At 31.8% G+C, this 144,179-nt stretch overlaps 8 protein-coding genes and 1 long non-coding RNA gene across 12 annotated transcripts in view; 4 read left to right on the plus strand and 5 right to left on the minus strand.

The window, feature by feature from the left end:
* Positions 1 to 2,012: 2,012 nt before the first annotated feature.
* Positions 2,013 to 17,508, plus strand: LOC134683048 (uncharacterized). The gene is made up of 7 exons (XM_063542087.1): positions 2,013 to 2,129; positions 2,712 to 3,293; positions 5,337 to 5,458; positions 10,978 to 12,237; positions 13,189 to 13,645; positions 14,548 to 14,865; positions 16,071 to 17,508. Exons 1-7 carry the CDS (start codon positions 2,075 to 2,077, stop codon positions 16,403 to 16,405), a joined length of 3,129 nt encoding a protein of 1,042 aa, XP_063398157.1. The 5' UTR covers positions 2,013 to 2,074; the 3' UTR covers positions 16,406 to 17,508.
* Positions 17,509 to 27,774: 10,266 nt separating this feature from the next.
* Positions 27,775 to 53,673, minus strand: LOC134683049 (transmembrane 7 superfamily member 3-like). Of its 2 annotated transcripts, none has more exons than XM_063542089.1 (10): positions 53,555 to 53,673; positions 49,687 to 49,977; positions 48,437 to 48,714; positions 47,605 to 47,782; positions 46,534 to 46,617; positions 35,775 to 35,855; positions 31,180 to 31,332; positions 29,981 to 30,078; positions 29,006 to 29,168; positions 27,775 to 28,159 (listed from the first exon to the last, which is right to left on the minus strand). In XM_063542089.1, exons 1-10 carry the CDS (start codon positions 53,562 to 53,564, stop codon positions 27,915 to 27,917), a joined length of 1,581 nt encoding a protein of 526 aa, XP_063398159.1. In that variant the 5' UTR covers positions 53,565 to 53,673; the 3' UTR covers positions 27,775 to 27,914. The 2 variants fall into 2 exon arrangements, with proteins under 2 accessions (XP_063398159.1, XP_063398158.1); XM_063542088.1 differs by lacking the exon at positions 53,555 to 53,673 and adding an exon at positions 53,047 to 53,220 and having other exon boundaries at positions 27,780 to 28,159.
* On the plus strand, positions 53,424 to 67,618 carry LOC134683050 (MYG1 exonuclease-like). Of its 2 annotated transcripts, none has more exons than XM_063542091.1 (8): positions 53,424 to 53,479; positions 54,080 to 54,262; positions 57,496 to 57,591; positions 57,959 to 58,189; positions 59,077 to 59,155; positions 60,738 to 60,860; positions 62,085 to 62,266; positions 66,760 to 67,618. In XM_063542091.1, the coding sequence occupies exons 1-8, from the start codon at positions 53,460 to 53,462 to the stop codon at positions 66,935 to 66,937; spliced, it is 1,092 nt and encodes a 363-aa protein (XP_063398161.1). In that variant the 5' UTR covers positions 53,424 to 53,459; the 3' UTR covers positions 66,938 to 67,618. The 2 variants fall into 2 exon arrangements, with proteins under 2 accessions (XP_063398161.1, XP_063398162.1); XM_063542092.1 differs by having other exon boundaries at positions 53,471 to 53,514.
* Positions 67,619 to 71,599: 3,981 nt separating this feature from the next.
* LOC134683962 (growth hormone secretagogue receptor type 1-like) lies at positions 71,600 to 73,686 on the minus strand. The gene has a single exon (XM_063543268.1). It carries the CDS (start codon positions 73,422 to 73,424, stop codon positions 72,123 to 72,125), a length of 1,302 nt encoding a protein of 433 aa, XP_063399338.1. The 5' UTR covers positions 73,425 to 73,686; the 3' UTR covers positions 71,600 to 72,122.
* A 4,910-nt stretch (positions 73,687 to 78,596) lies between these two features.
* Positions 78,597 to 83,212, minus strand: LOC134683963 (uncharacterized). Its single transcript, XR_010101127.1, has 5 exons — positions 83,179 to 83,212; positions 82,886 to 82,913; positions 81,116 to 81,160; positions 80,824 to 80,851; positions 78,597 to 78,672 (listed from the first exon to the last, which is right to left on the minus strand). It is a non-coding gene; the product is annotated as an uncharacterized LOC134683963 (long non-coding RNA).
* Positions 83,213 to 88,813: 5,601 nt separating this feature from the next.
* LOC134683051 (uncharacterized) lies at positions 88,814 to 110,247 on the plus strand. Of its 2 annotated transcripts, XM_063542093.1 has the most exons (5): positions 97,903 to 99,708; positions 102,171 to 102,228; positions 104,289 to 104,542; positions 105,283 to 105,478; positions 109,680 to 110,247. In XM_063542093.1, the coding sequence occupies exons 1-5, from the start codon at positions 99,694 to 99,696 to the stop codon at positions 110,012 to 110,014; spliced, it is 858 nt and encodes a 285-aa protein (XP_063398163.1). In that variant the 5' UTR covers positions 97,903 to 99,693; the 3' UTR covers positions 110,015 to 110,247. The 2 variants fall into 2 exon arrangements, 1 of the variants encoding a protein (XP_063398163.1); XR_010100944.1 differs by lacking the exons at positions 105,283 to 105,478; positions 109,680 to 110,247 and adding an exon at positions 88,814 to 88,904 and having other exon boundaries at positions 96,727 to 99,708.
* Positions 110,248 to 111,220: 973 nt separating this feature from the next.
* Positions 111,221 to 116,854, plus strand: LOC134683052 (uncharacterized). Its single transcript, XM_063542094.1, has 3 exons — positions 111,221 to 111,408; positions 113,111 to 113,338; positions 115,024 to 116,854. Exons 1-3 carry the CDS (start codon positions 111,318 to 111,320, stop codon positions 115,332 to 115,334), a joined length of 630 nt encoding a protein of 209 aa, XP_063398164.1. The 5' UTR covers positions 111,221 to 111,317; the 3' UTR covers positions 115,335 to 116,854.
* A 7,493-nt stretch (positions 116,855 to 124,347) lies between these two features.
* On the minus strand, positions 124,348 to 133,498 carry LOC134684706 (uncharacterized; the record flags this gene model as incomplete). Its single annotated transcript, XM_063544010.1, has 4 exons — positions 133,474 to 133,498; positions 129,454 to 129,596; positions 128,861 to 129,030; positions 124,348 to 124,429 (listed from the first exon to the last, which is right to left on the minus strand). Coding segments are annotated over exons 1-4 (420 nt in total), but the record flags the coding sequence as incomplete, so codon positions are not given.
* A 5,138-nt stretch (positions 133,499 to 138,636) lies between these two features.
* Positions 138,637 to 144,179, minus strand: part of LOC134683964 (sulfotransferase 1C4-like) — a 10,531-nt gene continuing 4,988 nt past the window's right edge. The window contains exons 4-6 of the mRNA XM_063543269.1: positions 141,787 to 141,887; positions 139,910 to 140,072; positions 138,637 to 138,873 (exon numbers count right to left, since the gene is read on the minus strand). Coding sequence (XP_063399339.1) covers positions 138,764 to 138,873; positions 139,910 to 140,072; positions 141,787 to 141,887 — 374 coding nt within the window. The 3' untranslated portion in view covers positions 138,637 to 138,763. The remainder of the gene's footprint in view (positions 138,874 to 139,909; positions 140,073 to 141,786; positions 141,888 to 144,179) is intronic.

The following is a 144,179-nucleotide window of genomic DNA, read 5'->3' on the forward strand; positions in this document are numbered from 1 at the left end:
CATAATTGTTTTAACAGCAGTTTTCAATAAAACAATATATAATGCATACATCTACATTATTTGAAATCAAACAACACCATCAACATGCATGCATAATATATGTGTCATTTTATTATTTATCTTTTTTTTTCTTTATCAAACACGTAATTCCATACAAGTTCAAATGTTCTTGCATTTAGATTGATGATACCCTTAAAAACTAACACTCTCCTAGCAGATGTATCGACACAGTGGTTAAGTTTTTAACTAGAGTACAGTTTCTGTCTTATTCTTTGAACGGCAAAGTGCGTCTCTTTTAATGTTTTTAGCTCGCGCCAGTCCCCTTCTTCAACCAGTGTTAGTTGTGTTTTAATAATTTAATCCTACTTTTTATTATCGGTTAATTACTGTTGAATTAATTAAGCTCATTATACTTATGGTTTTTGCTTATTGATGACCTGTAATTGTTTTCATATTTACTTAGTAGTCTTTCATGATTAGTGTCTTGAAAAGCATATGATGATATCTCATTGTTGTGTAACTGAATACAAAATGCTGATATTCTCTTTATTACTGTCATGGAATGCATCGTCTTACTATAGCTCTTTATTTGAAGATATTTTAAAAGACAATAATAAAAGAATTGTGAAATTACAAGTTCATGAAATTCTGGTCGTTAAAAATCGTCGATGCTTTTAATTCAATGTTTAGAAGATCAGTAATTTTGTTTTATCAACAAGGGTACTTATGCAAGTGATAATAATTCGATGCTTTTAATTCAATGTTTAGAGGTTCAGTAATTTTGTTTTATCAATAAGGGTACTGATGCTAGTGATAATAATCCGTTGCGTATGGAGCAATCTTACATGATCTTATATTGTAAAATAATGAAATTTTCTTAACGACGCTGTTGCTAAATATAAACATATTTTAAACTGCATGGACACAGGCAATATTTCTTCAATATTCATATCAGGTCAGCTGTTGCCATTTCTTCAGAATTATTAACAAAGTCCAAACATGGTTGGATGGATAAATAATTCACATTCGGTAAGGGTTGACAAACGATGTAGATCTGCGGATTAGTAGGGGTTGTCTCCTTGGATTTGATTTTGATTTTTGGTGTTTTAACGCCACTTTTAAGCATCGCATTTAGGCTTTTTGGTGGCGACCAGTTTTAATTGGTGGAGGAAGCCAGAGTTCCCGGAGAAAATCACCGACCTTCGATAGGAATTGTCTCCTTCGATATGTTTGTTCAAGTCACTATAATACGAAGGGGGAAGGCATGATAAGGCCCCTGAAATAAAAAAAAAAAAGGTGAATATCTTTAATCCATTTGGAATTAATGGAATATTATGCTACACAAAAAGCAGGATTAAGACCGTCAACTGGGTGAAAATGTTAGTATGATGTCGCAGTGATATCAAAATGATTTCGAAGTTTGTTTATTGTACCGGTAATGAATTTATAGAATTATTTATAAATTGTTTGCAGAGAGAGAGAGAGAGAGAAAATTGAGAGATAGAGATAGTTTACCAACGTTTAGTTGTTCACAGTAAACTTTCTATTTTTTTTTTAATAACTGTACATAAAAACACACAGTCTTGTAAGCTCGCTTTCAAGAAAAATTTAATTCAAATCAATTGTATAATATTTTGATGTCTATTCATCACTACGTAACAGCACGAACCGTTTACAGAATGACACTCCTAGTGAATTAAATACGTCAGTGTTTCTGAAATCAAATTAGCAGTGTTATTTGGCTGTACATGGTTATCTCGTTATTTCTTCATTGTATATTGCTTCTTTTTTCTCTACATGTACATGAACGAACAAGTTTTTTTATATAAACACATAACTATTTTGTAATGTATAATGTTATTAATTTACCACAGAACAAATACCATTAACCATCTGGAAAATGGGGGAAGAGGCCGAAGAACAGTACAGAGGCGTTTTACGAAGTGGTGTAGAAAAACGATATGTGATACGTTTACCGATTGTTGGGCCGTTTGGCGTAGGAAAAACTTGTCTCACCAAAAGGTTGTTAAGAAAGGAAATATCGGATGTGACAAGCACGAATGGTATAGAAATCATGACTCAAAAATGTAAAGTATGTTTAACAGATAATACTTGGATATTTTCAAACGGTAAGTCATGTGTCATAATTTAATTGCACAACGTTACACTTGATTGGTAGGGTTTTTGCTACATAATAATCAATAAACACCTCGATTGCGTTTATGTTTTTTGTCGTTATTTGTTATTTGTCACACACTATATATTCAGTTTGATTTATATAGATATCCTTTAAAAAAAATTAATTATTGCACACGATACACATCTTCTATATCAAACGTTTAGCATTGTATTTTATATGAGTTTTTATAACAACTAATGGTTCGGTGCTATTGCTGCAAACTGTATAGCCCCCGTTTGTACAATAACTCTTTTTTCTCAAGCAAAGAATAATTTCGGAACATTTGGTATCAATGCCCATCAATTATATAATTGATTCAGTGTTGCGACTGTTTTGATTCACGCGTCACTGATTACCCGTATGTAGAGTATTCGCACATATGACAGATAACTTTTCAACCATGGTATCTAAATGGGTTTTTTATATAGTTGATCAGAAAGTTACACTTTAATTAGTTGATTACACTACAACATCTTTCTTTTATATGCGTGAATTTTGTAATTAGTTATATGAGAACTACTATATTTAATAGATGTTCGCTTTGATGCAAATCAAGGAAGAAAATCGAGATTGATAAAGAACCTGTTGATCCCTCCTCGTAAAGAAAATACAAAATCAAATAAAATAACAGTGGTGACATATAAACCTGACAAGAATGTGTCAGAAAAACACGAAAAGGATGCCATCACCAATTCAAATGACAAAAGAGATAAAATTAACAATACACCTTCCGACTTAGATATAACTGAGGATGAAAAGAAAAAGATACCTGTTCCTACGAATGTTAACGAAAATCATGAACCGACAGAAAAAGGTATCTCTGAAGCACTAGATAATGTTCTTGCATCTGCTTGGGTAAGAACGTCTGATGTATTAGCTGATCTCAAAGGTTGGTCCGAATCTGAAGCGACATTTGATGACTTTGCTGAAGTGGCACTCTTAGATTTTGCTGGGCAATACGAATTCTATGCAACTCACCAAACCTTTTTAAATAAACATGCAGTTTATTTGTTAGTTCTAGATGTTAGTAAGAACATAAAAGGGTTGATGACATCTGAAGATGGAGATGAAAATTTCCTTGATATGTCCGAGATTCCCTTTGAAGACATTGGAGGTAAATGTTTCTTGATTTTTTGTAAAATCCAGTAAACCTATGATAACTAGTGTCTCTTTATTCCCGGCTTTATTATAGTAATAATGTATTGACTTTCTTTATATTAGCTCCGTAACATGCCCGAGGTATTAACAATGGCCAAGGGTGATTGAAATCCACCGAGACAGTTTCAAATTGTTTCAAAACACTGAACTTCATCTAAATTTTTTTAATGATATTAAGTTAAAACAAAAATGTAAAAGTATGTCAATATCTAAAGAAAGTGAATTCGTAATGCACGGATGTGATTTCGTAATGCATGGCTGAAGCAGTTTCTCCGTTCATAATGACCAGTTGTCGAATTATCCTTTTTTAAAGCATGGACATTTCTATAAATATTGTAGTAAGTTGATTAATAAATTAGGTTGATATTTTATCGTGCTTCTCATGGTAAACAAATAACGTGTCCATCTTTCTATAAAACATTACTGTAGCTTTATATTATCGTCTTTACAAGTCATATCATGTTGTTGTATGGCATAAATCTTCCATTTGTTATGCTAAAACTTATATATTTATCGTAAACAAATGGTGTTGTCGTCTAATTTTTCTTAGTCCTATATTTGATATATGTACGGGGTTAAGATTATTAAGCAATATCTTATTTAATAGTTCACATTTGAAACTGTTCTGTGGTTGTTTATTATTGTTGTCCTTAAACAGTGTTAGCTTTAATGTTAATGGAATGTTTTGGATACGGAGCTACAAAAATACAAAATTCAATATTGTCGCAATATGAAGGACGGCAGACATAAGTTCCTGTGATTCCAACAATTTATATTAGTTTAATTTACTTGGTGATATGCATCTACCAAGATGCAAGATTTCGGTTCGTAGTCATGTGTGATATCAAATGAAAAGCCAGTGATTTTGTTTTCTAGACACTATCAGATTTTCAGATTTATGAATCGCGATTCCTCTTGTAATTGAAATATATATATCCCTACACGATAAAAAATGACTAAAAGAAACATGTATTAAGTGTTGCAAAATACATCGAGTATAAACATTAGTTAAACATTTTATTTATTTTAAAAGTTAATGTTATTTAGTATATGTATGTATTTTGCGGTATTTAACCTGTTTGAATCAATCATGGTAGTCAGATTAATATTTTGCATCTTTTTACCCAACTATTATTCAACAACAAGGGTACAAATCTAGGACTGTTTAGAAAGCTAATACACTGGACTAAATACAATATAAGAATATGTACCGAACTCCTGCATATTGGAAGACTTATTCTTATTAGGTATATACGAATTCGCGGTACCTGTAAATGCGAAATCTTATTAATTTATTGTTAGTAAAATCGATCTACATAATGGTCTAAAGTGCGATTGATTTTTTTCCCTGACCAGTGCTTACTGATTAGTCAATATATTTCTTTGATAATTCCGCGGTCTACTTCATTTGCTTTCTATTATATACCGTATAGCGGGTTATTTTCGCGGGGTGCAAATTTTCGCTTATTTTCGCGGATAGAACAAAATCGCCAAAATAAATTCCGCCAAATTAAAGGTGTACTAACAAAGGCATGAATTAAAGTTTTCAATCCGCCAAAACAATAACCGCCAAAATATTTCGTATACCTTGTTCAATGAAAATCGCGAAATTTTACACCCGCGAAAATAACCCGCTATACGGTATGTTTAAATTTGCCAAAGCTACACTCTTATTATTTACTATATTATTGATTTCTTTTTGTTTCTGGTTTTTATTGGGGGTTGAACGTTATTACACAAAGCCATCTTTATTCTTTAGCCATGTGTTATCTTGCCATGCTAACAATTACGTCTTTGTGGATTATTTTCGTGCATGTAAGAGTGGTACTATGCTAAGGTTCTTCACAGCACCAAACAAAAAGTGTCAGTACTATTTTGTATATAAAATTAAGATATTTATGGAAATTCAAAAACTATTTGTTGGTAGTTAGGTCTTACATATTTGAATTTTAAGCCTGCTTTTATTAAATATAAATGAATTTCTATGACGTTTTCACAGAATACATAAACTTTTGGATGGATGCTATTCATTGCTATGGTGATGAAGAAGATGGAATCGGCGACACAAAAGAAGCGCTTCCCTCAATTATTGTCGTTGGCACATGTTGTGACAAGTTACAGGTATCTTCTAAACTTTTATTTATTATGTTGGTTGTGAAGGTGTAATACCGTTAGTCGTTGATAAATTTACATTTTCCCAAAAATGTGCAGAATTTATTTTCGTTTCAAATAAATAAATACTGGGCATGAGTAAAGTTTTATCCTATTTAGTACTATAGGAAAAATTTCAAATAACATTTTATGGCATATCAGAAAATAATCCTCATTGGATGTTATCCAATCAAATGTCTTCCCTTATTTTATCTCTGTTAAAGGTTTAGTCACCATGTAACCTGCAGATTACAAAATATTCTATAGAAATTCCAAATGAAAAAATAATGGTGTTTTGAAATACCCAAGTTATATGTTTATGACACAGACATACTTTTGGATACAACTGGATGTGACCTACCATGATTTGGTGGTATATAAACTCATCATAGATACCGGGACTAAATTTTGTATTTACGCAAGACGCGCGCATTGTCTACAAAAGACTCATCGGTGACGCTCGAATCTAAAAAAGGTAAAAAGGCTAAACAAAGTACGAAGTTGAAGAGCCAAAATTCCTGAAAATTTTTCCAAATACAGCTAAGTTAATCTATGTCTGAGGTAGAAAAGCCTTAGTATTTAAAAAAAAATCTAAATTTTGTTAACAGTTAATTTATAAATTTAACCATAATCAATGATAATTCATGTCAGCACAAACAGTTCTGACTACTGGGCTTGTGATACCCTCGGGGAAATAAATCTCCACGAGCAATGGCATCGACCCAGTGGTTGTAAATAAACTCATCATAGATACTAGGACTAAATTTTGTATATATGTAACACTCAGAAACGTGTCCTTCCCCCCAAACGTGTCCGATTCCCCCAAACATGTCTAGTTGAAAACTGCGCCAAAGCGTGTCATTTGTATAAACGCTCAAACGTGTCCATTTCTAAACTAACCCCCAAACGTGTCCAATTCCCAAAACGTGTCCATATCAAGCGTTATTTGGTTATTGCTATTTCATTAATGTATACTAATTTTACCATTTCATTAAAAATATACATAAGCACGTTAGTACTTTTTCAAAACGGAAGAATTAAATTGGGTTAAAGTGGGGGGCGTCATTTCGGCTATATCGTATGTAAATTGTAAGCAAACATGTTGAATTAAACTGTACAGTTAACGGGTCAAAGTGTCCCTTTCTCTGCGCGTTAAAACTTTGATATTCTCTCTAATTATGCATGAAATATTGACAACTGGACAATTCGCAACAGTCTAAAGTTATTTATTCAGTAGAACTGAAAAAACATTAAAACTTGCATGTTTTCTCTAATTTGCATGAAATACTTGCAACTGGACAATACGCAACCATCAGTACAAAGTTTATCTTAACAATAGAACATTAAAAACATTAAAACATGTATGTTCAAATGTAAAAAAATAAAAACAGGCAGCCTATGTTCTCTCTAAATAAAACTGCAAAAACATTAAAACTTGTATGTTCTCTCTAAATATGCATGACATACTTGCAACTGGACAACACGCGATCATCAGTTTAAAGTTCAGTTTAAAGTTAATTTGTACAGTACAACTGTAAAAACATTAAAACTTGCAAAACTATTGTGCGCTCTAAATATACATAAAGTACTTGCAACTGGACAATACGTAATCAACAGGCTTAAGTTTATTATACACTACAAAATAAAGTTGCAATTAAAACCGGCGTTGATCACATAACAGTCATATTCATAAAAAAAGAATCTATAAAATTTATGCATGAAATATTTGACAGTGGACGTTATGTTTCTTATCTGGTGTGTCTTTAGTGATGGTGGAAACCTAAAATTTATTAAATAACCGGATAACAAGTTTATAATTTGATGGGCTTTTGAAATACACAAAGACCATTGACAGAAGTGAGAGAAAAAATACTGTTAAAAGCCCGCCATACAATATTCGGATAAATATAAAAGGCATCATCGGAGTTCATGTAAGTACAAAATAATTAGCAAAGTTAACGATTAATTCAACTCCATGTGTATGTTCGCTCTAAATGAATATGAAATACTAGCAACTGGACAATAAGCACTTTTATTTAGTTTGTTAGTTAACCGCCCCGGTTTACACATCAATAACCTCTAGAAAAAATGTGTTTAATCCTCATAATTCTTCAGCCAAACATACGCGATTATTAATTTAAATTATTACTTTGATGGCTACTATATGTACCATCAGAAGCACAATGGCATGTCGTGACTAAGGAGTACGCCGCCATCTTGACTTTCTAAAAATTTAGTTTCGGAAACATGGTTTATCGAAGTGTAAACCAAGAGAAAAATTCTACTTGACCAATCCAATTCAAGTATTTATAGATATGCAAATGATATAAGAATTATTTAAAAATAACAGATTAATTTTGCAATTATTGTAATCAATAAAAACCTACATCGAACTAACTTAATCTGATAAATGACAACTTCATCACGTGTATCTCCCATCAAAGAATTACCGTTAACGTTATCAGCGATTTTTTAATTAGGAGATACATGTATTAGCGCTAAAAGACGTGTGACGTTTTGACGTTAAATATTGGACACGTTTAGGCGAATAACAATTATCGGACACGTTTGGGAGAATCGGACACGTTTGGGGGGAAGGACACGTTTGGGAGTGTTACATATACACCAGCCGCCCGTTTCGTCTACAAAAGACTCATCAGAGACGCTCAAATCTAAAAAAGTATAAAAGGCCAAACAAGGTAGGAAGTTGAAGAGCACTTAGGATCAAAATTCCTAACAGTTTTGCCTAATACAACAAAGGTTATCTATGCCAGAGGAAGAAAAGACTTAGTATTTAAAGAAAATCAAAATGTTGTTAACAGTAAATCTATCAATATACCCATATCAATGATAATTCATGTCAGCACAAAAAGTGGTGCTGACTACTGGGCTTGTGTTACCCTCGGGGAAATAAATCTCCACCAGCAGCGACATCGAGCCGGTGGTTGTAAATAAACTCATCATAGATACCGGGACTAAATTTTGTATATACGCCAGACGTGGGTTTCGTCTACAAAAGACTCATCAGTGAGGCTCGAGCTAAAAAAAGTTAAAAAGGCCAAACAAAGTACGAAGTTGAAGACGTTGAGTACCAAAATTCCTAAATGTTTTAACAAATACAGCCAAGGTAATCTATGCCTGAGGTAAAAAAGCCATAGTATTTCAAAAAAATCCAAATTTTGTTTACAGTTAATTTATAAATATAACCATATCAATGATAATTCATGTCAGCACATAAAGTGCTGACTACTGGGCTTGTTGTGATACCCTCGGGGAAATAAATCTCCACGAGCAGTGGCATCGACCCAGTGGTTGTAAATAAAATCATCATAGATACCAGGACTAAATTTTGAACCTAAACTACCGAAAACAAACATTATTGTTCAATAAAATAAAGAGACTTTTTTCCTTTGTAATACTGGTTATTTCAAGCCTTTCTGTCAAGTTTTGTCATAATCATTTCAATAGTTTGAGAAAAATCTAAAAAAATGAACGACGACATTTACAGCGATTCGAGCAAAAATTCTTCGACAAATCCAAACCAAGCTGCAACAAGATGGAATAGAGTGTGGACCAAAAAATGATCACATATCTATGATATCTGCCTACAAACAGTTGAATATGATACATAAGATAATTTTAGGAAGATATATACCACTAACGGACCTCTTTGTCTTCTTTGTATGTGTCTTTGTTCAATTTAGACCTTTTATTTCAACACAATTTCATCTTTTCAGGCCAATAAATAAAAATAATGGGGTTACTTTCAGTCCTTTATCAAGTTTATGGTTAAAAAGTTATAAGAAATGTATAATTAAAGCATTTTTGCAGAACGAACAATCTACATAAAAGTGTACTGTCTTTAATGAGGTTTCAATAAGTCCTTACGTAAAAATAAATTTACGCTGCGTTTCAGAGGGACATAAAAGGCTTCTTTTTTTGTGAATAATTTTTCGTTACAGCATTAAACATGATTTCAACTACTTATAACTATATATTTATTTAAGTATTTCTAATGAAAATGTTCTGTAATAGCAGAATATAAGAAATAAGTAGGAAAAGCCCCCTCCCCCCAAAAAAAAAAAAAAAAATAAAAAAAATACAACGAAACACTTATTATGGCTTGTTCTGTCAACTGAATATTCATGGTAGAGTCCTATTCTAAGACAATGTTCTCATTAAATGTGTGTTAGAGACTCAAGCATATCAGAATATTTTTTTTTATACTTCACTTAAAAAGCAAAACATTTTAACACATAAGATTACTCACAAGGTCAAAGGTGCATGTACGGCTTCCCATATTAATGTGTAATACCAACATTGATTTTCTCCTATTAGTCTTTGTTAAATTTGCACTTTTCCCAAAAATGTGCAGAATTATCTTTGTTTCAAATAAAGAATACTTGGCATTGGTCAAGTTTTATTTTGTTGATACTACACGAAAAAATGTCACATAACATGTCATTGCATATAAGAAAATATCCCTTATTGGATGTTAACCAATCAAATTTCTCCATTTATTTTATCTCTGTACAAGGTTTAGTCATCATGTAACCGGAAGATTACGAAATATTCTATAGAAATCCCCAACAAAAAATAATGGTGTTTTGAAACACCCAAGACATATGTTTATGATACAGAAATGTGTTACTGCAATAAAATGTAGGATAAATTACCTACAACTGTCAAATTCAAGGGAATATTTTTTTCTACATACTTTGGTATACAACCGGATGTGAAGTACCTTAATTTGGTGGTATTACACCTTTAACAATATTGACATGGAACGTGGCTATTCTATTTTCGATACCACGTTGTATATAAATACTTTGAAATCATAAATTGAGGTTAATGATTGAAGGTAGCCACTTATAATGAGTCAGTGATATACAATAAGAACATAATGCAGTTGTATATGTTTTATAAAAGGGGGTTTTAGGGTTATTGCATGAATATTGGGGAATATTGTCCCGAGTAGAATTTTATATTGCACGAGCTTGTGAGTGCAATATATGTTCTACGAGGGACAATATTCCCTAATATTCATGCAATAACCCTTTTATTGTATAGCAATATGATATTTGAAAGCAAAAATTGGTTTAAACTAAGATTTTAACGTTGATGACGTCATGAATTTTAAAGATTTATTGCACTAGTGCAATATTATAATTTATTGCATGCGAACTTTTGGTTACGTGATGTGGGAAATATTATATTGCTATACAATAATATGGGTTATTGCACTTTTCATTCAAAGTTCATTGAATAGTCGAAAAGGTAAAATCTCAGTTTTGACTTTGAATATCATCAAAATGTAAGTATATGAATATTCATGATCTGCATGACAAATATGCACACAAAATAGATCATCTGTCTTTTTTATTGTTAACATTTTTGTCTTTACTCAATTTGCATTCATGAATGTACAAAGCAATTATTGTGCCTGTTATTCTTCAAGTTTGTTATGTCTTGATCAATTATGTTTGTAGACTGATAAGGAAACAAGGAAATGGGAAATTCAGAAACAGTTCGATCAAATACTAGGGGATCATCCGAAACGAAAGCACATAAAAGATTTTATCATGCTTTCAAACACCACTTCCAGTGAATCCGATTTTGACGTGCTCCGACGCCGTATTGTACAGCTGGCTTCAAAAGTTGACACATGGGGACAACAACTTCCTACTCGTTGGATAAAGTATGAACAAGTTTTGGATCAACATCGAGAAAACCAAGATAGAGTCATGGCATATGAGGACATGAAAACATTAGGGAAATCAGTTGGACTTGAAATCAGAGACAGGAATGAAATGAATTTGTTTCTTAAATATCAACATGATATAGGAAATCTTATTTATTTTGAAGACATTCCGGATTTAGTGATCTTGCAACCACAGTGGTTAGTTGATGTGTTGAAATGTCTTGTGTCAGCGAGGAAATTCCAAATCCGAAGAAATATTGTTTACAACTCCGACTGGAAAGAGTTAGAAACAACAGGTAGACTGACAGAAGATTTGATCACACAGGCCTTTACCGGAGAGGGAGAGGGGACAGATTTTGTTAAATACCGACGTCACATTCTACAAATCATGGAAAAGTTTGATGTAATTGTCAAACCAGACATAGCTGAGGAAGAATCTGTATCATCACTAGACGAAAATGGCGAAATTGATAAATCAAAAATGCCAACTGTTCATTATTATGTGCCGTGTTTGATTAAATCAAAGGCCATTAGCAATATAGTCGACAGTTTCAAAGTAGATGGAAAGGATTTTAACAGGACGTCTTGGATGTGTATGAATTTCGATTTTCTTCCACCTGCTTTTTTTAACCATGTCCTTGTTAATTACATACGCCGTTATCAGATTAGTCGGGAACCATCAAAACGTGGATGCAAATTAGCCCTTTACCGCGGCATGGGAGTCTTCAATCTCGATTCATCGGGTCGAACAAAGCTGGCAGTTTGTGTTAGCAAACACGTGATCCTGTTTCAGATCTGGAAATGGGGGAAGCATTCCCAGGTGTCATTCAAAGACATCTGGAAACATGCAGAAGCCAGCATTACCGGAATAAAAGGGAGATACAAGATGAATGTATCGTACACAGTGAAAATGAAGTGCTGTAATGGAAGCTACGACAATCCAGATGGAATGGTAGAAATGACAAAGTTGGAGTCTGACGACGAATATTTTTGTGATGAGCACGCAGAACTACATAAATCAAAGGACCTGTTAAACTCCTGGTTTAAGGTATAAGTAATACATATTTACATATAAAACATAGTAACATTCATTGCATGTACAAATTTTGGTAGAATTTTTATGGTGTATTTAAAGGAACAACAATTTAAAAACATTTAGTTGTTCTATTAGTTATTTCAAATCTTTTATCCTTCCATAAAACTCGTTATACTGTATAATTGATGTATTTGTGTTTCATAAATACTAATTATGGATTAAACATCGAATGAAAAATTGAAAATATGTTGAAGGTATTAGATGTATTAATTCATGGCACAAATCCTGTATAAGCACTGTCTGTACTGGCACCAAAACCGAAAAAGTGATGTAGTATCATGTTCGTGAAAAAGTTTACGAATCACTTACAGAAATCCTTACAACTCTTAAATTTAAATAAGATCTTTAAAAATATGTGATATTCTTACTTTTCACAACTTAGTTGTCATGAGTATGGTATTCTCATTTTTGTGATATATCATATTCAAATGACACTACATTCGTGACCAGCTTATTAATCACTGTACTTACAGAAATCCTTACAACTCTAAAATTTAAATAAGATCTTCCAAAATATAGGATATTCTAATTTTCACAACTTCGTTGTCATGGATTATGGTATTGTCATTTTTGTGATATATCATATTTATATGACACTACAGTCGTTAAGAATAGTTTAAGTTACAGTCCGTCACAGTGAAGGTTAAACTTCTTAAGCAAGGTCCATGCTTCAAACGGTGAACCAATAATGACATAAACTAAACGCATTTTTTCATCGTGTAGGAATAAACTTATTTAATTTGTCGCTTCTCAATTATCAATATGCAATGTAAATGAGCTCAACTCGATGTCAAAAATCTATGTTTAGTTGAATTTAACGAGATTAGTTTAAAGGAGGAAGTCTTATTATTTTTATTTAAGTTAATGTATTGTGCTTTAATTTTCTTCTATTGTATTTTGTAGGAAGAATTGAATGCTGACATGTTGAATTATGTACGACTAGCTAAAACAGTTGCAGACTTAATGCCGGAAGTTATGGTAGAACAATTAAAATCTGATGGATCTGAACTCACAGGAAATACTAGCATGACATTCCGATCTCTGTTCACCTCTTTCCAACTACAAAACAAACATAAACCAACTACTGGGAAATGGGCAAGTCCAATGTGCCCGAATGAAGACACTGAAATAGCTGTAGGCGATGATGTTAAACGTTGGCGTTTTGTCCTCAATGAACTCAAGAATCATTCTAAAATAATCGACGAGTCATTCGTAGCTCTTGAAAAGGTTTTGACAAATGTGTTCATCCGATCTGAGAAACTTTTTAAAAGTTGCTCGTTTGTTAGCAAATATCAGAAGATAATGAATGACATGTTTGAGGCAAACGATTATGATTTCTATCTGCAGAAGGTAAAACATGGTAAGTATATATCAAACTATATCTAGAGATCAACTTCTAAAGTTTAGCGGTTAACTTTAGTTCTAACATGCTCTTTTACACTGATAATATATTTGTCTGAATACAAATAAGTTTTGAATCAAAAGCTGCTTTGAAATCGTTTCACTTTTGATAGAAAATATGAAAAAATAGAGAATTCAGGATTCTGAATATTACCTTTTTAATAAACCAAAAAACCCTATATTTTTTAACATAGATTAGATCATTACTGTTCGATACCTCTTGAATTCAACCCTGTTGACGCTTAAGATATGACAAAAGAAAAAAAAATTGGAACAGGAATTTCATACAATTTTTGCTCAACAGAGTTCACCCCTGACACTATTATTATGTGTTACTACTATTAATCTCAAGTTTTCTTAAAAATCTTTGAGTAATTTTTCCATTGTACTTTTGGAATACCTGCATTTAACTGTTTTTGATCCCTGGGGTTTTATTTTATTAGGAGAACACCATATCGATTTTTTGTTGTACAGTTCCGCTATTTTTATTTATTTTATATCTGAAATAAAATTACAAAAATGCATTTATAAGCAGTTAATGTGTTCCTGTCAGAGAGTAATGTTCAATCCAATGGGAGATTCACGCTCTATGCACGCTAAAAAAAATTGCAACCACTCTTTATGGGGTCCGCAGACGGCCTGGCCTGTTGGAAAGAAAAAATGTCTGTTCATACATAATTCATACTCATTTTCCAGTGGCAGGCTATATTTTTTCTACATTCATCTCGGACGGCCTCTATTACATGACCTTAATATTAAATTAATTGTTAATGTGTTCTCTTTTTGAACATGTATGGAATATTTGCCATTTAATCACTTAATTATCAAATTTTATAACATGTTTTATTTCTGTAATTACAGAAATTATTCCCGATACATTCGAAATCAACATCAGACGTCATTACCAGATGATTTTACAGGAAATATCTGTTAGCAAAATATTGGACCACATGATGACCCACTGTGTGTTAACCAGTGATGACAGACGCCATGTGGAACAACTTGTTAGACAGGCCGAACAAAATCAGGCGTTGCTAGATATAATCATTGATAGGAATCGTTCAACGTTTGATATATTTATTGATGCTTTGCGGGACAGCGGATATGATGGTATAGCCGAACTACTCAGATGCGATCTAGAAGATATCAAAGAAGATACAAGAACAGCACAAATGGAAGGTATATAAATTGTTTATGCTTTGTGTGGTTTCTGATTTAAAACTGTCCAAATAGGTACATTAATCTACAGTTCTTAATTTCCACTTTTATTCTTGTATTTTGTGTCTTTCTGATGAGTTAAGCCTTTTTCAACTGATTTTTATAGTTCGTTCTTATGTTGTATTGTTATATCATTGTCACAGGTTAGGGGGAGGGTTGAGATCCCGCTAACATGTTTAACCCCGCCACATTATTTATGTATGTGCCTGTCCCAAGTCAGGAGCCAGTAATTCAGTGGTTGTCGTTTGTTTATGTGTAACATATTTGTTTTTCGTTCATTTTTCTACATAAATAAGGCCGTTAGTTTTCTCGTTTGGATTGTTTTACATTGTTTTATCGGGGCCTTTTATAGCTGACTATGTGGTATGGGCTTTGCTCATTGTTGAAGGCCGTACTGTTACCTATAGTTGTTAATGTTTGTGTCATTTTGGTCGTTTGTGGATAGTTGTCTCTAGACCAAATTATAATCCTGGTACCTTTGATAACTATTGTCTCATTGGCAATCATACCACATCTTCTTTTTTATATTAGCATATTAAATGATAGGCAAGACAATGTTTGGGCTTGGGGTCATGCACGTAGTTAAACATTGTCTTTTATAAATTCGTCAAATTTAATGTATATTATTCGAAGTTGTTCGTTTTCAAATAACGAATAATGCTACAATGAATGAAGACGGTAATTTGCAATATATGAAGCGTTTTTGTCTAGCGGTTTGCGTGCCAATGAGACAACTCTCCATTCAAGTCACAGTTTGTAAAAAAAAACAATTATAGATCAAATACGGCCTTTAACACGGAGCCGTGGTGTACCCCGAGCAGCAAGCTATAAAGGGCCCCCATAATAACTATCATAAATGTAAAGCCATTCAACCAGACAAATCAACAGTCTTATCCATATTTAAAAAAAAACAGAACCGAGAACAAATTATTAACCACATCAATGAACGACAGGCCCCGAACAACAGGTTTCTGACGTAATGGCTACAAAAATACATGGTGCTTGAATTCAATCAAAGTTTAATTTAAGCATCAAAAATAATAAGTATAGGTTTATCATACCAACATGGAAAAACGGGGCCCTTGCTGCCATGTCAGTTTTCATGTTCACTTCTGTACAATTTCAAAATGTTAGGCTAAGAAAATATTTCTCTTGATCTTTTTCAGGATTGTCAGCATGGACTGTTCCATTACATAAGGTACGTCTTCAGAAGAATTACGTAGATATCATATCTAACATCAAACACGAGGCAATAGTAGACCACTTGATATCGTGTGAATTGCTAACAATAGACGATCAGCAAACTATAGAGGCTTGTCCAGCACAGACCGAAAAGAACAGGAAGTTGATGGACCGACTATTGCATTGTGGGGAGAAATGCTTTATGGAATTTCTAAATGCTTTACGTTCTGACGACATTTATGCAGATCTCGCAAATCAGATAGAACAAACAGGTGTCACCAGTATTGATATTGCTAATCTTCAAAGTTGTTATACATAAAATGTAGATAATCCATGAATTATGAACTTAGTTATACCCATTTAACAATGAAAAATATACTGATATATTAACATGTATTACGCTTCTAATGACCATTTGGATTTTTTTCTTCGTTTTATTTAAAACAAAAAAGGCGGCATGGTTACAATATAACTTGTATAAACATGCGAGATTTGTCTATTATCATCTTTTTTTAAGTTGTTGAATTATAACCTGATGACTATAATACTCATAAAAAAAACTTTACATGCAAAAAAAGATCAGCAAGACAAGATGTAGAAATAAGTCAAAAGTTATTTTAAAGTGTAGATAATCCATGAATTATGAACTAAGTTATACCCATTTAACAATGAAAAATATACTGATATATTAACATGTATTACGCTTCTAATGACCATTTGGATTTTTTTCTTCGTTTTATTTAAAACAAAAAAGGCGGCATGGTTACAATATAACTTAAATAAACATGCAAGATTTGTCTATTATCATCTTTTTTTAAATTGTTGAATTATAACCTGATGACTATAATACTCATAAAAAAAACTTTACATGCGAAAAAAGATCAGCAAGACAAGATGTAGAAATAAGTCAAACGTGACAACTCTTTTAATATTAGTCCGGAAAATGGAAGTTGTTATCTTATAATTCATCTGGGTTTTTTTCTTTCAATCGATAAATGGCTTTTGAAAGCGTAATACTACTGCTGCCTTTATTTAAATGTGTAATATAGAAATTGGTTATCCCCTAATAGTCACTTTTCAAAAAATTGTGATAAACATTTATATATCGTTTATATCAATATCAGCTATCAGTTATACCCAAACATATATTCTACTTTTTCGCTATTTTGTTTTAGCATTTATTTCATTTTTATGTACATGTAGATGGCATGATGTTGATGTTTCTTTCAATTGACATTTGCTATTGAAAAGTTAATGTGGTGTTATATCGATGTGTTCAATTGATAACTTGTTCCTTAATATGATACTGTGGCAATCAATTTTGTAGCAATCAATTCAAATATCTAGCTGTTCACATATATACGAAATGTCATGTAGTTATAATAAAAAAAAATGACAGAGCGTGTAAATATGCAAAAATAAATGTATTCTAAAATTAGTCTTGGTTTTCTTTTTTCAATACGTCCACTGGGAAATTATGTTTAGGCATTTTGATAGCAGTTCATTTACCATTTATTTAATCTAAACACACTGGATAAACCTCAAAGATCAAACGGTGACAAGGATCATAAAAGACCCAAGTAAAAGATATAAACTAGTACAAATCATTCTTAAAAGCAGGGAAGAAATTACCAAAATTAATTATATATCTGTACTTATAAAAGTAAAATCCCAAAACGACTATATTCCGAGGAAAAATCCCAAAGAAAAGTCCCTAATCAATTGGGAAAATCACATGATAAAACACATCAAACGAGTGGACAACATCTGTCATACTCCTGACTTATTACAGGCATTTTAAATGTAGTAAATGGTAGGTGAACCTGGTTTTATAGCGCTAAACCTCTTACTTGTATGATTGTCGCATCAAATTCCTTTATATTTACAACGACATGTTAACAAAACCGACATAATTGACAAAATAGGAGTACAGCAGTTATCACTGTGTCACAATCTCAATCACAAAAACAAACAAATATTTCACATATTAAACTTACTACTTCAACCAAGAGAAAGCCCAAACATGTGCTTGACTGTAAAAGGCCCTCAGAAAAAAAAAAAAAAAAAAAAGGTGAAACAATTCAAACGCGATAGCTAACGGCCTAGTTTATAAAAAAAAATATATACTGTTAATGTCTGTGTCAGTTTGGTCTCTTGTGGACAGTTGTCTCATTGGCAATCATACAACATCTTCCTTTTTATATGTACGAACAACTGATGTCACTGAACATTAATTGTATGTGGTTCAGGCATGGGACGATTTACATTGCAATGTAATGCATAACTTTACAATTACTTTGACAAAACCATGCATTATATCATAATTACAATTACATTAATGTATCAAAGTAATGCATTAAATTACAATTACTTTTGCAAATTAGTAATGCATTGAATTGCACATTGTATTTGTAAATTTATTATTGACATGATTAAGTTAATAGAAAAATCAAAAATTTTGAAAAACCACATAAAGTCACAAAAGATTCTTACATGTGCAGTAACTGTTCCTATTAATGAGTTTAAGTAAACATGTTAAGGGGGCTCGCAGGTCTAATTCAATTTTTAAAGGCAGTGCTTTAAGGCCTGACTTTTAAGTCATGATGTTCATCTTTTCATACGCAATCTATGCAGGGGGTCTTTTGGCCAGAAATAGATCCGGAAATCTTCGAATTTCTCCTCTTCTTTTTATGGTATAATATGGTTTTTGTTTCTTTCATTTACATTGGGGACTAAAGAAACGATCAGTGTGTATTGTTCGTTTTATAGAACTTGTTATTAGTGTGTATTTTGCATTATAAGCAGTCAACCTGACTACAAACTATCATTATGTGTATTCCGTGTGGAAAGAGGTCGGGTCAATTTCGAGTGTTATCTGACATCTAAATATTCTTTAATTAGTTCAGACGTTGATATAACAATGAAAAGTCGACTGAACATGATTAATATTGCATCTTCTATAATTCAAAGCGGAATTCGGTTTATATACGAGAAACCGTAAAGCGTTTTCAATTTCGGTTCTAGTTATGTATGTTGTCTACGTATTATCCTGGTTCCCGGTACTACGTTCCGTGTATTAGCTATTTGATATATGTGATGTGTAACATTACGGTCGGGTACCAGCCAATCTACGTGTGTATGTGTACATGATTTCCCGCCAAAATGACCGATTTACAGCTAAAAAAATAGTTCATAAACGTTCCGTATATTGATATGCAAATTCATAATAAATCGTAACTTTTTTTTATCTTTGTATAATAAATATAACAAAATGGATTCCACAAAATTGAAAATAGCATTATTTTACGAGGATTTCTCATATTTTTCTCACTTCCGGGCGCAGTAATACGTATGTTTTGAAGAAGCTCGAAGAATTTGACAAAGTGAATTGAGAAGGAAACGGATAGATATACGTCCTTGCTATCAGGTAAAACAATTTAAATGTACAGAACAAACACATTTACTTCACACAAATAGTACAGGCTTAAGCTTTTTATTGTCTTACACGACTGAAGTCAAGTGTTTAAACGACGGCGGTGAGCTACAAGGTACGGGTCATACTGGGTCAAGTCTAAATATGTAAACATATCCACGTGCTATTAGGTAGAAAGCATCGTAATGCAATATCTACAATTTTTCCTCCTTTATACATCGTTTAACCAGATATATTTCTCCTTTATACATCGTTTAACCAGATATATTTCTCTTTCAAATACACTTAAACACGGATTGTATGTACGTATCTTTTCTAGTGTTTTCTTGTCCTTATTAAAGTTCATTTGTTGATGTTTAAATATTTTTGAACGACTGAACACAGGAGTAAATGAATGCAACAATTATATATACTGAAGACTTGGGCTGTACAATGATAGTGTACGTATATCATACTGATTATTATTCTAGCAGTAATTATGTTAATTTAGGATGTAATGACAGGAATTCATGAGTTATGCCTCAGGCTTTCTGAAAAAATATCAATGACAATGTAAACAGGAACAAAACATTGACACGAATGATGCTCTCTTCCATGTTATAGTTATTTAGGTATGTGTGTTGCACAAGTTTAAAAAAAAAATAAGTTATAAAACTTTTTTTCAGGGCACAAACCCACTTTAAAGAGACTTGTCTACTGCCATACCCATCCTATTTTCATGCACCATTTGCAAGCAAGAGACTGAATGGTTTGCAAAACTAAAAATCAGGACGGTGTCCAATTAAAACAAAAGAACTAAACTGGATGAATATTGTAGGAGAAATCTAGAGGAAAGTTTTGATTTGTGAAATTGGTTTTCCTGAAAAGTTATTCATCCTAGCCTGCAGAAAGGAACTATAAGTTATAACTGTCCACCACCAACTGACGAGCTAATGTTGAGCTTCACATATGGAATTACTCAAATACCATCAATGTCTATGTTTTCAGCACAGATTTCACAAGTTATGACAAAGCTGTGCTTTTTTTATACCTGTTAAAGAGTTGTATACTAAATTTTATTTTTTTATCAATAAATATATATTGTGTCATTTAAGAACTTGTATTTTGCCAAAAGATGCATACTAGTGAATGAAAGTGGTGCAGTTCATTTTGCTTTGGTATATAGAATTGAATTACAATTGTTCATGTTATTGGAATGCTTATAAAAATAAGGAGATGTGGTACAATGTATATGATATTTAGTGAGTTTATCAAGCAAAAGTGAATAAGAAATAGGTATAAGCAGTTACAGGTACTACTGTACAATCTCAAACAATGAGAAAAACTCATACCGTAAAGAGAATTTCATATTTACAAGTAAGTTTTGTTTTTGCGTTGAATAATTTTCTTCTATTGTTTTAATTGCAAATATGGGAAGTGGTTAAAATGCTAATGAGACAACTGTTATGGCCACAGAGTCTTAATTGAAAACTTCTTTTTCATTCATACCGGTAGATTTTGCCTGGAGTTAGAAACATATCTGCCAACTTTTCAAAATGCACATGGGGGTTTTACGTGAAAGATGGTCCATATAGTCATACAAAACCTTCAAGGGGGCCTTCAAATGGAAGCAGGACAAGTTGCCCCACTGGCTAATCGCCCCACTTTTTAAAAAACCGCTGATTTATCAAATCGCCCCACATGTACATGTGAAATTGGTTAAATCATGTTTAATATTACTCCTGCCAACTCGCCCTACTTATAAAAAAACGGTAATATTTAGATTAATATATATACAATTATAAATAAAAACTCGCACCACTTTAATGATAACTAATCTTCACAGAATACAAACAAACCGAAAATTAATTTAATTACTATTATTGATATATACTGAAATTATAATATAAAAAAAAAACTGATTGTTGAAGAATAACTGTAAGTTTTGAACATTTGAAGCTTAGTTATTTGCATAACAATTGAAAAGAAACCAGTTAAATGTATCAAAATGCAATATAAGGAATTTAACTTATATTCAATGGAATAACATCTTTTTCCATAAGTGGGGCGAGTTGGCATTACTAAATTCATCCTGGTTAATAATATATTTATCTAGATATCACCCATTTCCATTAGGTGGGACCAGTTGGCAGGAGTAATATTAACGGGATTTAACACAGTTCACAAGTAATGCATAAAGTATTAGATAAATAGACCAAAACTAAAAAACTTAACTTTGACCACTAAACCATGAAAATGAGGTCAGGGTCAGATGACACCTGTCAGCTAGACATGTACACCTTACAATCATTCCATACACCAATTATAGTAGACCTATTGCATATAGTATAAGAAAAACAGACCAAAACACAAAAACTTAACTATAACCACTGAACCATGAAAATGAGGTCAAGGTCAGATGACACCTGCCAGTTGGACATGTACACCTAACAGTCCTTCCATACACTGAATATACTAGACCTATTGCTTATAGTATCTAAGATATGGACTTGACCACGAAAACTTAACCTTGTTCGCTGATCCATGAAATGAGGTCGAGGTCAAGTGAAAACTGTCTGACAGACATAGGGACCTTGCAAGGTACGCACATAACAAATATAGTTATCCAATTACTTATAATAAGAGAGAATTTAACATTACAAAAAATCTTAACTTTTTTTTCAAGTAGTCATTGAACCATGAAAATGAGATCAAGGACATTGGACATGTGACTGACGGAAAGTTCGTAACATGAGGCATCTATATACAAAGTATGAAGCATCCAGGTCTTCTATCTTCTAAAATATAAAGCTTTTAAGAAGTGAGCTAACACCGCCGCCGCCGCCGGATCACTATCCCTATGTCGAGCTTTCTGCAACAAAAGTTGCAGGCTCGACAAAAATGAAATAAAAACATGAGGTCACCGTTCATTTACGCTCACAATCTGCCTTTGGAAGAAGCATTACATTTTTGTCACTGTCCTTTTGTTTTCTGTTGAACTAATAGGAGAAATAGCGGTAATATCGAAATAAAAAAGAACTAAATTACAGAAATCGCTTATATTTTACAATTATTTATTTGATGTACAGCTTATTCGAAAACAACAATAACTAGAGGCTCTAAAGAGCCTGTGTCGCTCACCTTGGTGTATGTTAATATTAAACATTGGACACAGATGGATTTATGACAAAATTGTGTCTTGGTGATGGTGATGTGTTTGTAGATCTTACTTTACTTAACATTTTTGCTGCTTACAATTATCTCTATCTATAACAGTAATTTCTGTGGAAAATGTTAGTGAAAATCTACAAACTTTAGGAAAATTGTTAAAATTTACTATGAAGGGCAATAACTCCTTAGGGAGTCAATTGACTATTTTGTCATGTTGACTTATCTTAAGTTCTTACTTTGCTGTACATTATTGCTGTTTACAGTTTATCTCTATCTATAATAATATTCAAGATAATAACAAAAAAACAGCAAACTTTCCTCAAAATTACCAATTCAAAGGCAGCAACCTAACAACCGATGATCCAATTCATCTGAAAATTACAGGGCAGATAGATCTTGACCTGATAAACAATTTTACCCCCATGTCAGATTGCTCTAAATGCTTTGGTTTTGGTGTTATAAGCCAAAAACTGCATTTTACTCCCATGTTCTATTTTTTGCCAAGGCAGCCATCTTGGTTGGTTGGCCGGGTCACCAGACACAATTTTTTAACTAGATACCCCAATGATGATTGTGGCCAAGTTTCAATTAATTTGGCCCAGTAGTTTCAAAGGAGAAGATTTTTCTAAAAGATAACTAAGATTTACGAAAAATTGTTAAAAAATGACTATAAAGGGCAATTACTCCTAAAGTGGTCAACTAACCATTTTGGTCATGTTGACTTATTTGTAGATCTTACTTTGCTTAACATTATTGCTGTTTACAGTTTATCTCTATCTATAAGAATATTCAAGATAATAACCAAAAACAGTAAAATTTCCTTAAAATTACCAATTCAGGGGCAGCAACCTAACAACAGAATGTCAGATTCATCTGAAAATTTCAGGGCAGATAGATCTTAACCTGATAAACAATTTTATACCTTGTCAGATTTGCGTTAAATGCTTTGGTTTTTGAGTTATAAGCCAAAAACTGCATTTTACCCCTATGTTCTATTTTTAGCCAAGGCGGCCATCTTGGTTAGTTGGCCGGGTCACCGGACACAATTTTTAAACTAGATACCCCAATGATGATTGTGGCCAAGTTTGGTTAAATTTGGCCAAGCAGTTTTAGAGGAGAAGATTTTTGTAAAAGTTAACCCTGGACGCAGGACGACGACGGACGACGGACGCTGGACGCCAAGTGATGAGAAAAGCTCACTTGGCCCTTTGGGCCATGTGAGCTAAAAAATATAGGTCACCGATGAGTTTAAAAAGATATTTCAATTTTAATGCCAAAAATGGAATTTTTGCACCAAAGGCAAAGGGAGATAACTTTGAGCTTTTTCAATGATATATACATTTTAAAGGTCACCTGGGACCAACACAAATTTATTTTTTGGAATGATTTGTGTACCATATGATAAAGTAACAACTACTAAAGATAATAAATAGAATTTGTAATGAAAAATTAAAGTTTAATTTTTTTCTTAAAATCTTATACCCGCGAGCCTCCTTAAAATTCTATTCAATACGGCTATTACATTTTATTTATTATAACTTCAAGTTAACTTTACTTTTATAAAATACTTTTTGTGGGTATTTTTGAAATTTTAGTCAAAATATTTACTGAGAATTATTTTCTTTGAATATAACAAACAGAGGCTCAGCTTAGTTAATGACCAATTGTCAAAATGGTTCAACGATTGATTGAAAAGCAAACCAATAAGTGTTCTATAACAATGCTCATCTATCTTTTGCTTAAGGGGGGTCCCAGGACATCCTGATAATCTGTCAAGCAAAAGCAAAGTGAATAAGTAAATTCAAGATTTTAGTCAGTACAATTTTGTGGGAAAGTTAACCGTTTAAATGCTTTGTATACATGACGAAATCATCGGATATCAGTAAATTTCCCCCAAAATTACACCGATCATATTATTTTTATTTGACTGTACTTCTTGTAGCTGCTCGTGATTGACTGAATACCAGGATTTCAATATCACAGAGAAGGTAACCTGTTGAATAGTTGTAGCACCCCCGAGTCAAAAATCTGTAACATTCAATAGGTCCATTGGCATTACTCAAACAATCGGTACGAAACACAAAAAACAACTGACATTAAAATAACAGACCCAAAGTTCTAACATAAAGAGTACTTGCAGTTGCTGAAGGTAGTTTAAAGTTTTTTTACAATACATAAATATATCATGGTCTCCCATACTTAAACATTAGTTAGTACACATTCAATGAATTTAAAGAGAACATCGTCGGAGTGATTGTATATAGCTGAGTGAAACTGAAAAATAAAAATCTGAAAAGGATAAGTATTGCTGTGTGTATAAGATTTATTCAAAGTAAGGTCATGTTGGTAAGTTTCTGCAGTAAACATAATAAAATTGAGAATGGAAATGGGGAATGTGTCAAAGAGACAACAACCCGACCCAAAAACAACAGCAGAAGGTCACCAACAGGTCTTCAATGTAGCGAGAAATTCCCGCACCCGGAGGCGTCATTCAGCTGGCCCCTAAACAAATATATACTAGTTCAGTGATAATGAACGCCATACTAATTTCCAAATTGTACACAAGAAACTAAAAATTAAATAATACAAGACTAACAAAGGCCAGAGGCTCCTGACTTGGGACAGGCGCAAAAATGCGGCGGGGTTAAACATGTTTAAATTTGAAGCTATAATCATCTCATAACAGTTCTAATAAGTATATCTAGCACGTTTCCTTTTCATCACAGAAGTACTTTTACATAAGATTAAATGAAGTTTGAACAGGTATCTTTTGTAGTTTAGAAAGCTAATACATAGCAGGTACTTTAATATTTTCAGAAGAGCCCTTACGGTCAGCTTTGGTAGTGACATAATTATTCACTATTACACTCTCTGTGAAGTGTACTGTCATGAATGTAGATTAATGTATAACTTCATCCATGAGTGCAGAATAAATAATTACTTTTTTGTAATAAAATAGAATTGAAACACTTAGAACAGTAAAAGAAGACACAGATAATCACAACACAGAGTCCCCAAAGAGAATCAAAACATATTGAACTGTCACCAAAGACATATACAACATAAAAGTACAGTCAAAAGGAAAACTTGACCTACAATTGTTTAAGTTTTTAAACTTTGTGACATGGATGGAGAGTTGTCTCATTGGCACTCATACCACATCTTACTTATATTAAAGCAACATCTCTGCAAAACCATTTATTTTTATTTTAAAACATAATATTGTATATATACATATATCACTAATGAAATATAAACTGTGAATCAATATTTCTATGAAAAAAAGTTGTGTACGTTAAATGATTTTTATTAATTTTTGTTTCCATTTTTTAAGGGACAGACCCATTTCAAGCCAAATCAATCTTTAAGAAAATAATCAGTGTGTGACAAAACAGACATTCATGTGATAAAGATTTGAAATAAACTGTATTGTTTAGCAGATTGAGAATATTTTCATTGAAATGTTAAAATAAAACGTAGCAGTGATTTTACTTAGAGTAGGTATGTCCCTTTGTTTTAGATTATCGTCATAAAACAGTTATCAATTAAAGAACCTTTGTGAGCACGCTCACATACCCCACGTCTTCATATTGTCACTGGAGAAACAAAATCTCAACTAAATTTAGTATGTCCTTATTATCTGAAAAGGTTTCGTGAAATTCTGTTATGTGGTTTGAGAGGAGTTGTGATGACAAACTGTTGCAGTAGTACATTAAAGTAAATAAGTTCAAAGGGGCGTAACTCCTAGAAAAAAAATTGAATCGCAATTTCCCGTCGATATGCACAACTACATAGTATGTCCTTATTATCTGAAAAGGTTTCGTGAAATTCTGTTGTGTGGTTTGAGAGGAGTTGCGATGACAAACTGTTGCAGTAGTACATTAAAGTAAATAAGTTCAAAGGGGCGTAACTCCTAAAAAAAAAATTGAATCGCAATTTCCCGTCGATATGCACAACTACATAGTATGTCCTTATTATCTAAAAAGGTTTCGTGAAATTCTGTTGTGTGGTTTGAGAGGAGTTGTGTTGAAAAACTGTTGTAGTAGTACATTACAATAAATAAGTTCAAAGGGGCGTAACTCCTAGAAAAAAAATTGAATCGCAATTTCCGGTCGATATGCACAACCACATAGTATGTCCTTATTATCTGAAAAGGTTTCGTGAAATTCTGTTGAGTGTTTTGAGAGGAGTTGTGATGACAAGAAACACGGACTGACGGACGGACAGGTCAAAAACATTATACTCTCCACAACCTGTTGCGTGGGGTATAATAAATCATAAGTATTGACTAACGAATAGGGACAATTAGAATGCCTGAAACACGTACATTTATCCTATCTTTATTTAAAGACCCAAGATTTCAAAAGTTGCATTTTTGAAAAGTTATTATAAACCTTTTAAAAACACTTAACTTTTAACTACAATTAACAAAATACCGGAATTTATAAATAGTTTTCAATATTTTAACAGAATAAAGTTTAACTGTAAACAGTACATGTATATATATTATAAGCCAAATATCTTTAAGAACAATCTTTAAAAAATTCTTCCGCAGGATGTTTTTGACTTATGTTTTAGTGGAAGTTCCAAAGTTAATAAAATAATTACGGCCAAAAGATGAAAGAAATGACAGAAACTATCACTACTTGCAGATTCTGAAATGTTGAATCACACTCTGATTCCAAGCATGTTAACACAATAAGGCAAAACAACAAAAATCTGATTCCAGTTAAAATTTGAAATGTTATGTCACTTATAACCATATATAAGTCAAATAATAGATTATCTACATATAGAATAACAATATTGTACTTTATAAGCACCATTCCACAGACAATTTTCTTGACAATCATAACATAAACACTGTATATTAAATATACATGTGGTAAAGTACATTAGCTTAAGAAATGCATTTGTATCATTGAAAAGTTCTACTAAAGGTATTGAAGAGAAACAAAATAAAAAAAATAAACATGAAAACATGTGTACATAATATATATAAATACATAAATATAAGCATACGAATATATTCTACGAACATTGCACAATAATTCGTTATTACATTTGTATAATGAGATATATATTAAATATATTATCATTTTATAAATAAAGGAAGACATTCAACAGACATAGAAGAATTAAATAGTTTACAATAGTCTGTTTGTTATTCTCCAAAACCTTTGTTTTTCCATTGTTTTCCATAAGTACATGATCAATTCACACTTGGTAAAAATCAATATCAACTTCAGGTTGGTTCTGACTGATCTCTATCTCTGGTTGAATAATAAGGTTCAGCAACATTTCTCAATAAAGGTGAACGTTCATCTCTCTCTATGTGATCTTGATCCGAGGTATTTGGTGCATGTTGGCGATGTAATCTGCGTAACTTTCTAGGACAGGATGGGAACTCTGGTTTGCCCCGCTCTCTGTAAAATTGTAATCCTGATCCAGTCACAAACAGTACTGTCCACACACAAGAAAGGATAATATCTAAAGAATAAACGAAATTCTACACGAATATGTTTATTAATCATATCACACAAGAATAAATGGGGAATGTGTCTATGTAACATGGAAGATGCCACCACGTGCATATAACATGATAAAGGGACTTAACCCCTGAAAAGAGAAGCAATCCAAATTTGTACTTGATATGAGTTTTGTGTTAATAAGCATTGTGTATGAGTTTCATTACATTTGGTTGAGGCAAACTTGAATTAGAGAAAAAGTTTTTTGTTGGTTCATTACTACATTTTAGTGAGGATCTATTATCAGACTTATGGGTATGGCATGTTTCCTATGTTGACGCCTTAAACTTATATTAAATGCAGCATGATAAGCACTTTCCATACATATGGCATTATATCTAACATCCCCATTCTGACTTGGTGTGGTTGTGTATTTATATATTTTGCATTTTCATTGATGAAAACATAGATGGGTTACCTTTAAGACTGTTTTACCCTACCACACAATCACTATTTCAGGTGTTTGTTCACTAATGAAATTTTACCAAAATGTTAGTCAAAACATGATAAGTGGAAAGTTTTGGTCGAAATGGTACACTTCCTTGTTTTAGGGGTTTCGTGCCACTGAAACAGTAAAATGAACAAAATAAACTAATTATAGCCTCAAACCTTGCAGCTATCATGATGTATACTGTTAGTATTGTGATTTATCAACCAAGGTCCACCATCCTCCACCACCACCACCCCCGACTCTTTGTCTTTTTATAACAAACGAAGCATCACTTAGCTTGATCTCCTCCATGTCATTTTCTAATTATTAAAAGTCTAGACGATTGTAGTATTATGGACATAACATCAATATATTTACCTTTAATTTGAAAAGGCCCTGTAACTATGACATCCAAGTAACCATCTATGTAAGCATGTCTAAATGTGTTGACAATAATAAATTTCAGGCCAGCTTCTATCCACACATCTATTGTTAAAGTAATCAGAAAACTTCCAATGAAGGCACAGCACAAAATATTCAACTGAAAATTGAATACAAAATATGAACATGATTGAAACACCATAGCAACACTTCAACTGTGCTTTAAAGACGAGGAATTTAAAAAAAAAAGTGTGTCACAGTGTGTCATTGTGATACATGCAATATTCAAAATATGTTTTAAATCCCATAACTCTCATTAAATGGTCAAACCAAAGGATGCAGATGGTATAATTTCTGTTCAATAAAAGTGTAGGATAACAACAGTACAGTATAGGCGCTTTCTGTCAAATGGTCGAAAAGAAGTTGGACTAACAATAATGAACAAGGTGTTATTGTCACAATGAAAGTCTCAATACTCTGATAAGAATCTTCAGATCATCATTGAGGTATAATATGGTTGAACAACACCATTGTCACAAAAAGGTGAAAACCTGTATTTAATATTTTATTTGTATTGACAGTGATTGACATTTCTATCCTAAACATGCTAAACAGGGAATGAAAGAGTTCTTTACATTTTAAGAAACTTTGCTCCTGTCAGATTTCACATTTCTACACAGATTTTCAAGATATAAGTGACTTCTCAGAATAAACCTCTATTTTCTATTTGAATCATTGGTGGCCATTTTGGTTGGCAACTGAGTCATCAATAACATTATTAAACTAAATACCCTAAAGGATAATTGGTTACTTTTTATTGATCAACTATAGATTCAGAGAAGAAGATTGATGTTGGCACTAACCCTTCTTTGACAGATATTTGGAGAGGACGAAATCTACCATCTATTGCAATTAGACCTAAAAGCCATGAATTTTTTGTAAAATATTTTATCATCTTCTAGGATAACATACCACTCTGGTCCAATATAAAATCAGAACTGGTAATATCAGCACTCCAACTGTAAATGACATGCCATAATTATATCTTGTTGTCCAATACAGTAAGTTACCTAAAATAAAACAATATGGTAACATTTTATTTTTATTTCTTACATAATTTTTTGAAAGACATTTGTATTTCTTAAAAAACATGGTATTTGAAAGTGACTCAAAATACATATTATCATAAGGCACATTAAATGAGATTGTAGATGAGAAACAGTCTCTAATTTACAAACCATGTATTTACTGCAGGGTTTGCAACTTGTGCAGTGTGGATGCAGAAGAATGTCTCCTGCTTGTAGTGTTTGCCATTATTAGGGCTGTTTGCTTGTCAGGGAACTGTCTGCATCTGATCTTTAACTCTATACTTTAGCCTAACATGGATATATGGTGATTCCTCTTTGTGGAAGAAATTCATACCAACAAAAAAATGTCTGTTTTAAAATACTACGTACTGTTAGCTGATGCATATTTTTTTCTAGGAATTGTATTTATTCATAAAAATTATCCCTGAACCTTTTGCATCAAAAATACTATTGCAGGAAATGGTCATTCTGGAACATTTCAATTTGACAGCTTTTTTATCAGGCGTGTTAGGTCATTCAAACTGTTGTTTTTTAGGGTTCCTTTTTTTATTATTATTAAACAACATCATAAATTTGACTGTTTATAATTAATGGATGCAATATGATTGATACCATGGATACATTAACTTCTTCATAATATCTGCCAACTGACAAGATTTTGGCAAATCACACATTGGAATTTTCCAGCTTAAATTTTTTTTTTGATTTCAATCCAATAAATTTAAGTATTCTCATTTAAAAAAAAAAGTCCCTAGGAAATATTGCTGAGAATGATCTCGCTACATTGAAGATCTGTTGGTGACCTTCTGCTGTTGTTTTTTTATTTGGTCGGGTTGTTGTCTCCTTGACACACTCCCCATTTCCATTCTCAATTTTATATGATGATATCCACATGGAAATAATGTTTAATAATTTCCATCAAAACTCAATGGAAAAATTATCAGCAATGAGAGTGTTAATTGGGAACAGACCAATCAATACAGTTCATTTAAGCATGCTCCTGGAACTTGTTCAAGAATTTATGCAATCACTGAATACTTTTCCTGTTCAATCTTAAATAAATTTCCAATTTATTTTCTTTACCAAAATCAGTATAGAACAGTACACATGCAAACAGATAACCAGCTGTAAAACCAGGAACCAGAACAGACAGGACTGGTACTCCAATGCACCACCATAGCATTAACCACAGGACACCAGCTACAGTTGCCAATATACATGACAGAACAAATATAACTGAAAAGAATATAATGTATACATTGTATTATATAAATCTTTTATAATCAGATCATTTTATACCAAAAAAAAGTTGTCAATAGTTTGAAAATACATCTGAGCATTGTATTATTTCAACTGTGTTATCAAGCATCTTGAAAAATTTCAGAAAGTTTAAGGTATTCATTATTAGAGGTTTAATCTTACCTCTCACATTGCAAACATTCAATGGTAACACTTTGTTAATCCCTAATTCAGTAAATTATTGAAAAAAATATCAAAATGATACACTTTGTTAACTTTCACTGGGGTAAAGCTGATGACCGTAACTGCATTCACGGTCATCCCAAGATGTCGGACGAAAAATTAGGTCAGTATTTTTATCGCCTGTTAAGGTGTTTCTACATCATTTTCTTTACAAATCATAAACTGGTACGATGTAAATTTATAAAAGATTCACAAAGAAGTCCGAAATCTCTACCGAGGAACGTTAATAAAACGGGAAATTGGATTTGAAAAATTCGCTAAGATGACCGTAAATCATCTTTAAGATATTTTCAAGATGACCGTAACATATAATAAGGATGACCGTGATTGGTAAAATGATGACCGTAATTTCGAAAGGATGACCGTAATTTATCAAGGATGACCGTACCTTTCATAGTATAACCGTCATTTCTAAGAAATATCCGTATTTGTAATACCTTTGTTGTGTTGGTGTAAGACGTATTTATAAGACAACATTAGTTTAAACAATATGTATTCAGATCATTCATCATGATACGATATTATAACAAGGAAATAATATTCAGGATTCAGAAACAAGCAATTTGCTTTTACAAATCTGTCTCCTTTACAAAAATAATACACTTATTGAACAATACATAAATATAAATACTGGCATGCTCTGTAATAAATATATGAATATGAAAAAGGTGAAAGAAGGAAAAGAAAAAATGTAATGATAAAAAAATTAAAAAAAACAAACATGGATTGTTGTAATGAATACAGCGTGAAATGCTTTGGTTCCTACTGAGTGATGAAACATTAACATCAAGGGTTAAAACGTTTACTTTTAATAATATATTTCTGCACCAAACTAAATAAAAGACTATTTTGCTCATCTGAGAGTACCGTTGATCCAAAAAGCAAAGTTTTTGTGTTAACTTGGACAGGAAGAACTGAAACAGAATACAATAGTTCTTGTCTTAAATTAGTATATATAGGACAAGATAACAGGAAGTGAGAATTTGTTTCTACATCACCACAACGACAATTTGGAGAGTCTACTAAGTTACGAAGGAAAAGGTGATTTCCTATATAATAATACGCTGGGATCTTACTATTTTGGGTACTAATTTGTTTTTTGAATAATGATAAAGATTCACATTTTCTTATGTTTAAGTTAAGAGTGTTCCATAGTTTTGTTGTTGCAGGGATGAAATATTCAGAATATAAACGGGTCCGTGTGTTGACTTGTGAAATATTATTTCTCTGTCTTGTATTATGATCATGCCTACTGCCTACTGAATCAGGCAATAAGTCTTTTATTCTGTGATTGCGTCGTCTTTCAGATATTTTTTTCCCATCGAGTTTCAACATATAAATTGTTTATACTGGTAAGTTTAGTAACCCCCGTGACGATACACGCTGCGTCAAGCTGAATACTTTCAAGTTTAGCAATCCAATTCTGATTTTGAGAGTCCCAAACGATATCGGCATATTCAAGAATTGGGCAAACAAATGATATGTAAATTTTTTCATGTCAAAATCTATCAAGAACATTTTTCATTTTTCTCATTATATTTATTCTTTTATAAGATTTAGAAACTATATATTCAATATGGTCGTTCCAGGATCCGTTGTTAGAAAAAAAAAGACACCTAGTAGATGTTTGCGTTTACTTACTGTTTATAGCTCTTTGGTGTTCATTATTAATGGAGGATGAAAGGGTCTATTTATTTTTTTTGAAATTATCTTACTTTCAGTTTTCTGGGCATTAAAATTAACAAGCCATTTTTTTTTACCAATTATAAATCTTATCTAGATTGTCATTTACAATTTTAGCTGTTTCTATTGGATTGTCAATTCCATAATATATAATGAAGTGTCATCTGCGAATAGCTTAATTTGAACTTGAATGTCTTCTACAATATCGTGTATAAATACAATGTATCAAAAAAAGGAGAGGGCCTAGAGTAGACCCTTGTGGGACGCCTGCATTTACAGGTAACCATTCGGAACTTGAACCGTTAATAACCACCCGCTGGACTCAATTTGTAAGATAATTTTTAAACCATCTTAGTAAAAAACCCGGTATGCTCGCTTGTCGAAGTTTAAATAGCAGTCCCTTATGCCAGACTCGATCAAACGCTTTACTTATATCACAGAATACTACCCTGATTTCTTTACCGCTATCTAAAGCCTTTCCAAAATCATTCAAATGTTAATTAATTGATTAACTGCTGAATCCCCCCGTGTAAAGCCCGACTGATTTTTCGTTAAAATATTATTGCGCATAAAGTGATTGTAAACATGTTTATATACACATCGTTCCATACACATTGATATTACACTCAACAAGGAAATAGGTCTATAGTGTTTAACATCATTCGGTCTATTAAAAATTTACTGCATTTACAGGTAACCATTGGAAACTTGAACCGTTAATAACCACCCGCTGGACTCTATTTATAAGATAAATTTTTAAACCATCTTAGTAATCTTGTTGTTATAATCATCCTTCGATTTTCTTATTAAACTAGTAACTTCATTTCGTATTTTCTTAAATTTTGACCACTCTGATGGGTTATCATATTTTTTAGCCTTTCTGTGGATTCTTTTTTTTTTCCTTATCTTTTTTTTTTAACAACATTTGACTTGTTAGCCATGGAGGTTCATTTTTGCCAACAGTTATTATTTTATTTGGAATACATTTTTCAGCAGCTTCTATGATAGTTTTTGTTATTTCGGTTGTAAATTGTTCAACGTTATTTAAGTTAATTACGGAATCACAATTTCTTTCAGATAAAATGTTACTATATCTTTTATAGTCTCCTCGATCATATAGCCAAATTTTCCGCTTAAAAGTTTGTTGACGACATTTTGGAAAGTTCAAAAGACTAATTATAGGACAGTGAGAACGTATTTGGTCTAATAAAGGTGGCCCGACTCCACAGTAATTTATTATGTGAGCATCATTTGTTATAAAAAGGTCTAGAGTTGTCTCATTGGCACTCACACCACATCTTCCTATATCTACTAACAATGATGACGACCAGTCAGTAAAATGAGTAGGTTCATCTATCATTTGAGTAAGACTAAATTGGCTTAACAAAGGTGTAATTTTTGAAGACAACATTATCATGAAGGTTGACAAAAATAAGACGTGCTTCAAATACATGGTTCGTCATATGTAGCATCCAACTACAAGCCAAATAGTTAAAAAGAACTAACCGTTCCCCTATTGCGACAAACTCAACAAAAAACAGTGCATACAAATATGGATAGTTCTTTCAATTGACGGTCATCCTTTTAAATTTAGTCATTCTTTATAAATTACGGTCATCCTTAACAATTTACGGTCATCTTTTAACCAATTACGGTCAGCCTTGTTATAAATCGCTAATCCTGTTACGGTCATCTCGATTACGATTAACGGTCATCCTCGCGTATTTTTCAAATCCAAATTCCCGTTTTCTACACGTTCCTCGGTAGAGATTTGTGACTTCCGTGTGAAACTTTTATATATTTACATCGTATCAAAGTATGCTTTGTAAAGAAAATGATGTAGAAACACCTTAACAGACAATAAAAAAACTGACCTAATTTTTCATCCAACATCTTGGGATGACCGTGAATGCAGTTACGGTCATCAGCTTTACCCCAGTGACTTTAGTGCAGACATCTGATTTGTGATGTCAATTTGGCATATATATATGACAGTTAACAAATTTGAACAATAAACGATAATCCATTTACGGTATATAAATATAGGGATTTTTTTTTAATGTTTAGTAGATATATAATAAATATTGATAAACCTTATAAACCTTATCACTATTTAAAAAGGTGCAAGACTTTGCCCAAAAATCTCGACACTTATACTATTTATGTTATCTAATTAAAGAATCGCTTCATTTTTATGACCTCAGAAATTACCCTTGTGACGTAAAAATATTACGGGAAACATCTGTGATGTCAAGTAATGATGGGCAAATAAAAATAAGGTGAATGCATTCATACATATATATTTCTTAAGTACTCCATAAAAACATACATGGGAACTATGGAAGGCACTTTAAAATCTTTACTATGCCATGGGTGGCTGTCATTTATGTTGCATAGTTAAAATATAAGTGAAATTTTAATTTGCCTCTATTGGTGGTGGCTGCATCTTTAAATGCCTTCATTGGGTACCATGTATGATTTCAATGGAACAGCCGTTAGTTATAAAATTTTACCAGTTAATGACTGTAATGTGGAGATATTCAGCACTAAGTAGAAGATGACACAAAATCCACAGAAGGCCATTAGAAAATTTCCTAAAATAGAAAATAATGACTGATGACAAACATTCAAGATTATGGATTAGTAATATAAGATATCAGAGGGGTTTTAAAGGGGTAGCAAGGGGGCTAAGTTTTCCCTTATGGGACTTCATATATGATAATACTTTAACAAGAAAAAGTGAATTAATAAAAAAAAAATCATAAAATCTGATAAATTTGTCATTGCACGTTACCAATTGTTTTTAGTAAGTCATTGAAAAATATAATCAATCTCAGCAAAGGGGGCATAAACTAAAGATGCAACTTCAAACAGGATTCTGTCTATTCAATCTTTTAATACCCAAATTGTATGTTTTAACATTTCAATTCTAATGAAAATTAGATTAGATCATTGAAAGTCCAACTTCAGGTGATCATGATTAGCAATTCAATATGAAGTGACTATTGTATATCCTCATAATTATCATACAAACCAAAATAATTTCATTTAGGGCTAGCTATTTCATATTTCTTTATAACTGATTGTACATTTCTAAACTTGCACTTTAATTTTGTAGCTGTTTTTTATGTAACCTTTTTCTTTAAGCGACATGTTTATGGTCCAATTAACACCTTTGTGACCATTCAGCTGTTTAACACACAATCTCTGGTTAAAAAGGGTTATCACTTCTGATTACACATGTGCAACAATTAAAATGATTACTTCGCAATTTCCTTCAATCTAGAACTTTTTTTTCCAAATAATATTCATGAATTTTAATTATAGAAGAATTTCAATTTGAGGGTCAGAAAGTGGTTTAAATTTAGAGTCATGATTGAGTGTATCTAAAATTGGGTCATTTCAAAAAAATGAGGCTTTTTACTTATTGTGGTATATCTTTATATTAGTTAAGTTTATAATTATAACACAGGTGTTATAAAATGCAGGATAGTCAGGGATAGCTTGCTCCCAAGTTTCATGAAGATATCTCCAACCATATCAGAGAAATGTTAAAAAAACAGGCCATTTTTGTCAGGAGTGTGACGCTTTTAGCGTGACATTTAAAAAAAATAAAATTTTCAAAGTAGTATTGAAAAAAGTGGATTGTTTTGATGCAATACTGAAATATTTCTGGTAGTTGCTACATTATTAGTCTTAAATATTTTTGCAATTTTGTTCAATAAAATTGTAAAATAAGTAAACACTGACCTTTATTGTGAAGGTATGTACAGAAAAAAAATCTTCTAAAAAATGACACTTTTAAAATTAAAGCTTCCTTGTAACCAAGTTTTAAAGTCAAATAATGTCAGTATGTGAAATAAGTTTGTATTGGTATATTAGCATTATAAGTAAGGGTATGTTGGTGCTCTAAATTACATATTTTAATGTTTTAATGGACACCAAAGAGAGGTACCCAAAAATGTCAGGAGTGTGACAACTACCTTTAAACATCTACCAAAAAATACATAGGACTTAAATGTTTTTTTCTTCTTTATTTTTCAGATGTGGCTATTCCAAAGAGAAGAAAAAAAGTTATTACAACTGTGATATGTTTATATTATAGATGTGGGCGTGCATTATATATGTCAGGAGTGTGACGCTATTTTAAGGCATTTTCTATCAATTCATAATTTCACTAGGACAAGTTCCACAAGTTTCTTTATGTTAGAAATGTTAAAACCAAGTAATATTCATATCATTTACCTCTTAAATGTGTTATTTATCATGATTTTTTTTGGCACGATCAGTTTTAATCAGTCATTTTACTATTTTGTGTGCACAGTAATGCAAATTTATCAAAGGAAATAAGTGTGTACAACTATAATATCATATAGGAAAGTGAGGAAATGAATTTTGTACAAAATAGAACAATTATTTTGATTTAAAATGGTTTATTTAAAGATGTTTCAAGGATTAACCATTCAGATGTAATTTGTCACACTCCTGACATGAATTTAACAATTTAAGAAAAATATGAAAATAAGCTTTAGTTTTAGGACAGATAATTGAAAGACAGCTGGTAAATAGAAACAAATTTTGGTTAAACTTCCATTCCTCATAAACATCCACTAGATTTGCTGAAATAAGCAGGGCAAAATTCTCTAGAAGAAATAAATGAAAGAAGGAGACTTGGAAAGAGAGAACCCTCAAATACTGGCAGAATCTAAAATTGAAAAATGATCAGAGGAAGTTGACAATCTTAAACAAAAGAAAAAACTACAAAACCTAGCTAACAAATAAAAGCTTAAAGTAAGAAGAACTTTGAATTCCAAATTTGAAAAACAATATAAAGAAAAACAAAGGCAGTGGCAGAGAAACAGTAGAAAAAAGGAAGAAAAGATAAAAAAAAGAAGTTGGCTTGAATAAGGACTTAGAATCAAACAAAAACAGCTCAGATTCAAATGAGAACAGATCTGTGACTGTGTCAGATTCCAGATCTACAGTGAGAAAACCTGCATAACACACAAGAAATCAACTGCCACAAAACCCAAATGCTTGGACGAGTACTTTGAAACGCATCATAAAAAATGCTAGGAAAAAAGGGCCTTCTAGACGAGATCATTTATAAGCATTTGGGTTTTGTGGCAGTTGATTTCTTGTGTGTTATGCAGGTTTTCTCACTGTAGATCTGGAATCTGACACAGTCACAGATCTGTTCTCATTTGAATCTGAGGTGTTTTTGTTCGATTCTAAGTCCTTATTCAAGCCAACTTCTTTTTTGATCTTTTCTTCCTTTTTTCTACTGTTTCTCTGCCACTGCCTTTGTTTTTCTTTATGTTGTTTATCAAATTTAGAATTTAAAGTTCTTCTTACTTCAAGCCTTTTTTTGTTAGCTTCGTTTTATAGGTTTTTATTTTGTTTAAGATTGTCCAACTTCCTCTGATCATGTTTAAATTTCAGATTCAGCCAGTATTTACAGGTTCGCTCTTTCCAAGTCTCCTTCTTTCATTTATTTCTTCTAGAGAATTTTGCCCTGCTTATTTCAGCAAATCTAGTGGATGTTTATGAGGAATGGAAGTTTAACCAAAATTTGTTTCTATTTACTAGCTGTCTTTCAATTATCTGTCCTAAAACTAAAGCTAATTTTCATATTTTTCTTAAATTGTTAAATTCATGTCAGGAGTGTGACATATTACATCTGAATGGTTAATCCTTGAAACATCTTTAAATATACCAATTTTAATCAAAATAATTGTTCTATTTTGTACAAAATTCATTTCCTCACTTTCCTATATAAATTATAGTTGTAAACACTTATTTCCTTTGATAAATTTGCATTACTGTGCACAAAAAATAGTAAAATGACTGATTAAAACTGATAGTGCCAAAAAAAATCATGATAAATAACACATTTAAGAGGTAAATGATATGAATATTACTTGGTTTTAACATTTCTAACACAAAGAAACTTGTGGAACTTAATCTTGTGAAATTATGAATTGACAGAAAATTCCTTAAAAAAGCGTCACACTCCTGACATATATAATGCACTCCCACATCTATGATATAAACATATCACAGTGGTAATAATTTTTTTTCTTCTCTTTGGAATAGCCACTTCTCAAAAATAAAAAAAAATAAAACATTTAAGTCCTTTGTGTTCTTTGGTAGATGTTTAAAGACAGTTGTCACACTCCTGATATTTTGGGGGGCCTCTCTTCGTTTTTTTATAAATGGTCCTAAAAAGGGTGTCTTCCCGATTGTCCCAGGTACAATTGAAGTATCATATACTATAATATGAAGTCTATTCAAAAATTAAAAAAAATTAGTCTAAGATGCATATTTTTTTTAAATTATTTTTTATTGACTTTGAACGAGTGGTCAGTACTGCGAGTACTCTCAGATCTGTAATTAGTGTCTTTGTTGTGGTGATATTCCAAGCCAGGAGCCTGTAAGTCAGTGGTTGTCGTTTTTTTGCCGTGTAACATATTTGTTTTTTATTCATTATTTGGTACATAAATTTTGCCATAAGTTTTTTCGTTTGAATTGTTTTACATAAATTTTGGGGCCTTTTGTAGCTATGTGGTATGGGATTTGCTCATTGTTGAAGGCCGTATGGTGACCTATAGTTGTTAATTTCTGTGTCATTTGGTCTCTTTGGGAGAGCTGTCTCATTGGCAATCATACCACATCTTTTTTATTTCTTATGGAAGTCTGGCTCTTCTTTATTATTGGTGAAGAGTCCTGTTGAGTGCAAAACAATGGGAAAATTGGAAAAACAACCTTTAAGGAGGCTCGAGGGTATAAAAATTTCAGGAAAAAATTAAACATTGGGTTTTCATTACAAATTTTATGTGTTACCTTTTGTAGTTGTTACTTTATCACATGGTACAAAAATCATTCAAAACAATTAATTCGTGTGGGCCCCAAATGAGTTTTAAAATGTATACATCATTGAAAAAGTTCCAAATTATCTCCCTTTGGTGGAAAAATGCCATATTTTGGCTTTAAAATTGAAATATCTTTTTCAACTCATCGGTGACCTATATTTTTTAATATAATTTCCATATAAGCTGTACTTAAACTAAATTATTGTAAAATTTGAGCGATTTCTGTAATAATTTTCTTTTTTTATTTCGATATTAACTTTATTTCTACTATTACTTCAACAGAAAAAAACCACTTTTACACAAATGTATGCTTCTTTCGTAGGCAGATTGTGAGCGCAAATGAACGGTGACCCCACTTTTTTATTTTATTTTTCTATTGACTTTAAGATAAAGTTCATTTATAGAAAAATGTAGAGAAATCCTATATAAATGATTTAGACCCGCGAACCCCCTTAATAGTGTTTCTTGGAAAGGCTGTTCTGGAAAAATTCTAGACAGCAGCAAATTTAGAGAAAATAGTAGGGAGTAGAAGACATGATTTTGCCAGAAGCATGTGCGTCCCATATACATTTTTTTCTTTCAAATTTCTCAAATATGTATTTTTTCAATCATTTATAACAAAGAAGTTGAAATAATAAGATTTGTGTTTTAAAAAAAGAGAAAATTTCAAAATTGACACAATGGTCAATTTGACACAAAAAAGTAATAAAATTTTATAAAACTTTCTTATATTAACACCTACTTCTATTTTTTTTTAGTTACTAGGTCTATTCAGATTGGTCCACTCTATCCTTATTGAAAGTATGGAAAAAAAAGTTGTGAAACTGTGATTTTTTTTCATGATAATAGCCAAAAAAATTGATAAAAGATGAACTTAACTGGGAAAATCATCAGAATTGGGTACATTCAAATGGCCGTAGCAAAAATAAGTGCACACCATAAGATTTTTTCATCACCAATTATTTTCTACAGTCATATATAAACACAAAAATCAGGTTAAGAAAAAATGTTAATTCAAGACCTTAAAAGATGTATTTCATAAATCAGAAATTATTTTTTTAATCAAAAGTGTATCAATCAAATGTTTAAAAACATTTTTTTTTTATACTTTTATAAGATTAATATTAAATGTGCAATAATTAATTCTTGTTTATTTAGCAAAACAAACAACAGTTGCCTTGTTTATCTAAGAACATTTTACTACATAAAATAATGTGGGACAATCAGAACTTTTCATGTGGGACAATCAGAACTTTTCATGTGGGACAATCAGAACTCTAAAATTTTAAAAAGTGGGACAATCGGGAATAAACCGAGTGTCTTCCCGATTGTCCCACTTTTTGAAATTACAGGTAAAAAGGTAATGAAATTTTGTGGGACAATCGGGAATATGTTTGTGGGACAATTGGGAAGTTTAAATGTGGGACAATTGGGAACTGTTTTTTTAGTGATCAATTTGTTTTTACAGCATGTTGCAGTTAATCCACATGATCAAAGGTTACTAATCAATGTAACTTATTAAAATAGGAACAAAATAGGAACAAATAATAATATTTACATATCTTATTTTGCTCATAGAAGGTACAATTGAAGTATCATATACTATAATATGAAGTCTATTCAAAAATTAAAAAAAATTAGTCTAAGATGCATATTTTTTTTAAATTATTTTTTATTGACTTTGAACGAGTGGTCAGTACTGCGAGTACTCTCAGATCTGTAATTAGTGTCTTTGTTGTGGTGATATTCCAAGCCAGGAGCCTGTAAGTCAGTGGTTGTCGTTTTTTTGCCGTGTAACATATTTGTTTTTTATTCATTATTTGGTACATAAATTTTGCCATAAGTTTTTTCGTTTGAATTGTTTTACATAAATTTTGGGGCCTTTTGTAGCTATGTGGTATGGGATTTGCTCATTGTTGAAGGCCGTATGGTGACCTATAGTTGTTAATTTCTGTGTCATTTGGTCTCTTTGGGAGAGCTGTCTCATTGGCAATCATACCACATCTTTTTTATTTCTTATGGAAGTCTGGCTCTTCTTTATTATTGGTGAAGAGTCCTGTTGAGTGCAAAACAATGGGAAAATTGGAAAAACAACCTTTAAGGAGGCTCGAGGGTATAAAAATTTCAGGAAAAAATTAAACATTGGGTTTTCATTACAAATTTTATGTGTTACCTTTTGTAGTTGTTACTTTATCACATGGTACAAAAATCATTCAAAACAATTAATTCGTGTGGGCCCCAAATGAGTTTTAAAATGTATACATCATTGAAAAAGTTCCAAATTATCTCCCTTTGGTGGAAAAATGCCATATTTTGGCTTTAAAATTGAAATATCTTTTTCAACTCATCGGTGACCTATATTTTTTAATATAATTTCCATATAAGCTGTACTTAAACTAAATTATTGTAAAATTTGAGCGATTTCTGTAATAATTTTCTTTTTTTATTTCGATATTAACTTTATTTCTACTATTACTTCAACAGAAAAAAACCACTTTTACACAAATGTATGCTTCTTTCGTAGGCAGATTGTGAGCGCAAATGAACGGTGACCCCACTTTTTTATTTTATTTTTCTATTGACTTTAAGATAAAGTTCATTTATAGAAAAATGTAGAGAAATCCTATATAAATGATTTAGACCCGCGAACCCCCTTAATAGTGTTTCTTGGAAAGGCTGTTCTGGAAAAATTCTAGACAGCAGCAAATTTAGAGAAAATAGTAGGGAGTAGAAGACATGATTTTGCCAGAAGCATGTGCGTCCCATATACATTTTTTTCTTTCAAATTTCTCAAATATGTATTTTTTCAATCATTTATAACAAAGAAGTTGAAATAATAAGATTTGTGTTTTAAAAAAAGAGAAAATTTCAAAATTGACACAATGGTCAATTTGACACAAAAAAGTAATAAAATTTTATAAAACTTTCTTATATTAACACCTACTTCTATTTTTTTTTAGTTACTAGGTCTATTCAGATTGGTCCACTCTATCCTTATTGAAAGTATGGAAAAAAAAGTTGTGAAACTGTGATTTTTTTTCATGATAATAGCCAAAAAAATTGATAAAAGATGAACTTAACTGGGAAAATCATCAGAATTGGGTACATTCAAATGGCCGTAGCAAAAATAAGTGCACACCATAAGATTTTTTCATCACCAATTATTTTCTACAGTCATATATAAACACAAAAATCAGGTTAAGAAAAAATGTTAATTCAAGACCTTAAAAGATGTATTTCATAAATCAGAAATTATTTTTTTAATCAAAAGTGTATCAATCAAATGTTTAAAAACATTTTTTTTTTATACTTTTATAAGATTAATATTAAATGTGCAATAATTAATTCTTGTTTATTTAGCAAAACAAACAACAGTTGCCTTGTTTATCTAAGAACATTTTACTACATAAAATAATGTGGGACAATCAGAACTTTTCATGTGGGACAATCAGAACTTTTCATGTGGGACAATCAGAACTCTAAAATTTTAAAAAGTGGGACAATCGGGAATAAACCGAGTGTCTTCCCGATTGTCCCACTTTTTGAAATTACAGGTAAAAAGGTAATGAAATTTTGTGGGACAATCGGGAATATGTTTGTGGGACAATTGGGAAGTTTAAATGTGGGACAATTGGGAACTGTTTTTTTAGTGATCAATTTGTTTTTACAGCATGTTGCAGTTAATCCACATGATCAAAGGTTACTAATCAATGTAACTTATTAAAATAGGAACAAAATAGGAACAAATAATAATATTTACATATCTTATTTTGCTCATAGAAGGTACAATTGAAGTATCATATACTATAATATGAAGTCTATTCAAAAATTAAAAAAAATTAGTCTAAGATGCATATTTTTTTTAAATTATTTTTTATTGACTTTGAACGAGTGGTCAGTACTGCGAGTACTCTCAGATCTGTAATTAGTGTCTTTGTTGTGGTGATATTCCAAGCCAGGAGCCTGTAAGTCAGTGGTTGTCGTTTTTTTGCCGTGTAACATATTTGTTTTTTATTCATTATTTGGTACATAAATTTTGCCATAAGTTTTTTCGTTTGAATTGTTTTACATAAATTTTGGGGCCTTTTGTAGCTATGTGGTATGGGATTTGCTCATTGTTGAAGGCCGTATGGTGACCTATAGTTGTTAATTTCTGTGTCATTTGGTCTCTTTGGGAGAGCTGTCTCATTGGCAATCATACCACATCTTTTTTATTTCTTATGGAAGTCTGGCTCTTCTTTATTATTGGTGAAGAGTCCTGTTGAGTGCAAAACAATGGGAAAATTGGAAAAACAACCTTTAAGGAGGCTCGAGGGTATAAAAATTTCAGGAAAAAATTAAACATTGGGTTTTCATTACAAATTTTATGTGTTACCTTTTGTAGTTGTTACTTTATCACATGGTACAAAAATCATTCAAAACAATTAATTCGTGTGGGCCCCAAATGAGTTTTAAAATGTATACATCATTGAAAAAGTTCCAAATTATCTCCCTTTGGTGGAAAAATGCCATATTTTGGCTTTAAAATTGAAATATCTTTTTCAACTCATCGGTGACCTATATTTTTTAATATAATTTCCATATAAGCTGTACTTAAACTAAATTATTGTAAAATTTGAGCGATTTCTGTAATAATTTTCTTTTTTTATTTCGATATTAACTTTATTTCTACTATTACTTCAACAGAAAAAAACCACTTTCACACAAATGTATGCTTCTTTCGTAGGCAGATTGTGAGCGCAAATGAACGGTGACCCCACTTTTTTATTTTATTTTTCTATTGACTTTAAGATAAAGTTCATTTATAGAAAAATGTAGAGAAATCCTATATAAATGATTTAGACCCGCGAACCCCCTTAATAGTGTTTCTTGGAAAGGCTGTTCTGGAAAAATTCTAGACAGCAGCAAATTTAGAGAAAATAGTAGGGAGTAGAAGACATGATTTTGCCAGAAGCATGTGCGTCCCATATACATTTTTTTCTTTCAAATTTCTCAAATATGTATTTTTTCAATCATTTATAACAAAGAAGTTGAAATAATAAGATTTGTGTTTTAAAAAAAGAGAAAATTTCAAAATTGACACAATGGTCAATTTGACACAAAAAAGTAATAAAATTTTATAAAACTTTCTTATATTAACACCTACTTCTATTTTTTTTTAGTTACTAGGTCTATTCAGATTGGTCCACTCTATCTTTATTGAAAGTATGGAAAAAAAAGTTGTGAAACTGTGATTTTTTTTCATGATAATAGCCAAAAAAATTGATAAAAGATGAACTTAACTGGGAAAATCATCAGAATTTGGTACATTCAAATGGCCGTAGCAAAAATAAGTGCACACCATAAGATTTTTTCATCACCAATTATTTTCTACAGTCATATATAAACACAAAAATCAGGTTAAGAAAAAATGTTAATTCAAGACCTTAAAAGATGTATTTCATAAATCAGAAATTATTTTTTTAATCAAAAGTGTATCAATCAAATGTTTAAAAACATTTTTTTTTTATACTTTTATAAGATTAATATTAAATGTGCAATAATTAATTCTTGTTTATTTAGCAAAACAAACAACAGTTGCCTTGTTTATCTAAGAACATTTTACTACATAAAATAATGTGGGACAATCAGAACTTTTCATGTGGGACAATCAGAACTTTTCATGTGGGACAATCAGAACTCTAAAATTTTAAAAAGTGGGACAATCGGGAATAAACCCTAAAAAGAAAGTCCTGTTCTATGGGAAAAGATACCAGAAATTGAAATCAATGATATAGCAATGTGTTTAGTGATTTTTTGTGAAAGTTTAAAGCATTTTTCAATCTTTATAAAATATGTCAGGAGTGTGACAAAATACTGAAAATAGAAGGCTTTTTCTACATACAATTACATTAAAACGGTACAATGAAATGACATTTTGTTTTTTGCAAATGATCACAAAAACTCAGGGCGTACAAAGTTTACTATTGTAACTGAAATATATTAAGATTCTTTTTATTGGCAAAAACTTCAATCACTAGTTACTATTATTTTTTTCAAATTAAACTATTCAATTTGAATGTTATTATATGATTTAGCAGAAAAGATGGAAATTTTAGTTTCAAAATTTTCCTTTTTATATTGACTTTCATTTGGAAAAGGTCTGAGCAATGTTTTCTTGACTGTTTTATTACCAAACTTGTTTTTAAGTAGTATGGTTTCTGTTAAAAAAATTGAGATGTATGTTATTAAAATTTAAGATTATTCAATGTATCTGTTTCGGTCTGCCTGAAACTTTGGAATTATAAAATTTAAAGTATTGGTAATAGGGCAATACAAAAAGAAATACAAAATATTAAGTTTGAAGTTGGACCCCCCATGTCACACTTTTGCTTAATTTTTTTTTAAATGGCCCAATTACCTGTTTGGAAATATTTGTGTCCCAAAACACATAGAAACAACCCAAGTACCCCAGCTACACTAATCAATACTTTACTGGTTGTGGCTGAAAAAGAAAAAAATCTTAATAAAAATAAATGTGGATTGTATTCATAGCCTATAAGCTGTCTTTATGTAATAATATTAAGTATTTGATTTTTTTCAGTGAGAACGCGCTAAAGTGGCCTTTTTTAAAAACACGCGCCTCTATTTTCAAATCCTAGCTGGAACACTGATAGGGACACAGTACAGATGATGTCCTAGCTAACATATAAAGTTATTAAGGGACATAACTCAACAATTGTAAAAGTAACACTACAAAATTTGAACTTAAGAGTTTTGTGGTAATAAGCATTATATATACATTTCATAATATTCAAATTATTTTTATTTATAAGAAGTAAAATAAAATATACTTATACAAGTGAATTATAATGTTTAAATAATCTTCCTTTAATTTTCTCAAAAATGTACTTGTATAAGTAAATCAATATTACAACCCCACAAAAATTCTCAAGTTTTGAGATGTAAAATCATGCCTTAAATGATTTTTCCCAGATTTTATAGCTCATTTTTTTTTTATAGTTTTCAATGTTTCATCTCATTAATTCAACATGTTCAATGTCTAAAGGACATTTAAGAAAGCCATAGTTTTGTTTACAGATACAAGTAAATAAAATTCACTTGTATTATAACATGTGTAAGTATCCTACAAATTTACTTTATATTTAAGTATATTAATATTACTTCTTATGCTGTCTTATTGAAACCTTTCATCCTTGTTTATTTCCTAATGTGACAGGAATGAGATAGAAATCATACATGGCCCTAGTCAGGAGCCTGTTGTTTATTTAGTGGTTGTCATTTCTTGATGTGCATGATGTGGATCATAATTGTGTCTTGTTTCTCGTTTTTTATATAGATAATACTATTGGTTTTCCTGTTTGAAATTACACATTGTGACATGGATGGAGAGTTGTCTCATTAGCATGTGTACTGGTACCACATTTTCTTATTTATTTTTTCTGTTATTCAAGAATTTGACATTACTTACTTGCATAGTGACACTGTTCATCTTGTTTATTAAGATCACATGAATATGTTGTCATGGGAACATAAGAAGCTATCTGGTTTCCATGTGTTACAATTACATTGTAAATGGTTCCCTGACCTTGGTAAGATGGCAATTTAAAGAGCGGCTTTTTGGATGATGAATATTTTATTTCTTTCAGCTGTAAACAAAAAATGAAATAAGTCTGTTAATTTATATGAAGAAGACAATTTATAAATTAAAAGTAAAAATAAAAATAACTACCATTTGACTTTTACGAGGGGCTTAAGCATTGTGATGAATAAAAAGACAGGACAGACATGACAGAGATTAAAATAAAATAAAAATGCAGGACACAATTTTTCAAATTTCAATATCCAAGTTTAAATTATTGCGATTTATAGAACCCTCTCACAATTTTCACAATATTAAAAGCATTGTACTAATTTTCTCAAATTAATGCCCCAAAAAAGGGAGATAACTCACTTAAAACTGTATTCTTATGTTTGATTTCTTTGCCAGATTTATTTTGATTGATATTAAACTTTTTTCTTCAATTCACAGTGGTGGTGCAGGGGCGGATCCAGCCATTTAAAAAAGGGGTGTTCCTAACCCAGGACAAAGGGGGTTCCAATTACATGTCCCCATTCAAATGCATTGATCGTCCAAAAAAAGGGGAGGTTCCAACCCCGGAACCTCCCCTCTGGATCCGTGCCTGGTGGTGGAGTGATTTTAGGTTAAACTTTGCAAATAATTCCTGTCAAACCCATGCCAGGGGACTTCTAAAACTTGCAGTGAGATGAGAGTTGAGTGCTATCAGCTGTCTAAAACAAACCTTTGTTCCATGTTTCATAACATAGTTATGAGTTAACATCTTTTTCATGCCATTAAAAAAAGCTTCTTCTGTCCAATCACTGTCACCAATGTAATAAACGTACAGCTGATAAGACAACTGTTTTAAAGCTGGTGATTGTTCACAACTTGAATCTTTCGTTGAATTTTTAGCCCATTGAAACATGACATTACTTATTTCATTTCTAAAAGCAATGTGAATGTTTGGGTCATTTTGCATGTTGAACTCTAAATTACACCCTCCTGGCACAGGAGTTGAAGCTAAAAATAGAAAAAATTGAAAACACACTATTAATGAACTATACAAATTTGATGTAAAATTTTCATACTTTATATACAAGGTCAACTTTTAACCATCGTGAGTGTTCAGAAATGTTTATTATGAATGGAAGGAGAATAATAATAGCGATAATATAAGTTAAAGATGATATTGGATAAAACCATCAATGAGGCAGCAACAAATGCAAAAACAGCACTACAAATTACACACTCAGCATGCTCAGGAAAAGTTAACATTTAATAGAATAGTTAGGCTAAGCTTTTTTAGTTGTTTGTAGTCATATTTCTAAATTAAATTTATTCATCTCTGCCTTTCTAACATTTAAGTATAAGCATACCTGACATGCCTGATGAGGTTTTATGCAGAGTAGATCAGAGTAGTGCTTCAGACACATACAATTAACAGTGAAATTTCAATTTAGCATTTGTTTATAATACAGCTCTAATAACAAGCTGGCTAACATGTATAGTCATGCTGTAAATCCTAAATATAGATTTTTTTGGAAATGGTCATAATGAACATGATGAACATGATGAAAAAAAAGCTCTCCTTAAAAAACATGGCAACATTTTTTTTTCAAAAACACTTCAATAAATCATCATGATCTGACATTGCCATGATTGCTTATCATAAAATTGAGAATTGAAATGGGGAATGTGTCAAAGAGACAACAATTATCATGCATGCTTATGCTTGAAAGACTTTTTTTATGGAATCTACAACAAAATTTACTTGATTTTTATCCCATCGATTAATATACATGTAATTGTGATCTTAAGCATGTTAAGGGTAGGTTGTATAAAAGATGTTCAAGTGCATGTTCAACTATGTTCAATAGAAAATTTGAACTTGATTTCAATTTTTGGAATAAGAATGTGAAATAATGGTGGTGATGATATATTCCTTTGCTTAAAATGTATGTATAATTACATGTATATAAGAAAAATACTTGCCATCAGCTGCAATACTGATAAAAACCAGGACATTTACTGTAATATTTAGGTGTGATGTCAAATAAACATTTAGAGATGTTTGTCCGTTTATAACCACCAATATTCCAATACTACTTCCTATCTCTGAGGTTTCCATGGTGAAATTTGGATGTAATGATAGAGTGACATCTTTATACTGAGTGTGAGCCTGGATAACAGCATAATGAGCATTTTTACTAACTTGTGACACTGATAAAACTGTCTGATTATTAGGTTCCAAGGTAACAATCTCTGGCACCCATGGTTGCAGAGCTGAAAAAAATAAATATGTTATTTAAGAAATAATTCATGGGGGCTTGAATATATCGTGATTTTACCAAGGGTTGGTCCTTTATGACAAATATTTTACCCTGAGCAATAGCAAGGGGTAAAATATCAGCATAAAGGGACAACCCTTGGTAAAATCTAGATATATTCAAGCCCCCATGAATTATTTCGATTCTATTAAGACAAATGCGGCAATTATTGCATGTATTGTGGATCGAAGCGCTCTAGGAAGAGGCAAATATTTGCCGTCCCCATAAATTAACGCACTTTTAGATTGGCGGTAAAGAATGGAGCAAACAGAATTAGTGACATGCTCAAACTATTTACAATAACATATTTAGAAAGATTTTGATGAATTTTAATGAATTTTTTTTTAAATATCTTCTATGTATATAAAAAGGGCTTATACCACATTTTACCATTGTTTGTTTATGTTTCCTTGTTGTGATGATTTTTGATATCAGAAGCGTGTATTTTCCCTTAAAATGCTTCAATTATTACGTCATCATTCTATGACGTTGTGTACTTTATTCATAAACAATCATATGACGTGGGAGTACAATCTGAACAGCACAACTAATATATTCATATTTTACCACGGGTGTGTACTCAAAGCGTGTGAAGGACGTAATGTTACAATGATATATATATGTACACAACAGATGGTTCTATAAAAAAAATCACCATAATCATGATCATGATGAAAATGATTATTGTTGATTTTTTACACGATCTGATTTTTATACAGATTTTGTATCCAAACTATGCCAAAAAATATCTGAGAAAGATCTATAGCCACTCCTTCTTCCATTTTCTTTTAGAGGAGACCCCAAAAATCACTTACTGTCCAGGAGGATTTTGAAAATAAATAACTCAGCCTTGATAATCACAAAAAAAATTGGTTTGTTCTGTGGTAGTTTGAAAATAGATAACCTGACTTACAATGTACTGAAAATAAATAACTTGGCAGCTCTATTTGAAAGCATGACAATTAATGCATGAGATGGCACCAAATTCTTCATAAAATTCAACTTTAAAAAAAAATAATCGGGAAACACTTAATTAAATAAACATGATAAATGTATAAATATTATTTAAAATACTTGAAATGTCTGAAAACGAGTTTCATTAAACTTTAGGTATATGGTCTCAGGAACACTTACCTCACATTTATCACAGGGCAGTAACACTAACTACATTTATTTGTCTTTTGTTCATTGATTGTCCTTCTGTATTCTATTAGTGTTGCATTCCTTATGTAATTTAGTAATTGTGTTATTAACTTGATTATGAGTTTAAAAATAAACAGGCTAGCCTCATCATGCTCATGCTTAACCATGTTTAATAACTATGTGAATTAAATGTTTGCTTTACATGATTTATCCTACATCATGTACATATATTTGGCTTTTGATGTTTTCATATAAATATATATAGTTGTGAAAATAAATATTCAGTCAGCCAGGGGTACTTATATACTTGTACAAGTTATTTTTATTTATAAGAAGAAGTAATAAAAAATAAAATATACTTATACAAGTGAATTATAATGTTTAAATAATCTCCCTTTAATTTTCTGAAAAATGTACCTTGTATGAGTAAATTCTTATTACAATCCCACAAAAGTTCTAAAGTTTTGGGTCACACTTCTTAAACAAATTTTGGTTTGCCCAAATCCTACCCAAAGGTTGAGATACATGTAGTGTGTAGGTAGGTATGCATTTTATTGTTATTTAAAAAAAAAAAAAATTGAAGTATCAGATGTTTATTAGTCTTCATGCCTATTTGATTAAAAAAAAACTTCTTCAAATCAGGACAATAAAAGAATTTGAGTAGGCAGCTTTTTTCTGGGTAGGTAGCGTTTGGGCAAACAAACCTATTATTTATTATGGCCTTGAGATGTAAAAACATGCCTATAATGATTTTTCCCAGCTCACATGGCTTAGCTCAATTTTTATTTTATAGTGTTCCATGTTTCATCTCATTAATTCAACATGTTCAATGTCTTGTAATGGTGGTTGGTTTTACCTTATAAATTATTCATATTAATAACCACTTTGTAAAAGTATAATAGCTTCTAAACTGCCGTACTGGCCGTAGCTAGTTATGAGGTTACCGGGCCTACCGGTCTTCTTCCGGTAGGACCGGCCCGTGCCGGTCTGATGTCTCATGACGTCAGACTATAGTTTTTGCGTTCTGTACTTACGAACTGACTGAGAAAGAAAACACTGAACATCACCTTCTTCAGGTTGATATTTTTATTAAGACTACGTTTGTAACCACCATTATGTCTCATTTCGCCATTCTAAACATTTAAAGTATTATTATTCATTGTAAACTGTACTTAAATTATTTGGCTGATATTACATGTATTAAATCTATATTATTATTAACGACGTATTCTGTTTTCTAATATTCCGTGAACTCGGGAAAACTCATTCCCGTTACAGTCTAAAGGACATAAGAAAGCAATTATTAAAAGTAAACACATAACAATAAAATTAACGGTACCAATTTAATATGCACATTAAAATTCAGTTCAAGAGAAGTCCAAGTCTGATGTCAAAAGATGTAACAAAAGAAATAAACAAATGACAACAAACATAAGAATACACTTGCCTAAACTTGATTACAAAGCTATAGTTTTTACACACAAAACCAATTAAAATTGGGTGTGAACATGTACATGATGTAGGGTCTAACAGATTTTGGGTGCGAAAGTGAAAGGGGGCAAACATGAGTGGGCGCAAATGTGAATGGGTGCCAACTGACCCAGATTCTGCCACCCTTAGGTCCTTATGATTATTTAGTGATAGTCAATTGTATCCTCATCCTGAACATGCATGAAACATTTGCCACTGGACGTTAAGCAACTAACAATTAATCAATCAATCAAATGTATCCTCTGCAAGTGTAAGAGCCGCTCTTACACTTGCAGAGGATACATTTGATTGATTGATTAATTGTTAGTTGCTTAACGTCCAGTGGCAAATATTTCATGCATGTTCAGGACGAGGATACAATTGACTCTGAGCCTTCTATAGTTTCACTTACCTTTTCCGAAAGACGTGATAATAACTGTCAGAAATATAAGGACCATAAGAAAGGATGAATATTTTAGCATCGTAATCAAGTGTCACATCCTAAAATATTAAATTTACTTGGAACAAGAGAAGTTGGTTTACAAATAAGGGAGGTAACTATAACACTAAATCTAAACAACTGCCTAAACCATGAATTCAGTAGCCCGTACATTTTATTTTTGAAAAAAATCACAAACACTTTTCATATTTCGTTTACATGATCAAAATTATGATGAAAAGGGAAAAAAATAACCAAAGCGTTAAACATAATCAAAATTAAGAGATATCTTTGTTGTGAGTCTGAATTAGGTAGATTGTATTTAGCACATCCATTATTTTTCGGATCTACTCCATTCGATATTTATCTGGGATTTACTTTACTCCATGCACAGTTGCAAGAAAGCGTGGGTCTTTTGTTTTTTATGTGTACATTTTATAGGTGTTAGTTAATTCAACGAATAAGCACATCAATTAGTTACCTTCAGACATAACGCTTTACAGTTCTTTATGTTTCGTTTGTGCGAAAATTTTTAAACCACTCAATTTTCATGTGCAGACTTCGGTTTTAAACAAGACATTTCGGCACCCAGACAAATCGGCACCAAAGTCCGAAGACATTTCGGCATCATTTTTGGACAGTGGTATAACAGCACCATACAAGAATCCAAACAAACAATAAAAAAAAACGAATAGGGGAATAACTGGATTCATCATCCCATCTTCTAAACATGCTAAAATATCAACCAGTACACATAACATTGAATGGATTTGGGTACAAACAATATAGACTGACAAAAGCAGTGTCTTGTGCAATGTCAGAATAAAAGCATCAACAACATATGGGATCAAAAGTGCTCATAATTTGATAGTCATAGTAATTATGCACATTGTACAATTGTACATTTTGTTAGAAGTGGTGAAAGTAACATAACCATTTATCATATTTAATTTGCACACAGCATTGACAGCACAATCATGACAAATTTTTTTTCTTTCTTTTTTAGGATTCTACTTTTTACAAGTACCTGGCTACCAGTATCAAAACATATGACTTCCAGTCCTCCAGCTAAAAAAGCTTGTATAGAAATGAAGATTGGTACTCACAATGGCTCATTCCATTGTGATGAAGTTTTAGCTTGTTTCTTACTGAAACAATTGCCAACTTATAAAGATGCTGAAATAATCAGGTATTGTAAATGCTACATCAACATTAATTATGTACATCATGTTCATCAACATTAAGTATGTACATCATGTACATGATGTTTAATTGTTGACTAAGACAGCACCTCTCATAATTAAAGTTAGACAAATATTGGATAAGTAAGCTTTCTCTTGTCAATGAATTTCTCTTGCTGACACTGCTGTAACTGGGTCAATATGCACAATTTATTTTAGGTAGGTGTGTTTACGTAGTAAAGGTAGCATTTTCCTTCATTCCACTTCCCACATTGTTAATATGGATATGTTTTTATGATAGCTGGTTTTTGGAAGCTAATACATTTTTACAAAATGTGATTGAATTTTTGGGATGCAAAGTGAAATTAATGTTTCCATAATTAACTATACCTGAAGAACCCTTTGTGGTGATGCAACCTCTTGAGGTCAAAATCTCTTATCTCACAATGTCTCAATTTAAAAGTTCTTTAAAATTTAGTTTTTTGCATACATTTAATAACTATATATACTTTTTACACCTTTATTCTATAGTCCTTTGTCCATGTTTTTTCAAACAGCATGAATGGTTAAGCTGTTTCACTTTTTAAAAATTGAAACATGTGCAATCTCTCTGCACAGAGACTTTTAACATAAATACATATTTGAGGTCTGTGTTATCATGATTATTGCCTTTACTCATTGTTACTAGACATGCTAGAGATACATGTACAAATGTACAGTCAGGGGACTTACTTTAATGAGTGATTTTCAAAAATCACTGATTCAACTCATTCAAGTAACATTATGTGCACAAAGGTTGGAAAATCGGAGTTGTCTTTCATTAAAAATGACCTATTTGAATAGTACAAATTGATCACTAGAACAAGTTATTAGATTTTATTGTAGCTAAGCTTTATATGGACCATAATTTGGTATTCGGCCTCGGTTTCTTTTTGTATCCTTTTTTATAAGTTCTAAAATTTTAACTTTTATTTTGTGGGTTGTGTTGGTGTTAGAATAGTATGAATGGAACAATTGAGTTTTTCCAGAAAAAATTAAAACATTTTGATTCACCGTTTACGTGACAGGAAACCAAACAGGAAACCAATCTTTATTTTCTTTATTTTGCACAATATAATTCAAAAGGCATAAATAAACACCATTACTAGTGTTTCTTGCTTCATGTTAATATTTAAAATCTATTTTCAATATTATATTAAAGATTTTTTTAAACGTGACAGGAAACCATAAGAAACCGAAAGCATTTTTTTAGTTTTATTTTATTGCAAAATCTGCTTAAAATAATCTGAACAGTATACTTTTTCTTAAAATCCATCTTAAATGTAACAGTATTATAAAACTCCTAAATATGTGCTTGTTTTGAAAAAAATTAGTACAATTTATTCAGAATTTTCCATATTTTCTTCATTGATACAGGATACCATAATCGTTGTATCTTGATGTTTTGGCCAAAAAAATATATTTATATTTGGTTTTGAAATTCCAGTCATATAAAATTTATTCCAAATCATTGGCAATGTAAAATTCTTTAAATCCAGTAAAGAATATTTTTTTAACTTGGAATTAAAATCTTTAAAATAGGCACCATGTGATATTTGTGACCTGTACACCATCTACATGGTTTCCACATTTTAACCTACTTTAGTGGGCTAAAATCAATAAAGTACTTCCTTTCAAGTCATGCCTGGTAAAAGTTTACTTTTCCTTTGACAAGTTTATTGCGTTTCTGAAAAGTGTTTGCAGAACATGAATAAAAAAAAATAATTAAAAATTGTGACAAAGTTACCAACTTTGTTCATTCCAAGTGTAACGGTATGTTAACATGCATTTTTCATTTAATTATCTTTATTCACCTAAAATATCCAGTAATATTTACTGCTGAAGCAAAATCAATCCAACGAACATTGGCACCATGATAAGAGATGTAATTTCGATTGAATTTTCCAAGGACCCTTTTACATCGTTATTGGGAAACGTAATGTGTTTAAACGTCGGTCAAATCTGAAATCAATTTTGTCAAGTCATTGGGCATTTATTTTCAACCAAGATCGTATGTAACATTATGCACATAGGAAAAATAATAGACCCCCGGCGCAATCTCTTTGAAAATTGTATTTTCCTTTTTTAAACAAGTCGAAACAAGTCTACAGATTATGTTTGCTAACATCCCGTTGGAAACAAAAAGAATGTTTAGAACTAGAATATCGTATGTCTGGCTGTAAGGACGTGATCACATGTTAGTCACATGTTTCACGTATGACCGGAAATGATTAGAACTTAAGGACAAAAACAATTTTAATAGATAACTGGACTTCTGTTTCGTGTGAAATGTAACGCATAACAACAACGTCATTTTCTTACTTAATTATTACAAAGATCAAAACAAGAATGTAAATCATCTCTGATTTACCTGTTTGAACATCTCGCGAGAGTTCATATTTGCATATTGTTTTTAAGAATTCTATAACAACAAAGCAGATTACATCATCTCAAATTTGCGTTATGAAATCGGACACAAAAGTCACGCCACTGTTCTTACATCTGCTACATAAATACTTATAGTTCTCTGCATTTTCTTCTCACTATTCTTATTGGTCGATGTTCTTTGTTACAAAACAATGTATTTGAAAGCAAAAGTTACGAATTTGCCGGTGACAATTATCTATAAATCAGTCAGCGTTATGCTCTTCGGAAGCAAAAAGTAACGCGAGAAACGACACAAAAATACGGTTGTAGAAACTTTTCTTACAGTTATTCACATTTTATCACTTTTCTATAGTTATAGGAAACGCAGCCCAATAGCAAATTATGGTCCATATATAGAAAACTAACAATTCAGGGACTATTATGTTGCTAAAATTATCATAACCAACATCTGTGTTGATAGGATAACCTGGTCAGGTCAGGTGATGACCTTAATTGTACTGAATCTAGGATAATTACATAAAAATCACTTGTTTAAGTATCATAAATTAATTTCTTTCCCAAAAAAATCACTTCTTTAAGTATCATTAATTTAATAACCCCCACTTATTTCAACACCCCTGAACACATTCCCCATTTCCTTTCTCAATTTTATTCTGATATCAAATCAATTTTCAAATACAAGACAAATGCATAGTTTTTTCCAACACAAAATACATGTATGTTAACCATGATAACAGATGTACTGGTATTTGTTTGCATGAGGTTGATATCTATCAGACAAGGTTCATATTTTGACATTTAATCTGTATTTCAGGACAAGGGACCAGAAGGTACTGGATACCTGTGATATAGTCGTAGATGTGGGTGGCATATTCGATCCAAGTAAAAACAGATATGATCATCACCAGAAGTAAGCTACTGTCTGTACATCAAGTTGTTAATTTCTTTGCCTGTTTGATATAGAACTGCAGGCTATTATTTCAACTTGGAATTATTTTAATTATGGAATTTGCATTATTTCTTGTGCTTGAAATTTTTATTAAATTCCATGTTTATTCCATATTTTGATGTTATGTGCGGTGCACAACACTTTCTATTACAAAGAAGAATGCACATATCAATAGAATGTAGCAATGCGTACAACACTATCTATACAAAATACATTGTATGGGAAGTGTTATGCAATGCTAAAAAACATTATAATGCCATTGACCCTGAATTTCAACTTTGAAGTGTTTGCTTCCATTCAAAATTAAACTTTCCTATCTTTTTTACAGGACTTTCACAGAAACTATGAAATCATTACTACCAACAAAGAAATGGACAACTAAGTTAAGCAGTGCTGGACTTGTGTATTGTCACTTTGGGAAAGACATTGTAGCCAGTATCTTAGACAAGGGACTAACTGATCAAATAACAGAGACCATCTTTGACAAAGTTTATGAACATTTTGTTGAAGAGATTGATGCTATTGACAATGGAGTAAATCAGTTTGATGGTGAACCTAGGTAAGGAGGAATAAAGACTATTTCATTCTCTTCCTGATCACCTGATTTCAATCAGGAGCTGTGAGGTGTTTTGGATTGCAAGCATGTTTTAGAACATATCTGCCATCCCACCAGTCTAGAAGGTAGATGTCATCTGTTTCCTTAATCAATGCACAACCTCTCACATCCTTTTAACATAAGATCTGGAATAGACATCAGATATTTCTCTTGCATAAGTCAAAAAAAAAAAATATGCCTGTTTAAGTTTACATGCTTTAAAAAGTAGGGTATGAAGTTTGGTATTTCCTTTTTATTTTATTTTTTCATTTTATTTTTTGTGACATGATTTTGAGTTTGTGGTTATGTCTTTTTTATGGGCCGAGTTTACGCATAATTTTAATGTTATTTCCCTTTGTTATTGGTAGAAAAAAATGGTGGCTAAAAGTTTATTTTATCACATGAGTTGTGAATTTCCTTAAAACAGCTATCATATTCACGATTATGAACATTGGGATGTATCAGTCACTTTTTGACACAGGTTCAATTTATTTTTCACTTTACAACAGAAATAAAATGGCTTAGGGTCGGCGCTAAAAATAGGGTCTGTCAGGTAACTGTAAACAGACATATATTTTTTTTAAACTGTATATCTTGTAAATTAGAAAATCGCAAAATCAAATAGTAGTGGACTAGAAAGGGTAAATCGCGGAAATAAGTATCTGCAAAAATAAATTGGTTGACAGTTAATCTTTCTGTATTGAATTGATTGAATACTTTGTATCTAAATACAAGATTTGTTATTCAAAACAATCAGAACATTTCGTCCCCCTTTATTGGAGCTGGAAAAGGGGAGAAGTTCTTTATTTTAACATTAACATGTTGACTTGTATTTCTTGTTATACTTTTAGATATCAGATCACAACGACACTCAGCAACAGAGTAAGGAATTGCAATCCTAATTGGAATGAAGAGAATGCAGATGAAATGGTAAACATAACAATAAATGCATTAGTTTAAACATATTTATTTATAGTGGATTGGGAAACAAGTTTTGCAACTTATATTAATCCCTTTCCACTTTGCGGGTGCGAGTGCTGCCTTGTAGGGGCATTAGCCTACTCTTTTTCGAAATCTACAAGGGTGTCTTTAACGTGCAAGAGATATGGCCCTCTCTTTACACGGGTCAGCCATATATCGTCCCCTTCCGACGGACTATCATCGTTTCCTTAAGACCATACTTGCAAATGGTGTCAAGGGAGAGCCGAAAATTGAGTTCCTGAAATTTTCATCCCGAACGGGAATAGAACCAGGAACCTTTGTGTTAGTAGTCCGATGCACATTATGAATAAATGCATTATATAGTTGTGTAGTTTGAAAAGTCTAAGATTTAACATGAAAAGTTTTTTTTCCAGAGTTTCAATATCATCATGCAATTTTTAGTAACAGAATATTTTGGATTTTAGGTTGTGTTTAAGGGTTTCCCCAAGTTTTTAGGTTTTCAAAAAGGCACAAAATCATTATATTTTTACAAGATATTTAAATGTGCTGATTTTGAAGTGAAAAATGTACTCGTATGAACAGATTCATCTTAACAAAGAAGTAAGGCTTTTGTAATTGATCCATTCTTGAACCCAATTATCATGATTATGGCCATTTTGAAATTTTATATACAGAATAAGGTGTGGTTTAACATTTTGTTAGGTGTCAACCCTCCTGTTATCTGCTAATCCTCCCCGTACCCATGTTACCAGACCGTAGTGTAATAACACAACCACAATACAAATTCAATAACATTAAACAAATATGATTAAAACAGTAATCATGGTATTAAATGTCAACTGCTTAATAACAGGCTTGTTATCATGACCTGGACATGCGCACATAGAGTGTGGTTTGGTTAATAGATATAGGAAGATGTGGTGTGAGTGCCAATGAGACAACTCTCCATCCAAATAACAATTTAAAAATTTGGTTAAACATGTTTGGAGGTGCCAACCCAAACTGTAACTGATTACCATTATCATGATTATGTTCAATACTGATTTATATATTGATATAAGGAGATATGATATGAGTGCCAATGAGACAAGTCTCCATCCATGTCACAATTTGTTAAAGTAAACCATTATAGGTCAAAGTACTGTCTTCAACACAGCATTTTGGCTCACACCAAATAGAAAGCTATAAATGGTCCCATAAATTACTAATGTTAGACCATTCGAACAGGAAAAACAACCATCTAATCTATATGCATGGTTCAAATATTATCTATGGGATAAGTCTCTATGCTAATTAGGACGGTTTCCAAATGTGATGAAATAAAAAATAATCTGAATATTTTATTTCTTGAAAAATGCATTCCTCAAATAAAACTATTAAGATATACATGAGATGCCTAAAAAATACTAAATCTAGTACTGGTTTATAAAATATAATATATGAAATAATGTAAATTTGACTCCCAAACTGCACGATCCAAAGTTTCTATTAATCTTCATAACTCCAAAGACTCAAATACACTGTGATTAAATATAATATGTTTTAATGTTTATACAATTCCTTTCTTAAGGTGTGTTTTCTGAAGGCAATGAGAGTGGTAGGAGATGAATTCATGGACAGAGTTTTGTACTACAAGAAGGCCTGGTTACCAGCTAGACAGTTGGTTGTTGATGCTATAGAGAAAAGAAAAGAGGTACTTGTTTTTTTTTCAGAGGCTAGGTCACTGAACAAAGATAATTGATGGTTTTATTTTGAGTACTTATAAACATGTCCCTCTAGGGCATATTTCAATCAACTTGAAACTTAGTACATATGTTCCCTATGATATGATCTTTCTAATTTTAATGCCAAATTAGAGTTTTATACAATTTCATGTTTCACTGCCACTGAACATGAATTATGGACACATTCTTGTTACATGTGTATTTGAATGTTTTCATGAAGTAATAAAGAACTATGTGACATGTGCAATATCACCCTCCCCCTCCCCCTGTCTGCTAATGTTTTACAATGGGAACATAATTTCTAGTCCCAATTCCATTTTGATTAAACTACGTACAAATTCTGTGTTTAAGCTTTGCTAACAAGGATCTGACAACACTCAGGTTTGCTTTATTTCTGGTAATTATTACATTGATTAGGGTATAACATTTCAGACTTCATATAATTAAATGTTTGTATTCAGAAAAACCAGAAAAAAAGCCTCTTCATGGTTAGTTGGCTGTTTTAAATAGGGTAGATTTTCATGATTGAGGTGTGAATTGTCTTGAAAAATACGTAAAAACATCATTGAAACAGAGCAGTTGTTTTGAAACATGCATAGGTTTTCTCGTACTATTATACTATTTCTATCTCTTTGTAATTTGATCAGATTGTTTGTAGGCAGAACTATTTTCAATGTAGTTAAAATTTTTGGTCATCATGACCTTTTTTAAATGACTTAAATAACTTCAGATAACCGACTTTCTACTGTTTTTATGCTCCATCTACGATATTTCGTCTGTCTTTTCGTTCGTTGGTCCGTCTGTCCCACTTCAGGTCAAAGTTTTTGGTCAAGATAGTTTTTGATAAAGCTGAAGTCCAATCAACTTTAAACTTAGTACAGATGTTACTTATTATATGATCTTTCTAATTTTAAAGCCAAATTAGACTTTTGTCCCCAATTTCACGGTCCACTGAACATAGAAAATGAAAGTGTTTAAAGTTTTTGGTCAAGGTAGGTTTTGATGAAATTGAAGTCCAATCGACTTTAAACTTAGTACACATGTTCCCTATGGTATGATCTTTCTAATATTTCATGCCAAATTAGATATTTTACCCAATTTCAGGGTCTATTGAACATGGAAAATGATAGTGTGAGTGGGGCATCCAAGTACTTTGGACACATTCTTGTTGATAATGTTTTTATGCTTTTCAGACAGATCCCAGTGGTGAGATCATGGTGTTGTCATCTGGCGGCTGTCCTTGGAGAGATCACTTATTTGATATTGAACAAGAACAAAATATATCACCGTCAATCAAATATGTAATTTACTCAGATAATAATGGAAATTGGAGAGTTCAATGTGTTCCTGTTAGGATTGGCTCATTTGAAAATAGGTTTGTAAAACAATTTTCTCCGCACCAAACATTTTTCTTCAGTCACTTTAATAAAGGATGTTTTGTGCTATGGTTTTCGTCGAGCCTGCAACTTTTGTTTCAGAAAGCTCAACATAGGGATACTGATCTGGCGGCTACGCGGCGGCGGTGGTGTTAGCTCACTTCTTAAAAGCTTTATATTTTAGAAGGTAGAAGACCTTAATGCTTCATACTTTGTATATAGATGCCTCATGTTACGAACTTTCCGTCAGTCACATGTCCAATGTCCTTGACCTCATTTTCATGGTTCAGTGACTACTTGAAAAAAAAGTTAAGATTTTTTGTAATGTTAAATTCTTTCTTATTATACATGTTATAAGTAAATGGATAACTATATGTGGTGTGTGCGTACCTTGCAAGGTCCTCATGCCTGTCAGACAGTTTTCACTTGACCTCGACCTCATTTCATGGATCAGTGAACAAGGTTAAGTTTTCGTGAACAAGTCCATATCTCAGATACTATAAGCAATAGGTCTACTATAATTGGTGATGGAATGATTGTAAGATGTACATGTCTGGCTGACAGGTGTCATCTGACCTTGACGTCATTTTCATGGTTCAGTGGTCAAAGTTAAGTTTTTTAGTTTTGGTCCATTTTTCTAATACTTTATGCATTAGGTCAACTATATTTGGTGTATGGAAATATTTTATGATCTATATGTCGGTTACCCAGGTTTTATTTGACCTTTGCCTCATTTTCACGGTCCATTGCTAATTTTTAAGTGTTTGTGTTTTGGTCTGTTTTTCTTTATTTATAAGCAATAAGTCAACTATATTTGTTGTATTGAAGAATTGTTAGCTGTACTGTCTGTTTGGCATGGTTCATCTGACCTTGACCTCATTTTCATGGTTCATTGATCAATTTTTCATTTTCTTGGTTAATGTTGAGTTTATGTGACAGTTGTAATAAAGCTTTATATTTAGGTCTATCAAGATAGTATCAAGGATTAGTAAAGAAGGCGAGACATTTCAGTGTGTGCACTCTTGTTAGCTGTACTGTCTGCCTGGCATGGTTCATCTGACCTTGACCTCATTTTCATGGTTCATTGATCAATTTTTCATTTTCTTGGTTAATGTTGAGTTTATGTGACAGTTGTAATAAAGCTTTATATTTAGGTCTATCAAGATAGTATCAAGGATTAGTAAAGAAGGCGAGACATTACAGCGTGTGCACTCTTGTTGACTTTTTGTCAGATATTCCGATTCCTATAGTTTTATCCATGTTTATAACTTGGATTTTTGCCCACTTACCCATACTTTTCTTTTCATAATTTTATTTTAACTTGTTTAGAAAGCCTTTTTTTTTAATCTGATATAATCATGATAATCCTTCTTATCTTTTCATAGTTTTTATAAGACTATAAAAAAATTTGGTCGTATATTGGTATCACGTTGGCGTCACCGTCGTCGTCTGAATACTTTTAGTTTTTGCACTCTAACTTTAGTAAAAGTGAATAGAAATCTATGAAATTTTAACACAAGGTTTATGATCACAAAAGGAAGGTTGGGATTGATTTTGGGAGTTTTGGTCCCAACATTTTAGGAATTAGGTGCCAAAAAGGGCCCAAATAAGCATTTTCTTGGTTTTCGCACTATAACTTTAGTTTAAGTAAATAGAAATCTATGAAATTTTGACACAAGGTTTATGACCACAAAAGGAAGGTTGGGATTGATTTTGGAAGTTTTGGTTCTAACAGTTTAGGAATAAGGGGCCAAAAAAAAGGGCCCAAATAAGCATTATTCTTGGTTTCGCACAATGACTTAAGTTTAAGAAAATAGAAATCAATGAAATTAAAACACAAGGTTCAAGACCACAATTAGTTCGTAGTGCATTTCTTTAAGAACATAAATGAAAATTAAAAAAATCCCACCTGCGCTTTCTCAATGAAATCTTTACAGTGTGTTGTACTACTTTTGGGACAAATTATATCAAAATTATAGAAAACTTCATCGGCTCTAACTCAAAATATGGACAATTTTGTGTTTAGGGTGTCTTGAAATCTTTTGACAGCTTCTGAAGTGCTAATTTTAAACCTTTTTCAGCTGGACTAAATCACTACTTTCCTGTAAAATTCTGGACCCAAATTTTTTTACAGTGTAATTTCACCCCCTACTTACAATTTGAGGCATTAAACATGGAGAAATAAATTTGGAAGGGGTATAAAAATAAATGGCAAGTAACCCACTGTTAACACTAGGGACTATATTCATGAAAAACAAAAATCAAGGAACGACAATTGTGGTCTCGGACCACAAGGTTTATCACCACAAAAGGAAGATTAGGATTGATTTTGGGTGTTGAGGTCCTAACAGTTTAGGAATTAGGGGCCAAAAAGGGGCCCAAATAAGCATTTTTCTTGGTTTCGCACCATAACTTTAGTATAAGTAAATAGAAATCTATGAAATTTTAACACAAGGTTTATGTCCATAAAAGGAAGGTTATGATCGATTTTGGGAGTTTGGTCCCAACAGTTTAGGAATAAGAGGCCCAAAGGGTCCAAAATTAAACTTTGTTTGATTTCATCAAAAATTGAATAATTGGGGTTCTTTGATATGCCAAATCTTACTGTGTATTTAGATTCTTAATTTTTGGTCCTGTTTTCAAATTGGTCTACATTAAAGTCCAAAGGGTCCAAAATTAAATTAAGTTTGATTTTAACAAAAATTGAATTCTTGGGCTTCTTTGATATGCTGAATCTGAACATGTACTTAGATTTTTGATTATGGGCCCAGTTTTCAAGTTGGTCCAAATCAGGATCCAAAATTATTATACTAAGTATTGTGCAATAGCAAAAAGTTTTCAATAGCACAGTATTCAGCAATTGCAAGAAATCTTCAATTGCACACTATTGGGCAATAGCAAGAAATCTTCAATTGCACAGTATTGTGCAATAGCAAAAATTTTCAATTGCACAGTATTGCGCAATAGCAAGAAATATCTAATTGCAATAAATTTTCAATGGGAGTTATCTTTCTTTGTCCAGAATAGTAGTTGAATCAACTTAAATCATTGTTTTATACAATATACAATGTATATTCACTTTTACTACCAACTGATAAATGAAAACAATCTTTACCATTCAGTGATAACAAGCACTTTATTTTACATTTTAATATTTTATGATGTACTTAAATGAGCAGTTTTTGTTGCAAGCTCTATTAGAAATTTGAATTGAGATCAGTTTTGGAAAAAGGGATGGGGGGGGGGGTCAATTTTTCTCATTTCAGATTTCATAAATAAAAAGAAGATTAAACATTTTTTTTAGATGATTAATATTCAACAGCATAGTGAATTGCTCAAAGGCAAAACAAAAATTTGAAGTTCATTACACCACATTCATTTTGTGTCCGAAACCTATGCTGTGTCAACTATTTAATTACAATCCAAATTTAGAGCTGAATCCAGCTTGAATGTTGTGTCCGTACTTGCCCCAACGGTTCAGGGTTCAACCTCTGCGGTCCTATAAAGGAGCGCCCTGCCGAGCATCTGGTTGATCATGGTGAAAGAAAAAAAGGTGCTAATGTTATGTTTTCTGCTGTTTTAGCTCCTTTATTTATATACAAATGAACTATGAATTTGTAACAACTTAATAAAAAGCTTGTTATTTTGAAACAGAGTAGCAAACATCTTTAAAGCTAAATAAGATCAGATTATTTAATGAGAGAAATGTAATGTAATGTTCAGTAACTACAAGTAATGCTTGTGTTATTTGGTAGTTCTTGTTTGTAGCTGTCTGCGTTATATTATTATAATTTTGTTTTTTCGTCTATTGTTTTGAATAACAATGACTCTTGTATTAACAAGTTTGAGGTTGCCTTTTTTATAAGTATATAGAAGATTGTTATATCAATATGGTTTGTTAACACCCACTAAATCCGTGAATAGAAGTACTACACCAATAAACTTGACTCGGAGAATTTGAATATGGACAAATGATGGATAAGGCATAAAAAAAATCATGTCTGTTTATAGTAAACCAACAGATGCTTATTTGAGAGTCTAGCCTAAGCCATTGACCTTCTGCTGTAAAAATGTGAAAAATTCAGTGAGCTGGTATCAAAAGTGAAGATTGAGTTCCCATAAGATTAAATCAATTGTATGATACATCTCAATGTTCACAATCATGAATATGACAGCTGTTTTAAGGAGAACCTCAACACATGAAATGAAATAAAGAAAAATGCCGCCATTTTCCAACCAATAACCAAGGGAAATAATAAAATCATTAAAAAAAGGGGTGAACTTGGCACAGGGACAAGACAACAAAAAATCATGTTGCAAAAAAATAAAATAGGAGAAAAAAATGAAACACTAATCTACCATATTGTGTTTTTTTTAAGTACCATTAATAACACATGTATATATATATTTTTGGCCTATTGAAGGTTGTTACAATAAGAATTGAATTATTTAATTTGAATATCTTGTATTAATGTTTTGTTATGTATTTCAGGTTATCACTCTTATCAGAATGGCAAGGTGTACGAGATGACGCCTTGTCAAAACTGAGTGGAATTCCAGGATGTATATTTGTTCATGCTTCAGGATTCATCGGAGGGAACAAAACTTACGAAGGTGCAATGGAAATGGCAAGGAAAACAATGAAAGATAGAGACTCAAAAGCAAGCTGATGGAGTTGATTGTCTAATCTGAGTTAAGAAGTATTGGATTTAATGGCAGCATAATGTATCGTTTAGATTATTGGAGAAATTTTGAATGTCAGTAAACGACTTTATATGGGACCTGCAGTCTTATTTCCAGTTTTGTAAACAAATGATACATTATGATTGAAAAGTCAGAAAGAGGCTAACAAAGTATATACAGTTTAAATGTTTTTCATTATTGTTTGTGCTGTAATTGATCTAAAAGTTTTTTGATAAATAAGTGCTTTTGAGGTGAACTCGTGATGATCAGAATTGTGAATAAAACAGTTTATGGTAATTTTTATAAAAATATGAAAGTTCCATATTCCCTCTAGAGTCAAGTGAAGAATCGCTTAAGATTCTATTTTTACAAAAATAATAGTTATTCACAGTACTTGAGGAATATGAATTTATATAGTACACATGTTTAATTTGTATCAATTTATTTCTATTCAATCTATCATCTATGATGAAATCATTTTTATATAAGATCATTTGATAAATTTTCATAGTTTGTGTTGATATTAAGAAATCTGAAATGGAGTTCCAACCTGATCTGATATAAAAGTCAAAATGTTAAGTTTGTATGCTAAACAATATTTTCCTTTGAATATCTGTTGTATGAACATGATGAATATTATGTATAAAAAATATATGTAATAAGACCTTTACTTGATTTATTATTTCTGTACATATCATGCCTGTTGTCCAAAGTAGTTACGATTTGAAAATTCCTTTGGAAACAGCAGTTCCAGGATACAGTAGTTAGTTGAATCTGTCATGTGACTTCAATCACCATGTGACCAAAATGTAGGCATCATCATTTCCAACACATGTTGAGCAAACAGGTGAAAAAGTTTAAACTTATACTGCACACAATATTTGGGGTATTAAAATCTAATAAGATGATCACTCTTTCTCAGTCATTCAGGAATCAAGATTATTTACCTACGGAACATAAATTATTTCTATTCTTGCCTACAGAATGATGACTCTGAAACTGCTGGAAACTTTAAATAAAAAAAAGGATATAGACCCACCACCTTTTATCTGGTAAATGACTCCATAAAGGGGAGTGAAATTGACTATCTTTTCTGGTGAAAGACATTTTTACAGAAATGTTTCAAGCACTTATGTTTGCAAAAATATGAAAAACTGTCATTTAGGCTGAACTCTTTTGTTAATTTTCCCCATCATAGTTTCAATTTTCCAACATTATGCTTTACGCACCAGTTACAACTCTTTATAGTTGAACTCAATAATTTGAAGTACTGATACTAAAAATATAGGTGTATTTGATGACTAGTTCAAATATTTGTAGTTTTTCACTTGCTTTCCATCACAATATGAATAAAGAGAAGTTTTTTAAAACACAACCAAATCACCCACCATGACAGCATTTGGTCCAATCACAAGGGATTTTCGAGCATGCATATTCTGTTGCCATAGTTTTAAAGCGTCCTTAAGTTCAAAGGGCACAAACAGAAACTATACAGACTACGTCTGAAAAACACATGGATGCCTATTAAAAAACAGTAAGTCTTACAGAAATAGGAGAACAATCCTATGACATCACCATGGATGAATATGACAACTTAAAACATTTAACAATTATTAGCTCACTTGGCCAAAACATTTTCGCTAGCCAAGGGTTTCGATCCACTCCAGCTCTCTCCACCCTTGGCGGATTAAGCCAACATCCGTAATTACAATGTTGCGCCATCTATCAGAAGATTAAAGTCAAGCTCATTCCTAATACATTATTCTTGTAAAATGGTAGCAATAAAACTCTTCAATTTGAAGGTAAAAACACGGATGGGTCTAGATTCTACACACTTGGGTGGGACTTGTTTCTAGCAAACGGCTTACGCCGTTAGCCGTCGGCAAACCGGCATGACACTTGTTTGTAAAAATATTTTGCACTGCGCATGCCCGGCTTACGCCGCTACAGCCGGTTTGATTTGACCGGCTAAGCGGCGAAAAACATGGCCGACTGTTGTTAGAACCGAATTTGTGCATTTAAAACTATTATAAATCATCGCCAAATGCGGTAAAACGGCATAAAACCTAACTAAACAAACTAACATGTGTATTTTTATACTGTACTAGAATTGCCGAGGTTTCAGGGAAGATAAGTATTTGTTCATAATTGAGCTTACTTTAATAAAATATTTCGTTTTTCGTAACTCATTGTAGTCACCCTTTATAAATAAATTATTTATTGTTATTATTATTATCATATTTATCCTGTTGTTAATTGTTAATAAGTTATCAACGTATATCAATGCTTTCTCGCTCTTGAGAACGTTTTTGTTAAAAGCAGGACGAAAGATACCAAAGGGACAGTCAAACTCATAAATCTAAAACAAACTGACAACGCCATGGTTAAAATGAAACAGACAAACAGAAAAATAATAGTACACATGACACAACATAGAAAACTAAAGAAAAAACAACACGAACCCCACCAAAAACTAGGGTTAAGTTGCGAACGTTTAATAAAAATATCACAATTCAGTCTGTGAAAGATATAGTTGCAATTTTCCTTCTTCATCGTCCTCAAACAGCTGGAATAGGCCATTACCTATTATAGCTGGTAGTAATGGTCCTTGAGCAGCCATGTTAGATTTGCCGGTATTTAAGCCGTTCCACTTGTTTCTCGCACAAATAGGCGTACGCCATTCACATGACCGGCGCATGACCGGCTTACTAGAAACAAGTGCACCCTTGGTTAAGCCAATCATTATTAGGATATATATATGTATTAGATATGAACTTGCGAACCAGCATGGTCAACATGGCTAAAATTATATACTTTGACCTATAAAATTGTAAACTTTTTATACAATGTGACTGGGATGGAGAGTTGTCTCATTGGAACTCATGGCAGATTTTCTCATTTTTATATAGGCACTGGCTACTGTTACATAGAAATGTTACAATGATAAAATAATTATTGTTACTTTGGAGACTAATTACGGGAATGCGGGGTTGGGTAAGGAACTGATTAATTACGAATGTAACAATAATATTTGTGTCTACGGTTACATTGTGATATTGTAACATTAATGCACCACAATATATGATGGGACTAGTAGTATGTACTAAAATAAAACTTGAAAACTTTTAACATAAGTTGATTTTTATAATATTGCATGCATACATTTTTTTAAATATTTATTTGCAATGACAGCACTTTAATTTTTTGTCTGACGCATTTTTGGTGAAACCACACACCAGTCATGCGGCAATTTGCAAATACAATTCCATTCTGCAATATCCCTTTTAATACGACAGCCAAAAAAATTTTGTATCGTATAATGGTATCATGTCGTTGTCTGCGTTGTCGTCCTCCAAAAACACATTGAGTTTCCGGACAATAACTTTTGTTTTAGTGAATGGAACTCTGAATTTTTACCAGAAGGTTCAATACACTAAAGGAAGCTTTGGATTGATTAATTGGGTTATGGTCCAAATAGTTTAGGAATTAGGGGCCCAAAATAAGCATGTATGAATCTATAGAATTATACAAGTTTCCATACCATGAAGGAATGGCTAGTAATGAATTTGGGGGGTTATTGCTCAAAATGTTTTGAAACTAGGGGCAAAGTGGACAATTAAGATAATTTAAAAGCAGTGTAAGGGAGGTAAAGCAAAAACATTTAACATACAATGTTGGGTATGTTCAGATTTACCTCCCTTACAATACTTGAAAATCGTGCATAAAGAAGTGCAGGTTTTGGACTTGTTGCAACAAAGGAAGGGGGGGGGGTGGGGGGTAGAAGTTGTCAATTTTATTTCCAAATATCAAATTTTTGAATAGGTTTGTTTCAAGAAATCTTTAATTGCATAATATTGCACAGTAGATTTGTAAGATCTTAACGTTTGTTTTGTGTCAGAAACTCATATTATGTCTAAAATTCGATTACAACCCAAATTCAGAGCTGTATCAAGCTTGAAAGTTGTGTTCTATACTTGCCCCAATTGTTCAGGGTTCGACCTCTGCGGACCTATGGAGCACCTGGTTGAAGTTTTGATGTCTACCATGTTTTTTGTACTCTTGCAATGTTTATATTTTCGTCCAATATTTTTGTTGGAAGCTTGTTAGGTTGTTTCACGTTGTCTTTCAATATGATTTCATTACTCGATTCAGTACTGACTTTATGTTCACCTCCGATTAAGGATATGTGTGCAGGTTAATACATGACAAGTGAACGCTAAAATTCTCAGCCCATGTTCTTAACGTACCATTGCACTATATTATTCGCCTTTTGCACTACTAAACTGTAGTTGTATCTTTAAAAACATTAAAACTCATACTTTAAATTTTTTAAACACCATTTAGTGAATATATCAATATCATAAATATTATTATTGTATAACAGCTGTTATTATTATCTAGTGTATAGCGAAGAACAAATTAACAAAACTGTTATCGTATTACCGTGTCTAAACCTGAAAATACCAAAAACTTTACGACAATTTGCTAAAAGTACTCATATGAAAACTAAAACTTGAATTAAATACAGTGTGCAATAATTTTCTCCGATGATAAAATAAATATTTTAAGTATACCAAACAGAGTCTGGAATAAAACCTCGAAAAAACCCCAATAAAAATGTCAGTCCTTTGTTGGTATTTGTACCAGAATCATTTAGGAAAACATTGATAAAGTTTCACCATCAGTCAGAATTATAAGATCAAGAATAATTTCGTAAAAGAGCGCTAATTGAATTTATATCATAATGGTATTGAAAACATAATTAAATACATTTCTAAAAACTATAATATCATTTCTGTTTTCACTAGTGCGTGTTCAATGTTACTGGATCATCGATCTCGCTTTTCTGTTTTACATGTCGCCACTGCGTATCCTTTACATCGATCTGGCTTTTCTGTTTCACATTTCGCCACTCTGTACCATTTACATCGATCTGGCTTTCATGTTCACATTTCGCCACTCTATCCTTTACATCAATCTCGCTTTTCTGTTTCACATTTCGCCACTGTATCCTTTTCATCGATCTCGCTTTTCTGTTTCACATTTCGCCACTCCGTATCATTTCCATCGATCTCGCTTTTCTGTTTCACATTTCGCCACTCCGTATTCTTTACATCGATCTTGCTTTTCTGTTTCACATTTCGCCACTCTGTATCCCTTACATCGAATTATTCATACATTCTGTTCTACTTTTGGTTGGGACATTTCGTCAATCATCTGTATTCGTTGTTGTCGAACTATCTCGCCAATCTGTATTAAATTTCTCAAATTTCGTATTTTAATATCACTCATCCGTGTGACACTTTGTAGAGCCATATTATTAGTCAGTATCCTGTTATGCCGCACTCTCTGTATACCATTTGCTTCTGGTTGCCGATTCGCGGCGAGTTCTGTATCTGCGTTAATATTTGTCTTAGAACAACACAATAGTTTTAATGCTTCTTTTCTGATAAGTTTCCCGCTAAGAATATACAGAGCGAAATTAAAGGTATTATTTGAATACATGAGAATATTTGTGATAGGCCACATCAAACCAAGTACAGCAAGGTCATGTGTATCTCCTTCCTCGTACCATTGTTTATACCCGATTACATACACACTGATAGGTATTGATGACACTAGGAATACAGTGTTAAGCCCTACCAGCATTGTTGTCATGGACGATATTTTGGACTTTTGTCCTTGGTTTCGTTGTCGATAGTCGTTTGTCGGTTGTTGTGCTGCTCCAACCCTTTGCCTTGACTTGATGACTTTATATATGATAATTGTATTGCCAACAATGAGTAAAACAGAAGGTATGACGCAAAATGAGACCAAATCCAACCAAGATCCAATAGTGTTGAAAAATAATTTATATTTCTTTGTCAAATACACACAATGCTGAATTGTCATTGTGCCATTGTGGTATTCAAGTATATCACCTACACCGAATAATATGGGAAGTTTTGAACAAGACAACACGACTGCTATGATAACAATAGACACTAGTGCTTTTTGTTTGGTGCATAAAAACTTCATTTTGTTAGGAAAACAAACCAATCCAGCACGTACTATAGTAACCGCTACTAACATCCAAGCAGAAAAGGAGAGAGCAAAATATAATAGCCACGTATGGAAACGGCAAAGTATATCTGATGATAACCGTATATCTTTATCAAATGTATATAATATCCAGTTTCTGAGAAGACCAGTGTTCAGTGCCACGGTGTCTGAAATAGCCATCGACGTTAGAAATACCGAAATAGTATACTGTCGAATAGATTTTCTATTTAAAACAATTACACACAAGATACTTCCAAAGTTTCCGAAAATTATCATGATCGGTGCTACGATTTGCCACAAATAAATTCCAGCAATATGTTCATCGTAAGATGTGTAGTCTTCATACAACGAATCACTGTTACAGCCAACAGATCCATTCGCCTCGTTTTCATTTTCAGAGCATGTTGTATTTACCATAGATATAATATCCATCTATCCTACAGCCTGTGTCAATTTGCCTTTTGTTCTTTTTTGTAGATATAACTTGACATTCGTCTAAATAGGAGTAAACATGTTCCATCCAATATCCACAGAGACGAAATTTCCAACTGGAAAGCCGCCGTCTATTTAAAATGCACAAACAAATAGATAAACGATTTAGTTGTCAAATCATATTTATGTATCTTTTGGTTATTTTTTTCCACTATACCGACAACTTTAATTAACACTTTTAATGATTGATTCTTTTATTATTTACCACTGCTTATAACAGCTTTGTGAAACTGGCAAACAATAAGCTGTGGTAATTAACTATATAATACATGGTTTTCGTCTGTTCAATTGTTTACAATTTAGAAATGACAATGTGTATACATACGTATATATATACCGGTCTCTATGGTATCATGCCTTAGTATACAATTTACAAGTTGATAACAAGGCAGACAGATTGATAAGTCAGTGGTGTCAGATATATCCGTCACACGGTTAACAGTTTGTCAGGTTCTGAATACATATACTAATATTTGAATATGTAAGAATATTTGTAAAAGGTCACATTGAACTGACATGTGATAATATGTTTTGTGTTTAATAACCGGATAAAGCCAGCCTCCTGACGTGGACTTTTATTGTTTTGTTGAAGACCCATTCGACGACTTAGGTGTTTCAGCTTTTTGGTTGGTTGTTATTTCTTTGACACATTCTCCTTTTCCATTCTCAATTTTATTATAAAATTAATGTTTCTTAAATATTGTTTCTTACTACACTAAATAAAAACGCAGAAAACGAGTGCTTTCCAAAATTACAAAGTACTTTCGTGTTTTCAAAAGAAAGTAATTCAGTACTAACTAACGTGTTGAAGCTTTAATGTGTATATATCTTTATTTACCAAAGTCATAACAACTATAGGCATACAACATATAAAGTACACAAGTATACATAGATAGCAGAAGGTAATGTGTTAAACATATTACATCATGTTAGATCTTAATTTTTGTGCACGAAATATAAATGTACCCAAATTACATAATTCTTTAAGATTATTAGAACTCATTAATTGTATATATTTATACATAGAAGGTTTTCTCCAATAATATGGTTTTATAAAATAAGATCTAAGACCTTGATAAGTAGGTCATTTTAAAATAAAATGCATCTCATCTTCAATGTCGTTTTTACAAAAACTACATATTCTATTACTTCTTGGAATTGCAGAATAGCGACCACATTCTATAGCTAAATCATGACTACTAAGTCTTATTTTGGTAATACATGTACATGTCTTATAAATAACTGGTATTGGTTTACATAAATAATTTTGTAAACACAAATTTTGAACCATATATCTATAACTTGTACATTTAACTAAATTATTCATTTGGCTGTCAAAATCTTGCTTCAAACAATCAAACAGTCGTTGTTTAATTATCAAGTAAAAACTACTGGAGAGCTTACTATCTAAGCATAAACCTTGATTATACCAAATATCACCTAAACCTATGCTGAGCAACTCATTTTTAATAAAAAACAACCAATTTGTCTTATTATTTGGACATTTTTGTAAATCGTCATATAAAAAAAAGTAACAGTTTTTCAAAATACAGTTTGTAGTACATAACAGCTTAAACCAGTATTTAAACATTCGACATTTTCTGGTGTGCAATAATGGTAATCTACCTACCTCATAGTACACCATGACATTACTAGTAGAGCTTTTTACTTTCATAATATTTTTACAATAGCCCAGATGTATCCTTTCTATAGCAGGTGCCTTGTGAGCACCCCAAATTTCACAACCATAACAAAGTACACTGTTTATATAGGTATCAAAAAGTGAAAGTAAAGTTACAAAATTCAAATATATATCTTTTACATTTCTCCTTAAGGCAAACACAGCTTTTCTACCCTGTTCTGAGAGTTTCTGCTGTAACACATTATATTTACCATTAAAATTTAACAAAATACCAAGATAACTAAACTTATCTACAAGCTTAGAACCAATTATATTTGTTGATAAAGTTATCAGTATATTTTTGACGTTGTAAAATAAAATGAAATACATCCTCTACTTCATTTAGATCACTCATAATACGCATTCTACTTTTTGTACTAATTCCATATAAAGAAACCAACCTGTTTAAATACAGAGACGTTTGAGGACTGGCCTTAGCTAGGTACCAATGTACGAGAAAGTAAAGAAATTCATTTTCGTGAAAACAATTAGGATTCTAAATTTGACATAACTTGATAGATTCTAAACTTTTGGTGATTCTTCATGCGTAAAATGTAACCCTGACTTGCGTGGCTTAGTCATTTATAGCAACCGTTGTTTGGATAATTGTAAAAATGAATAACTAATTAATGTATACTTTCGAAGTAAAATAAACGAAAGCAAACACACAATTCCATCGAAAGAGAATGACACTACTATCGAAAGAAAATATGCAATACTATTGAAGGAAGGATCATAAACAATACATGTAATAGAAGTGGGAGAAATGCTGTAGAAGGAAAATCAACAATACAAGTGGAGCAGGATTTGCTTACATTCCGTAAAACATGGGAACTCCCAAGTTTTTGGTGGGGTTCGTATTGCTCAGTCTTTGGTTTTCTCAAACTCCGGACAGTGATCGTTTCCGTTCAATCGTAACTACTCGGCCATTCTCGCTACGCAGTACAATTCTTCGTGCAACCAGAAAGGCCGAGTTGTTCCGATTGCGTTTCCGTTCCGGAACTTTTTTCCCTTACTCCATCAGCACAAGGATAATAGTTACGCTGAACGGTGCCCACTGGTCACCTGAACAGAAACGGTTAAAATTGAGTCTATACGCGACAAAAAATAGTACATGATTTCCGGTTTAAAGTGAAAGTACGTTACTAAGGGGATACAAAGTTTATAATTGCTGCTATGTAATACGGATATTAGCTTAATGCAAAGTTACGGAATTACCATATTTCAAAGGATTCTGTTGAGAGACATACATAAAGTAAAGAAAATACACAAATAATCAATTATCATAATGATTCACTCAAACAAAACAATTGAAAATGAATAGAAGAGTCACCCTTTACTCTATTAATATCTTAAAGCGAGTGACATGGCTTATTTTTTAGAAAAAAAATAACCTAATGGCCTATATTGCACTCTCATGACATATAACTAAAAAGATGGTATGCCTCGCACTCAGGCTACTTTATACTGCCATTGGTTACCTCTGGTATCCCTACACAGAAACTAATTGTGCTTACAGTTACACTGGTCATTTGATACAAATACATAGTTACTTTATTAACCTTACTCCCTTTGCAGATAAATTTATAGTGGTTCTTCCAATTACCTGACACAAATATAGATATTGAATGCCCCCCCCCCCCCCCCCCCCTACACAGATATTGAATTTCGTTACATCTTGTCACCTTTTACATAATTAATTGTGGTGACCTCTGGTCACCCTACACATATATTGAATTTGGTAACCTCTGGTCACCCTTCACTTATATTGAATTTACCTACAAATTATAAAATACTGAATTTGGTAACCATTGGTCAACCTCGACACCCTAAACATATATTGAAATTTGTTACATCCTGTCACGTTTTAGATAATTATATGTGGTGACTTCTGGTCACCCTACCCATATATTGAATTTGGTTAACTGTGGTCACCCAACACATGTATTGAATTCGCTTAAAAATTATAAGATATTGAATTTGGTTACCTCTGGTCACCCCGGCAACCTTTCACAGATATTGAATTTCGTTACATCTTGTCACCTTTTTTATTATTAATTGTGATGACCTCTGGTCAACCCACACATATATTGAATTTGGTAACCTCTGATCATCCTTTACATATATTGAATTTACCTACAAATAATAAGATACTGAATTGATAACCTCTGGTCACCCTTCACATATATTGAATTTATCGACAAATTATAAGATAAAATTTAGATGGGAAATGGGGAATGTGTCAAAGAGACAACAACCCGACCACATAAAAAAACAAAAGGAGAAGGTCACCAACAGGTCTTCAATGTAGCGAGAAATTCCCGCACCCGGAGGCGTCCTTCAGCTGGCCCCTAAACAAATATATACTAGTTCAGTGGCTTTTACTACCGTGTGTCACCCTAAATAGGTCTTGATTTTGGTAATCTCTGGTCCCCCTACTAAGACAAAAACAATAAAAACCGAGGAGTAATCAGATATACCAGAAGACATTTACAACATTAAAAAAGTAAGGAACAGCAGGAATCGTCTTAATCATGTGAATGATGTTAGATGCCTTGAACGCTCCTATCTTGTGAGTTCTTTCGTAAGTCCCGTAATAACGAAAGTGTACTGATGACTGTGGAGTTTTTATATAATTAATTATACATGTTTTACTAAAATATTGAATTTGGTGACCTTTGGTCACCTTATACATATATGAATTTTAAATACCTCAAGTGACCATACACATATATTGAATGGGGTAACAGTACCTCTGGTCACCCTTCACATATTTTGAATGTGATAACCTCTTTTCGTACACAAATATAAAATTTGGTTACCTCTAGTCACCGTGCATCAATATTGAATATGGTTACGTATATTTAGCCTACTTATATTTAATTTTGTAAACTTCGGTCACCCAACTCATATATTGAACGTTGTAACCTCTGATCAACCTTCACACACATTGGAAAAGGTAACCTCTGGTAAACCATTACAGATATCGAATGTGATTACCTCTGGTCATCCTTTACATATATTGACTATGGTCACCCTTCAAAGATATTGAATATGGTGACCTCTGGTCACCCAACCAACATTTTGAATATGGTTACCCCTGGTCACCCTACACAGATATTGCATATGTTTATCTTTGGTCTCCTAAAAAGATAAATTGGCTTATGTTACCCTTGATTACAATTTACAAAAATTGAATTTGTTTAGCATCGGTTATCTCGATTCACACTTTTTGCGCTACTTTTATAATAAATATATTTATCTAGTAACTTCTGGTCGCTGTACACATATATTTAATTATGTTGCCGTTGTCAACAAATATATATAGCAATTGGCTTTTTTGGAATGTGGTTACCTTGGATCACCATACACAGATAAAAAATAATTGCTTTAGACACCATGCATAAATATTGAATTTAGGTACCTTTATATACCCTACTTAGATGTTTAATTTGGTAATCTCTGGTCCCACTACCAAGATGTTGAATGTGGTTAGCTCTTGTCACCCTACAAATATATTGAATATTGTTACCTCTGGTCACCCTACACATATATTGACTATGATGTCCTCTGGCCACCCTACCAAAATTGTGAATATGGTTACCTCTGGTCCCCCTACACAGATATTGAATAAGGTTATCTATGGTCACCTTACACAGATATTGAATAAGGCTACCTCTGGTCACCTTACAAAGATATTGGATATGATTACCTCTGGTCACCCTAAACAGATATTGACTATGGTTACCTCTGGTCGCCCTACATATATTTTAAACATGGTAACCTCTGGTCACCCACACATAAATTGGCTTTGGTTACCTCTGGTCATCCTACACATATATTGAAAATGGTTACTTTTGTTCACCCTACAATAAATTGGCTTATGTTACTTATGGTTACAATTCATAAATAATGAATATCTTTGGTCAACTTAAAAGATATTGAATGTGGTTACCTCTGGTCACCCTACACAGATATTAGCTATGTTTGTATGTTTCCCTCCGGTCCCCTTACACAGATTTCGAATTTGGTAACCCTTTCATATTATTGAATGAGATTACCTCCGGGCATCGTATACATATATTAATTTAAGTTACCTCTGGTCACCCTTTACAGATTTGGAATGGGGTTACCTTTGGTCAACATACACAGATATTAATTTTAGTAACCTCCGGTCACCGTTTAAAAATATTTGCTTTGGTAACCTCTGGTCACAATGCATGATTAATCAACCTTTATTGGAATATAATGATCATGGTATTTGGAAAATGTATGTTTTATATATTTCATGTTAATCTAGTTGTTTGCATTTTCTATTGTGTATTTTATTCTAAACTCTTAGTATGTAATAAAGATGCCAAGAAGACGATTGCCTTTGTAGCCATTATAGATCCAATGTTCGTAAAATCTGAACAATTGAATTCCCCTCAAACACTTACTTAGTTTTTTCAATGCCACCCTTTTTTGGGGCAGATATCACTTTCATTTTTCGGCATACAGCCTTTTTGGTTGATTCTTTATCGACAAGAGTCTCGGTTAAAGTATTTAACATGTTTAACTTGATAGTCAACCTCACCTGAAAATGAAGTGAAATACAGTTGTGATCTTTTCTTGCAGTCAAGCTAAAACAATACATGTAATAAGACATATTAAGCATCGTTATGAAAATTCTTACAACTTAAAAAAATGTTTTACAGATTGGCAAAGCGACATGTATATGATTCACAGTAGACATATGATTTCTAATGATACAGTAATATACCAAGGGATCCTAAAATCTAGCATGAAAAATATTATGGGCACCGCATAATGAGCTGTATTTGCTAACCATTCTAGGTAACATGAGACCACCCTGGTTTTTGGTGGGGTTTATGTTCATCAGTTTAATTTTTCTATTTTGAATTATAATGATTGCAATTTGAATTTAATTTTTTTTTTTTTTTTTGCCCAGCTTTGTCAGTTTGTTGTCCAAATTTCAGTTTGATCGTTCCTTTCGACCCATTCACCATTCCTTACCTACTACTCTATAAATGATTTAAAAAAAAAAACACGAGATCACCAATTTATGTATTTTAAACAACTTACACTGTTTTCTTTGAGAATCAAGTGTATTCACTAATATACAATAAAGTTTAGTCTTGCTGAACCAGTAATGTATATCAAACCTGTTCTTGTTCTTTTTTCCTGCTCTTCGATTGTCTTACATTTCCAACAAATGATAAAAAAAACATTACCTGACTTATGTTTTTATGACCAGAGGTAACCAAATCTTAAATCAGCATAACGTGACCAGAGGTAACCAAATCCAATATGAACATAATGTGGTCAGAGGTCACCAAATCTATTAACATAAGGTAACCAGATGTCACCAAATCCAATATATGAATTTGGTGACCAGAAGTTACCCCATTCTGGCATGTTAAGGCCACCACAGGTTAACAAATCCCATTTCTGATTTAGATGTAATCAAATTAAATATGTATGTAAGGTAATCAAGAAACAAACAATGATTTGTTATATCAAGCCTAAGTGGCCATTTTACCAGAAACGATTGCAAGATTTAAGTTCAAAAAGAATTATATTTGCAGCATTATATAAGCATAGTGCATTTTTTCATCATATTAAAGGTTTGTCACCATAAATTAAATGCATGCATACCGCTCTCATCTACATTTTCTGAGGACTTCTGAAAAATGAAGATAAATATATGATAAATGTATTAGTAAATTCAATTTTATTTATCCGGAAGTATCTTATGAGGATCAGTATTATTTTACTTAATTATCACCTGTCAATGATCTTGACAATGTTTGCAAGGTCAAGGATTTTCCTAAGATTTGTTTGAAGATGATCATGAAAGATAATGTTCATTGTGAAAAGTTTTTTAGGCATATCAAACTTAATGTAATAATATTATATATTCTTGTTGAACCCAAAATGTATATTAGACCTGTTCTTCTTCTTTTTTTCTCTTTCTTTGATTGTCTCAAACTTTCTACAAATGATATAAAAAAACATCAACTAGTTGTATGTAAATGTTAATTACCAGAGATAACCAACTCTGAAATCTGCATAAGGTGACCAGAGGTAACCTTAATCCAATATTAACATAAGGTGACCAGAGGTAACCTTCATCCAATATTAACATAAGGTGACCAGAGGTTACCTAATCCAATATTAACATAAGGTGACCAGAGGTTAACAAATCTAACATTAACATAAGGTGACCAGACGTAACCAAATCCAATAATAACATTAGGTGACCAGAGGTAAACAAATCTAATATAAGCATAAGGTAACCAGAGGTAACCAAATCCAATATAAACATAAGGTGACAAGAAGTAACCAAATTCAATATTAACATAAGGTGACAAGAGATAACCAAATCAAATATAAACATAAGGTGACCAGAAATAACCAAATTTAATATAAACATAAGATGGCCAGAGGTAACCAATCCAATATAAATATTAGGTGACCAGAAATAACCAAATCTAATATAAAGATAAGTTAACCTGAGGTAACCAATTCAATATAAACATAAGGTGAATAGAGATAACAAATTCCTATATAAACATAAGGTGACCAGAGATAACCAAATCCAATGTAAACATAAGGAGACCAGAGATAACCAAATCCAATATTAACATAAGGTGACCATAAGTCGTCACCAAATCTAATATTAACCTAAGGTGACCAGAGGTAACCAAATCTAATATTAACAAAAGGTGACCAGAGGTAACCAAATCCAATATAAACATAAGTTGATCAGAGGTAACCAAATCCAATAGTAACATAAGGTGACCAGAGATAAGCAAATCCAATATTAACATAAGTTGACCAAAGATTACCAAATCTAATATTAACATAAGGTGCCCAGAGGTAACCAAATCTAATATAGACATAAGGTGACCAGAGGTAACCAAATCCAATATAAACAAGTAGGTGCCCAGAGGTAACCACATCTAATATAGAAATAAGGTGACCAGAGGTAACCAAATCCAATATCAACATAAGGTGACAAAAGATAACAAAATCCAAAATAAACATAAGGTGACCAGAAATAACTAAATCTAATATAAACATAAGGAGAACAGAGGTAACCAATCCAATATAAACATAAGGTGACCAGATGTAACCAAATCTAATATTAACATAAGGTGACCATAGGTCACCAAATCTAATATTTACATAAGGTGACCAGAGGTAACCAAATCTAATATTACCATAAGGTGACCAGAGGTAACAAAATCCAATATAAACAAGTAGGTGACCACAGATAACCAAATCTAACATATGAATAAGGTGACCAGAGATAACCAAATCAAAAATAAACATAAGGTGACCAGAGGTCATCAAATCTTATATTTGAATAAGGTGACCAGAGGTAACCAAATCCAATATTGACATAAGGTAACCAGAGGTCACAAAAAATCCAATATATGATTAGGGTGACCAGAAGTTACTAGCATGCTAAGGCCACTAGAGGTTATCAATTTCCATTTCTGGTTAAGATGACCACATGTAATTGAATTAAATATTTTTGTAAGGTAAGCAATAAACAAAAAATTAATTGTTCAATCAAGCCTAAGTTGCCATTTTACCAGAAGTAATTGCAATTATTAAGTTCAAAAAGAATAATAGTTGCAGTATTATATAAACATTGTGTATGTTTCCATCATATTAAAGGTTTAATACAACAAAGTAAATGCATACATACCTCTCTTATCTACACTTTCTGACGACTTCTGAAAAAAGAAGATAAACATATAATAACTGTATTAGTAAGTTCAATTTTATTTATCCAAACGTATCTGATGAGTATAAGTAGAAATTGACTAAATTATCAACTGTCCATGCTCTTGGCAATATTTGAAAGATCAAGGATTTTTCTTAGATTTGCTTGTAGATGATCGGGAAAGATAAATGTTCATTGTGTAAAGTTTTATCGATATATCAAACTTTATGTAATAATTTTCTATATTCTTGTTGAACCCATAATGTATATTAAACCTGTTCTTCTTTTTTTCTCCCTTTCTTTGATTGTCTCAAACGTTCTACAAATGATATGAAAAACATCAACTAGTTGTATGTAAATGTTAATTACCAGACATAACCAAATCTGAATTCTGCATAAGGTGACCAGAGGTAACCAAATCTAATATTAACATAAGGTGACCAGAGGTAACCAAACCCAATATTAACATAAAGTGACCTGAGGTCACATAATCTAATAGTAACATAATGTGACCAGAGATAATCAAATCCAATATTAACATAAGGTGACCAGAGGTAACCAAATCTAATATTAACATAAGGTGACCAGAGGTAACCAAATCCAATATTAACATAAAGTGACCAGAGGTAACCAAACCAATATAAACGTAAGGCGACCAGAGATAATCAAATCCAATATTAACATGAGGTGACCAGAGGTCACCAAATCTAATATTTACATAAAGTGACCAGAGGTAACCAAATCTAATATTACCATAAGGTGACCAGAGGTAACCAAATCCAATATAAGCATAAGGTGACCAGAGATAACCAAATCAAAAATATAAACAGAAGGTGACCAGAGATAAACAAATCTAATATATGAATAAGGTGACCAGAGGTAACCAAATCCAATATTAACATAAGGTGACAAGAGATAACATAATCCAATATAAACATGAGTGACCAGAGATAACCAAATTCAATATTAACATAAGGTGACCAGAGGTCATCAAATCTTATATTTGAATAAGGTGACCAGAGGTAACCAAATCCAATATTGACATAAGGTAACCAGAGGTCACAAAAAATCCAATATATGATTAGGGTGACCAGAAGTTACTAGCATGCTAAGGCCACTAGAGGTTATCAATTTCCATTTCTGGTTAAGATGACCACATGTAATTGAATTAAATATTTTTGTAAGGTAAGCAATAAACAAAAAATGAATTGTTCAATCAAGCCTAAGTTGCCATTTTACCAGAAGTAATTGCAATTATTAAGTTCAAAAAGAATAATAGTTGCAGTATTATATAAACATTGTGTATGTTTCCATCATATTAAAGGTTTAATACAACAAAGTAAATGCATACATACCTCTCTTATCTACACTTTCTGACGACTTCTGAAAAAAGAAGATAAACATATAATAACTGTATTAGTAAGTTCAATTTTATTTATCCAAACGTATCTGATGAGTATAAGTAGAAATTGACTAAATTATCAACTGTCCATGCTCTTGGCAATATTTGAAAGATCAAGGATTTTTCTTAGATTTGCTTGTAGATGATCGGGAAAGATAAATGTTCATTGTGTAAAGTTTTATCGATATATCAAACTTTATGTAATAATTTTCTATATTCTTGTTGAACCCATAATGTATATTAAACCTGTTCTTCTTTTTTTCTCCCTTTCTTTGATTGTCTCAAACGTTCTACAAATGATATGAAAAACATCAACTAGTTGTATGTAAATGTTAATTACCAGACATAACCAAATCTGAATTCTGCATAAGGTGACCAGAGGTAACCAAATCTAATATTAACATAAGGTGACCAGAGGTAACCAAACCCAATATTAACATAAAGTGACCAGAGGTCACATAATCTAATAGTAACATAATGTGACCAGAGATAATCAAATCCAATATTAACATAAGGTGACCAGAGGTAACCAAATCTAATATTAACATAAGGTGACCAGAGGTAACCAAATCCAATATTAACATAAAGTGACCAGAGGTAACCAAACCAATATAAACGTAAGGCGACCAGAGATAATCAAATCCAATATTAACATGAGGTGACCAGAGGTCACCAAATCTAATATTTACATAAAGTGACCAGAGGTAACCAAATCTAATATTACCATAAGGTGACCAGAGGTAACCAAATCCAATATAAGCATAAGGTGACCAGAGATAACCAAATCAAAAATATAAACAGAAGGTGACCAGAGATAAACAAATCTAATATATGAATAAGGTGACCAGAGGTAACCAAATCCAATATTAACATAAGGTGACAAGAGATAACATAATCCAATATAAACATGAGTGACCAGAGATAACCAAATTCAATATTAACATAAGGTGACCAGAGGTCATCAAATCTTATATTTGAATAAGGTGACCAGAGGTAACCAAATCCAATATTGACATAAGGTAACCAGAGGTAACCAAATTCAATATTATCAAAAGGTGACCAGAGGTAACCAAATCCAATATATGATTAGGGTGACCAGAAGTTACTAGCATGCTAAGGCCACTAGAGGTTATCAATTTCCATTTCTGGTTAAGATGACCACATGTAATTGAATTAAATATTTGTGTAAGGTAAGCAATAAACAAAAAATGAATTGTTCAATCAAGCCTAAGTTGCCATTTTACCAGAAGTAATTGCAATTATTAAGTTCAAAAAGAATAATAGTTGCAGCATTATATAAACATTGTGTATGTTTCCATCATATTAAAAGTTTAATACAATAAATTAAATGCATACATACCACTCTTATCTACATTTTCAATCTGATGAGGATTGTAATATATAGATATAGATATATCAAACTTAATGTAATAATATTCTATATTTGTTGAACCCATACTGTATATCAAACCTGTTCTTCTTCTTTTCTCTCTTTCTTTGATTGTCTCAAACTTTCTTCAAATGAGATGAAAAACATCAACTAGTTGTATGTAAATGTTAATTACCAGAGATAACCAAATCTGAAATCTGCATAAGGTGACCATAGGTAAAAAAATCCAATATTAACATATGGTGACCAGAGTTCACCAAATCCAATATTTACATAAGGTGACCAGAGGTCACCTAATCCAATATGAATAAGGTGACCAGAAGTTATCCCATTCTAGCATATTGAGGCCAACAGAGGTTATCAAATCCCATTTCTGGTTAAGATTACCACAATTAAATGTGTGTGTAAGGTAATCATGAAAAAAAAATGATTTGTTCAATCAAGCCTAAGTAGCCATTTAACCAGAAACAATTGCAAATTTTCAGTTTAAAAAGATTAATAGTTGCAGCTGTATATAAACATAGTGTATGTTGCCATCATATTAAATGTTTGATACAATAAATTAAATGCATACATACCACTCTTATCTATATTTTCCGGTCTACGGTATCTTGCTAAATGGAAAGAAGAATTGTCTATTTTTAGTTTTCTATTTTTAGAACTACAATATCACTACATAGAAGAGTACTATTTATAGGTTGACCAGTGGGCACCGTTCAGCGTATCTATTATCCTTGTGCACTCCATCAAGTAGTATTCGGGCCCGTATGCGGATCGGAACTGGAACTGCCGGGGAGTTTGTGGTTTTCTATGTAGTGTTTTGTATTCTGTGTTTTGTCTGTTTGTCTCATTGTTGTTTCAGCTGTTGTCGGTTTATTTTCGACGTATGAATTTGAATGTCCCTTTGGAATTTTTCTTATGCTGCGACAGAGAATAACTAATAAATCGACCATTTTTTAAAACAGTTGATTTATCAATATTACCATATTACCATATCAATGCTTATAAATGTCAACACAGAAGTTTTGAACACTAGGCTAGTTATAACATAAGGAAGGAAACCTCCATCGTGACTTTCAGAAGTTCAACGGACACTATTTTGTATTGAGATCAAATCAATCAATTGGTGTGGTGGTACTACGTGAATGAGACAGTACCCCAAACCCCGTACTATATAATACACATACACACATCAGAAGAAGAGTAAATACAATTCATTTGGCATTTAATGAAATTGAAAGTTTAAAAAAATCATTTTGTCAGTGTAATAATTCTAACTGACATCTGGCATTTTGAAGTATAGGTCTAACTCTGCACCACAGCCTTCCGTTTTAACATTCCAGTTCTAAATATCTGGCCTCGTTTGCAAATACATACATGTAACTGCTGTTTTTGATAAGAATGATCACCAGTTTGTATATTATATACCAGAACTTATCAACAATAAATAAAATATAGGTAGGTATGTGTCGAAGGCACTCTACCTACACCACGTTTCGGATTTGACATTCGCATTTAGGTTAAACGAGGCTGTGCACTTTTATATCCCGCACAGCCAAACGGATGCCCAACCTTAGCAAATCTTTCACTGCCAGTCGGCGGAAGACCAAAGTGACCTTTTTTTATTGTGTACTCCCATATGGGGATAGGACAATCGTCGGAGGACATTTGAGTGCATTGATAGAACATTTGAGCGAGAGAGAAAAAATCAGACGTTTTAGCGCCAAAGAAGAACATATTCTAACGTCTGATATGTTTAACCCATTATAATATATGATAATGATAAATAAAAAAAACTTAAATAGACTCAAAACAGCACAATATAAAACATATGATGTCCATCAAAATACAGCACTAAATGTCTAAAAGATTTACAGCTAATTTCCTAAAGCATGTAGAGTAAGACTTAAGTTAGTTTGCTTGCTTTGTTTTTATATTGTACAATCATTAGGATAACACCCAATTAAATTCAAATATTATATATACAGGTTAAACTTTGCCAATATATATTGTTTAAAAATGTCAATCTTATTTACAAAGCTTGTATAAACAATTATACAAACAAAGCAAGCAAGCCAACCAGAGTTTTGCTTTACATGCATTAGGAAATTAGCTGTAATCAAATGATAAAAGTTCGTTTTAGCCTGGAATTTAAATCCCAGACAACGTACGTACAATGGGCTCAGGATATATACCCTATGTGCAATTTGATAATAGTATATAACAAATGGAACGAATCTGGACCATGATTTGATCGCTTTGAATTACACTGAACTTCTGCCCAAGTCTTCGCTAAAATGGGCTTTCGTAAATACAAAAATATACAGGTGATCGGATTACTCCGTCGCTTAAATGGACTCCATTAAACTTTAAAGGGGGGAATGGGTATTTTTTTTTGTCCGAGTTAGAATTTTTATTTCAACGCTACCAACCAAATTATTTTTCAAAAAATTAATACTATAACGTATGGGGAAAATCTGGATCCAGAATAAAAAAAAATTGTCAAATACTTGACCAAAATATATTTTTAAGAATCAAATTTGGGATCAGAATATATTTTTGGTAAAATATATACCCTTACCCCTGTGAAGTTAAATAAATGGTCGTTCCCTAAAGCAATAATGTGGAGATTAAGTAAGTAACGATGATTTATTCTCCGATGTCACCGACACAGAAAACGAAACTTAGAAATACATTAGAATATTTGACATATTTTCTAAATGCCTACTATCTACTTGTTTATCGTAGGAATGGTGAATTACAACACAACATATTTTAGAAACTAAGAACTTTATAAAACAAACTCAGACGCAGTAACTGCGCTACAGAAGCACTATTTATACATAATATATCGTAATCACAGATCAAAGTCCCTTGTCTCATTGTAGCTTAATTTTTTTGTGCGAGAAGTAAAGTGCCTGTGTTAAAAATGACAAAATGCGTAAAAATTATCTCACAAATATAAAACTATAAAAATTTCAAGTTTTTGAAAGTTTAAACATATATGATAGATATAAATTATCTGTAAATAATGGTAAAACTGTGAATTACGATGTATGTTTTCAAATTAAAGGTAATACAAAAGTTCATACTAAGTCTTTAACTATTTATGTTTTGGGTGCACTCGATTCGGTTCTTGTACGTCACCACCACGTGTTATTAATAGAGTGTTATGCTATAGCTTTTCAAGCCTGTTGGAGAAATCATGGGTAAGTAACACTTTAGTCCTACATGTATAACATATGACTCCGCATTCTTATTAAATGTTTAACGTTTTTATACTGATATTTTCATTTTTTATTTTTTTTTAATGCGGGTGGCACATTGATAGTAAAACTTATGTATTATCTATATTCAACAATTTATTAATTTTAAACTCGCTAACCTAAAAGAACATAATTCACAAAGAAACCCTCCTTTTATTCAGTTCGAATTTCTTTCAATACATCACAGCAGAAAATATATTATTTCAGTCCCGACTATTTGTCAGGGGCGGATCCAGCCATTTTAAAAAAGGGGGGTACCACAACCACATGTCCCCTATTAAAATGCATCGATCGTCCAAAAAAGGGGGGCCCAACCCGCGGACCCCCCTTGGATCCGCCAATGTTTGTATACGAATGCCTTCATCCCTTTAAGTTATTATATCAGCCCAATATCCCGTTTGATCCATAAGGCTTCATCCCTTAGTATATCAGCCTAACATCCCGTCTGATCCCTTCATCCCTTAGTATATCAGCCCAACATCCCATCTCATCCCCTCGACCCTCAGTATATCAGTCCAAATCCCGTCTGATCCCTTCGTCCCTTAGTATTTCAGCCCAATATCCCGTCTGATCCCTTCGTCCCTTAGTATATCAGCCCAACATCCGTCTCTATTGGAAAATAAAAATTTAATGTAAGATTGCTTTTTCTCAATTTTGCAGACACATGTATAGCTTATACTTACCTTATATAAAAGTGAACTCTTCCAGTATGTTGTCTTGAATTTGTATCATTTGTATCATTTGATTGTGCAACCTCTTGTCTTAGGGAGCTACCATTTATTATTTTATTCTTTTGGAAGGGGGGGGGGGTAAGTTTGAAATTTGTTAAAACGAATACAGGTCCGGAGATTTGAGTGTAATAAAGGCTGGATGAGACACTAAATTAAGGGCTGTTTAGTAGATTTGATATAAAAAAAAAAAAGGCAGAATGACACTTTCCCCCCTAAAATAAGGACATGATGACAATTTATATTAAAAAAGAAATAAGGATTAAATTTTAAAAAAGGCAGGTCAGAATAATGAAAAGACAGGACAGAGTTTACAACTTAAATCAAACTGCAAGACATATATATGGATTTGATATATTTTAACAAAAGCATGTTTCTAATTGCCATTTTCACATTATTTGAATAGTAAATTGTACATTTTACAAGACAACATCTCTGCATTTCCGAGTAGGTTTTTATCTCTCTCACGAAACACAGTATTCTAAGATTTTATATGTATTTCTAAAGAGTATCACCTAAGTTCGCCATATGCATACACCATAAAAGTATATGCGTCCTGTTCTAATTACTGAAATTTTATTTCAAAACTACATGTTTTTTCTCCTATGATTATGTTTTTATTTTCAAAATTTCAGAAAAATATGTCAATATAGGAGGCACTTATACCATAACAAGTTTTAGTTGCAAATCTATAATAGATATACTAATACATTGCGAATTTCAGTATACAACGAATATATAGATTTCGCCACTGCATCAAGTTTAAAATGATATTTAAAATTTAGGTGTTGAGGGACTGATTACGTATCTTCATTCTAATGGAAAAGTATTGACCTGTTCACCTCAGGACTATTTGTCGTTTTTTTTCTGAGGAAAAAGTAACTGTATTTCCCTTCATAAATAAGGGAATGAGTATTTCACTCTTTATTCTCGGGAGAAAACATGTTCTTGTAAATCCTTCGGAATTTGTCATAACCGCAAAACTAAGTGACATATTATACTTACCTCTATTTTATCAGTGAAACGGACTGATTATTACAGGTAACTTCTATATTCTATGGTGGAAATTTTTACCTGCATCTGGGGAAAATATGTTCCTACTTATCTTAGAGACTTATTTTTTCCCTCTAAATTCGCCGGGCAAGGCAAGTATAGTTGTATGGCGTATCTTAGGGACTGAATATTTGCTTTTAATTCGCTGGGGCAATTAAAGTTGTATGGCATATCTTAGGGACTGATTATTTGCTTTTTATTCGCTGGGGAAGTATTATTGTAATGCATATATAAGTACTGATTATTTGCCTTTTATTCGCTGGGAAAAGTATAATTGTACGGCATATCTCAATCTAATTAGAATTAAATCTCTCACTCGCTCATTTTTAATGCTTGGTCGCTGCGTGCGTTATTAGATTGGCCATATCTTAGGGATTGGTTATTTGCCTTTTATTTCCTGGGAAAAGTATAATTGTATGGCATATCTTAGGGACTGATTATTTGCCTTTTATATTCGCTGGGAAACGTATAATTGTACGGCATGTCGTGAAGACTGATTATTTGCATTTTATTCGCTGGGAAAGGCATAATTATATGGCACATCTTAGGGATTTATTATTTGCCTTTTATTCGCTGGGAAAAGTGTAAGTGTACGGCATATTTTAGGGACTGATTATTTGCCTTTTATTCGCTGGGAATAGTATATTTGTATGGCATATCTTAGGGATTTATTATTTGCCTTTTCTTCGCTGGAAAAATTATAATAGCAAGGCATATTTTAGAACGCATTATTATCTCTAAATGCGCTGGAAAATATATTTACCTTAATATATCATGACCTAAATATTTCCCTCTTTCGTCATCTTAGAGTGTAAAAAACAGAGAACCTCTAAGATCCTGATGTTTAATCAAATTAGCGAAATCTGTTACAATAATGCAGAAAACTAATATAAATGTTCATTTAAGATAACAAAGTTATAAAATTATAACTTTAAAATATTAATATTTTTACAAGTGTAGATTATTTTTGCTTGAATTTTAATGTTTTGAAATAGGCATTTTCAGGGGAGGTAATTCTGAAATAGTACATTTTTCGAAGGAACGTTTACTACATTGAATTTTGCTCTTTTGTATTTTAGCCGAAAAAAACGTACTGTGACTAAATCTTTTAAATTCTAATTCGTAAACTCAAACGAATATAAAATATTTATCAAATAACCACAAACTCTTACATGGGAGACGTCACTCGCAGAGACAAGTGCACATTTTATTATTCGTATATGTATTATGAAAATCAATGTTTTTGTGTAAATACACCGAACATTCTCAGCTGGTACTGGTTACCGCATACTACATTGTACTAAAGGTGAACAAATCTGAAAATAAATGATATAAAATTATTATATTATTTATTTGGGAAAGTGCTACTGGTCACTTTAACTGCAATGGCTCGAATGACTTTAAACTACCTGAATTCACTTTAAACCCCATTCAAACCGACCTTACTATAAATCTCTATGAAGAAATAACATAAAAAATTTGGTGCACACTGAATAACGCGCGTAGCGGGTTATTTAACAGTGTGCATCACTTTTTTTTTAATGTTATTTTGAATAGACAGAAAAAATATTACACTGATTTCTTATAATCTAATTATAAATTCCATGTTGAACCGTTGAAAACCATGAAAAAACTTTGATGACGTCACGGTCACATAACGTCAGCCAATCAGAAGACGTCACGCGTTAAATCCAAAATTAAATGATTGCGAATTAAGTAAATTAAAGTTTATATTTTCACCAGATTTTTCTCAACCAGTAGCCCATTTTCATATTACCGACTTTTGATTCTGGTATTTATATTTTTTCTATACGTTACTTTCTCTGTGTTAGCACATCCTAGTACTCGGCCAAGCAAGAAAATTTTTTTAAGATGTTTTATATAATTTATATTATATCTTATTCAGTTTATGAAATACCTCATATAAATTTATAAGATATCTATAATAATATAGTTTGAGATATCTTATATTTTAAACTGTATGAAATCATCAGAATTTCATAAACTATGTGAGGTATCTAATAAAAGTATATATGACTAGAACACACTCGTGATATCGCGGGTCCGTGACTGAATTAAAGTATATAACTATCTGCAAGCCTTATTTTAGTATTAGTTTTGACACCTGATAAAGTCATGCCGATAATAAGATACACAGTTTTCTCTGCTTTCAAATGTGTCTGTTTGAACCCGTCGAACTGGAACTTATCAATTATTGGTAATATTAATTATTTGAAAAACAAAAGGTCCTGGAATGGAGTATTTTTTAATCAACAGCATTGTCCTATATTAGTTATAAATAAAGTTAAATTCTTTAATTAGCTGTTTTACGTCATGCCCGCTAACAAATTGAAAACTGTACCTATACGCGCCTTATGTTTAGTCCAGATTTTTAGTATTCGTATTCTTATCTTAGAAAGTCTTACTGATTAAAATACTACAATGGGTAACAATTTGACAATTAGGTAGTGTGAACCCTGTGATTATGACCCGTGTATATAGCATATTAATCATGAATACACCGTTTGGTGGTGTGCCTGTCAGATGCAGAACATACAGATAAGGTAATAAGTAAAATTGAGAATGGAAATGGGGAATGTGTCAAAGAGACAACAACCCGACCAAAATAAAAAAACACAACAGCAGAAGGTCACCAACAGGTCTTCAATGTAGCGAGAAATTCCCGCACCCGGAGGCGTCCTTCAGCTGGCCCCTAAACAAATATATACTAGTTCAGTGATAATGAACGCCATACTAATTTCCAAATTGTACACAAGAAACTAAAATTTAATAAATACAAGACTAACAAAGGCCAGAGGCTCCTGACTTGGGACAGGCGCAAAAATGCGGCGGGGTTAAACATGTTTGTGAGATCTCAACCCTCCCCCTATACCTCTAACCAGTGTAGAAAAGTAAAAGCATAACAATACGCACATTAAAATTCAGTTCAAGAGAAGTCCGAGTCTGATGTCAGCAGATGTAACCAAAGAAAATAAACAAAATGACAATAATACATAAATAACAACAGACTACTAGCAGTTAACTGACATGCCAGCTCCAGACTTCAATTAAACTGACTGAAAGATTATGATTTCATCATATGAACATCAGGCACAATCCTTCCCGTAAGGGGTTTAGTATCATACCATCATAACATATATGAGAAGAACATAACCCGTGTCATGCCAACAACTGTTTTTAGAATAAATGTGTTTAGTTCCGACGCAAAGACCTTATCAGTGACTCAATATTAACGCCAAAATATGCAATCTTTAATGACTTGACAACAGTATCGTAATTATATCCCTTCTTAATAAGTCTATTCAAAGGTTTTGTAAGTTTATCAGGTGAATACTGACACCTTTGTGCTTTATAAAGAATATTTCCATAAAAAATTGGATGTGAAATACCTGAACGTATAAAAAGTCTGCATGTTGAGCTATATTTACGAATGATGTCTTCATACCGATGATAAAATTTAGTAAATGTTTTGACTAGTTTGTGATATCGAAAACCCTGGTGTAATAATTTTTCAGTAATACATAAATTTCTCTCGTTAAAATCTAAAACATTGTTACATACACGAGCGAATCGTACAAGTTGAGATATATAAACCCCGTAAGATGGTGACAAGGGAACGTCACCATCTAAAAAACGGATAATTAACGATAGGAAATGAAAAATCATCCCTTTTATCATAAATTTTAGTATTCAGCTTTCCGTTAGTGATATAGATATCAAGATCGAGGAAAGGGCAGTGGTCATTGTTAGTATTAGCTTTATTTAAAGTAAGTTCACCAGGATAAATTTCATTAATATACATACTGAAGTCGTCATTATTTAGAGCCAAAATATCATCCAAATATCTAAAAGTATTATTAAATTTGTTTATCAGATGTTGTTTTGATGGGTCTTTGCTTATTTTTGTCATAAATTGTAACTCGTAACAATACAAAAAGAGGTCCGCAATAAGTGGTGCACAGTTAGTCCCCATTGGGATTCCGATAATCTGACGATATACGGAATCCCCAAAGCGAACAAAAATGTTATCTAGTAAAAATTCAAGGGCATATATAGTATCAAAGCATATCCAATTAACATAGGTTTTTTTTGTTTATTGCTACTAAAAAATGACCTAAAAGAGTTTGAACATATATATTCACATTCTGATTTTTTGAATGCCCATTTAATTAGGTGTGTGAATTTTTTCTTAATGAGAATGTGAGGCAATGTGGTATACAGGGTAGAAAATCAAAACTTTGAACAGATTCAAAATCACCAATATAAGCATGCAATTTATCAAGTACTTCCAACGAGTTCTTGACACTCCAAAAGTAATTTATTCCACTATTTTCGAAGGCCTTATTTGAACAATTTATTATAAGGTTTTTAATCGTACCAAGTGTGCTGGTAAGAATAATAGACAATTTAGTAGTTGAACAATGGCTTGAAGACGAAATAAATCTATATTTGTAAGGGGTTTTGTGTAGCTTCGGAAGCCAATACATAGTTGGGACTTTCATTGTATTTGGCTCTGCTTGTAAAGCGGTGGCTAAAAGTTTATGTTTGTTACAGATTTCGTTTTCTGAAAATGGAGTCAGTTGGAATGTTGGTGAATTGCTGATTTCTTTTTTCAGAACCTCAATGTAAAATTTACGTCAAACAATAATAATATTATTAGCAGCTTTATCGGCCGGGACAAAAACAAATTCCTTGACTAGTTCTTTTAGTTTATGTTTGATACGAGAAATAGGTTTATTGTGGTTATTGTTAATAGTAAAATGTTCGTTAAAATGTTGAATACGTATATCAACTATCTTCATTACTGAATTAAAAAAAGAGTCCAAAGATTTTTTGTCAGCTTTTTCCCGTTTTATCCATTTCATACAGTAAGTATGGAGTGAGTCTTGGATGATATTACGACACTCATTCCAATTAATAATTGACGGGGGACGATATTTAGGTCCTTTACTGAGAAATGATTTTAACTCTCGGTCTTGAACGATGTTAAGATCTCCTGTTATAACATGGGAAATGGGTCCATAAATATATTCGGAATTACTGCAATTACATGAAGTAGGTGTAACTGGTGAATATACTATTGGTATCGGTATTGGACTCAACCGGAACTTCCTAATTATTCGCAATATTAATTACGTGGAAAACAAAAGAGCCTGGAGTGGTGTAATTTTTAATCAACACCTTTGTACTATATTAGTTATAAAATAATGTTGAATTCTTTGATTCGTCGTTTTTACGTGATGACGGCTGACAAATTGGACCTCGTAATTTTAGTATTATAGATATCTTGTAAAGTATATAAGACATTTAATAATGTATATGTTATATCTTATAAACTAATTAAGATATCTTATAAATTATATGAGATATCTTGAAGTTTGAATAAATATTACAAAATATTACAACGACTGGCCATAATCATGCATCAGAAAAGATAAATATTTTGTTGATTAAGAGTTGAACGGAATAGTCTCGATTGTACATGGAATCATGGATCGAATATCATTTATTTATAATATTTACATATGCACTTCAGAGGCGGATTTAGGGGGGAGGGGCAGGGGCCCTATTGAGGATTTTTTTGTTGTTGATTATATAGGGAATCAATGAAGCGTGACGGTAGCGAGGCCCCCTTCTGAGGCAGCCAGTGGGCCCCACTTATGAAAATTTCTAGATCCGCCACTGCACTCGTCTCAGAATTGCAGAATTGTTTATCTTATATACCATATTATTAAGGAATTTAAGGGGGGAATCTAATACAAGTGCCTGTGCGCATATAGTTCAACATTTTCGTTTCACATGAAAATGCAGCATGCATTTAATAACATGTATATTCAGACTGAAAATAATTATTATTTTGAATAATTTATTTTGAATAATTTATTTTGAATAATTTATTTTGAATAATTATTTTGCTTAACTTGATTGTGCTGTTTCTGATTACATTATATATTTTCTTTCAGATTGCAATTGTGCAAGTCTTTTTAAAAAAAGACATATTTTCTGTATCTTTGCAACATTTTGGATTTTACGTGCCGTAGTAGACGATGCCATTCTAGTAGTACTTAAGACACCAATATTTCAACAAGTGATACCAAGGAGTGAAAATAAAAGCAATTATTTATTACTGTGGTATGCACCACCATTTTGGGCTCGAAACGATATGATTAAACCTCAGAAAGGATTGAAAAATTGTGTATTCAAAAATTGTGAAATATCATTTGACAAGAGTTTGATAAATAAAAGCGATGTTTTGTTATTTCATCAGGCTGATCTGAAAACATATCCGCCAATTAGAACTGACAATCAAATATGGATATACATGACGTTAGAGTCTCCAGTACACATGCGCAAGATTAATAGAAACCAAAAGTGGAATAATGCATTCAACTGGACAATGAGCTATCGACGAGATTCGGACATATTTACACCCTATGCAAAATTGTCTAAAAGATTTACGCTTCTAAAAAAAAATTACACCGATATATTTAAAAAGAAATCAAAGGATGTGGCTTGGATTGTTAGTAATTGTCTTGCACATTCAAAAAGGATGAGGTACGTGCGAATGATGAAGAAATATATCAATGTAGACATATTTGGAAACTGTGGAAACTCGTGTTCCAGAACGGGTGATAACTGTATGAAAGAATTAAGTAGACACTATAAATTCTATCTTTCATTCGAAAATTCTTTGTGTGAAGATTATGTAACAGAAAAGGCATTCAAATTGTACAAGAACGATTTCAATATAGTTCCTGTAATCAGGGGAGCTCCTAATATTAAGGATATTTTACCATATGATACCTATATTTCTACCTCGGATTTCAATTCTACAAAATTATTAGCTCTTTATCTCAGGGATGTAGCACTGAATAAAACCAAGTATTTATCATATCTTCAAGCTAAAGACAGGTATACGACGATCCTCGGCTCGGATATAATAAAAGATGGAGCATGCGCATTGTGTAAAGTATTGAACAGTGATAAAAAAAGAAAAGGTACTGTAGATGTAACCCAATGGGCGTTGAAGAAAAAATGCGCCAGTCCTGTTGATATAAATTAATGATAATACACGCTATCGGAAATAAATATTTATAAACAAAATATGATTGAAGAATTTAAGATATAAAAAATAGTTTCTGATTCATATTGTAGTAGACACAGGTCGTCAACGGTAGTAAAAACAATATTTGAAGTCGGCCTTTTATTCAAACTAATATGGTACGATTGGTCGGATTATAAGGTTTTGCCTCTTTTCTGTGAAAGGGCCTATTGAATTTGTTCTGATTATGTGTTTTTGTCTTCCTCCGCCACATTTATTTCAGTCTTGTGTGTACTTTTTCGAGATCATAGAACAAGAAGAAGTCAAAATTTTAAATATGACTTTGACCTTTGACCTCAATTTCATTTTAGTGAACACATGATTTCAAATCAATATTGTACCTTAGATCTCTATCACTTACCATTCATGCTATACATTAATCTATCACTTTATACACGAGCATCACTGCAGAGACAGATATTCTCAAAATGCGCATCTGGTGCAAGAAAATTGGTACAGTTAATTTTATTATACATTAATCTATCACTTTAATATGTCAAATACAGGAGGGGAAATAACTCTCATACACAGTCTTTGTACCGCTGATCATAAGTGGACACAATATCCTGAAGATATATCGAGCAAATAGGTTAAATACATTTATCGCTTTCTTCAGTGATCGGATAGATAACTACTATAAATGCCAACAATTTTTTGGTTAAGCACTGTGATTTTGAAAGGCACTCATACACTGTGCGATAGCATATACCAAATCTATTATTACTCCAACTTGGTACATGAGATGGCCATATGGTTTTTTGCAAAATACTTATCTTGAACGTCATAAAAATTATTATCACGAATTAATACGCTGGTTATTTTGCGGGTGAACCCCCTGAGATTTTCACGCTTATATTTATAGTACGATTGGTTTGTGCAATTTGCATTAGACATACGGTTTGTAGAAACTGGGATTTGCAAGTTAGGAAATAATGAGGAACACTCCGAAGTTGTAAATAAAACAGGCGAGCTTTAACATGTATATTCAAATAGTAGCTGTATATTATACATTTTTCTTTTGAAACTATCCAACACTACTTTCAACTGACTTGTGCTAGAATTTACTTACTTTAAAGAAAGGTGTTTTAACATCACCATTATTCTATTCAGTCAATTATTTTAATTAAGAAAGAAACAAACAAAAAATTGGAAGGTCGACCAGCCAGAAATTTGGGGTTCACGTATTGCTTTTCTTTAAAAAAAAAAATAAGACTTGTGTTGATGTTTGGGAGGAATAAATTCCTAAAAACTGTAACATTGAGTCTTGTGTACTAAAGCCTTCGTCATAGGAAAAAAGTGGTTGACGGAACTCATTTTATGTTTTTAAAAACACAAAAAAAACCAGTTCGACTAGTATTATAGGATCATATAGTCTTTACACGTCAAGAGAAAAATTATTTGACATCTAACTAAATGAGTATAATTATAAGTTATCTGAAATAATTAGTATCTATTCATGATTTCACTGTTTTGTTTTGTGTTGTTGTACTCTTTTAGCCGTACTTATTATATATATACCTTAATAAACTTTTGGTTGACCTCTTCCACACTCCACAAGAGCAATTTCTCATCTTTATCGTTTTCTATGTATGACCTGCACATATATATGCATAAAAATACACATCATGAGGTTCTAAAAATTGTTTTCCATTTTTTTCTATAAATTATATCAGTCCTTGAATTTGATTCATCCAGATCAAACAAGCCTTTTTAAAAGCTACTACTTGTATAAACATTTATTTTTAGATTGACAAATATTTGTTGTATATTTCGTAAATAGGTCAGTATTGCTACACACGATTTTCTAGCAGCAGTGTGTTAACAATACATGGATAGTTTATTCGTAAGTATATAATATATCTAAAATAACATTTTTTTTGTAGCTGAAAATTATATGATGTGTATTAATTATGTATTATTGATTGATTGATTTTACGGTCGTGTTCACGTACGGTACAACACGAAAATAGAATAATAATTAGTATAGTAATATGTAATGTTTTACTCCGATTAGTCATTGCACCCATCCAGTACTGATAGGTTATTAACATTTTCACGCTGCTATAGCTTGTTTTCAAACCAGAGATTTCGTTTGTTTGTATGTGTCGTTGTTCATGCTTACATTTTTTATTGTTTGAGTGTTGTCTTGGGCAAATTTTTATAAGTGGGGGCCCACTGACCGCCTAAAAGGGTGCTAGTCCAAATAATTTTGACGTATTGAAAGGCTACTATAATATTTTTCTTTGACGTCTTACATGATGGTATAGTTTTTAAAGCAATTGCTTTCATGCCGTCGCGTATGGCCATCTTTGTGACCCAGATCAGAGACTCCGCCCAGATCAAGCCATAGTATTTTGTTAAACAGGCTCCTGGTCTGTCATTCTTAAACACCAATGTATGTTTTCTAATGCAATACATAGCTTGAAACTTTTGAAAAACGTTAGTGGATTTAAGAAGTATCAGCATACGTTCTTGTAGATGTATTAATTTTTGTATTTAGGGGGACAACCGTTTGACTATCAAAAAACATAGACGTCCGAGTGAAAAAAATGCATTTTTATACCTGCGATTCCGTTTTCCGTTCGTACGATGTTTCAACAAAATATGGAATCATTTCAGTTGTTGATTTAGTATTGAAAATTTGACTGAATTATCTTTTATAATATACGGTTTTATATGTTTAATTGGTGTTTTTTTTAAGAAAGAGGTCAGGTGCTCTTGTTCATTCATAAAATTGTCGTTCATTCATAAATTTATCGTAAAATCAAAATCACTACACAGGTTATCAGGTTATACGTAGTGTCAAATGATTACCTGTAATCTAAAAATAGACAATTAAATTAAAAACACATAACAATAAGTTTGTTTTCCTTTTTTGTCATAACTCCGTAAGATTTATCGATCACCTTACTAATGAAATGGACCCGTCCAAACGTGATAGATGCCAATTAAGTCCAGATGAAGAGATATTTACAATTTGGAATTTTCTAGTTTCATAGATAAAAAAAAGTACATCCTTTTTGGATATCATATTCAAAACTGGGTATGCATGACAAATGATAAAACCATTATCCTCGTCTTTCCAATGGACGAGTCTACTACGTTTGTTGATCCTCGACGGTCCACCGTGTTTGCAATTTTATTTCACATGTTTTCGAAATATTGAAGATCATTTTCACAATGTTTCCTGAAAATTGGATAAATATCAAAGCAACTTAGAGCTGTTTGTTCTTGTTCGTTTAATGACGATTTAATGTCATGTTTGTCTGTGATGGCCCCTCTTTTCGGGATTGCACGAGAATTATAGTTATCTCGTACCGCATGAGGATGACACATATCAACTGAGCAATAATGTTTGGGACTTAGTTTTTAAGAAATGATGACAAAGTAACATCTTGAAAATATTTTTAGTCAGCTGAAATATATATTTATTTTTTACATGTTTATGTCTTGTAAAATATTTTGTTTCTTTCCCGTTTTTCAACATTTGCGTATGGAAAGTTGAAGAAATGTTTTTACTGAAGTGTTAAATTTAAATTAATTATGAAAATTAAATCAATAAAGGAAATTATTGCACAGTTACAAACACTACTAGGGGATAATCCATTATAATTTCTCTTGGAGTTATATGTTTCAGCACATGTATATTTGACCCCAACTTTAGCCTGGTAAACGTGTTGTCTCCTTGTGAAATATAAAACATATTAAAAATGACTTTCTGCTAAAGTCTTTAATTGATATAAAGTTAAAACCTTCTTAATTCTCACTAGACAACACTCCTGTCATGTTTAATTCTTAAATATATGTGGATGAAAAAAAAAGTCCCCAAAACATAAACATGGCAGCAATTGCTTTTACAGCCTTTCAGGCTTTGATTAATTCTAAAAACGCATAATTATATGCGAAGTTCGTTTTCTTCGACATTTCGTAATTCTCTACTATCTATAGTATATGTTCAGTGAGTACTTCTTAGTAACTTTGTAATCATTATTCGATATATTTTCGATTAGTTACCCTCCCACCCATCCCTAATGTTTAATTATTGTACTTGTGAGTTAAATATTGACAGATTTAATTTGTGCGGTTTATTTTTGTAGGGCCCGCAATTGTGTATACTCTATGTCATGTATGTGTATAAATTATTTGTTAAATGAACTTGTACAATAATTTTCGGCCACGTTTTAAATACACCGAACTTGTAAATTGCTCATTGTTGAAAAAAACGTTTGTTCTTTTCTATGTAATGTATGTTCATGAATACTATATGTTTTATAATAAAAAAAAAATTTTGAATTCTGCTTTCAGATGTATTTGCTCTTGATGTTTTTCTTAATACAAGAGTACACCACAATCAAACTAAAAGGTAAACCTATGTATAATTATAGATATGTCTTAATATATCCGTATAACGCAATGCAATCGGTTAAATAGCAAAATAATCTGTAAGACAAGAATACATGAAATTCAAAGTCTGTTTACTATTTAATATTTTGTTCCACACTTAGAGGCATTATGTTTTTCGGTCTGTCTGACCCTCTTTAGGTTCAAGTTTTAGGTTAAGGTTGTTTTTGATGAAGCTGAAGTTCATTCAACTTAAAACTTATTTTGTTTAGTACACATGCTCCATAAAATATGATCTTTCTAATGTTATTGCCATATTAGGATTTAGGTACCATGCAATTTCACAATCCACGGAACATAGAAAATGGTACTGCCCCCCTTCAGGTTAACATTTTTGGTCGCTTTTGAGTTCTGGTTAAAGGTTTTTGGTTGCTTCGGATTAAAGATTTGATTTATGAATTTGAAGTCTAATCAACTTGAAAACTTAACACACATGTTCCCTATGATATAGTCTTTCTAATTCTAATTCCAAATTGGAGCTTTGATCCCCCATTTTCACGGTTTACTGAACAAAGTAAATAAAAATACAAGTGAGCCATTCGTGTTCTATGGACACATTTGTGCAGCCTTTATTTTAGATACTGTGGTAATGGTAAATTGAAGATGAAACACTTCCTGTGTAAGCCTTTTTGACCGTTTTCACTAAGGGTAGATCATAGGTACATATAAATTTCTTAACATAGAATTTTCTAATCTTTTGCCAAAACGAAGATTTTCTATATACTTTTTGAAAAAAATATAATAAAAATGTTGGCCACCTTAATATTTTCCAAGCCAGCTATAAGTCGTTGAAAATTGCCTTCATTTGGTTAGATTGTTCATGAAAAAAATCTATTTGTGTGCATAAATAGAAATCTATGAGATAGAATTTTGGAGAAGATTGAGTTTATATTAAGTTTTAAGAAAAGAAAGAAAAAATAGTGTCACCGAACTTGTTTTCATGCTAAAAGTAAAAATTAATGTTTTTCCTATCAGTCCAGTATTATTTCCTTCTAAAAAGAGTTATCTTACCTTAAATGGCGTAGTTGGAAAATGAAAATTCTTAAGTCTCAAATTATGATCATATTTGTTTAAATATTTTGGATAATACAATAAACCACCAAGTTTTTATCATACTAATAAACAGTCTAACCAAAAAATTGCAAATCTGTCTCCATATTTACAGGTATGGGCAAATAACTAGACCGATTGTGTACTGCGATTGTCGAAATCATCTCGTCTTCAATTTAATCTATTTACTTCAAATTTCAAGAAAATAAAGTTTGCATACACATTGAATTTGTGTACCCCTACAATGTATACTGCTTTTCTGTATAGCACTGGTTTCACCACACTTTTATATTTGAATAAAGACGGGCACACCTTTTTCTTGTCCACCCTCTCCCAATACACAACGATTGAAAACACGTAAGTTTAAAAAAAAATTACTATACTTTGTTATATTGTTCGAACCTCGACGTGCACACCTAAATTTGAGATTTTAATTGCTTCATAGTTTGACAAGAACAGACATGTATTCCAATAACGACAGTTTTCCTTTATAACGGGATTTCAACCTCTCACCGAACTATGGGTAACACGAGCAGACAAAAGTTATATAGTCGCAAGTCGCATCTTCATTTTAGGTAACTTCATTTGTGGTATAATCGCCAATGAGACAACTCTCCACCAGAAAACGAACGAGAAGAAGTTGTCAACATATATTTAAAAAAAGGAGAGAGAAACAAATGCATATGTATAGCCCCTTCTCCGGAAATCAAAATTCACATAGTCACGGCTAGTTATTACATATAAGTAGGCATGAAAAATCATTAACGTCATTTCCCTTTTCAAGTGTTAACAGTGGTTTTGATGTTTGAACATGAGGAAAAGGCAGGGTAGATCAATTTAACCGCATGTTTACTATGTTTACGAGATTAAAATACTTTTCGCTTATAAAAGGGGTGATCGTGTGCTCTTATCATCAAAACTTCATATAGCTACACTGCTGAACCTAAAAAATATTGTACTGTTATCTTGTAGAAACTCATTTAAGTACTGTTAATTGCAACACACAAGTCTTGTCAACCAATGAAGAAGAAACCGTGCAACTCGTTCTGAAGAGAAATGGAAGCCGACATTTCCCCGATATAAATGGTTGCTATTATGCAATTCAACTAAACAGTTGGGTTCGATATGATAAGCTGGTAGTTACCGTTTCCGTGGATATTCCAAAAGACTGCCCATATGCTATAGAAATATACCCAGGGGATCCAACCATCAATAGACGTATAAAGGTATTTTATAGTCCATACATTCTTTGTTTAAGGAGGTAGACCTACGTTAAGGGAAATAACTCTTAAAATCATCAGTACGTTTGTCTCAACCATTTTCCTAGATATATTCTAAGCTTCTAGGTTACATAGATTTTTTCCAATCAGTTTCAGGTAAATGTTTAAGATACTTTGATAAAACTTGACTCTTACAAACGCATTACTGATGTAAAGAGTTATCTCCCTGAACCAAGGTCTACCACCTGAAGTCATCTTTTTTTAAACAATTTTTCTCGCGATTTTAATATTTTAGAATAATTTAAAACATACTTTTATATATAATATAGGGTACAGTTTTTTTTAACATAAATTTATTTGCATCATACAGCAGTCTAGTAGTTTTTATAATTCGCTATTAATTGATGTGTAAACTATTCTAAGCTCGTTTAAACCAGTGTGAAAAAAGACTGTTTTGAAATTACCAGGAATACCTTGAACAAACCTGTACGAATATTTTGATGAAAAATATATAGTCAATACATATACCTGAAAGAATATTTCCGACTGGTTACCTTTTACACTGTTTATGATTATTCATAATTGTCCCTATCTTTGATTTCATTATGATCAACACGCACTCGGATTGCAATAAATCTGATTTTTTATTCAAATTTTAATTATCTCTACTTTGTAGAAGTTCATTTCATATGAAATCATGATATTTTCGGATTTTATTTCTAATGTGCATGTGTTTGTTTTTACAGAAAATAAAATGTGATAGTGATCGAAATTGGATAGGCCCTTTCCCAACTAAGGATATTTTCTTGCGCTATGTTTATTCTAAGAGAGAAGAGGTGAATGTCACTGAAGACATGGGTGACATTCTATTGACCAACGTCAGCTTTAAACATTGTAAAGATTGTTTTCAAACACCAAAGATGTCTTCAATAAGAAACTCAAGCAAGTATTCCTATGTTATACATGTATACTGAGGCAATAAAGTTTAGCAACATTTTTTTTCAAATTTTTTGTTGTTGTTTCTGGATTTTTTTTTATTAAACATCATTGATATAATCCTTCGTTTTACCTGTAATTTTAAACAGTCGTTCTTTTTTCAGGGTGATTGATTTCGCACGATTTCAGCTTTGCACATGTAATTGATGTTTTACCTTCTGAACCTGTACTTTTAAAACGATTTTATTTGCACTCACGTTCAGAAATTGGTAAAAAAAAAACACCCAAAAAAAAATGAGAAAATTGCATGGGGTGTAAACCAAGCCTCTATGAAAATGACCGTCAGATGGCTCTTGGTTTGGTTGATGCCAGCATGAGTGTTACTGACGTCGTGGATCGATTTAATGTGCATAAGTCAACAGTTTAGAGACTAACAAACAGATATCAACAAATTGCAACAGCACAGGATAGGTCGATATGTCGTAGACCAAAATCAACCATCATCTAATAAGGAGTGCTACCTTCGCTTTACGTCAACACGTGACAAGTTTTGTTCCGGCCCCAAGAGTAGTGTATTGACTAAGGGCAGCTGCTGGTGCGGATGCAATCAGACCATGGCCGAGATATTGATTTTGAATAACACTATACTCATTTCCGCATTTTGAACCTCCCTCGCTCCATACATAAAAATATATCCTAATGAATATGAGTGTTAAACATTCATGTTGCTTCTAACATGTCATAATTCCATTATTGTATTATCAAAATTATATGTTGTTATGATTTTGTAATAAAATACAATTTCATATTTTTGTTGCTAAACTTTTTTGGCTCAGTATAGTATGGAGAAACAAAAAAGATAAAGGTGGTATTGATTGGTTGATCGCGTCAGCGCAAAAACAAAATAACATCGCGACGCGCAGTGAAAATCATAAACTTAATATGATTTATGTTAATATGATAAGTTCCTAATAAAAAAAAGGTATTAAATGGCCGTTTCTAAACAAATGAATGAATTTGAAGAGTAATAACACTATTTAGTTTCTTGACATTTGTTACAAAACTCAAATCTAGATTATCGAGGTGATATTTAGAAATTATTTAGAAATGTGTAAAGTTTTGTATGCATGTTTCTTGAATACAGTTACATTTCAGTGCCAGTATCAAGAACTCTTAAAAAAAATAGGGATCATGCGTTGCGGCTTTCTAAGGTCCATCTCTGCAATTTAAATAAACTCATCATAGATACCAGGACTAAATTTAGTATATACGCCAGACGCGCGTTCCGTCTACAAAAGAGTCATCAGTGACGTTCAAATCCAAATAAGTTAAAAAGGCCAAATAAATTACGAAGTTGAAGAGCATTGAAAACCAAAATTCTTAAAAGTTTTGCCAAATACAGCTAAGGCTATCTACACCTGAGGTAGAAAAGCCCTAGTTTTTAAAAAAAAATTCAAAAATTGTAAACAGTAATTTAAATATAACCATATCAATGACAATTCATGTCAGCACAAAAAATGCTGACTTCTGGGCTTTAGAAGCTATACACGTCACTATATCTACTGTCCGCCCATATGACCCGCATAGAGGATGAATAAAGATTTTGTCAGATGCCTTTGCTTTGGTGGTATTGAATATGTTGTCTTTTATTTTGGGGAGTGTGAGACATGCTTTTACATTTTTACATTGAAGACAGTTTTCAAAATCTCTGGGACGGGAGATGACATGGCACAAAGATTATCCATGACGTTCCAATATGAAATTATTTACAAGTGGTAGTCACAAATTTGCAATTACTCAATGACATAAAGACACTGAGTCCACCAAGTTATACGAACTAAGTTTTATTAATACGTTGATTACAAAATACATAAAAAAAATAATTAGTAAATGAACAATTTAACCTTTTTAGCTCACCTGGCATAGCCATGAGAGCTTATGCCATCACTTAGCGTCCGTCGTCCGTCGTCGTCGTAAACTATTTCAAGAATCTTCTCCTCTGAAACTACTAGGCCAAATACTTCCAAACTTTAACTGAATGTTCCTTAGGGTATCTAGTTTATAATTGTATCCGAAGTTTTGATCTATCAACAAACATGGTCGCCATTGCTAAAAATAGAACATAGGGGGCAAATGCAGTTTTTGGCTTATATCTCAAAAACGAAAGCATTTAGAGCAAATCTTAGATGATGTAAAAATGTTCATTAGGTCAAGATCTATCAGCTCTAAAATTTTCAGATGAATCAAACAACCCATTGTTGGGTTGCTGCCACTTAATTGGTAATTTTAAGGAAATTTTGCAGTTTTTGGTCATTATCTTGAATATTATTATGGATAAAGATAAACTGTAAACAGCAAAAATGATCAGCAAAGTAATATCTACAAATAAGTTAATATGACCAAAATTGTCAATTGACCCCTTAAGGTGTTATTGTCCTTTAATGACAATTTTTCACAATTTGTTCATCATATTTGCTAACTTTAAAAAATCTTCTCCTCTAAAACTACTCAACCAAATTCAACGAAACTTCAACTGAATGATCAGTAGGGTGTATAAAATAAAGTTTGTGTTTTATTTACTATTTCGTCAAAAAGCATGGCCGTCATGGCTAAAAATAGAACACAGGTTAAAATGCAGTTTTTGGCTTATATCTCAAAAACTCCAGCAATTAGAGCAAGTAAGACAAGAAGTTAAAGTATTTATTAGGTCAAGGTCTACCTGTCCTGAAATTTTCAGCCGAATCGGTTAACTGGTTTTGCAGGTATAATGCCACTGAATTGAGGATTTTAAAGAAATTTTGCAGTTTTTGGTTATTATCTTGAATATTATTATAGATACAGATAAACTGTTAATAGCAAAAATGTTAAGCAAAGTAAGATCTACAAATAAGTCAATTTGCCTAAAATTTTCAATTGACCCCTTAAGGAGTTATTGCCCTTTAAAGACTTTTTTCACAATTTGTTCATCATGTTGACTTACTTTGAAAAATCTTCTTCTTTGAAACTGCTGTATCAATTTCAGCCAAACTTAGGCTAAATGAGTTTCAGGGTATCTAGTATAAATTTTATATTTTATTTCCTTGTATGTCAAGAAACATAGCTTCTATGGCTAAAATATAGCATAGGAGAAAATGATTTTTTTTTGCTTTTGAAGAAAATAGGACGATTCAAAGAACATTAAAATAAATTGAAAAGCCAAAATAATCATTGATGAGAGATTTAACCAAAACAATTAAGGTGAGCGATTCAGGCTTTTGAGAGCCTCTTGTTTTCTATGTTACTGTATTCTACTATTATGGTAGACCGTTGGTTTTCTCGTTTGAATGGTTTTACACTAGTCTAGTAATTTTTTGGGGCGCCCTTTATAGCTTGCTGTTCGGTATTTTTTTAATTTTTTTTATGATATATTGTGTTTCTCATTGTAGTTCGTTAAGCTAGTCATTCCAAAATTAGCAGGTGTTTTTTGTTAGTTTTCAAAACTTTCAATATAGCTGCATTTGGCATTACGAGTAATCAACCGATTGACTTTCAAAATAACTTATAACTCTGTGTGAAAAAAATATCGTTATGTAGATTTTGAAAGTTATTATAGTTCATTAAAATACACTTTTGGGATGTAATTTAGCATTAGCCTTTCAATGTCATAGTACATGTATATTGAAGTTAATTCAATTCAAAAATGTCTAAATCTCCGAAGTTGTTACATTGTAGTCTTTTCCATAGGCGAATTTAGAGGGGGGCGGGCTCCCCCTTTCGTGGAAAAAACTGGTTGATTATATAGGGAATCACTGTCGCAATACTGGAGCGCCCCCTTTAAGGTCAGAAGCCCCCTTTTATGAAAAATTCTGGATCCGCCACTTGAAATTCTGAAAAGTAATAAACTGTGGTTTAATCCATCTTGACTACAAAATCACAAAACATGTAGGTAACTTCTTTTATATTTCCCTCTTGTTAGAAGCACTCGGATGAGACCGATAAATTATATCGAAAGTAAAAGGTAACTAACTGCCTTTGAAGACCTTTGAATAAATTATAGACTTGATATTGAGGGTTAATAAGGCTCTTACACCCTACCTCTTTTTTCGATTAAAAGTTAAAGTTTTGATTAATTTAGCTCACATATGAAATTTGACAATTTTTAATATAAATAATTGCTTGCATGTCATTATGTGTGCTAGTAATAAAATAACATTTCTTTTATTTACAGTCACAGATTATTGTGGACAGCACATTTGTTTAGGGGACAAAGATTTGCTGTATATAAATGACCGATATGGTGCCAGTACTTCAGATTTTCTTCCAACCTCATATTCACAAGCTTACAGAAAATTCAGTATTTGTCCATATTGCCGCAGAATACAATTCACGGTTAAAGACTCTATACAACTATGTTTAAAAGCGTATGCAGGAACTACTTATTGGGATGAGGGAAAAGGTTGTCGTGTTACATTGGAGATAGACGGAAGAACTGCACTGGTATTAATTACACATAGTATTTCATTTAAACACGCCTCCGGGTGTGGGAATTTCTCGCTGCATTGAAGACCAATTGGTGGCCTTTGGTTGTTGTCTGCTCTTTGGTTGGGTTGTTGTCTCTTTGACACATTCCTCATTTCCATTGTCAATTTTAATAATAAAAAAAAAAATCTTTAAATACTTGTTTGAAAACTTCATATTGTTGCAACATAAGCTATCTACCTTAATATCTGTATTACAGAATGATTTAAACAGACGTGAAGCAGGATCCACTTACCCTTCTGGAGCACCAGAGATCTACCCCCATATTTTTGGTTTCGTGTTGCTCAATCTGTAGTTTTCTTTGGTGTGTTTTGTATACATTTTATACTGTTGTTTGTCTTTGGTCATTGTCCAGCTTTTAGCCATGATATTTATAGTTTAATCCCAGACATATGAGTTTAAATATCCCTTTCAGTTTAGTGTCCTTTTGTACCTTAAATAAGACTCCTCCAATTTGTATAGCCGGTTTGGGAAATAAAATACCATCTTATCAGTCAAATTAACTGTAATATAAGTTCTGTATCATATTTTATACTTCTTAAACAATGCAAGTGATATGAATGTTAGCTACAAATGCACATAGATCAAAGACATATTCAGATATTTTGTTATGACAAGTAATGCTAAGGAATAACTTGAACTCCATTGAAAAAGTCTCTGACCCGCCCCCCTAAAAACAAAAAACAAAACAAACACAAAACTCCAACCAAAAAAACAGAAATATATATTAAAAAATTAATTTTCATTTGAATATTACGATACATAAAAAGATGGCTATGTTTCTTTCTTTTTATGAATACAGATATTAAGACCCCCGCCCAGACCCTCATATATATAAACTCACACAGAAGATTTTCAAAGATGCCAGCGATAATTTAAAGTAATTTAAATTCTCTTAATATTTATGTTTTTAATACATTCATTTGTCCCAGATGCTTTCAAAGCACTCCTCTATAGATATCGGAAGATGTGGAATGAGTGTCAATGAGACAACCCTCCATCCAAGTCACAATTTATCAAAGTAAACCGTTATAGGTCAAGGTACGGTCTTCAACACAGAGCCTTGGCTCACACCGAACAGCAGTGAGTCTATAAAGGGCAATAAAAAATACTAGTGTTAAACCATTCAAACAGGAAAACTTTTTACTTTAGTTTATTAATTTTCATTCTGTTATTACATATATATACTCGTGATTGTCTTCATGAAGATTATATTGAATTGTAGACCCTAAACAGTGGACTTCACTGGACGTGGTGTCTTCCATGGAATGTAAAAGGAAAAACAGTAAAATTTACATTTGGTGTGGATTCTGGATGGGATTGCGTTATGGCATCAGATAGATGTGCAGTTGAAATACAAATAGTCTCCCTAAACAAAATATCACAGTTATGTCGATCCACAACTTTAAGGCCATATAGTAATGTCACAAGTCATAAACAAATGTTTATTTTATTTAACAAATAATTTATCAATTCAAAAATTATTTTTTTTATGTTTTTTTTTTATAAATTAAAATTAATCATGAAAAGAGACTTCTAAAATAGTATGTAATTATGTTAATATTTTTTTTGTCAGTACGAAATTTAAGTAGTAGTTGCATGCACTTCAACTTAATGCACACACACGAAATGAAATAAGTTCCTTTGTGGAAATATGGCCTTTCATAAGGTAAGTATGATGTAAATTTTCTAAGCCATAAAACAGAAGACAGATCAAAGAATGAAGAATCAAATACGAATAATGACATTAAATGTATGTTTCATTATAAAATGTAATTCTGATTGGCTACACTGTAATCTAGATTTTTACAAATATTAGATGCAGCACTAGCATTAATTTTCGTGCACTGACTGTTGCATTTCTTCACCAACAATGTAATTATATTTAAATTTAAACTGGCTAAAAGTAGGAAAATATCAGGGGGAAAATAAATGAATAAATAATAAGTGCGGCCTTATGTGAGTATGTGAGACGCGAGTAAAACATATGTTCTGCCTCAAACTTCATAGATATCCTACTGTATCATGCATGTGTTTTGAGTGATTGACTGTTTATTTTGATTAAAGTCAGAGGCATTACCATTCGGCAAACTTTGGTAGAATCCGTTACTCCCATTCTATCCTTAGATGACTCGTCTCCACTCGGCCAATTCCGTACCCTCAATGAGGGTACGGAATTGGCCGAGTGGAGACGAATGAGGCATTACCTACTTTTGCAAGTAGGATAACTGTTGTACTGACCTTAAAATGTTAACAAATCTAAAATTATAAGTATTATTATATAAACCAAATGTTGAATTTTCATTAAAATCCTATGTTGTGGTACGCTACACTCATAGTGCTGGATAAAATTGTAGTGAAAACTAGCAGCTTTAGAGGTACGTACAATAGGTATTATTTCTGAAATTTTCCAGATTTATTTATTCTGGTTCTTTTATATGGTTTTAGATTTTGCTCAATGTAGTTGCTAACATCATTTTCCTTTGTGCTTAAGTAAATAATTGTCTCATTTGCAATCATATCACATCCCCATATTTTATATCAATTGAACATTAGGAATAAGACCATATCTACACGCTATATATAAGATGAAAAAAGTCTTGGTCCCCCTCATTTAAAAAACAACAGCAACAACAACAATCACACAATTTAATGTTCAGTATGGTGTGTGTTGTCTATATTAAGGAGGTTTCCTACTCAGTTTCAAAATAACCAGGATTTTAAATGACTGTTATAAAAAGGTGGAACTAATTAGAGAAACCAAAACAGCTGGAAAATAATATGTGTCAGTGTGCTTGTTTATGACGTAAAGAACATTGAAAATTTGGCGGGAAACACTTTTCTCTGGATTTTCCATTCCTTTAACATTGGCCTGTATTTTTCTTTAAAACTGTGAAAAAAATAGAATTTAATAAGTTTATCAAAAATGGCCTTTTTTAAGGTTTATGGAATGAAAATATGAAGAGAAAAATGGGATTAATGAACACACATTTTAGAAGCACTTTGATGGATAAAACAAGAGGATTCCGAAAATCTGACAAAATATCATTACATGAGTAGCAAACCTCGTCAAGTCTTCTTCCCTCTTACTTAATTTTATAAGATCGCATTAACTTACAGGATATTCTACTACTACACAGTCATACCAGTGGTCATCATGGAGTTCAAATACTGATGTTGTTGACAATGATGTTTCCTCATCATCTGACAGTGATGACCACAGTAGATTTCCGATAATTATACTCTGTACAGTTGGGGGTATAGTTGGACTGACTATTTGTTGCACGTGTTGTAAGAATCTTTGCACTTCCAAATCTACAAGACGGGAGGAACCTTACTTAAGACAAGGTATGACTATTTTTTTCAGAGAAGTTGAAAAAGAGGCGGAAGTTACACATGTACAAAAGGGACACAATCAAAATTCATAAGTCGAAGAGAGACCTATAAAACCACGGAAAAAAAGACTAACAATCAAACAGACAAACACCATTGTACAAAACACTAGTGATTATTTTAGTAAATAATTTTGTATGATGTTAATGTTTTTTTTCCCCATTTAATAAGGGACTTGTCGTTTTAAAATTTCCTTGTTCGATATTTTTGTTATTTTGGATATGTCTATTATAAATTACTAATTACTGAGTCTGTTGGATTGATCATGCTGTTTTTATACATTGTTATATATGCTCGCTCCGTCCTTCGGTCTAACATTTTTGCTCACATTTTCTTTGTTATTAGATACACATAATCAAATTGAAAAGAGTATTCAAAATGAAAAAAAAAATATTGTGATTTTAAAGGTTGTTAAGATAACATTAAATTTAGCAATGTGTTAGTTAAAGTGAGTGCCATCCCTGCTTTTGAAGCACGCATACAAACTTAATTCATTGCTTGATCAATTGTCGTTTGTTAAACATGGCAAATTTTGATTTACATGATCTGGGCGGACATTAGAATATAATTGATAGGATTTTTATTTTACTTACAACAGGTCACCTTCGGACCCCATTCTAAAACAAATTGTTGCAATGATTCTTTACCGTTAGAGAGCATGGCACGCACTCTACACGTGACAGTGATATTAAACGTCCCCATTATGACCGTACGTTTTGGGAAATTATACAGCTTTCTCTGCCAAATGTATCTTTCTTTTTTACTGCCTGTCGGCTGAACACTGGTATGACCATTTGTTTTTATAACCAAGTCATCCTTGGCGTCAAACAGATGTCAACAATTTGTATAACGTTTAGATGCTTATAATATATTTATATAAAATTATCGATATTTTCTTCGCAATGATTTTTATGCACCTATTTGTCAGACGTTTTATGTTTTTTTTTTGTCCGTCTGTCGGTCGCCCAAAACGTCTGACGAAAACTTGAAAAGTCATAAATTAATTTGCAATAAGCTTTGTTAAATTGTTAATATCTATTAACTTGAGCTCCCTTTCCTTTTTTTTTTTGATATATTTTAGATTTTATGTTTCCGAGTTATGGTGTTTTATTTGTTAAAAAAGTGATATAAACCAGTTTTCGCACAATAACTCAAATAGCTTAATGTGTGGTTTAATTAATTAAAAAAAAGGAGATAACCACATTTTCGGACAATAACTCAAATAACTTTTAGTATTTTTGTGAAACTTATGTGGATTGTTTATATCTATTGAAGTAATTATTAAGCTCCCTTTTGATTTTATAAATTTTATATTTTCTGTTTCCGAGATATGTGATTTTGATCATAAAAACGTTTTGTTTTTTTTTCGATGCTTTGAGCAGTTTTTTTTTTATGAAACTTTGGTGACTAGTTTATATCAATTAAATAACCCCATTGGTTTTTTTTAAAAGTTTATATTTATTTCTGACATTGAGGAGTTATGCAACTTTATTTCTTTGAAATGCGATTGGTGTATCATCTCCTCATGGTGCATCTCTTTCTTAATAGATACAGTATATCTACCAGCTTAACATTACATGATCAATTTGTTCAATTTACTTCCAGATTTTAAATATTGATAAATATATCTTTCACTTCAGAAATTAACATGCACAGCCATATGCCTCAAAATGATTTATATAGAAGGAGATCTTATGAACCTAACGAAACACAGAATATGTTAGACAGTCAGATAATAGAACCAGAAAGAACAGCATTAGACCCGTTAGCACCGCCATTGTATGATTCAGTAACCATACCAACGGAAGAAATTTTTACTTCCACTTCCGGTGATAACACGCATGTAGAACATCGAGACTCTCCTGAATACAACATCAGTAATAGAACTCCTATCGTTACTGCCCCTCCATCATATGAAGATGCATGCAAATATTATCAGCTGAATAAGTAGTATTTAGGAACCGTATAAGACAACTTTTTTCTATATCAATGTTTCATTTCAACTAGTACCTTTAACATCAAGGTCAGAATATGCAGAATATTTGTACCAATCGATTAATACGAGGAGGCAAATATATTATACAAGAACGATACCAGCCTTACTTTCACAGGGTAATAACTGATATTTATGTTAAAGCTTAGCAACTATGATATATCATATTGCCTGGCCACGTTAAGGCAGAAGCCGTGCTTTAACTTAAATAAGAAAGATGACTAAAGACTGAGAGGGAAAGAGAACAGGAAAGATAATAGCATACAAAATCATGGAAAAAACCAGTACAGTTTTATAATAACAAATACGTAAATATCGTTGATAGAAAAACATTATCTTCATATTACCTAGTCAGTGGGCATCATTGATATTGACATATTCGTGTGGATTCAATGGCGATAAGAGAAAAAAAATCATTTACATATAAACCTGTGCTCTTAAAATAATCCTAATACATATCGGCCTCTCCTCTCTGAAGGAAAACGTAAGACATACAAATTTCAAATCAGCAGCTGTACTTTCGATTAGATTTCATACAGATCGCCATGTGTGCGAAGAAATGTTGTATAGTAATGATGAAGAGAATATGGATGCAATAAACAAAGTAAAGTTTTGAAGAATGTCGATGCAATAAAAAAAGTAAAGTTGCGGAGAATTTCGACGTAATAAAGTAAATTTGTGAAGAATGTCGATGCAATATAAAACAAAGGAAAGTTGTGAAGTATGTCGATGCATTAAACAAAGTAAAGTTGTGAAGAATGTCGATGCATTAAACAAAGTAAAGTTGTGAAGAAAGTCGATGCAATAAACAAAGTAAAGTTGCGGAGAATATCGACGTAATAAAGTAAATTTGTGAAGAATGTCGATGCAATATAAAACAAAGTAAAGTTGTGAAGTATGTCGATGCATTAGACAAAGTAAAGTTATGAAGAATGTCGATGCATTAAACAAAGTAAAGTTGTGAAGAATGTCGATGCAATATACAAAGTTAAGTTGTGAAGAATGTCGATGCAATAAACAAAGTAAAATTGTGAAGAATGTCGATGCATTAAACAAAGTAAAGTTGTGAAGAATGTCGATGCAATAAACCAAGTTAAGTTGTGAAAAATGTCGATGCAATAAACAGAGTAAAGTTTTGAAGAATGTCGATGCAATAAACAAAGTAAAATTGTGAAGAATGTCAATGCATTAAACAAAGTAAAGTTGTGAAGAATGTCGATGCAATAAACAAAGTAAAGTTGTAGAGAATATCGATGCAGATAAGAATAACGTTGATATCAAATTAGAACTTAAACACGCCGCATTACAATAAAGACAACATAAATATACCACTGTTCATTAGCATGATAAGGAAAGCATCTTCCATTTATAATTTACTTTGACAAATTTAAATACTCAAATTGTGTTTGTATTTAATATTTACTAATTGTTTTATATAGTTTTGTTTTCCTATTCAATTTGAAAATACCAAATGTCAAGGAATGTGTTAACTATATATAGGTATTTTATCATCGATGGTAAAAAAAAATTATAATGATAAAGTTTGATAACCCTTATTCTGGTAGAAGTTTTCAAGATACAAATATAAAAACTATTAGAAACAATTCTGCATAATAATTTCCATATCATGACAAAAGTACCAATTAAACCAACATCTTGAGAAAATGGTACAATACATAAGGGACACATTTTTCTAATCAAACACAAGTCGACCTCAAAATACAAAAAAACTAAACGTTCTTTAAAAAAATAACATTTACAAAATTAAATTACACAAGCAGACATGCATATGGCAAACACCTTACATAAAACAATCAATAAAAATACGCATACATATTAAGAGTTAAGATTTCCCATACGACGAAAAAGTTTGATACGGGTCGAATTTCAAAGACAAGGTTCTAATTTACTTATTTTCAAATCGGAAGACTATTATTGCATGTAATACGATTGTCAATGATTTATCGATGTACTAGACACAAAACAGAAACTATACAGTTTATTGCATGGTTTTCGAACGCGAGAAAACTTTTCCATTTAATTATAAAAAGGGTCTGATATAACAAAATTATATACAATTTATGCATGCAAACCAAACGCCTTTCATGTTTACTTTGGAAAACAAACGAAATAAAAGATAATTTGACAGCAACCTATTACATCAACTAGATTACATGTTCTGGTTTTAAACGGTTATAAAAAATAAATGTCGAACTAAACAGATATATGAAGATGTGGCATGAGTGTCATCGGGCCAACTCTCCGTCAAAGCCACTGTTTAGTCAAAGTCAACGATTATATGTCAAAGTATATAGCCTTCAGTACAGAGCCTTGATTCACACCGATCATCAAAATCACTAGTGTTAAACCACACAAACAGTAAACAAACGGTATGATATATATAAAAACAAGGTACGATTTACACATATTAAACAAATCACTAAAATCAGTATCCTCACTTAGGCCAGGTGCAAATAAATGAAGTCCACATGTTTACCAGCGTCCATCTGCTATCCCTCTCCAGAGACGTAAATGTAAAATAATACAATTATATTTTCTTGACTGAATTACTAATATACTTGTTTGTATGCACATTGAACGACAAATTTATTTGACGTATATAATTTTTCTGACGTCAGACACTCAAATCAATCCATGTGTTCGTTGATAGTAGATGTTTTTGTGTCCTGTTAAATTGTTCAATTTAAAATTGTTATACGATGATGACTGATGTACCCACATTTTGACTATTTTATTAATTGTGACTGTTTATTTAACGCATCATGTAAATGTAGCGGAATTTGATGAGACTGTTATTAAAGTGAGAGGGTTAGCGCTATAGAACCAGGTTTAATCCACCATTTTCTACATTTGAAAATGTGTGTACCAAGTCAGGAATATGACAGTTCTTGTCCATTCGTTTTTAATGCGTTTTGTTATTTGATTTTGCCATGTGATTATGGACTTTCCAAATTGATTTTCCTCTGAGTTCAGTATTTTTGTGATTTTACTTTATACTATTTTCTAGATTTTGACAGTTATTGCAGGGTTCATTTTGGTTTATTTATTTGTTTCAGAGTTAAGTGTTGCGACCATTTCACTTTTTTTCATTTTTGTCACTGGAATATTGTCTGCATTTTGGTCGGATTGTTGCCTCTTTGGAATATTCACAATTTCAATTCTCATTTCTGATATTTCAACAGAATAAGAGAAAAGACGAAAAAAGCAGTCGATGAAAAGCACAACGTTACACAATGACATTATGTAGGGCCGGGGCAGATGTGTAAGTAAATACACAGCATCACGTACTCAGTGTAAGATGTTGACAAAAACCAATATACAAACCGATAAAAGCAGTTTTCAAAGACCTTGAAACAGTCAAATTGCTAACCTTTATGAATAAGTTAATTCATAGAACACATATGTTCACATGGATCGTACTTGTGTGTACTTTATCATTAAAATTAGACAAATATATACACTCTTTATTGTTGACACAGACATAATAAAGGCAGAGGACTAGTACATGTGTACTGTATACAATAAATGCAAAATAAATGACATAACAAAAAAAAAAATTGATAAAGATAAAAATAACTAACACTCTTTCTATAAGACCACCAACATTCGACCAACTGTAGACAGACTTCTTTATTTGTTTATCACATTTTATGTCGGGCAAGGGATAAGATATTGGTAGCCGACAAATATATTTCATTATGCTAAATAATTTCAAAAGTTTTGTAACAGCAAATATTTATAACACAGAACGTGTTTGTTAATGACGCTGCCATAGTACTGGATAATAATGCTGGGTATACCCTCAGGGACTAAAAGTTCACTAGCACAGGTATCATCCCACTTGAGGTAATAAGATAAGATGTAAAGTTGTAATACCACCATTTATTTCCCCTTATTTGTCTTTGTTAAATTGACACTTTTAAAAAAATGTACAGTATTTACCTTATTTCAACCAAAGAAATAATTTGCATGTATAAAGTTTAATTCTTTCCAGTGCTACAGTGAAAATAACACACTACATTTCATTGCATATAAGAAAGTAACCATCACCGGAAGTAACCAACACATTTTTTACCCTGTTATTTACTGGTTACCTGCTTTGGTAACTATGTAGCCTAACTTTCCAAAAATATTTTATAAGACCATCAAATCAAAAAGGAATGATGCTTTCAGACACCAAACAGACATGTCTATTACTCAGAAAAAATTAAGTGCATTGAAATGCAGGGTTAATTTTCTACAGCTGTTAAATTCAAGGGAATATTTTTTAGACCTACAACCGGATGTGACGTACCATGATTTGGTGGTATTACACCTTAAAGAGGGGCGAAAGATACCAGAAGAAGCATAGTTGATCTATTATGTTTTTAGTACAACAACGTTTGAAAATCCTCTGAAAAATCGTTGTATTTTATTAACAACTACCAAATACCATTATTAATGATGGTGTGTAATTTATAGTACAAGATACCTAACTATGTAAATGGTTATCGGCTGTTAAAAAACAAACCTTAGAATATAAAATACGCGTTGTTGGTGTGTCCGTAATAAGAATATACTGGTAAGGAATACTCAGGTATCGTTCTATTAAATACCAGCGAGTATTCGAATATAAATTATTCACCGAGGTGACATCCCTACTTTAAAGTATAAGTACACATGTATGATATAAAGTATACATATCTATCAAACCATTGAAATTTAAATTAGCTGTGCTTCTTTTTTTTATTAATGGAGAAAAAAAAGTAAAATGTACACATGGTATAATCTTTGAAGAAGCCTATTGTTATAATTTGCGTCAACTGATTACTATATAAATCTATTATAAGTTGTTCTTTGTAGATGTTCTTTTTTTATTAGACCTTCTAGTTTGAAATCTTACGCAGTCAAAATATATAAACACGCAAACAACTGAGACGAGAAATGTAGCGCCTGTCAATCCCATTGTCTTTGCGGACGTTCTATCTTCATAAACACTACGTAAAGTTCTTCTATATGCTGAAAATAGAAAAGTATAAGTTCAAGCTGTTTTTGTGTAGAAAAAAAGAAGATAGAATTACTAGTTGACTCAGTAAAATATAATGAAAAGAAATACTTTGCTGTCATACAAGTTAGAGGTAAAAACAAAATGGGTCTAAAACCAGGTTTACGTAATCATTATTTAGCAAGGCAGGAGTATCACTCCTGGTATTTTTTTGTTGTGTTTGGAATTTTGATATTGCCATTTGACTCTAACTTTCATTGAAATATAATTAACTATTTTCGTCAAAACTAATTTAATTGTATTCTATTAAAACTACTTCTTACAAGTTGTATTTTTCCGATTAATCGTTAAGTCTTCTCTTAATTGTCGAACTTTTGATGTAACATCGATACTCGTATCACAGGGTTTGTGACAATATGTTACTGCATCGAGCTGGATTGGGTTTAAACAACTGGAATGACATGTAAGATTCGCTGGGTCAACTGAAAAAAGATATCATTGTATTTGATTAACATCATTTAATTGACTGTGTACATAATTACATGTGTCAACACACAATGTTTGGTATGCAACCAGGTAAACATGTCATGTTTGTCCAAGAAGCATTTGTAGAATCTTACAAAATTGTAAAACAAGTGTCTCCAACTCTAAAAAAAAAGAAAAAAGAAAAAATGGGAGTGGTTATAAAACACCGCCATATATTACTATAGGGCATTCATATTTCAAAAACAACAATTTAAATTGTAACTTGGTAAACCAGTCATGTTTGTCAAAGAAATAATAGATTTTAACAAAAGTGTAAAATAATTGTCCCCACCTCTTTAAAAAATACATGGGTTACAAAGCACCGCCGTATATTGCTATAACGCGTTTTTATTTCAAACAACAGTTGATGTAAAATGTATGTTGGCTATCGACTAGTAGAGAGACACAGATGATAACAGAACTACGTTTGACAGAACTATATATAGCCTCGACCCTATCGTGGCTGAAACAACTTGATTCTACCTGTTTCCAATGTACATGTATGGGGGTCATTTCTTAAAAAAATGTCAAAACAAAATCTATCGAAATACTATTAATTTCGTTCGTTTATATTTACTTTCAATTTTACATTTCAGAGTTTATTATTTTATTAGTCTCAGCATGCTCAGGGATAACTACACATTCGTTTCTGCGTGTTTAATTAGGAAGTGTTGCATATTTATGATATTAAAGGAGCACTAGCTGTCAAATTCATATTCACCGATTCTAATCAAATTCTCGTATTTGATTTATAACTTAAAACTTTTATCAAAACTATTAAAAGTCTAAACAAAACAATAAACAAGGCACAGACACGAAAATACTTAGTTTCATTTCGTGTGTATTTGAGTTTAGTCTAATCTAATTATTTATCGAGTTGACCTTTATAGTCATCCGATGATCACATAAGCGATGTAAACATACATATAGATATAAATAGATTGAGCAAACACGTGCTGTTGAATTATTCTAGGTCTATTTAATTTCATATTACAGATAAAAAATAAATGTTTATCATCGTTTTTACCTGTATTACAATGTTAATTTGTGGATCAAATCAGTCAATCAAGTGATTTACCTTTGTTTCACTTTCAATGTTGACATTCTCTTCCTTTAAATAACTTTACACATACAATTCACGTATTATCCATCTCAGGCTATGGGGTTAAATTATAGTTCAAATGCATACAAATTAAATGACGTCGAATTATTTACTTTCATTTATAACTCATAATTGATTTTTTTTGCTTATTTTGACAAAATTGAATCTTATTGGCTACTAAAAAGGAATTATTATTATTTCACTATTTGCATTTCATAACTGATTGAGCTAAGAAAATCAATATATATGGTTATTCATATGTCTCGTAGCTAGTGCTCCTTTAAGGTACATGTAAACATGTAATTTCGACAGATTAAAAGAAATAGGTTGTCCTTCTGTCATGAAAAATATTTAGATTACACATTGACCAAGTTGTTTTAAAAAATCTCTATAAACCATGGGCTATTTAAAAATCCATTTGTTACTAACAGGTAGACAATTGACGAAAAACTGTATGATATTCAATGCATTAGGTATCTCGGCAAGAATGACCAGGCATTCTGTTATTTTAAGTCTATTTATATTCAATTGATGTAACTGTAGATGTTATCTTGTTTGTTAATCGCTACCAATACCTTTTCCAATTTACTATAAAAAAAAACGAAAAAAAAGGATCATTGTAACCCAAAATGGTTCGCTTCGATCGAGAATAAGATTCGAAAATGTTGAGCAAAGTTATTCATATTTCAAAAAAGATTAAAAAATGATAGAACAAATGTATATGAAAATATTTAGAACAAGTCTTTGCCGACGAATTTTAAATGATTTATTTTGTTCATCGAGACTTTTCTCGCTGGTAAACTAATGTTCGATCTTTGCATATAATTATTTCGAACGGTTTGTTTAAGCAGTTTATTATCAATTTCTTATAATAACACACATAATGTTCAACCCACCATTTAAAAAAAATATGTCCTAGCTGTACCAAGCCAGTCAAATAAATGTTGTTATCTCATTATTCGTTTCTGTGTGTGTTGCATTGTCTTTGGTTTTTTTTTTGGGTTACACTTTATTGTCTCTGTTGTTCCGTTGTTTTCCTCTTATATTTGGTGTGTCCCAGAATTTTAGTTTGCTACCCGAATTTTTTTCTTTCAATCGATTTATGACTTTCGAACATCGGTACACCACTGTTGCTTTTATTTCGCACATATGTTGCTTTACTTACATTTTACTGAAATAGACATACTGTCAGCCACTACTTCTGTGTAAACTGTGCAATATAGAATAATCAATTAAAATGTTTTCAAACGTAGCCTTTTCACTTTGTGAAAATACTATGGACATGCATACTTCTACCTAGCTTCATAAAATAAAAACTATGTTGATGACGTGGTTCTAGATATTTAAATATTTTAGTTTCATGCCACACCCAATTGATACCTCTATCGTCGGAAGAATTTTTGTTTTTGAATTTCCAAAATAAAAACGCTCGCTAGTATATAATTGTTTCGCCTGTCATAAATTAAATCTTGGGGCAAACTGCTTTCTTGCCACCCCTTTTCAAAGAAAGGACATTTTAGATACTGATTGAGTGTGGCCTCACATATCACTGTTGAGTTTACATATCCCTAAATTACGTGAAATATTTGTTTGATCTATAGTTCGTGGAGCCTACTAATATAAACATCGTTTAAATAGTTGATTGTTAATCCGTTGCTTTGTTGGGAATACGGCCTCTAAAATTATCAAAATTTGAACAACCTTGTCGAAAGCAGCTGAAATTTCATTGTTAAATTAATGACGAAATACAACAGTCAGCAATCAGTCTTGAATTATTTGTCACAATGTTGTTATATATATAGATGCAATTGTTTTGTATTTGCTTTCAACAAAGAAACTACTAAATCAATACACTCATTTCTTCATTTGATGCATGTATAATATGTATCGGTTTGTGAATATTGTTTTACAGTCGTCAAACACCAGTTGTGATTAAACCAGAAGCGATATATGTTCAAAAACTGTGTAAAAATCCCTTGTTTGACAAGAAGTGGCTCATTCTGGCTAATTTTTCTTAAAAGTATTAATTAAACAAAGAAAGTTTGAAAATACTTTTTTAATAGGAAAGAACATATTATAATTTTCATTTTATTTCCGTAAATATATTTTCTATTCGAATACACTCATATATTGCCATAACAATAGCATCATCTACTTACTTGTTCAGTGTAATCGAAATAGCTTTTATTTTTACTTTTGTAATTTATTATGATAGATTTAAACTCACTCTGTGAAAAGCGCACTCGAGTTGATATGGGACTATATAGAATTGCTGGCTTATCTGAAAGGTAGTATCCTTCCCAAGGACATCCTCCAAGATTGTGTGTGTCGTAAACCATTAACCAGCCTGCATCACTTGCACATCCACCCCAAACTGAGTTTATGTAAAAACTTCTATAAATGTTCAGAAATCCTTGAATTCTGTATAAAAAGAAATAAATTATGAAATCATACAGTATATCAGTACATAAAAATGCACAATAACGGTAATTTTAAGGATAGTACATGTATTATAATACTTCCTATCAAATAAAAACAATTTCGGTCGTGCGTTTGTTTGATGTACCTTTTTCAATTGACTTTTATAGCTCGTCCTTTTGTTGAACTGTTAAACCACTGTCAACTTTAGAAGGAGTGTGGGATTCTGCCACAGTCTGTAAATAAACTCATCATAGACACCAGGATTAAATTTTATATTACCGCCAGACTCGCGTGTCGTTTACAAAAGACACACCAGGGACGCGAGAATCAAAAAAATGTTTAAAAGGCTAGATAAAATGAGAAGTTTTGTGTATGTTACTGTCAAAAGTTAGAAGCCTGTAATTCCGTTGTTATTTCTTTTATGTGTTACATATTTGTTATCGTTCTGCATTTTGTACATAAATAAGGTCGCTAGGTTTCACGTTTTAATTGTTTACATGTCTTAATTTTGGAAGCTTGTTCATTGTTGAAGGCCGGACGGTAACCTATAAACATTTATAAATGTGTGTCAGTGGTTCTCTTGAAGAGAGTTGTCTAAATTGAAATCATACTACGTCTTCTTTTTTATAAAGCAAAAGACAAATGTTCTATTAAAAACGAACACCGTATTACTCATTTGAAATCAGGTATTTGTACAGAAAAAAATGTTTGATTACTATATGAATATTACTAGTGCTAGATTCGGTCGATTTAACCAAATATGACCAAGGCAATTTATGGTGTATATGTTCAATATTATGAAGAGCTTGATTGAGTATCAGTATGTATTTTTGAAGGAACAAGATATTTAAGACGTTTTAGAAAAGCCTTATTTGCAAGATGATACTTCTCAACCGGATTGATTCCACAAGAATAAGATATATTGATAGGAATAATGAATGTGACTGCTATCACATAATATGCATAAAAAGGCAAACTCAAACAAATTACTGAACGCAGAGGAAAATCAAATCGGAAAGTCCCTAGTCACGTGGCAAAATCAAATGACAAAACACAACAAAAACACACGGACCACAACTGTCATAGTCTTGACTTGGTACAGGCATTTTGAAATATATAAAATGGTGGATTAAACCTGGTTTTATTGCGCTAACCCTCTTACTTTGTACGACAGTCTCATATATTTACAACGTTGCGTTAACTAAACAGATATAATGAATGCAATAGTCATAAATGAGAACAGTAGTCTTCTCCGTGTTACAATTTAAAAAAAATCAATTGCACAAAACGACTCAAAAAGCATTTATCAAATTAAACACACATTCACTGCTTTGCCTGCCTGACGTCAGAAATATTTATAAGTCACTAGGAAGAAATTGTGTCGTTTAATAATGATCTGCTAGCCTTCCGGAACATCTTAGATCATCCCAGTTTCGTTGGGATTTGTTTTGCAATCATTAGTTCTACATTGTGTTTGGTAAACATGGTACACAGTTTTTGTCTTATCTTTTATTTTGTCATTGTCAGTTTGATTTAGTCCTTTGAGTTTTAAAATGCATTTGTTAAAATACAATATCAATACATTATATTCAATACGGTTATTGCTGCAATTACATGTGTATGTTTGATACAACTCAGCTTTAAATAACGAAATGTTAGTTCCATAAACTCTAGTTTTGACTGTTAAGTTGTTCATTGACATATTGTGCTCTTATTTCTTACTTTTTCAAGAGGTGACTACACCAATGGGTCATGATGATGAAATCGAGAACATAACATGTTTTTTTTTTTGCGTTATTGATTACAACAAGGTTCGATTCAATATAATATAACATAATACAAAACGAAAGAAAAGAAAACAAGACAAGACGGAAAACAATTGTTTACACTAAAAATATTTACGCAGTCGAACCCAGTCATTTCAAGGAAGTGATCAGCTAAGTTTCATCTCATTCTCCTGTAATGACATCCCTTGTGCTCCCTTGCTTTAATTATTTAATCTGTCACGTGCAGTGTATATATATGCGTTCACACGAGTAAAGGAAAAGTAAAGAATAACGGAAGTCTAACAATACTATCAAATTACAAGTGTAAAAAACCATAAGTAAATTCAAAGTAGAACATTTAAACCAGTAACCAGGTATAATATTTGACATCCAATGAAATTTTAAGTAAAACAAACCGTAATACTATCAACCATATAAGATACACAATACATATTTCGGTTACAACTATCAAACACTACATGGTTCATTTTAAATCTTTATATAGGAAGCCTACAAATGTTGTTTGTTATACGAACGATTTTTTTTCTCACAAAGGATAATGTTTCAATTCAAGAAGAAATCTTATTGTAAATCTGTAATTAGATCAAACTTACAAAGCCAACCACAACAAATAATTCCAAACAATTTTGAATTTTATATGTACAAATAAGTTAACGAAAAATATTAATATTCTTCTTAAATTTACAAAACCGATATACGTAACCTGAAGCACGAAAATGAATTTCAGAAATTGAAAATTAACTTGAAGGCCGTACGGTGACCTATAGTTGTTAATCTTTGTGTCATTTTGGTCTTTTGTAGATAGTTGTCTCATTGGCAATCATACCACATCTTCTTATTTATATCAAATGTATGTGTGTTGTGTTTAAACTGTTTTGATCTTAGATTGTGTTTACGAATTGAAATGAATAAGAAGCATACTTAATCGCAAACTTGATCACTTACTTAACTTGGTCAATTAAATTCCTCCATAATAAGCCTAACATAAATTCAAACTCTCTAAAGCCAATTCGCAATCTTGATTATTATTACGAGCCCATCCGAAACGACACACATTGCGTAACATTAGCATTGTTATAGTTTATGTTGCAGAGTATTAACTGTAGAAAGAGATAAAGAGTGTGTTAGTCTTATAATTTTATAATGGTGAAATACTTTGGTAAGGTTTAAACATTTCCTACGTATTAAGCATTTGTCTGTGAAAATTAAAGATTATATAGTGCAGGAAATCCCTCCACGAGAAGTCTTCATGGATCAGTTTAATAACCATTTGAAATGTCTGCTCAGATAGAATAACTAGTGATTTAAATGTTGATATGTTCGTATAAATTAATTAAATTCTGAATAAGCTTTTGAACGCTTTTAATCTGAAAAACTGATTACAGAAAGTTTCGTCAATAGGCATAATTTGGTCATTATCTAACATGTCTAATGTAAATTAAATAGCTTCAATATATGTCATCAAAGTTGATAAACAATCTAGTGATCACGATGTTACATCATCTTTTTTAATTACCCCATTCAATCTGAAACCAAAGATTTTCAAAGAGATTCTTGGATTCATTTAAAAGAACATATCAAGACTCGGATTTACTAATAAAATATTACGAATAGAATATCGATGCATTGTCATTCACATATATTGAGTACAGTAATGATCCAATATCTAGAGTTTCAACTGAATACATTGATACCTTTCAAACCTGTCAATAGTATACCAAATTGTAACCATGATAAATCAGCAAATTGAGTAATAATATATGACCATTTACGCTTGAAAAATAAACAAGAACAATAATCTTCAGTTTCTACAGATTTTAAAATGCAAATCAATACATTTTACAACTAATATTTAATCGATAAAGAATTAAGGCTAATGCTTCTTTGGAAAATATTTCAGATATAAAGAAAGGCAACAGTAGTATACTGCTGTTCGAACATTATAAATCGATTAAGAAAAAAACCCAAATACGGGTTAAAAACTAAAACTAAGGGACACCCATCAAATACAAGAAGAGAACAATGACACAACAGAAACACTTAAATGCAACACACAAGAAACGAACGCGTAGATAACAATAGCATTTTTAATACGGCCGCAATATATTGGTATGACGTTAGTTTCGTCGTCGTCGTCGTTGTCGGATGTCATCCTTGTCGTCATCGTCCGAAGTCACATGGATATTCGCCCTATACCATTAGTTTAAGTGAATAGAAATCACTGAAATTTGAACACAAGGTTTATGACCTGAAAAGGAAGATTGGGATTGATTTTTGGAGTTTTTGCCCAAACAGTTTAGGAAGAAGGGCAAAAAAGGGCCAACATAATCATTTTCTTTGGTTTTCGCACAATAACTTTAGTATATGTAAATTGAAATTTATAAAATTTAAACATAAGGTTTATGAACACACAAGGTAGGTTTGGATTGATTTTTGGAGTTTAAGTCACAAGTGTTTAGTAATTAGTAATCCATCCATCCGGAAGTGTCCTTAGTTCAGTGATGATGAACGCCATACAAATTTCCAAATTGTACACAAGAAAAAAAATTAAAATAATACTACGCCATACTAATTTCCAAATTGTACACACGAAACTTAAACTAAAATAAAACAAGACTAACAAAGACCAGATACATGGACATACCCATAAATTGAGAAGACATTTGTTGGTATATTGCTTGACGAATTCTGCAAATCTGTATAACTTGAATTCTGTAGCCGTTCTTTGAGAAACCAGTCAGTCTTGTTACTTTCCTTTCCGTCAAATAGGAAGAATGCAACCTCTGTACTATTTTTGTGAATGGCCAATCGAACCTTTTTTTCAAAATTATATATGAATTGAAAAATTAACAAATGCAAATTGATTTAACCAATACAAATTTTTATAATTAATGCAACTTTATATAATTAATATGTGTATTATTTCTTAAAATGGTATAGTTTATTATATAAAAAAACTTAAAATTTGTATGAACGCATTTGTTTTCAAAGAAATAAAATAGTTTTCAGAAGCACCTGTATATCTAGCAACACTGTTTATGGAGGCAACATTTTATATTACATTTTATTTTATTTCTATTTTACTAACTTCAAGTTCAATGAGTTTGAGTCTTATGTAGACAAATCACGCATCTGGCGAATAGAATTGTAAGCATGGTAAACTCTACATTTGCTTTATAACTATTTGATTGTACATCGATCTTATGATTTGAAATATTTGATACTGCTAACATATACCTGATCAATTCCAACTGAGGTCCATTTATTCACGATGTCCGATTTGAAATGTTCTTGGATTGGATGCGTTAAAGACTGTGCTTGTGCGTTGTCAACATTCAAAACACTATCGCCAGTGTAGAGGTCATAAACATTTCCAGGCCCTTCAAAATATATCAATTTAAAAGTAACGTTAATGATATTTATGTCATGATATAGTGACGTTAATATTTTAAATTGATTAAATTATCAAATACTGTATCACCCCATTATAATGTGTGCAATTTTGAATTTTTGATTTTATTTTTAATATGAATGAAAATTTGTAATTTACTTTCTTTTCTGATAGCTGATATAGCCTTAATTCATACATGTTGTGAGTTTATCAGATCTTCAAGATTGGGCAATGTAAGTATCATGGGCCTTTTTCTTATGACCGTCCGTATTGTCATATCCATCACAAACATTGGTCCGGAAACTATTTGAATATATTTTCCATCTTTTATGTCGCATTGACAATGTCATTCAATTTTAAAGTCATATGTAACCTCAAATTAAAAAAACAAATGATGCATATATTTTTTATAACTAAATGGATAGTTTTCATCTCAATCTGAATATAATGCTTTAATTTGTCCACATCAAGAAGAAGTTTACTTTTTTATATTCCTTGCTCCCAGGAAGCAATTTACCGACGTGTTTTCCGTATGCAAAATGACCTTAAAGTTGAGCGTGACCCTCCTCGTAAAAATACGACGATCGCAATACGCATTGATCCGACATTAACTTAAAGATGAATAATTATCTGATTGTACATGTCAAACACGTGCTTAATATCAAGGTTTGTTTGTTGATCTTTTACGATAAGGTGACAATCGGTAAACTACGGCTTAAAAACATGTCAATCCGTAGCTGATATTTGTTTTTCACCTCATAACAGTCATAGAGAAACAAGATGACGATCATACGATATATTAGCTTAACAAATGATAAAAATCGTGCATAGAACTAAGTTTATGATATATACGTGCATTGATTTTAGAAATGTATAATCATTATTTTGCACCTTTCACTCGATTCATCTGACTTAAAGAAAACTTGAGGCGAAAGGCACCTGCTCTTGAATGACACGAATAGTTGGCTTAATGTACATGTGTTAGAGTATATACTCATATGGTCCGACCATACGCGTACGGTCCGACCATACGCGTATGGTCGGACCATATGAGTATACGCATATGGTCATGACCATACGCGTATGGTCAAAATACTCATATGGTCCGGAACATATCTAATCCTACGTAATACGTTTGATTATTGTTTATTTCAATTTTTAATTAATTTCATATGTACATAGCAATTAAGTTCCAAAATGTTTCATACTCACAACTACCGTATAAAAAGTAAAATCACAAAAATACTGAACTCAGAGGAAAATCAATTAGGAAAGTCCATAAGCACATGGCAAAATAAAATAACAAAACGCATCAAAAACGAATGGACAAGAACTGTCATATTCCTGACTTGGTACAGGCATTTTCAAATGTAGAAAATGGTGGATTAAACCTGGTTCTATAGCGCTAATCCTCTCACTTTAATAACAGTCTCATCAAATTCCGTTATATTTACATGATGCGTTAAATAAACAGTCACAATTAATAAAACAGTCAAAAAAAATTACGCAAATATTTAAGCTATAAAATTGGTTTAAAATGTTGCTAAACGAATGGAGTACAAATCGTAATTTTTTTTCAACATACTTTCTACTCATCTTGAACATGATTATTATCCGTATATACATGAAGCAGGATAACAAAAAGCCAGGGCAACAATTGAAAAATATCGGATGCTATGCAGCAAAGATTTACACTTTTGAAATTTATATTGAGGATGTAAAATGAGAAAAAAACACAATAACCCTAACAAAGAAAAAAAACCCAGCACAATGCCACCAATGGGTCTTTAACACAACTAGAAAATATTTTTAAATACATTTGCAAAGTTATAAGCTATAGATTAAAAAAATGAAAAAAAGGAATGCATATGCTATATAACATATATCATTAAAAGTTAAGAGAAGACAAAATATATATATATAGAACCAAAAGCAACTGTACGCAGTAGATTCTTCTTGCGGTAAGAAAAAGAAAGCACGTAGTTACTTTTTTATAAGAAGAAGTTGAAATCTTTATCAAGCCATTGGTTGATATAATCAAAAGATTAGTGCGAATAAAAGCTATGAAAATCTTTTTATGCATTTGATTAATTAATGTATTTCAGCCTTGTTAGGTCATTCAGGATGCAAACAATAATTAGGCCGCTAGTTTTATCGTTTAAATGTTTTACATTTGTCAATACGGGACCTTTTAAAGCTGTCTATACGGTATAGGCTTTCCTGATTGTTGAAAATCGTACGGGTGACCCGTAGTTCATCTCTGAATGTCACTTATCGTGAATCTGTGCATAAAACATAAAATTGTGTGTATCTACAGGTAACGTTATCGATATTACGTTATGTTTCGGCCAAGTGAAGAACTTATATGTTTGTCAACATGCATGAAACACATTCTAATTTTAGTGACTATATAGAATCACATGTAGGTTGACAAATTATTATCTACCTTTGTTGTTTCATAAACTCATAACTCTTCCAAAGGAAAGAGTGTCGCATGAATAAAAAATTTTAGACAAACTTTTGGCTTATTAATATTTTTTCGATACCATCAATGTCAAGGTAATTGTTCGGACTGGCTTTGTGGTCATAATTGTATATATTAACAATAGTATGTAGTCGTAACATAAGTGTGTCAACGTCTATTTGTGCTGTCTGTAGTCGATACACGATGCTTGTTGTTATTCTACGGCTTACATGCTGTGCCGACAATGTTCCCCTTTGATGAGTGATTTTGTTAGTAATTGTGTTGTATTTTTGTCACGTCGTGTTGTCACATTTTAGCGATACTTTTTAACATTGGTATATAAGCGGGAGGTTTGATTAGCAATTAAACCGTATTCAACCCACCTTTTTGTTTGTTAAAATATAGCTATTAAAATATATTCAATTCCAATTGGTTTAAAGCGAGGTTGTCTATTCATGTTTGAATACAAGCCGATCAAATATGAAATGTTTCGTTCATACTGTATAAACAGCGTATCGTTTACACAATTTAACAATGCTTCGAAAAGACTAACAAACGATCGCGATATAATAACGCCTGCAATCATTATTAAGTCAGTACGATATGGTCAGTTACGAAAAAAACCAAAACATAATTCCACACAAATTAAAGCTCATACGAGTCTTTTTAACTGCCATAAAATGCATAAGTTTCTTAAATTATTGCAGAAAATGTTCAATCACAATACTTAAAAGTATGGCCAAACATACATTATGATAGAAATATTTTTACAAAGCATGACATTTGTCGGATACATGAACTCTGAGGGGGAAATTTACACTCCTTCAACATTAACCATCTTTTAAAAACTAGGTATGCATTATGTGACATCCAAGATCTTTTCAATATCTACATTACCGTTTTAGATATACTTTATCTAAGAATTAAATAAAAATCAAAAAAATATATAAATTACACTCGTCACATGCACTGTTCTGAATTTACCTTCATCCAGAATGATCATAGCAGAATGTTTGACTGCCAAGGATGTTTAAGAGCCAGAATAGACAAAGAGCTAAATGAAAAAAACGGGACATACACACATAATACTTTATTTATTTATAAACGGACAATTTAAGAATTATTTTGTGTAAAAATCATGTCAGAATCGAATTACTATAAATGAAACAGTTACTGTAATTCTTTGACTTTTTTCAGTTTAGAGTATAGTACATCCTTAACAGAAACAGACTTTACGAAAAACTATATAACAAAATCAAATTTGGTAGTGGTTAACTTATTCAAAGATACATTTGCGTCTGAATTCTCAATGTAATATCTATAACGTTTTTTTTTAATAATTTACAGTAGTTTACAATTAATGCAACAGTACAAACATATTCAAAATGTTAAATATACCTACCTCCTGTTGCTACTTTGAATACCATATGCCAACCTTCCTCGCAAACAATATTTAGTGTTAAAAGCAACTCACAAAAGCAAACCATATGCACAGTGTTCATGATCATTCGAATATATCAATATTAAGTAAAAAAAAAGTTATTAGAACTACATGGATAATCATCCTTTCACATATGCTATAGTAGAATATTGGATAGTCATTACTCCATATGATTCCAAAAAGCTCTATCGTAGCAGGTTTAAACAGTTTACCTTTTAATAATAATGATTGATTGAAAACATAACCATAACAACGAAGACTGTTATCTTCAACAGCTCCCTTCCTAATTAAAATTAAAATTTGCTAAACAATCAAATTTTCCAAAAGTCGGTGAGTATAAACTTAAATCGGTTGCATTCACATTATATTGAGTAGTAAATGTAATTATAAAATGTATTTATTTGTATTATTCGATTCCACAAGTATTTTCAATTGTAAATAGCTTATGCTTGTTTTATAAAAAATAAAACTGTGAAGTTGACCGAATATTCTAAATAATGAATCATTTCTATTCAGATTAGACTTTGTCAATAGTATACACATATTGACAGGGTGTGGGGGTAATATCAAGTTTGTTTGTTCCTAAGATACCAACTATTGCTCGAGGCGAAGAATAGAAAAACTAGAGGCTCTCAAGTGCCTGTGTCGCTCACCTTGGTTAATGTGCATATTAAACAGAGGAAACAGCTGGATTCATCAAATAATTGTGTTTTGGTGATTGTGATGTGTTTGTAGATTATACTTTACTGATCATTCTTGTTACATACAATTTACTCTATCTGTAACAAACTTAGCCCTTTATTTACAGAGGAAAGCACTTTGTAAAAACTTACCAAAATTTACCAAATTAATGAAAATTGTTAAAAAATTACTATAAAGGGCAACAACTCCTTGAGGGGTCAACTGGCCATTTTGATAATGTTGACTTATTTGTAGATCTGAATTTGCTGAACAATATTGCTGTTTATAATTTATCTCTATCTATAATAGTGTTCAAGATAATAACCAAAAACTGCTAAATATCTTTAAAAATTACCAATTTGGAGGGCAGAAACCCAACAACCAATTGTCCAATTCATCTGAAAATTGTAAGGCAGATAGATATTTACTAGATAAACAAGTTAACCTCTTGTAAGATTGCTTTAAATGCTTTGGTTTCAGAGTTATAAGCCAAAATCTACATTTTACCCCTTTGTTCTATTTTTAGCCATGGCGGCCATATTGGTTAGTTGGCCGGGTCACCGCAAACAATTTTTAAACTACATACCCTAATAATGATTTTTGCTAAGTTTCGTTAAACTTGGTCCAGTAGTTTCAGAGGAGAAGATTGGTGTAAAAGATAACAACAATTTATGAAAAATTGGTAACAAATGACTATTAAGGGCAATAACTCCTTAAGGGATCAACTGACCATTTTGATCATGTTGACTTATTTATAGATCTTACTTTGCTGAACATAATTGCTGTGTACAGTTTATCTCTATCTATAAAAAATTTCAATATAATACCCGAAAACGGACAAAATTTCATTAAAATTACCAATTCAGGGGCAGCAACCCAACATCTCAGGTGAGCTAAAAAATTACAACGAGACTCGCAATATCCTCTTCTTTCACGGTATAATTTGAAAACGATACATACATATTTTAACATATTAAAAAAAAAGTGGATTAATTGACATACATTACTTAAGCTATTTGTGATATAGTTTCGGGAGTAGAAGGCTGAAGATATTTTGTAATCAATTCAAATTAATTGCAAGTATGTTTCCTTGAAGTTTGGCCAGCTTTAAAACTAGGTTTAATCCACCCTTTTCTGCATAAGAAAATGCCTGTACCAAGCAAGGAATATGACAGTTGTTTTTCATTCGTTTTGATTTTTTTGAGCTTTTGATTTTTCCATTGCATAAGGGACTTTCCTTTTTTAATTTAACGTATGATAACAATAGTTCTTTAAAAGGTTCATTTTTTTAAATCAACAACAAATAAATTAATAAGTTGTAAATATTTTCAGTAGGATTTCCTGAATTCGAAATTTACCCCAAAAAAAAGGGCCCACTGTTAAAAAGACGGATAAAATTCACAATAAAAATGTGATTTCCACTTGGACAACTATCCCCCATGTACTTAAATGTAGGGATGATTAAAAATATAGATCACCAACGACCTTTAACATTACAATTAACCAACAAAGATTCCGTAAAGTAAACTTTAAAAAGTTTTCGATTGACAAAGTGATAAAGGATAAAGCGGTCATTTGACGAGTGCCACATGTGAATCAAGATCTGCGTACTCTTATGGAGCTAATGGTGGGGTTAGCATCCCTCAAAATATTTTTTTCTATGATCTTTTTGTGAACTGTTGTTTCGTCTTTGAGTCTTTTTCTTTTCCCCATGAGGTTTGAATGTAACTTTGTGTATCTTTCGTCTCTGTTCAATATTATTCGATACATTCAATATTGTCTGATGTTATTGACCTGCTAAATAACATTCTTATATTGAACACAACAATATAAAATCGACAAATAAACAAACGATCACTCAATCCTGATATTGTTTTTCACAGTATGACTGATCATATATTATAAGCGTATCAGTCAATTAATTTGAGACATCAAATTTTATTAACTAGTTATCCCCGTGATGTAATATCAAAATGGTTAAAGACGAAAATTTTTGAATAATAAAAAAATAAACAGTATTTTTTTTGAAGATCAAAAACCATAATCATATATACAAAAAAGGCAATCAGCGATTAGACGTAAATATATCAACAATATTAACTTAAGATGAATTGATCGGTTTGTTTGTTCCTTTCATAGCGTTATTTTCATTAAAAGAAAGTCACGCAGATAAGAAAAATAACATATATTGAAAATCCAAAATATCGAATGCGGTCAAATTATAATTTATTAGTAAAAGCAAGACGCGTATTGCAGTTCCCATCTGGATCATTTAGATTCAATTTGATAAATACCTCATAAATAAGTAAGAGAAGAAACGTAATACATCTGGTTGTATTGATGTCAAGAAATAATTACATTAGATGTTTGCTTCATTATAATAATTTATTCTGATTGGCTAACTGCACAACACGTGTAAATCCTTAAGCAATTGCATTACTCAATAAAACTTTTCATTAATGATAACATGTGGTCCCACAATAAAATGCACAGGTTAATTAAATAAAACAAAATATAATTCGTGTTTTCATAATCATAGCTTTCGCGCTTCTTACAAAATGTACTTCGGTCAATGCTTTAACACCCAGATGAAGTTACAAAAAAAAGCATTCAATTCTTAATTAAATTAAACCTCGTGAATAAAAATTTCGGTTATATTTATATTTTCATGTTTACATGCGACATTATTGCATTGTGTGAACCTAAATTAGATCAAGACCTGGTAATACACTCACAATAGTGTTTGATCTTGAAGTCTGTTGTCCACTTGTCTCCGCCTTGTCGGTTTAATTTACTACGTTTGTTTACGCGGTTAGTGGGTGGTAGTATGTAGTAACCGTGGTGTGGTACTATGTATTAATGAATTACATACATTTTACGATTCTCAATATCTCAAAAAAACATTGTAGATCAGTTGTCTTTTATTAGAATTTCGTCTGACATACGTGTAATTTCCAAAGAATTTTTGAATACAAACTAAACCAGAAAGCGTGTCGAGTTGTTATTTGTCGTTATACAATTTTCATTGAACATTTTATGATGCTTAATCTATAAAAATAATTATCTTTATTCCTATCTTTAAATTGAAGCATACATGTTTTTTCTAAAAAGGTACTAGTATAGAAAATACAGGTACAGCCGAATAAGAAAAACTTTACTTTGGTGTATTTAAATATTTATAAAAAAAGCACTGGTGGAAACGTCAATTGACAGCCAGCATCAAATTGTTAAGTTATGCCTCAAGTTTGATCGTGTCAAAATGTACATTCACCATTATATATGTGTCTGCTAACTCATACAATTGCTGATTGATAACACTTTATAAGCTTTATAATAAAGCAAACGTATTACATATTATGAAACAGATAGCCGTGAACATGATCTAAACTATATTTTGTATTGTTTTATTTATTTGCTTACCCCATAATAGTTGAAATAATCATTATCCATATGTCTATGATTTCTTTAGAATGTTTTATTTTACAGGATGTCTAGTAAGGCAGAATGTCGTTTCACAAATAAATTGTCGAGTTATTTTCTAATTTCCATTATCAAAATTGGTAAAATATTTTGTATTCTTTGGATGTGATGTATTTTTGTAATGAAACATACCCAAAACAGTTAAAATGTATGTTATTGCAATTGGCCGTTTCAGAATCTAAAGCATCATGGGTAATTTCATTGTTCGTACCCCAAAGTGAAAACAACGTTACGTCATTGGTTGAATTTCCATTGTTTATAACGTTTTAAACCAATCAAAACGCTTTGGTGTACGCTTTTGAAAATATTACCCAGGATGCATTAGATTCTAAAGCTTTAATGTCTTGTTTGGTCATATACCTCTGTATCTACTGTACGTCGGTTTTTATACATTTCAGTCTTGTTATTTTTACAATCAGAATTGAACGTTCCTTGTGAGGATGCTTCCAGGAAATTGTTTCGAATGAAATATTTGATATTTTTTGTTTTTAAATTTTCTATGTCTTACAACGTTAACTATCATTACCTATACCCACGTCATTAGAGTGTTGCTATATATAAATATATTGTCTCATTGAAAATCATACCTCATAGATAAATAATAAATTAACCGTTTACAAAACTATGAATGTTTAAAATACTTAGGATTTCTACCTATAGAATAGTTAACCTAAGCTGTATCTAGCAAAACTTTTAGGAATTTTAGTCCTCAATGCTCTTTATCTTCGTACTTTATTTGACCTTTTTAACTTGTTTCGATTCGAGAGTCACTGTTGTATTTTGTAGACGAACCTCACGCCTGGCGTAAATACAAAAAACAACCCCAATATCTTTGATGAGTTTATTTGTATATGAATATGAACAAACATGATAATAATGCATGTTAAATAATGGGAATGATCGAATCCAACACCATTTGATAACAACATTTTGTTTAACATACTGGAATATATGTCGGACATTTTTTATACACATTTTCTTTCAATACATAATTGTCTTTGAAAGCACGATCGTGTGATCTTTATAAAACAAGTTTAGTATTTTATAAAGTTTATTACAGACTGAAATGAACCACGTTCCTTAGATCCTTCTATACAAAGGTCAACTTGAGATTACTGTCTTTCATTTTCTCATTGAACTGAATATCAAACTGTTCATTTTGTGCAACTGTGAAATAGTTTTTCCAGTCTCCTATTTCTCCTGAAATGGCAGTTGAAATTATTATTTTTTAAATCACTGGTGCGTTATAATTTGGCCATTGTGTGACTGTTTATTTAACGCATCATGATTATGTGACGTATAAACATTTTTGACGTCAGACACTCAAATCAATTAATGTGTTCGTAGATAGAAGATGTTGTTGTGTTCGGTTAAATTGTCCCCTTTTAAAATTGTTTTACGACGATGACTGATGTACCCATATTTTGACTATTTTATTAATTGTGACTGTTTATTTAACGCATCATGTAAATATAACGGAATTTGATGAGACTGTTATTAAAGTGAGAGGGTTAGCGCTATAGAACCAGGTTTAATCCACCATTTTCTACATTTGAAAATGCCTGTACCAAGTCAGGAATATGACAGTTCTTGTCCATTTGATTTTGATGCGTTTTGTTATTTGATTTTGCCATGTGATTATGGACTTTCCTAATTGATTTTCCTCTGAGTTCAGTATTTTTGTGATTTTACTTTTTATATAGGTACAATGTACAAATATAGGTAAAAACGAATCAGATATTTAGTAATTTCGCTGAAAGTGACATATTTTATTAAAAAAAATTCAATTACATGTAATGAATGATCTCCACCATATACAATGTTTTGACTTCTGATGTGACAGTCGGTTTGAATCTGTTTTTGAATATAAAACCGTCGATAGTATTAGTTTTTGTAATTACACATTTTTAGGCATAAGCACATCAGGTGCAGACATATGAGGCCGTACAAGAATTTAAATAGCGGCGATTGATTTTTATTTCCGATGTGAATGAAGTAAAACCGGTATACAAGATTACAGTCAGTTGTTATGCTTGGCAGGAATACTAGATACATGCCAAATAAAACTATAGCCTGTGGTGTTTGTCTATTGGGATTTAGGAATCTTAATACGATTTATTTAAACGATTTTATAGTTTAAATGGAAACTAATGTTTTTTATGAAAATCGCAAATGTACAAATCAGCCAAAAAAAAAAACAGGCGTCATTTTAACAAATATATTATATATCTCTTACCTTTTCTATAAATAAAGCCTTTGCCATCAAAAACTTGGGTGATGTCAAACTTATTTTCTTGCATATTTTTAAATGACGTTGCCTTAGCTACTTCTTCAATATGTGTCGCTGAACAATCTACACCAAGAAAGTCTGCAAGTTTCTTTATTTCTTTTACAGGATCCTGCAATAATGCAAGTAAATCTTCATTTAAAAGTGTTTTAGTACTGTGTTTCTTGTCATACTTTTCATAATGATTTTTCCCACAACTATATTTATTATTCTATAATTTTCCCAAATATATTTGTTATTCTTTATATTTCCCTAATATATGTATTATTCGTTATGTTTACATTTTCCTTTTGTATCTTTTGAATGGGACTATGTTACTCAAGATTAACCAATGTCCGTTTAGCATTCAAAGACAAAATTACGTCCCTTTATGGTAATGTTTAGAAAAAAGCATGGCAGAATCAGGGAAACGTCAAAGATCCTCCATGTGTCTGAATAAAATATTCTAACAAAGATTAAATAAATCTTTATTGTCAAAACTCTTTTCTTATTTGATTGTGCTAAAAAGAAAACGAGCGAATACCCGTTTGTGGGATTATGGAATCCTAATTAAAAGATAATCTATATAAGAATTTTCAACGTAAATTCAATGTAAAGATATATAATGAAAGATAAAATAATAACGAAAAAAAATTGTAGCAAGTTGATGATTGTATTCAACAACTTTAATGGTACCAATTTGCCTGCCCATGATGAAATTTTCGACAACAAACATCTCTGTATCACTTTTTCAGTATACCCGTGTATATAATGCAGTTTCAAATTTCAATGAAGGGATCCATGTATAACTTTCTAATTATTTAATCAGGGATTTCATAAATACAAATACCACTGTAATATGTTCTCTCTTCAATCGTACATACACATATATGGTGTTGTTTCAAAAGGGAAACCATATTTTAATTTTCAACGGTAATGTTGTTTAAAGAGCACATCAATTTAGATCCGTGTAAACTTATTGGTCATTCTAAAATGTTTGTGTAAAGTGTATACAATTACCATGATTGGCAATAGCTATTTGGCAAGTTATCTGAATTAGTATGTGCATTGATTTTCTTAAAAAATATAAAACTTAAAGACCCTGAAGCAAATTTTACCCTAGATGAACTTGCCGTACGGTGACATATAGTTGTTAACGTCTGTGTCATTTTGGTCTTTTGTGGATATTTGTCTCATTGGCAATCATACCACATCTTTTATTTATATTGGCCTTTTACGTTACCATTTGTTCCTTGTTCAAATGTGCTAGCCTTCCAAATAAAGGTAAATCTGGTAAATTTGAATAAGCCATACGGACGCACGAATTAATAAAAGCATTTATTGTTATAGTTTAATAAACACGTTTGGGCCAACATCTTATAAACCCGTCCTGAATGTTTTGGGATTATAAACATGTCGAACTTTGCCAAATTATCCTGTGAGTTAAGTTATGTGTTTGAAAGTCAGTAATTGTCATTGGTTCATATATTTTGTACATAATACTCGTAATTTAGATCCTCGATAATTTAGTTACACATGATGATAGAAATATCATCGGCTTCCTGTTGTTATTGATACAGATAATATAGTTCTTGATTTCCATGATAATTTATTACCATTTTACATATAATCCACCTAGGGAAGTCATTTGGTACCCCACCCCCCCCACACACACACAAAACACACACAAAAAAACCCACAAAAAACCCAACCAGCACCACTGTTTACAATTCTCACAACGATTCTCAAAATGTCAGGTTGAAAGATGACATTTCTTTTAACTTATTTATTGTACAGTTTTGACAGAAATCAAATTGTTTATTTGTCGCACAGCTATAATGTATTACCTGTTTCATATCTTCATAATAACAGGTATAAATCATTCCGGAAAAATCCTTCTCTGCTTGTTCCATTTCCAACTCATAATCGTACCATGCACCATATATCACTGTGAGTAATAAAACATGCACAATGTATTCATTGATTACATTTGTAATGTTTAAACTTCAATTAAGTACACGCTAAAACAAATTAAATGAATTTGTATTCATAGTAAACCTTCGGATACTATGAAGGGATTTGTACCACGAAATCAAACATACTCAGTTGACAGTCCACACGGTCCTTTTGATTAAAACATGATCAAGCTTAAGGTAAGGCTTTCGTCCTTGTTTAGTATGTATGAAACGTCTTTGCATTTCTCTTGATATTAATAATTATCGTCCTTCCCTACGCCTATATCATCCTGCTCTGTCGCTCAGTAGTTCTCGTATCAAGACTTCAAAACGAGACCAGGCATTATCAGCGACTTTACAATGTTAGAGGAGAAGTTATCAGCGACGTCACAATGCAAGAGGATACGTTATCAAGCTTGCTTTTTTCAAGCGTAAAACTGTCTTAGGGAGTGGAAAAAAGACCATTAATAGAACGATAAATAGATAATCGGTTTTTCGACGTATAGATATCGTAAAATATCAGACGCTCGACACAATGTGAAGTTTTTTTTAGCCCGTTCGCAACGCTCACTCGCCTTAAAGGTTCACATTGTCGCTATCGGATGATATTTTAAGATATCAATTTTTAGAAAACCCGATGATCTATATGTATACGAATTTGAATTTAAATGCTTACCAACATAGTGCTGTAAGATAATTCCTCATATGAATACGCAAATTATCTTTGTGCAAACAAGTTTCCATAAACAGAATAAACAAGAAGTACATTATGAAGCGGTTAGTTACTGATAAGTTTAAGTACCGAGCTCTGATGTTAATTCAAAAAGTCCATAAACCTTATAATGTATCGAACTGAAAATCGCAGCTACATGTATATAAAACAAGTGTTTAATACGAATAGAAAACAAGTGCACCTTTTTTACTTATTACAGAAAATTTACAGAAGTTAAAAGTAAAAATCACAAAAAAACTGAACTCAGAGGAAAATCAAATCGGAAAGTCCTTAATCACATGGCAAAAGCAAATGACAAAACACATAAAAAACGAATGGACAACAACTGTCATATTCCTGACTAGGTACAGGTATTTTCAAATGCAGAAATTATGGATTTAATCTATTTATATAGATTTATAAACCCCTAAAATGTACGGCTGTTGCCTGTGGTCACGTTATAATGCCAATGTTGAATGATTAATTGCAGCCCAAACAAAATTGGTAAACGTGAAACTAACTAACTAACACTTAATCATAAAAGACGCAAAAAAAAAGTTTTTCAGCCACGAAAAACATAGCTTAAGTCTATGGAAAACACAAATACGTCCCTTGATTCTTGAAAAATAATAATGCACGTTATTGGATATAGGAAGATCATGGTCAAGGTACGAAGCCTTTCTGGTGCAAGAAAATTGATACCGTTATTTTATTACTACCACTGGGTCGATGCCTCTGCTAGTGGACTATTAGTCCCCGAGGGTATCACCAGCCTAGTAGCCAGTACTTCGGTACTGGCATGAAAATACGGATTTTACGTGTTATTAAAATTTGCTGTTACAAAATATTAGAAATTATTATAAATTAAGGAATGTATCTCCCTCATGCAAAGCTCTGATTCCTTTCACGGATTTGGCTATACATTTTGGACCTTTTGGATTATAGCTCCACATCTTTAATATAAGCTTTGGATTTCAAATATTTTGGCCACGAGGATCACTGAAGAGACATGTAATGTCGAAATGTACATCTGGTGCAAGAAAATTGGTACCGTTAATTTTATTACAGAGAATTGGCTTACACCGAACAGCAAGCTACACATGCCTTAAATATTTGTAAACACATTCACACGGGAAAACCAACGTTCTAATCTATGTAAAAATGAGAAGCACTTATGAACCACATAAACAGGTACAACCACTGAACATCAGATTCCTGACTTAGGGTAGGTGCAAACAATTGAAGTGGGATTAAAAGTTAAAATTATACTAAACCTTCTCCCTTTTTTAGCTCACCTAGCCCAAAGGGCCAAGTGAGCTTTTCTCATCACTTGGCGTCCGTCGTCGTCCGTCGTCGTTAACTTTTACAAAAATCTTCTCCTCTGAAACTACTGGGCCAAACTAAACCAAACTTGGCCACAATCATCATTTGGGTATCTAGTTAAAAAATTGTGTGGCGTGACCCGCCAAACAAACCAAGATGGCCGCCATGGCTAAAAATAGAACATAGGGTTAAAATGCAGTTTTTGGCTTATAACTCAAAAACCAAAGCATTTAGAGCAAATCTGATGTGG

The sequence above is a fragment of the Mytilus trossulus genome, chromosome 9 (assembly GCF_036588685.1).
Source record: "Mytilus trossulus isolate FHL-02 chromosome 9, PNRI_Mtr1.1.1.hap1, whole genome shotgun sequence".
Taxonomy (NCBI): Eukaryota; Metazoa; Mollusca; class Bivalvia; order Mytilida; family Mytilidae; genus Mytilus; species Mytilus trossulus.

Coding starts and splice junctions, on each gene's coding strand:
- LOC134683048 (XM_063542087.1), top strand. CDS start 2,075: ATGACTCAAAAATGTAAAGTATGTTTAACAGATAATACTTGGATATTT. Junction 2,130..2,711: donor TACTTGGATATTTTCAAACG/GTAAGTCATGTG, acceptor TATATTTAATAG/ATGTTCGCTTTGATGCAAAT. Junction 14,866..16,070: donor AAGAACAGCACAAATGGAAG/GTATATAAATTG, acceptor GATCTTTTTCAG/GATTGTCAGCATGGACTGTT.
- LOC134683049 (XM_063542088.1), bottom strand. CDS start 53,116: ATGCTAAAATATTCATCCTTTCTTATGGTCCTTATATTTCTGACAGTT. Junction 35,856..46,533: donor ACACAAATATTTCCAAACAG/GTAATTGGGCCA, acceptor TTTCTATTTTAG/GAAATTTTCTAATGGCCTTC. Junction 31,333..35,774: donor CACATTACAGTCATTAACTG/GTAAAATTTTAT, acceptor TATTCTTTTCAG/TTATATTTGTTCTGTCATGT.
- LOC134683050 (XM_063542091.1), top strand. CDS start 53,460: ATGCACAGTTGCAAGAAAGC. Junction 53,480..54,079: donor ATGCACAGTTGCAAGAAAGC/GTGGGTCTTTTG, acceptor TTTCTTTTTTAG/GATTCTACTTTTTACAAGTA. Junction 54,263..57,495: donor AAAGATGCTGAAATAATCAG/GTATTGTAAATG, acceptor TCTGTATTTCAG/GACAAGGGACCAGAAGGTAC.
- LOC134683962 (XM_063543268.1), bottom strand. CDS start 73,424: ATGGATATTATATCTATGGTAAATACAACATGCTCTGAAAATGAAAAC.
- LOC134683051 (XM_063542093.1), top strand. Junction 102,229..104,288: donor CACCACAATCAAACTAAAAG/GTAAACCTATGT, acceptor GTTATCTTGTAG/AAACTCATTTAAGTACTGTT. Junction 105,479..109,679: donor GTCTTCAATAAGAAACTCAA/GCAAGTATTCCT, acceptor TTTTATTTACAG/TCACAGATTATTGTGGACAG.
- LOC134683052 (XM_063542094.1), top strand. CDS start 111,318: ATGGCATCAGATAGATGTGCAGTTGAAATACAAATAGTCTCCCTAAAC. Junction 111,409..113,110: donor CACAACTTTAAGGCCATATA/GTAATGTCACAA, acceptor ATTAACTTACAG/GATATTCTACTACTACACAG. Junction 113,339..115,023: donor GGAACCTTACTTAAGACAAG/GTATGACTATTT, acceptor CTTTCACTTCAG/AAATTAACATGCACAGCCAT.